Here is a 144,179-nt window from a genome sequence, read left to right as displayed (position 1 = left end):
TACAGGTATAGAGAAGCCCCTCTTACGCTGAGCGCTACTCTCTCAAGTCAATTGTTTTTCATATAATACCGTACTAATTTTCAATTCAATTCAATTCAATTTACTTTTATATAGCGCTTTTCACAACAAAGTTGCCTCAATGCGCTTTCTTTGAGTGTGTCGACGAATATCCTTAACAGAGATAACGACAGAACACAGAAACAGTGAAAATGGAAAAATAAAGAGAAAGTCAGATGACAGCGGAGGAGAGGAACCAAAAACTCCCAAGTGGGGAGAAAAACAAACCTCTGGGGGGTCCAAGGTCAACTGGCAGTCCAGCCCCCCTGGGCATGCTAACATTACTGGACAAATGTGTCGTCATTCCCCGTATTACTGTCGCCGGTCAAACTTTATTTTAGGGGAACGCACTCAATAGTAGTACACGCGTACGCAATGCATTAATTAACCAGTAACTAAGTGTTAGTTAATAATTAACTAACATTGTTCCCGCATGAAATACACGAGTGATTAGATACACTTATAGACACTGGCTAATTAATGCATTAAGTAAGCGTGTACTACTACATTATGGGTATCCTCAAGCCGCATTTTGGCTCTACAACAAATCAATGTACATGCATGTACATGTACTTCACAATTTCAACGCATACGTGTGGCGGTAGGGTGAAAGACAATGACCAAAAATAAAATCCCACGAAGCTCTAAAGATTAGCAGGTTGATTTTCCTTTGTTTATCTTTAAAACTAAAAAAGCTGTTTTGTGCTTAGTTTTTGCTTGCCAATATCTCACCCTGAGTATAGTATATTTATCCTAATACTTACCTCCTTCTGTCTGTCATCATCATTAAATATCATTAAGATTCCCCAGATTTTAATTATCACTTGTTATTTTTAAAATAACAGGGAATCTTTCCCGAACGCAATTTGCATTTGAGCCAGCAATGTATTTAAACAATTTTAATGCGTATCCCCATTACGTGCGTCTGTTTTCTTCAGTTTATCCCATTTCACATCCTTCTCTTATCATGCTGTCACTCCCCAAGGCAGCGGGGGTGGAAATTAAGCTTAGCGGCTGCGGCGCGTGTGTATGCTGAGAGTCCTGCTCATCAGAAATGCGTGTTGGGTTTTTAAATACATCTGGGCTGTGATGGTATAGTAGCTGCGGTCCGCTGGGCTTTTCACACGGGCTCGGCCAACATCTGCAATGGAAATGATGCATATCCTGGAGCCTTTTGCATTTACAGATGAGATCCCCGCTTACTGTGCGCATGGATAAACCTTTAAACACGGTGACGTCTGTCAGTTTCTTGTAACTTTATGATGTAAACGAGCCCTTGTATCGGAAGCGCCTGCGTAGATCCCAGTGACATTTCAGCCCCACAGTCCTTGCATGTCAGACAGTTACTGCGTCAGTGATCACTTTGACGACTTAAGCTGCAAACCCAGCCCTCTGAAGGCTGTATACCGTCAGATAGCGTGTGCTGTTGGAAAAAGTCGGGGTCCGATAGTCTTTTTATTTGATATGAAGAGAATCCAGCCCTCCTTCGACGCACTGCTCCGCAGGGAGGTCCCGAAACAAAGTGCATAAGGTAGGGGACACCCACCAGGCCGAATGTCACACGCCGAGGACTTTATTTAGACACACAAATAAGCACAACTACATGCGTTTGGATTGTGGGTGCACATCGAAGGTGATGCAAACATTACACACATGGCAGAAGTGGGGTTCGAACTTTAACGCAGGACCAGCTGCTGAGCCACTATGCGGCCTAAAATAGACGTCAGGTTGTGATTTCCATTTTCTATTGCAAACTGGTTGCTCACAACACGTTTTGCCGTTTTTGAAGTGACAATGCAGACGGGCAGATGCTTTTTCAACTTAGTTTTCCTTCAGATCATCTGGGATTCAGAAAAAAATCTCTCTGTGCTCCTTTGACTATGTGGTCTTCCCTCTCATTTGAAAGAATTTCGGAGAACGATTAAACGTGCCAGACTGTTTAAAACGATATTTTTGTGCTTCCTTGCAGAGGTCTGACACGACTTACGTGACTTGTCTCAGGTTTGTGTGCCGGTACGCATTTTCCGCTGCGGGAGGCATCACTACGGAATAACGAAAAGGTTGAATGCCTAATTAATCGGGTTGATGACAAGAAAATAACCTTTAAGCTGCTAACTTTGCTGAAGGCGAAATGTACTGAACGGGCGAACCTTTTTAGAAATACAGTGAAGTGGGCTGAGTCAGCCGTTTTCTTAATTATGCATTCAGTTGCATGTGTAATATGTCACCCCCTCCCCACAGTGTGAACAGTGAACGAATATGCTGATTTTTATTTTATTTTTTTAAACGAACCCATTCCCGGGAAATGTTTTGAACGATCACTGTTTAAACTATAGACTTCTAATGTTTTTTCTTCATGGACGAATACGCATATTTAAAACAAAGTTGGCTGTTGCATTTCTTGTTACTGGAGGAAAAAATTGTATATTGCAGGAGTCACTGTTCAGAAAAAAAAGTGTGATGTGAAAATTGCCAAGAAAAAATACTTTGTTCATTCCTACTTTAAAGGACTGAGTGATCCAGGTATGGTCTTGGCGATGCTTTATTTTTTCTCCTTCTCTACCATCAATCGTGACTATGTTTCATCTAACCACTTTCTCGTCAGGGTCCCAGGGTTGACTGGGATTAGGACAAGTGGCTCCAAGTTAAAACGTCTATATCACCATAGCCTACCTGCCGTTGCTATGTAGGCTATAAACTTCTGGGAAATAATTTCAATATACCAAGACAGAGAATAAGTATTTATCTAGTGCATTTCACTTTGCTTCGCTAGATACACATACAAATTAAAACGCCAATTTGACAGCATGTAGGTAGACGACGTGTCCTAGCGGACCGCCTAGCTGGGATGTGACGATCCGTTAGCTTCCACGCAGCTTCTTCCACGAGAGCCACCGAAAGGCCGCCGAAGGACTTCGTCACAGGCACGCGCTCTCTGTCTCCGCGGGTGAGCTTCCGAGCATCTCGCGCTGTCTGCGCCGCGAGCCGGTAGCGGTTGCGATCGTCGTGCTGTTTTGGCGGAGACTCTGTGTTGTTTTTACGCTGGTTTGTGTTCCTGTAAGTAAAGCCAACCAAAAAAACACCAATTCCGTTTCCGAAAAATGGAATAACAGCCACAAAGTGTAGCGTGAAGGTCATTTAACCCTGGTATATTTCCATTTTAAACGCCATTTAAAATACGTAGTTTATGTGGTTGGCGGCTTTCCTTTTCCTGTCCCTGTTTAATTAAACTTCCCTCTACATGCACCCTATGTTCAGGGAAATAAAGGCGCTGTACTTATCAGAAGCGCTGACAAAATCCGGCATGCACACAATATTTCGCCCGCCGTGGGGCCTGCGGGCGGCACTGAGGTTTGAAGGGGGGGGGTCAATAGTTGCTGGGTGACTCCTTTAATGGTGGTAATCAGTTTGGAATGGACTTGTGGGTCAGTAATGGGGTTTTAATGATGCAAGAGAAATCGGCTTGGCGATGCCGAATACCGGCGGCGGGCTCCCGCGGGGCCGGGTAAGCTGAGGACGGACCACACGGTGACGAGCTGGTACATTGCAGGGGCGCTCCTTAAGCCGCCCCTGATGGGTCATCATACCTGGCAGCAGCTGCCAGGCACCGAGAGCAGTGCTCCTTGCCGGTGATGCGTGCTGTCTGGGCAGGGTTTAGACAAGAATCAGTAGGTGGTCGTAAGTAATTAAGAAACTGGCTTTTTGACCACAGGCTGACTGGGAGGGGGAATGGGTGACTGAACCACTCTAAAAATAGAAAAATTATCACACTCCACACTCCCTAGTGTTTAATCAAAGTGGTACAACCTACTATATAATCACACTCTGATCTTTTTTCTTTTTACATTTTTTTTTTTGGGGGTGGGGGCAGTCTGAGCCAGACTGTACGGTCGTTAATTTATGAAGGTAAATTTTAAGATGTATAATCAGTGAAACCACAGGTGGAAGAAAATCCTAGTGGCAGGGATTAGCAGGTGTTAAACCAGTCTGTGAAGGGATGGATTTCTCCCAGCACCCAATAAAATGTAAGAACTGTGATCTCTGGCTACTTGACTAAATATGCTTATTAGGAAATTTTGTGTAACATTTTACTTAAAAGGGAAAGAAAGGCGCACACATTCTTCAACGTATAGACATTCAAAGACCTGCGGGTTTCCTTCTTGGAACAGTGAACATGACTCTATGGTGTGTGGGTTGGGAAGGTACCAGTTTTTACCTGGGAGGGGGTTTTGTATTCAGGACTTACAGCTGCAGCAAGGAGCTGTTTTGGCGGCTTAGGGCACAAAAAAAAAGAAGAAAATCTCAAGCATGGGTGTCTGAGAGGGAAGAGGAAACGGCAAATGGGTTCAGTACTGCTGTCTGGAATTTGAGTCTGGCTGGGTTTACCAGGGGCAGGCAAATAACAGAACAGAGCAATTTTTACATTCAGTCTGGAACCTGGGACAGGTGGAACCTATCAACACAAGTTGAAGGAGCAAAACTTCAACAATGGTACGTTTAGGGATCAGTACTTACATTCTTCACCTCAATAATGTGAGGTTGTTGTGTATGATTAAAAAAAAAAAACTACGGATCTGACGCTGTGCCGCTGGCGTTGTCTCTGTGTTTTTCTGCTGGTTATCGAAGCTGCTGTTTCTGTCCAGGAGGGGGCAGTGTTTCCCTGGCATTCCCTAATTCGCCTTTGTTCTGCAGCAGGAGGAAAGCATCATAAACAGAGAGCCTAAATTACTGCTCAGCAGAGGTCAGTCATTGGAGTGCAGAAATACTCATTGTGGAGCTGTGGGAAATTGTTATCCTCTGCATCTCAGCTTATGCGTCAGTGAGGTGATAGGTGGAGAAAAAAAAAATGGCAGCTGTGAATCACACATACAGACGTCCTCCAACGAGAGGCAAAACTCCCTGGTTATGAGTGCAGAGGACTGGGTCTCTTCCCCTCATCTGGTGCCTAGGCCCAGCTGCTGTGCTCTTTGTGCTGTCCAGAGTAGTGACCTGATGATGGCAGAAACACTGAGAAGAAAAGGCCGCATCGTGTGCTTGGGGTAGATGTGGGTAGGTGTGACATTTACGTTTGATGAACTCACTCAGTGTGAGGTTAGCCATAGATCTATGCCGTTTAGTCTCTCGGAGTAGCCTAGCCTGTCTTTGTCATCACGTTGATTTAAGTAATTTTACTTAATTTCCATTTTACAATTCCTCTATACTGTTCCTCTATGCAATAATCACTGCTAAAGCAAAGGTTAGCCCAGTTGCTTAGTTGCAACATTTTAAATAATATGGTACATATTAACCATATAATATTTCTTGTGAATGTATTATGTTTTCGTAGTGCTAAACGACTTAATATTTGAAGTTTTTGAGATATTTAAGAATTGAAGATTAACTAAATAGCCAAATAGAACACATCTACCAACAAAGTTTGTCAAATAAACTGGTGATATTACCGTTAGTTGTGACAACAAACACAAGGCAGAGCCTACTAATCACCTTCTTTTGCTCAGTATCGTCTCTGTGGAATACATAATATTTCTATACAGTGGTAGATTAATGTCTTCTCGTGACCAGATGTTTGCTTTTCTCTTCACTCATTTTTGTTTAATATCTAGGCACATGGTGCTAGCCTAGTATTGAGGGCAGCACATTGGCACAGTGGGTAGCACTGTCGCGGCACACTTCGGTGTGTGGATTTTGCATGTTCACCCTGTGCGTGCATGGCTTTTTGGTGAGCTTTCCAGTTTCCTTCCACTGTTGAAAAACATGCAACCTAAATGGATTGCAGTACCTAAATTGACTGTATGTGTGACTGAGTGTGCAACGTGCACATTATATTATATGTAAACCATTACTTGATGAATCGTCAGATTAATAGGTTTATTACTTGGATTTATATAATCGATATAAATACAGGGGGCCTGCTTGTTGGGAGGAGGGATGGATTTCATCACTGGTTCCTTGTTCTGTGCCTCAAAACGTGCATAGAAGTCATTTAATGCATCCGGCAGGGATGCATCACTGCTACAGGACTGAGCACCGAATGCAGTGAGAGCAACGTCTAACTGCAGTTAAGGTTTACCTCAACTCAGTCATTGAGTGCAATGGGGTGGCACCCATCTTAGGTTATCTGGAACCCCGCAACCCTGCATAGGACAAGTGGGTATAGAAAATGAATGCATCAGTGGACCTTTGTCTGCCATTTAACTTGCATATGAAGTGAAGCGATTAATTATCAATACAACACAGCACACAGTGCACAGCAATGAAATGTGTCCTCTGCATTTAACTCATATGTGACATAGTGATTTAGTAGTTGGCAGCTAATTCAGCACCCAGGGAGCAGTGCTTGGCGGCAGTATCTTGCCCAGGGTACCTCAGTGGTACCTTGCTGGCCAGGGATTTGAACCAGTAACCTTTTAATCACAAGTACTCTTCTATAACTGTCAGGCCACCACTTGGAAAACAGGAGCGAGTTCTCTATAGATAGCATTTTGAGCTTGGTGTACAGAGGCACAATCCATGAAAAAGGGTCTTATTTGTTTTGCCCAAGGTTTTTTTATCCTTTCTGAAATCTGTGAGGCGGACAATGGCTAAATGGAGGGTTTAGGCATGGCTCTCCATTTGACTCACATGGAGGAAGGATAGCTTACACTGTTCTGCCAATGTGAAGACAATCGCCACAGAGTACATTGGAAACATATTTCCCAGACCTTGCTGTGGGGATAAAGGGATTATTCACAATACGGGGGGAGGAAGGCCGAATGTCAGCAGCACTTGAACGTCCTGTTGAACCATTTAAAAGAGTGTGTTAAATGGGGTGACTGAACAATTAATCAGAAGGTGTGCTAGAATCCCAATCAGAGGGGCTGTGATGTATGCAAATGAGGTCATTAATATGCTGGTTTGCATTCAGTCTTCAAATTAAGAACTCATTAGTGGTACTGGCACTCTGCTTAGCTTGTAGTTTCATTAATAGAAATTACCAAACGATAACAACGAAAAACCCATATTTATGTTCCGAAGAGATGAGATTTTATTGGGAGAACTGGCATTTCAGAAGTAACACAGATTCACAGATTCTTCACCCGGAGATTTGCTAAAGTGTCACTCCATCCATATTAACTTGATCCAGTGGAATTTTTCAGCAGTCTTGGTGCTTCTTGGTCAGTTCAGAACTGTGGTCAATCCTGAACTCTTTTTGAAGCTTTAAAGACAAAATCGTGAGCACAGGAAAGTAACCTCTAGGGACATTGTGGCTGAACTGTAATCAATCAAAAGAGAAAAACATGTTCTACCTTGGCAAAACGCATATCCTTTCTATGAAGTGTTTTGTTTATATTGTTTATGTTTGTTTATATTAAATATTTCACTCTTTGTTTATACTGACATGGTTTTCTGCTTTTCTTCAGTCTAGCTTTGAGCACCATCATTCATTTCCTTTCAGGTGGAGCACGATTTTTTTTCAGTAACAAGTAATGTGGCAAATTTAGCATATGAGCTGCTGCCCAAAATGAAGCTGTTGCAAAGTGTACTAGTCTGTTAATGAGTACAGAGAGACGCACAGTGGTCCCTAACAGCGGTCTGACTTGTTTAAAATGACCTTGATTACAAGAGGATAGACATAGTATGTTAGAAGGGAGAAAAAGTGAGTGACTTGATTTTGTTTTGAAAGCCATTTGTTTTATTTTATAGCAAGGAGGCTGTGTGTGTGCGTAGGGGTAAGATGTATCGCGCGAAACCGGGGCTCGTAGTGGTTCCACTTTGCGAAATGTGAACTGATTTGGGGGCGGGCCTTTGCTGACGGTATGTTTTTCCCCTCCTTCTGTAATTACAGCAGGCCGTGGCCAGCAGGGCGCCACGCCAAACGGCACAGAGCAGATGGTCCAGGCCGCTGCATCGTCAGGTAACCGTGACGACCGCCCCCCTGCCAGGCCACCTCATATCGTGGCTCCTCACAAAATAATGCAAATTAACAACGTTGGAGGCCAAGGCTAAAAACGAAAAATTACCCCAGAGCCAGCGGTGTCGTCAGCGAACGCGGCCTCCTCCGAGACTCGCGAAGCGCATCTACAAAACGTCCTGTTGAGGATGCAGCTGTGCCCAGATACGCCCTTTCGTGATGAGCGACGGTGATCGTTTGAGGTATAAAGTGAACGGCGTTGTTTACTCTGCTGGCTTAATTAGCACTGGGCTTCAGAACCAAGGCCTGGCTGTGGTCTTCTTCTTCCTGGAGGATCGCTGTGGTTCCCTATTGCTTCTGTGGTTGTTTCTTATCCAGAAGGCATGCCAGGACTGGTCAGGCTGCAGTTGTTTACGGATGTCCATTCGGAGTTGAAATTCCTATTATTGTCGAGGCACATTATCCTCCATCATCATATGCAGAGTTGAATGTCTGTGGTTTTGCTGTATTTCTCCGTGGTGGTTGGCTTTGATTTGGATCGTCTCTACTCCTCAAAGACCCCTAAATCCTTTCACTCATTTGTTCACATCATTGGTCCGACATCGGTGGTGTGGATTGCAGATGCTCTGTTGCAAAAGTAATTAAGAGGACTCTGAACAGTAGCCATTTCTGATCAAGTAGTTTGTGGTGTCAGCATGCAGTAAGCACTGGGACAGGCCAAACTTGTTTTGCTGAGGGAAAAGGAATATGCGAGAGTGAACGATGAAAAATAACAAACATGCATTTGTGAAACCATGGGTCAGAAGTGTAGCGAAGACGTGCACTTCCTAAGTCTCCCAGAAGGAGGCAGTCTTACATCTCTCAGGGAAAATGCAGAATTGGATTTTTTTAACATATTTATTAATCCTGTCATGTGTATGTGATTTTTGAGTCCTGCAGCCCCTTTGAAGTGTCCCTCTTTCCTGTGTGAAGGACACATGGGGACTGAAGGCAAAGTTTGCCAGTGAATAATGCAGCCACCCACCTTTTTCACGACGGTCGATTTGTCACCACCGGTGCTGCGGCTGGTGGCTGCAGGATGTCTGAAATGGTTTGGATTCTCCTTCAATGTGTAGGTCACACACAACTCGATGAAACTCAGGCGACATGAGAAAATATATGTGTGTGTGTGTGTGTGTCTGTGTGTGTGCTGGTTTGCTTGTATGAGTGTGCATGTGTCGTGTGAATGAGTACATATATACTGTCTGAAGGAAGGAGGCAGGGAACCACTGCAGCATCCACCCATTCATTCATCTAACTTCCATAACTGCTTCTCATGAATCACAGGACACGAGGTGGCGGATGCACTGGATGAGATACCAGCCTGTCATAGACCCCGCAACATGTAAATGAATGTGCTATGAATCACTGTGCTTCCATATTAGGCGGTAATATTTTAGCATCTCATCCAGTTAACAACTCTGCACAAAGCTTACTGTTCTCGCTGATTATGTGCCCATGTGGGTGCTCTTTGGCTGTTGAAATGTTTATGCGCTGAGCTGTAAGTCTCTATTTCAAAAGTCTCAGGCAAACGAATAAACAAATCTAAATGTAATTTAATTAAACTGCGAATTGGCGGAAAAATTAATTATTTTTTTTTTTTAAAGTGTACAGTCTCGGGCAGGGAGAGGATGCATATTGCTGGGAAAACTGGAAGTCGGGCCACACTGGCAGCTGGGTAGCCCAGGTCCTCATGACATAACAACACCTGTCTTTGTGAGGGTTCTTGGAGAGAGAGCATATTTCTACCTATAAAAAAAAAACTAAGTTTGTGATGAGACTTCTGGAAGTACCAGACTGGTGGGAGGTGCACTGAACATTAAACAGTGTGAATATCCTTGTGAGCAAACTGCGCCCATTCACTGGGCAGATGTTGCTCAAGCGAGGCCAGAACGGAGCAGTCGACGGAATCCGAGACCCCCCTGTGAGGACGTGTTTGAAAGGGCTGCAGAATTTTAAGAGCGAGATGGGAGAAAATGTGCGTCCGTAGGCAATATCCGGAACGCTTTCGCAGAAGCCGCATGGCAGGGTGGCGAGGACGAAGCTACTGCCAGAAATAGACCATCTGAAAGCCCAACGTTACAGTTTGCAGTGAAGCACTTGAATAATCCTGGAAAGATGCGGTCAACAGTGTTGTGGAATTGAGCCATTTTTTTCCCAGAATGTGAAGCCTTTGGTTTGTTGCTAGACCTGCACAATTGCCAGACAAAGAAGGTTTATTCAGTATTATCACATTTTCACAGCCAACTTGTCAACAAAGCGATAACATTTATAAGCGTGTGAATCATGAATTTGTGTCATGGGCAAGTAAGAGTTGACTTGGTTATAGCTGATAAAGACTGAAGGGGTTGGTGACCACGGTCATGTGCTGTGGTCTTTTTTAACAGGGCATAGGGGTGGATCAGCTGTGGATCTTCAAGGGTTTTCAGATCTGCACTTATCCCTCTACTTCTAATGATTATAGTCATTTACTACAAATATAGGTAAAAGCAGTGGGTGAGTTGATGTACATTTTCTAGGTAACTAAAGTGAATATAAAAATGAATTAATTTGTGCTCTCTGTAATTCATGGTTTCCTGTAGGGCAGGAATTGTTGTTTTTCACTCCTTGTGCCTCCCCACCGGGCCTGCTTTTGTATTTTGTACCTCATTGTAGTCAGTGTTGACTATGTGTTATGCTTATCAGGGCTGCCACCCCTCCCCTACTTTGAGCATGAGCTGCTTCTTCAGTCGACACCCCTGCCGATGCGCTTATTTTTCACACTGTGCATCGATCGCGTGAACGCACCGCACTTCTTCCTTCGAGGCCAGCATCCTCCCAGCCAGGAAAAAGTGATAGAACAGCCCTGGTCAGAATCGTTCACATTTCTGTTTCATTTATTAAAAGAATCTTTGGCAAACCACTGAATGTAGCGACACATTTACTGAGCAACTAACTTATTAAAAGTAAATACTGATAATTTGGTATCTCTAGTAAATGGAAAAATGACTCTCTTAACTATGTTACCGATACAATAAGGGATCACAAGAACAACCAACCTCAACAATCAATAATTAATGTAGTTATTTAATTGGAATAGCCTCCCACCAACGAGCCTGACCTTCATTCACGCTGAGAAGTTTTTGTGCCTAAATCACTTCTATGCCCTGGGTGTCTTTGAATGTCGGCTTTACCCCTTATTTGTTCAGATGCCACCACAATGATGTCAGTGGAAACCAAAGCAGAGTGAATCATCTCACAATCAGGAGTTCACCCTGCAGGTGCGATATTTTGAAAGGCCTGAATTGCATGGGTGCCAATCCGGAACGTGAGCTATCTCCGCAGTCCCTGCTGCTGCCTATTCCACTCTCCTCTCAGCTCCCACCGATCTCACGTGGCTGGTGTTCTAGCTTGGATGTCAGGTGGAGATTGGCCTATTTGCCAGTCATTAGGAGAAGACATGTAGCTGTTTCTGGGGAGGAGGTGATGATCAACACAGGATTAGCCCTTGGCCTCCATGAGATGCAAACAGGGCTGCTTAGCCCATCCAGGCCTTGGCGTTGGGGTTAACAAGGAGCAGGCAAAACCGTTAGCGACTAACGGAGTTACCTTCTGTGACTGGTGATGAAATCCTTGAGCAACAGAACTCAAGGGCCGAGACAAAAGAAGAGACTCGTAATCGAATTACATCAAGGCTTGATCTGTGCCGCCTGCCCTTTTGAGTCAGCACTCAGAAGGACACAATAACCAGGCTTTGCCCTGGAGTATCTGTTGTCCCACCCTATGGGACGTCTTGTATTCCTGTTGATTGAATTTGTGTTTCACGACTCTAGGGTTTAGAATGGGAATAGTTTGCTTTATTTTTATATAGATAATCTTAATACGTGTGCCAGCTGTTCTGTTCCCAATATGCAGATTCCCTTGGGATCCAACTCAGATGGGTGACTGATGGTTCATTACTGTATCGGTTGTCCACCTACTTGGACTGAGTTACTGTATGTAGCACCATCAGAGGGTTGTTGGGCTGGCTGCGTTACTTGAGAGTACTTAATGTCGGCTGTCTCTGCTTTTACTGGCATGACTGACTGGCAAAACCCGTAGCTGACTCAGAGTGCTATTAATGCCAAGTAACCCACAGTTGAGTGCCTGGAATTAAATCATAATGCAGTGAGATGTTTTGGGGTATGATTTCACAGAGAGCGGCTACGCTATGGAGAATATGATACCGCCTTCCCCTACCATGAGTGTGCCTCCCATTTGTTGTGTGCCTTCATATAAGCTGTCTCTAGTCTATTATGTGGAACACACTTCTCTACATGGGTGAACTCTTCGGGTGACCTCTGACTCCTCCCCAAAACTGACAAGTTGAAGAACAAGTTCAATTCGGACGTTATGAAGCAAATCTTCACAGCATGCAGAGATTGCAACAAAAATTCTACAATTATCCTTTGGCCAAATGACATTACAATGCAGTCACCTGCCATTCCTAAACTGAGATTCTGCTCACAGGATCTTTCTGATCCTGTAGCATCTGTTGGATGATATTTGGACTTTCAGAATGTCGTGACAGTGGAATCTTATTATCGTTTAGGGGTTAATTTCTCCTCTTCACCGCGCGATGTGGTATATCGGCCCTGCATTACAACCTGGAGCCTTGTATCATATAGGGTGGGGCTCTGAAGCTCAAAGCGTTCTGCTGACCTCACCAAATGCCAATTAATTAATGGCCAGGTGATGTTGCCTTCATGGCTCTATTTGGAATGTCTTGATCACCCATAAGCACTATAGGATCAATCTGGCATTCAGGTGGGGTTAGTGTGAATGAGGCAAGGCTGAAGGCTGAGTACCCTTACGCGATTTTCTTAGTGCTGCAAAGTGGCTGCAGATGTAACAGATTAAGAATAAGCCCTGAAACTGATTTAATATTCAGAAATAAACATGCAAATGTTTTTTATGCATACGCACGTACGTTTTCATTTATGGCCCAATCGAAACCATTTTAGTTGCAAGTTTTGGTGCTGCATATATAACAAATTTTAGCACCTCCTGTCTTCAGCAGGAATGAATAACGTTCGATTTTATATATGTTACTGGGATAAGTCTGCCTCCCACCCGCAGTGCAAGGATCTGTCATAAAATATAAGCGTATCGTTACCACCCACTAGTACGTTTCTGCTTATTTTTACAATAAAATATTTTGCATAAAGTTATGAATAGCAACAAAACAATATGAGGAAATAATAGAAGGCAGGTGCCTAAAATAAGAACATACATTCAAATGATTTTTGAACTGCTTTTGAAATAGTAAATGATCTTAATTTAATATACAAATACCACCAGCATTGACAGTGGAACGTTCCTTAGGTTTTGCTTTGGTTTGGCAGCAGAGCAGGTCTGTACTGTATACTACATAACGGCTGAATTCTGACCAATCAGCATAGAGAGGTGACCACCGTGAGACGGGGTTACACAGCCCAAACTGGGAGGGAGAAGGCACACACCTGTGACCTCAGGCAGGAAGTTTGGTCTCTACTAATGAGGCTCAGTACTAATGAGGGCGGGAAGGGGGTGGTGAAGTTATTAGCTCACTCTGATATGTCATTTATAGCAAAGTGTCTGAAGTTCATAGTTGCACGTGTTAAAGTATAGTTTTTATATTCAAACTGTAATTTATATGTATAAATCATAGGCAATTGTCATCGCATTTCTTAAAGGTTGTGGGGGCTGTTTACTGAATGATCTCACTATACATTGTGCACGGAGATCATGCACAGTGCAGAAGCGTTTGTTAAAGGATATGGAGATATTTACTGAAGGCCTTCTCTGCGGGATATATTTATATATATGCACATACAGCAAAATAATGTAGCATCTTCATCCTTGTTAAAGTTCAATAATACAGTTGGCCGCACTGATACGATTCTATCCCTCCCTTTTTACTAGAGCCCAAAACAGATTGATGGACTCCCCCACTGCCCCCTCAGTTTGATGTTGGTTTGTTGTACTTTGCCCTCCCCTTTAAAAAGGCAGTGATGTTCTGCCACGTTTTATTGTGGGGTGCAGTTGGTGAGGGAGACTGGCCTTGTGCATACTGGTGATATTTTCAAAATCTGTATGAGGGAATCTTTGAGGGATTGCAATTTTCATATTTTTCTTGTACTGCATACAACACTACTTTTTGCTGAGTATGTAATAGTAGAATAATATGTAGTTTCAAAAACAGCCTTTGAGTTTCTAATGATGTCAGTGATCCGGGTTCAGCCCCTCACCCTCCACACTCCCCCAGTTCGCTGCTATACCTATGTCCTCTGTGCTGGTCCACACCTAGTAATGGGCATGCCTTGCGGAGGGGGTTCATTGCTAAGCAACCTGGTTTGGAAGGAGGGTGGAGGGGATGAAGCCGGCAGGGCACCATGTCACGGCTCACCGGGGAACAGAGCCCAAATCTGTTTAGCCCTGTGTCTGGATCGTCTTCGCAGGCTTATGTGCCCAGGCAGGCTTGTCAGCCAGGCCGTGTGTCACAGTCGCTGGGCAGCTGGCAAAAAACCAGGCCTGGAAAGGTGCCTTGGCAATACCTTTTGGCTTGGGTGGCCGGTCCAGTAAATCCGAGTAGACATGGGTTCTCCCTGGTCTGACACGTGACACGTTCCACCCATGGGCCGTTGCCTGGCTAGCTGTAACGTCCCTTTTGGACAGAGCTGATTCATGTCAATAGATCATAATTATTGTATGAACTACATGTGTATTTAACTTCAAATTGCTGCAGTTGTATAACTCAAATTTTCTTTCATAACGTATGGTTTGATATTATTATGCATTTTCAGTACACTTTCCTCTGATATAACCTAACCTGTGTTCCAGTTGTGTCTCCTTAATTCTGGTACAGAGTCATTGTGGTATGTATTGCAGTGCTACCTTGATTGAAGCACTCAAAGTAAGGCACTCTAAGCAGGGTGGCAGGCTTTTAGCGGCCAAGTGTAGGGGGGGCAAACTGGTGTTTTGCTGAGCTAATGTGAGGGCAGTGATGCTTTATGGTGTGAAAATATAAAGGCGTTGATGATGTTCTGCAGGAAAATGCAAAACTCTGATCATCTTGCTTTGATTATAAATCATGGCTCATGGCAGCTGTAGCATGTTCGGATGCATTTATCCTGCCCAGATGTCTGGTACGCTTCCCAAAATCTCCTCCTTAATATTTCCCCTGCTTTAATTGCTTCGCGATAAGTTTTCTTTTTACTGCGGTGATGTTCTGCATCGAGGATTTTCTGTGTCAGTTACAGATAATTCATTCATTTCAGATCACTCACCCAAGCATCTTTCCAGAAGCTGTAGTGTAATGGTCCTTTAATGGGTTAAAGTCTTGGGTAACTCATTGGCACTAACATCCCCAGTAATAAGACATACTTTCAAATATTTGAAAAGATTGTGCTAACATGAAGCAAGGGGCTGTCCTCTAGATGCGCTTTTTGGCGTAATGCGATACCACAGCCTTGCACTTAATGTATCATAATCTATATTAATGTATATAATTCTCCAGTGATTTATAGCACTGTTTACGGCAAGTCAGTAATGATGTTCCAGGGAACTGGAAGGAAAGAAAGGTATGAAGATTCCAGCTATAATGATAAATTATTTTACAACCTGAGCTAATTGTCTCAGAAACTTTAGTTAACAGCCAATATGAGCTGGCCCCAGGAAGCCTGCCTGTAATGAAGAATAATGATGGATGGGATTACTGCTGGCACATTCTCCAGCGAGTGAGGCGACGCGACACAATCCCCATCAGGCGGATAGGGCACATCTTTAGGGGGGCGCTTAATATATATTCTGCTTGTGTGTAAAAGATAAGAGGCTGATAGGGGTTAGCTGTTAGGGGCATGGCTGTAATACTGCATGGGACGGGAAGTTTGGGCCTCTGCAAACCTTGGGGTGGACGATGCAAATGGCGCGGCACCATTTCGATTTTAATGTCTGATTTATTGTTTCCAGGCTGTGCATCTTTCTGCTGGGTATTAATACCGTTTCATGTGGAATGACCTTGGAACACCCCCGGACCAAAGATGACATTCCATCACGGCACCATACCAGGTAACTGAACTTTAATACTTTAATGTCTTTGGCTCTAACCTGGAACCTTTTTGGAAACGGAACCCAAATTGTCTAAATATATCCTTTTTTGTGGTTTTTTTTTTTTTTTTTGGTTGTCATTTTTTCACTGTCTTGTTATGAGATATTCAATTCTCTTGTCGAATTATTGAAGTCGTTTGATTGGTCATGTATTTTATTGGATTTTTTTTTTTGTAAAATTTAGTAAAGTAATTTTGTGCGAGTCAATGCCAATCTTGCTCATGGCCCCTCTACATGACCTTCCTCTTCTTCCTCTTCACGGTTATCCTTAGGGTTGCCCAACTTTGATCTTCTGGCCGGTGAGATTCTCAATTCGAGAGAAGTCTGCACACACATGCATACTCATTTACATGCGCGTAACAGTTTTATTACTTTGTAAATAATCTGTAGGGCTTGCCAACTACCTCAGTGCTTTTCATATAGCTGATTTTAGGTTTGTAATGGAGTAATATTTATTTGGGGCAGGATTTTTTGCATGAGCGTGAGAGTCTGAAAGCATGGGTGTCATGCCAGATGCATGAGAGCTGGCAACCCTGGTTATTCTCCTCATGTTCATGATGCAAGGCCCGCCATTGGCTCTACATCTGTCCCTTTCAGCTTTCGGCGAACACACCAAACCTCGCGTTGCTTAGAAACCCATCACTGGAACAGGGCACCGAATTGCCAGATTATTACCTAGAGAGAGACTCGACTGGCTTTATTCGCCTTACCGAGTGCTCTCCTTGGAGACAACGGACCGTAAGTGTGGGTTGGCAGTTCTCTCCCTAACAGGCCGAGACACTGAAGGCCTCGCCCTAGGCATGACAGATTCCGTTCATGTGAAAACGAGCTCAAAGGTGTGACAGTTCTCTTCCTGGTGCAGTTACTCTGGTAATTTGCAGCTGTACCTCACTGGCCCGGGGAGCCAATGAAAATAGGCCAGGAGAGTCTTTTGGATTTGACAATTTTTAAACTGACTTTGGAACTTATTGTGCAAAAAGACTGAGCCGCTATGAAAACCTTGATACTCAGAAATGTTCAACCAAATGCAGGCTAATGGATAATGTTCACAGCTGGTGACATTACAACCCTGGGTAAAAAAAAACATAATTTAAGACTACCTATATCTGCCTTCAGCATTCAGCTTTAATGCCAAATTGTAATTTTTTAAATTCCAGCAATACTTATCTTTGATCTTGAGTAAGGCTATTGTATGAACGAATGTTCTTGTCTGTTGATAAGAACCAAATAAATCCCTTTCAGCCAGCCCACAGCAGGTATCTGATGGGGAATAAGAAAGTAGGTGTGGAATCTCAGGAGATCTTGGAGACCACAGGTTAGCCTGCTAATTACTTCTGCCTGTCTCTTATTTCCTGGTGTATACAGTATATACATTGGCATCGTGTGCCAGTTTGGCCTTCAGCAATCTGAACACCCTAGAAAGTGAAATCCGTTCCTGGGGTTGTCAACTTTGTTCAGGCGGCTCGTGTGAGATTTTGAATTTGAGACTTGTCTGCACACACATTTACCTGTATAACAGTTTTATTCCTTGTAAATAGTCTGTAGGTTTTTGCGAACTACCCCAGCGCTTTTTATATAGCTAATTTTAGGTTTATATTGGAATAATATAGGTTTGCCGTAAGATTTCTTGCTTGTGTGTGAGAGTCTGAAGGAGTATCACGGCAGATGCGTGAGAGTTGGCAACCCTACTCTCCTGTCTCAGCCTCCACCCTAAAAGCAGTTTTTAATAATATCACGTTGCCACTGAACCCTATTACCACTGAAAAAGACGTCGCTTCCTTGAAGAAGGACTCCAGAACCTGTCCGGCCCTCCCAGAGACTGCGCCGCAGGAGGGTTTTCTGGGAAAAGTACGATAACGTGGAGACAACCTGGTATTATATGCATGTCAGACCCTAGGCAAGGAATATCAACTATGTGAATCTTGCTACTTTTACACCTCTGAAGAGTAGCTAAATGATTACACAGCATCGAATGCATCCATCCCTCAGCCGCTTATCCTGGGCTGCATCACGTAGGATAACAACGATATACATTTATTCTTTTTATATTCCCATCTTTGAATGTTCATCTACTTCATGTCTGGTGTTACCAACCTAACTGAACCGTAGTTCTGCATATATACAGCCCGCAGTTTAATCAGCATTAAGTGCAACTCGAGACCCCAAACTGTACTGGTGAATAGACCGAGCATAAACCCAATCCTGTATTTCATTTTAGTGACTGCTGGTAGATGCTGATTAAATGTATTCCATTTGAACTTTCTGGAGTAGCCCCCCTCCCCATAGCCCCCTACCAATTTTGGCATCATAATCAGGCACTACTACGCTGGTGAAGAAGGGACGTTACAGAGGGGCGGACTGGGGGGGGGGGACTATAGATTATGATGCCATGGCTGAGATCAAGTTGCTTTGGCAGAGTTGTTCTGCAGGAGCCTGGGTGACTCTTGAGCCCAGTCCTCCTCATTTCAGAACCGGCTGAGCGTTTCTGCCAGGCGGCACTGCTCAAGGGCTTAATTAGGACAGATCATTTGGTGCTGGTTATTTTCAGCATCGCTACACGCTGGCGAGTGCCGGTAATGAAACAGCCTGGATCCCTAAAACGTCTGGCTCGGCTCACCGACTGATGAAGCAGCCCACCGACGAAAGGGAGCCGGGGCAACGCACAGAGAACAGCATCGATCAACATTGCGTTTTGGAGCAGGATGGGCAGGATGCGGAGATGAATTGCAATCAGATCATCCGATCTTTAATCGCCAGGCCTTCCTTTGTGAAGGTCTTTTCGAGTCTTTAAACATGCATCGTCTGCTGTACAGTCCTGGCACCGACTGTTGGCTTTGAATCCAGGATGCTGACATGCTGGCCTGATATTTTCTGTCAATTAAAAGAATATGACAAACATCTGAAAAGACACTTAGTGGAAGTTAATGGATGTCCAGTGGATGGAGCCTGTGGCTTTTTTGGCAGCTCCTGGACCTATGATAGCAGAGCAATAGATGCTAGTCCTTTTGGCTCTAAAAATACCACCACTCTTCTACAGTCAATGGAAATGACTCGGCCCAAGGACTTTCATCCTCATTCTGACCTGACCCAAGAGGTATTTGCATTAGGATGTTTGCACTAGAGAGCCGCAAGGTGGGGCATATCTGGGTTCTTGACAACTTGATTGGGGGTGGGGGGGGGGATAGGCAGAGAGGAAGATGACATGGCAAGGGGAGAGAAAACGGGGCTGCTGCCTTATGGAATGTGGACAGCTGGGGGGTAACTAGCTGGACATGGGTCACCGTTGAGACTCAACAAGGGAACTTGCTGTAGTGTGGAGCGACGCCGCTTTTGTAAAAACTCAAATAAGCCTTTTAGTTATTTAAATTGCTTTGGGTATTGTGGCCTTTTTCCAGAGGAAGACTGAACAAATAGGGTTATGTAATGTTATGTGAAGGTCATTCTACAGCAGAATAGTCTAACAAGGCTAAAATTGCTTGGGGTGGGGGCGGGGGGGGATCTGTCCTTGAATAATTATCTGCTTTTCATATGCATTTTTTTTAAGGTATCATGACTAAGAAATGGGACACTGTGCGGAAACTGACATTGTTGCACGATCATACACTTTTGTGTTTTCACATTGCATCAATCAGCCCATGTTCAGCTTAGGAGAGAAACTGTTTTGGACACTAACAGGGTCTGGGCCAAGGGGAGCCCTGGATCCTGGCTTGGACGGCCCGCAGAGCCAGCCGACGGTCATGCATGGACACTTTCAATTTGAGCTTGATCCGCTTCGGCCCCACAGCCCGTAATGCCTGCTAATGGAAGTCACATTAGGTTATCTAGTACGCTTGAGGTTTTTATAGCTGTGAAGGAAGCTAACAGGCTTAACTGTATCGCGCTGGCGAATCTCCCCCACCCCCAAAATACATCGGGAGCTGTGGCCCCTCCCAAACCAGGTCAGAAACAGTGGGTCTACTTTTCATCCCTCCCCTTTGTCCAACCCCCTGCCTCTCACATTACTTAAGTCAAATAATAGCTGTGGGTGCTTTTTTTTAACATTTCATTAAAGAGCTGCAATCAGCATTTTTTTTTTTTACTTTTATAATTTATAGTGAGTTAAAGGGAATGGCCTCCCTGTCCATAAATAATTGACCTTTTATTAAAGTGCTTATTCTGAATATGGTAGAAGATCTGAAGATCCGAAAGACACCTGTAGAAATATTACGTATAATCACTGAAACAATCGTCTGACATTTTTACGTACCTATATACGTGGGTATAGACAGGTGGCAAATCAGTAGTTCCTGGCAGCATTGTGGGTGTGGGTATGCATGTGTGTGCCATGTGTGTGCTGCAGCCCTTTAATTTCGGATCTTTATTTGCAGAATCATCTTAATGGGGCTCACTGTGCTCACTGTGGGCCTGTACTGTTCATGCTATTACTCCTAAAAAAGAGAGTGACTCCTCTGAAACAGGCTTTATTGCATCACTGCCTGTGTTCAATCCATGCGGTAATTTTCTGCCTTACTTGACGTACCTCTGGGGCACATACCTTCAGCCGTACGTGCATTCATGGAATGATGTGCAATTAGATTCAGGCTTGTGGTGTGTATCTCTATCTCTGTTCGAAGCTGCTAGCATCCCTTTGAAACAAAATGTGTCTTTTTTTGTTGTTTTTATATTAGAGTAATGCTAGGAAACTTACTGGTCCTTGCTGGATCTTGCATGCTTTGCTGAGGTTTGACCTGAAGATTTTTTTTTCTCTTGGTAGTATTAAATTATGTGGGAATTTGTGATTAAATTACGATTCTGTTTATTTTCAGTTTGCTGCCTGTATTGATTGTGTTGCTCCACGTTCTTGTTTTATTGTACGCTTTGTAAATCACTCCAATATAAAGGTCATTTGCCCAGTAAATCAATATCATAATAACATCTGTTTCTGATTCTTACGGAATACCTCGGATTTTTGTGCACTCCTCATATGGAATTGCCTGTCATGCGGTAGGGAATACAGTGTTTTATTACTTTAATGGAGGCTTCCAGATCCCATGTGACCTAGAAGCGGATTCCTGCATGGAGCGAGGGAGTAATGGTGATTCGGTGTTGATGGCCCCTGTCATTTCCTGATAGGTCCAGGCCCGCCGTCCACAGCCGCTTCAGTCCATCGCGGAGTAAAGCCTTATAAATATGTGGAAATGACTGACTGTCTGTGGCAGCCATTTTTAAAAGGCATGCCAAGACCAGAGGCTTGGGGCCAGCAGGAATACGCAGGCATCCCTAATGCTGAACCCCCACCTCCTGCATCGGCCCCAAAGCTCACATCACTCACACTGTTATACTTCTGAACCCAACACCAGTGTTCTGTTAAAACACTATTTGTTTTCAGAATGTGTTTTAAATTTTCTTCGTTTCATGTTTAAAAGACTGAAGGCAGCCGTAATTTTTATTCATGCTTTTCCTTGCTTATGACGCTTTACATAAAGGGTTACATTTCCCAAATGTTGTAATGCTGTCTAGTTAAATATTTTGCTTTATTAAAAATTTGACCAGATTTTACATTATTGATATTGTTTGAATATGGTCCAGGTGCCCTGGTCCTGTCTGTCAATTTTTATTATTGATAATAATAATAATGTTAAGTAGGAAATGTAATTCTTCTGTTTATAGAGCTGGATAGTTGAATCAAGGCAAGTATTTTTAAGAGACTGGTAAGCAAATGATATAAGTTTACAGCTTCTATTTTCTTATCCTTGATGTTTCCTGTGTGCCAGATTTCAGCGGGGAGGTATTGGGAGGACTACCTACCCTGTCTGATTAGTTAGACATGTAAAAGTAGCCTGGGTTGCTCGTAAACTCGGGTCTGGGGTAAGTTGGAACCATGCAACTGAACAGTTCCAGCTATGTAAGTTGCTAACGGGACCTTTAGGGAAATGAACCCCTTGTGATCACTTGCCATGGCAACACAAACATTCAACATCCAAATTCCAACCTGGGTTAGCATGGTCTTCCAAATTAGGTCTCCGATCAGTGAAATGTTGTAACTGGGACACATGACCATTTGCATTAATTTAGTACAGTTTTTTTTCTCCCACAGTTGCTAAAAGGGTGTTGATTCACTGGGCAATGTAAGCACTCACTGGCTTCCATATTGCAACTCTAAAACTAATTTATGAAAATTGACCCCTCAATGCCCTGGTATAACCAGCCTTTGTGTCCTTGAAATCCTTGATAAATGGTCTGCTGTTCATTAGAGGATTTCTGTAAACAGAGCCCTACATTGTAGTCTGATGCAAAACCGTTGTAAACCAAGGTAAGCTTTGTGAATTTATTGCGTGACTTTGTTCGCCCATTTTGGGATGGGTCAACCCCCCCCCCCCCCCCCCCCCGCCCCCCCCACAAGGGCTTTTCATGTAGAATAACGTAGGTGAGTTTTTTTGTTTGTTTTTGTTGTTGTATATACCATGTGTAAATATAAAACATAACAGACACTTAAGGGGAAAGTCTGAAATCTGACACCTTATCTTTCTATCCGCTCACCCAAGTGAGCCTGGAGCTTGTCAAGCCAATATGATTGAGTTCAGTCTTTTTATTTCACCGAAATGTTTTATAGCACTTCCCATATACCCACAGGCTTTGCACAATCTCCTTGTAAATTTGATAAGAGGAAGAAGAATGTTTCACAGGCAAAACAGATTGTTGCTGGTCACATTATCAACGGTGTCCCCAAAAACAGGGGTCCCACCAGAGTTTCTGTATGATGAATGCATGGCTCTCACCGTTTTAACCCCCACACTTTAGCCACAATTGACTTATCCAGTAATACTGCATAAGAAATAAGAACTTTATATATTCCATTTAATATATATCTAATTTTTTCTTTGATACCTTAGTGCTTTGTGTTTCATTTTGTGTCTGATCTGCGTCCCCTCATTTATGTTGGCTTTTCATTATACCCACTGTCGTGTCTGCTGGAGATTATAAAGTTACGAGAGGTAACACAGTTTTTAAAGATCTAGGTTCATGACTAGTGCTGGGGCCAGTTCGCGGTTCGCCATTACGTTAAACTCAACTGCTTTGGTAAATGTCTAGCTGTGATATATAAGGTTTTCATCTTCTCTCTCGGGTTAAAACTGTTGGCCGCATCCATTAATTGTGTACCAAGGAGAAATTGAAAGCCTTTGCTTTTATACGGAATTGAATATGCTCTGGGAACAGTTTATGGGTTAGCAGGTAAATCTCCAAAGGGTTTGATGGCAGTGTGCTTCTTAACTATCGCCCTTTTAAAAAGTGATGCCTTTACAGAGGAAGTAAATGTAGGGCTGGAAAAATGAATGGTTCGAACAGGAGAATATAGGGGAGCCGCAGTGTGTCTAAGCTGGCTTGGGGACGTGCTGCCAGGGCCAGGAGCTGGTACTCGAGCAATGCAACTGGTACTCAAGCAATGCAACTGGTACTCGAGCAGTGAAACTGGTACTCGAGCAATGCAACTGGTACTCGAGCAAGGTAACTGGTACTCGAGCAAGGTAACTGGTACTCGAGCAATGCAACTGGTACTCGAGCAATGAAACTGGTACTCGAGCAATGCAACTGGTACTCGAGCAAGGTAACTGGTACTCGAGCAATGCAACTGGTACTCGAGCAATGCAACTGGTACTCGAGCAATGCAACTGCGTAAGTGTCTGTGGCCTTTTCCTCACCCCTCCTCATCCCCCCAGGTTTGCATCTCTGCTTCTCTGGGTCGCCTCTGTGGAGCTTCAGAGCTCTCCCCCGTGATTTAGGGCAGGAACAGCAATCAGCTCTGTGCTGCATTACAAGCAGTGTGGTATTAACCCAACGGTCCAACTGTCGTGCCCGTTGATTTTAAAAAACACGTTTTATTCACGCCCGTGTAAGGCCCGACAGAGGAACTTAGTGGACCCTTTTCCCAATAGAAGAGAGACTCGGTGCAGAGATGTTCAGAAATTAATGACCCCATTAATCATATCAATTGTTAATAGCGCTTCCTAATTAATCATTGAATGCCCTTAAAAGAAACCGTAGCGTTGGCTGTATGGCTCGATTAATGTTTGCTCTCTGCTGTTTGGGCCCAGCAGGGAGCTCATGTGGCTCTTCTCATCCCTCTTTTCCTAGCCCAAGCTGAGGAACAGTTTCCACCACTACTATTCAGTTTCATTAGCATACGGAGCAATTCCGTCATGACGCAGACAGCCGTGACTGGCGGACAGATGCTGCCGTATACACCCTGCTTGTTAAGCCCCGTGAGATTTCGTCATCGGGAAGGACTCCCAACCCCTGGGCCATCTTTGAGAAGGAAAAAGGAGATTAAACTTTGAATCGAAACTTCATTTTACATCACAATCCGAGCATGAAATGCTTGTCATTTTGAAAATGACATGAAAGATTTTTCAGGGTATCAGGTTGGAGTGTTAATTAGCAGCTCGTGTTTTATATGAAAAGATTATTTTAAAGGGCAAAACCTACATTAAACAAAAAAAAGTTTGAATTTCCTAGGGGGGCAGCATGGTGGTGCAGTGGTTAGCACTGTTGCCTCACACCTCTGGGACCCGGGTTCGAGTCTCCTCCTGGGTCATATGTGTGCGGAGTTTGCATGTTCTCCCCATGCCATCGTGGGGTTTCCTCCAGGTACTCCAGTTCCCACCCACAGTCCAAAAACATGCTGAGGCTAATTGGAGTTGCTAAATTGCCTGTAGGCAGGCATGCATGCATGCATGTGTGTCTGAATGGTGTGTGTGAGTGTGCCCAACTCCATCCTGGGTTGTTCCCTGCCTCGTGCCCATTGCTTCCGGCATAGGCTCTGGACCCCCCAGAACCCAGTAGGATAAGTGGTTTGGAAAATGGATGGATGAATTTCCTTGCACAGAGAATAAATACTAAATTATTAAATATACACAACTTCAGTAATGGAACTTTTGAATGGAGGTATTTAGCCCACGCTTACACTATGTAAAAAGTAGCACACATACCTTTTATAGCTAATGAGGAAGGTGCTCATGATATCCCATGAATCCTCTGGTGTATGATGTCTCGTTGGGGATCAGCAGCTTCAACAGCCTCCAGTGGGTTCCTGAAAAATGTTTGGTGCTGCCGTGTCCAGAGGATGCTTCTCTATTCCCAAAGCCATTGTCCTACATGCGCAGATACATGATACCTTTAGACTTTGCGAGCCACTGGCGCAGAATTTATGTGTCTCTTTGTCACCAGAAGCTTGGTGATGAATTAAACCAACAAACATCCCTCAGATTTATGGCCCGAAAAGTATTTATTTTTGAATAGCATCTGTCTTGGATTTTCTATTTTTTCTTTTTTTGCTTCCTTTTGTCTTCCTAATATTCCCTCGGATTGGCTGGAGTGTGTGGTTGGCATTAAGAGCACAGCTCTGTCTTGTTTTCTCTCCTATGTAACTGATCATTATCAGTTTGTTAATGTGAACAATGAATCTTCCAATCCCGCAAAATTTATATATTTATACACACACACACACACACACACACACACACACACACACACACACACACACACACACACACACATCCCAGCTCTCTTTGTTAGAAGACTCTTTACTAGGCATTGTCTGTTAAAATTTCTGCTAAAAATTTCCTCATGCTAAACAGAAAACCTTGGTAATTGGTCTTAATGCTTATTAAAAAAGGTTGACAGCCTCAACATTATCTTCCTACTCAGCTTAACACAGTGGTTAGAGATCTTAGTATCCTACTTGATTCAGATCTATGTTCATATAAGTGGTTTTGACTATAATTGCATTCTGCCATCTACAGAACATAAGCCAGGCTTCAGAGTATGCTCTCCTACCATGATGCAGATAAACTAATACATGCCCTTATAACTTCCATGCTGGACTACTGTAATGCCCTCCTTTCTGGTTGTCCATCTGGATCCTTACAAAAACTGAAAAAAAAATGATCATATTAACTGTTTTCTATGCTCCCTTCACTGGATTCCAAATAAGTCTTGGATTGATTACAAAATATTGCTATTAGGTTAAAAAGCGCTGAGTAGCCTTGCACCGTAGGGTAGAAAGGACTGCACCAGGTTCCAGACTGTTCTTTTACTGAGCTCCGCAGCTGTGGAATTGTCTTCCAGCGGAAGTGTGAGATTCAGGCTCGCAATCAGTATTCAGTCCTAGACTATTAAAACAGTTTTGTTTGACATATTGGGACTCCTACTTCTAGCTCTAGCTAACTACTCACCTTCAGTTAGGCCTACAGTGTGAGGTATAGAGCTGGGTGGGGATCGGTGCCATTAGCTATGGATGAACTGAACTGTAAGTGCTGTCACTTCAGCTTGTGGAGTTGGATTGCTGATGTTCAGGGACTCCCCATACCTATGCTTTTACTTGTCCCCGCGAAGCTTCTGCTCATGGAAAGAATTTTTCCATCTTGTTCATTTGGCCCCTGGGAAACAGGCAGTCCCTTTGAGCTTGGTTCCACCCAAAGATTCTTCCAATTAGGGTGTTTTTCCTTGCCACCTCTGGCTTGTTCTGTGGGGCTCCAGTGTTGCCAATAAGTAATCCCCATTCTGAGGAACCACAATCAAAGCGATCCACATCCTCTGAGTATCCTAGTGAAAATCCTGGAGGACGATGCATAAAATGAGAAACGCATGTTCAGTCATTAGAGGTATTTTTCGTTTAACAAAGCAGGTGATAGAAAGAACGCGGCACACATAAGAAGGAGAAAAGCCAACAGTGATGCCCATTGTGCTGGTCTATTGATAGCTCCTCTAAAATAGATATAGAGAAAATCCATCCATCCGTCGTTCAACTCTATAGTTGGAAGTGGTCAGTTTCACAATAGATGTATACAATGGCAATAATGATATTCTATTCAGTTCTAATGGGACATGGATGCCCTGGAGCCTGTTTCTGGAAGGAATGCCAGTCTAATGCAAAATCCCTTCTATATTCTCATTCTGCCCTCATGCTGCCTTCTCCAGCTCTCTTATGGGAAAGCCACGTTATTCTGCATATCGTGTAATGAAGGTCCATCACCCCTTTGGCGACTCACTAGGATCCCAGGGCTCTGGAGACTGAAATGGACCTTCAGATATTCCAGGCTTCACTATTCTTCACCTCCGCCCTGAATTTAGGTTTTCGGGAGGATTCAACCACATGTCCGCCTGGCGTAACATCATCCATCCATCCATCCATCCATCCATCCATCCATCCATCCATCCATCCATTTTCCAACCCGCTTATCCTTCTGGGTCGCGGGGGTGTAACATCAAACAGGCTTTAATAGCAGATCAGCCTTCTTCTGTTACCCGGGGGCGGAGGAGAATGTGGTGTGTCAGACTAATGCAGGGGTGCGTGTGAGTGTGCGTATGTGTGTGAGTGTGCGTATGTGTGTGAGTGTGCGTATGTGTGTGAGTGTGTGTATGTGTGTGAGTGTGTGTATGTGTGTGAGTGTGTGTATGTGTGTGAGTGTGTGTGGGGGGGGGAGGACTGTAAATATGGAGCGTCGATGCCGAAATGATGCCACCACTGCGTGATTCATTTTGTGATGTAGGAAGTCCGCTCCTCTTAACTGTGGGGTCATATTTCTCTGTTGGAAAGTCCAGAAAGGATGGTTCCACATAGCTTAAAACTTGAGCATTGAAGTCAGTAAAATATGTATGCTAATGCCGTGAGGAGTGATAAGTGGCTTAGCTTTATTTTTGTGCTGTGCTCTGCAGGCACATTTGGGACACAGTGTGAGCCATAGTATCCTGATCCTCCTTGGTAGCCTTGAGTGGTTTCCTCTGACCTGGTGCCGCTGGAGGGAAACTTAGCCGGGTGTGTCGGGCATAGCGGGAGGGATTCGGACACATGGGCCTTGCTAGGCCGTTGAGAGGTAATGGTTGCAAAGAAATTGAGTTTGCTCGTGTATAATAACGTCTGCAAGCACATTGCCGTGCGTCACTCTTCAACGGCGGGTCTGTTCAGCAGCACGGCGAAGGGTGATAAAATCATGACAGAGGGGATCTTCTGTGGCAGTTTAGGAGTTTCTTTTCTTTTCCAAGTCTGTTACCATGGCTAAGGCTGAGGGAAATTCTCACTTAACAGAGGCAATTGGAGGGAATCGATTAGCACGTGATGCTACCTTGTTGCCGCTATCCAGTAGGGTATCTCATCCTTACTGCAACTGTCGTTGTACAAGATCACTGCTTGACCCCATTCCTGGCGTGTTTATGGTGCAGAAATGACCTTCGTGGTTATGTAGTTTGTATTATATGCAGGACATCGGAAGGTTGTTGGTTCAAGTTAAAGAGTGTAATGAGGCAGCCATATTAGTATTGCAAGCTCTATAAGACCATGAACAGTGTTTGTCATTTTATTGTCTGGCTTTTGCACTTAATGGCTTTTGAGTTTTCCTCATTTATCCAGTTGTATGCTTTTGGTGGAGGAATTCAGCATGCTCATGCAGTAAAGGTACAACATTATTGCCTTATCTGGCATTTTGCTTGGGTACAAATATGGATACTTCATCCAGAATTGCTCTGCATATTTGGGGACAGATTTGAAACACTGCATTTTGATGAGAATCTTGGGAATGGTCTCTAGACACTAATGGATGTTGAGTATCACACTTTGGTGCTTTTCAGAGAAGCAGTGAGGACTCCACTCTTACCCGGTGAAAGTGGCTCCCCATTAACTAAATCACCACTCCTTTTTTGAGTTACTGTCTACGCCAACTCCATCAGTTGTTACCCTCGACCTGACTTGTTTCAACCCTGTGCGTGGTTCACCTGCATCTGCTATAATTATGCCACTGTAAAGACTTTTTCCACTGTGCTCGCCTAAGTAAGAGGTTTGGGTAGTGGATGGATGGACTGGTAGGTGAAAATGGTCCCCACTGCTGTTTTCTGCCCATTTCTTGCAGCATTGATTCCAATCTCATGCAGCTGCAAATTGTGTTTGAATTTGAGGATGGTTGTTAGCATTACTGCCAAGAAAATTGGTTTTGCAGGATCACTCGTGTGGTTCAACCCACCACCACTAATGGTCTATTCTGGAGCTCTTGGTTGCACTCAATTGAAGATGATGTACAGCCTTCATCTTTAAGAGTCGCTATGTAAAGCCAGTGGTGGACACACCTGACCAACCTCTGCAGGAAAATATGACTTACTGTAAAATGTCATGCTACGCTTCCCATGTACAAAGATTCTGGCTTCACTTCACATGGTTCACTGAGAGCAAGTAATCGTTGTTAAGGCAATACTTTTTCCCTTCCCTTTGTTACTCTGTGCTGGGAGCTACCTTTGGCCTGCCTTTATTTTGGCATGTACACAAAAGAAAACACGTAATACCCACATGGGAGAGTTGTGTAAAACCCGCGATGGTTTAAAACAATAAAAGTCCATGTCTTCAGAAATAATTGTGAAGGAGGGGAAGGTGGATGTACTTCATTCAGACAGTTCACCTGTTCTTAAAGATTGTTCTGGTCAGACTGGGTAGTATGCTTAGCAAACAGTGCACTCTAGGTCATGTGTACTACCTCTGGTTTCCGCTCTGCCACCCCCGTGCATGATTACACCTTGTATCCATGCTAGATTGTAGCCAACCCAAAAGCTCCTCACTCTCTGCATGTCCCGAAGTATTCCAGGACCCTCCCTTGGATATCAGGAGTGCATTACAGGTTGTCACGCCACCCTGGGACATGCCGACTCTTATGATGATTCCCTCAGAGCTCTCGCTTGTCCTGTACGCGTCGCCCCATCTGCCTGTCTGCTGCGATTCCTCACTGCAACCCACTGGCGAGACCCCGGGGAGGGTTCCCTGCAGCCCCAGCTGTTTAGCCAAGCTTGTAATAGTAAATAAATCACGCAGGATTCCTACCATTTGTGTGTTTTTCCATGTTATTGCTCTGACTTGATGTATACACAAGCCACATGGCATCTTCCACTCAGGGGAACCTCGTATCTGAACTTCATTCCGTCTGCTTTCTTCTGCTGCCCCTCTGTGCTCTGTTATTCTTTCCTGCGCTGTTACCCTTTGGTCATTTTTTTTCAGATTTTTCTTTCTTACTTGTCGTGAAATTATATATCTAGATGATATATTAAAAGGGGCAAGACCCAGGAGCCTTTGTTGTCTGGTGATACATACGATGCCGTGGATGTTTTGGGAGACAGGGGACCAAGGCCGGCCGCACACCTGTAACTTATTCTTAATACAATAGTGTGTGTAAGGAGAGACTAGGATTCCTTTGTTCATGACTTTGAAGGTTTGCCCGTTTATGTTAAACTTTGTTTTGACTGCACAAGAGCACTAATAAAATCACCCTGTTCCTTTCTCCGGGCCTCGTATTGCCTTCTCACGCTCTTCTTTTTAACACGCCTCTGTTTTATTCGATAATCAAATGCATCAGCCAAACGTGTTGATTTGGAGCCCCATTCATTACGTTAAGCCCAACAGCAAGCCCTGGAATTTAACTTCCAACAGCATTCGCTAGACAGGCTTTGGTTACCTAAACATTATTAAACAAGCAGATTATCTAGCAATCTGTGCGATTTGTAGGAGTTATTTAGAGAGCCTGTCATGTCAAAGACCTCTAAAGGAAACCATTATGTCAGTCTGACCTATTACATTTCTTCCTTTCTCCTCTTGGCTGTCCAAAAACTAAAGATTAAGAGGAATTTTAATCTAAAATGGAAGAGCACCTTTTATATTCAGTAAGCTGCAGGCTCACTGTAACCCTGTACTGGGTAAATGGTATGGAAGATGGATGCTTTTTGGCCCACGGAGCATCTTCAAAGCACTGTAGGCTTCCCATCATTCTGTTCTCTAACGCACCGCAGCTGCTCCTTTCTTCACTGCCAGTACGGCTTATCTTTGTCTTATGCAGCCTGACCTCCTGCTTCAACCGGACGTCATACGCCAGGATCATGTGTGCGGGACCGGAGGGGAAGGGAGAACAGGTAAGCTGCAGGTCATGCTCCGCGACACGTGAACAGCGGAGGTGCGGAAGCCGCGAATCCTTCAGGGCGACCCAGCATCAAGCAGCAGACCTTCTACATGTGTTCCATGGACCGTCTCATTATGTGAGGCTTCTACTCATGGAAATCAGTTCTGCAGTCGGTGTGAAAATGACAAGTGGCTAACAAAGGCTGAGGTACAAAGAACCCCCCCCCCCCCCAAGGCGGCCCACCCCCACAGTGAGCCTCAGGGATGAATTTACTGCATCATTTACTAATCTCTTTTTTGTCATTTGCTAATATCCCTCATTCTTCCATATATATCTTCCTTGCAGTATATTTTTCACACATGGCTTCTCCCATTCTCAGTCTCACTTTTTCTCTACTTTCGGTGCCATCGCACTATTCCTCATGTTTTTTTGTGCATTTTCTGTTCTCTTTTGCCCCCGGAAGGCTCTGCACGTGTTAAAATAAGCTCCTCCCCCCCCGCTCTGCAATGAAATGCCGAGACACAAATAATGGGACCTGCCAGGACTAGTTGGATATCTTCCTGTCCATATGAGGCATGTGACCGAGAAAAGCGGAAGGAAGCTTCCCTGCATTATGTAAACTGTTAAAAGCCTATAAATACATCAAGCATTCATAGGTATATGCATCTGTTTGTTTGTTTTCCTCATAACACAAGGCAGCAGTCACCCGGCACAGCTGTGAAAATGGTCACCTGAGGGACTTGCTTGCTAACCTGCTTTACCAGTGAGGTACTGGAATATCTGGAAAGGTACCCCATCAGTACAGGGCCAGTCACTCTCCCATCGCATTTCTCCCATCTCCTGCATGATGGGACGAATTCCTGAAAGTGCCCTCAGTATTCGGAGCAGGCACTGTTCCCAGGCGATCTGAGTGACAACGTTCAAATCGTTTGTATCTTTGCGCTACCCACAATGATGAGGACATTGCACCAGCTTAACTCTGCTTGTTTGAACATTTTTATTCTCTGCCCTTTGATGAGCATTGTTCTGTTTGTGAGAAGCCATGTCGGAGTGATAGCATCACACGTCACACTCCAGAGATTTGGGAGTCTGTACCCGCTATTCTCCGATGTGTGATCGTAGCAAAACCCCACCGGATCACTCCCTCCCTCCCAAATAGGGATGGGGGTTTATTTCAAAATAGCATGCAATTTGTTTATGTCAAAGCAGAACTTTATCGCTTGCGATCCTATCCTTTCTGCCCTATAATCAGTTCTTCGGTGAATAACAAGAGTCTTTATCAGGTTGTTACATGTTTTTCAAGTCACTCTGCCTTTCTCCAGCAGAGGTTTGACCGGCAGGGCAAAGAGTGATAAAGCTTTAACCTCCTGAGATTAATTCAGCAGAGTGAAACCGATCGCTTTGTGTGTATCATCGCCACATTAAGTTCATTCCGTTCCACAGCCGAGTTGCTTCTTGCAGAAGGGGTGCTGTGGTTCTGCACGCTTCCTGGGGCCAGCTGTAAAACTCTGTCCAAGGCTTTTACTGGAGTACAAAATGTCTGTCTGCCGATCCTGCGTTTTATGTGCAAATTTTCAACTCTCCAGAAGATGTTAGGCATCAATTGAATTGTTATGCCGTTCTTGTGAAGTCTTTGAGGGTACTTCTCAGGGGCTGTGCATAAAAAAATTGCCATTGAATGATCACAGGGTGCAGTGTTAATTTAGATAATTCAGATAAGTTGGTATCCATTATACATTATACAGCTAACTGTCAGGCTGCTATACTGTTACATCTTAATAACGTGGACTTTTTTTTTCTTCTCTGAATAAGTGTTGATAATTTTGCAGGGGGGTATTTGGGGATGTTTTCTTTCTGTTTGCGAAGGTGGGGGCATCTCAAGTATAGTGAGACAGATGGCATGCAGGGGGGGGAGATTTGCACTGTACGTTGTTTGGCAATACAGTATTGATATGTGAGAAGATGCTGATAGCGAAGGAATATGTCCCGAGTCAGCACTGGTCCTCACCTCACACTTCCCTAACTTCGCCGGCGGACTATAATCAAGATGTGAATTCGTGGACGGAATCTGAATTGCTGATGGGCAAAAGCGACTTGATGCAAAGTCTCGTTTTCCCATCTTGAAGCAGTGGCTCCGTTTTCACAGCGGGATCGATGTCTTTGGCTAATGGAATGGGGGGAGACATTTTAATACCCCCCACCTCTTTAGATAGGCTTTAGTCGCGAGCAAGTTCCGAGCAATTAAGTATGAGACGAGGCGCTTGGCTGGGTGCTTGCCGTGACGGCCTCAAAGCCGCTCAGCTGTGACATCGTGTTAAAAACCTGCGCTGCACATTCGAGGGGTTTTCACAGCAAAGCTGTCTAAATGTGGTCCTATTATGTCGCTATTATAAATCACAAACTGTCAGAGTAACTTACGCAAAATCAACCTTTTTTTTACGATTAAATTTGATTCTTCCCTCTTTCTTTGTGTTAGGAAGACCGATTGCATGTATTTGTTTTATTGATTTTTAACTGAATTATTTTTATGGGTAACTGGCATTGAAACTGATGGCTTAATTGTCTTCTTTTTCTGTAATGGGAATGGATGTCACATGTTGGGGGAGCGGGATTATGATAAATAACAGAGTGAAACATTAACAACCAAAAACAATGCATAATGCGCTTCATGTGGTACGGAATGCCTTGTGCTGCATCTTAACTCAGTAAGTGTCAAACCATCTTTCTTCATCTATAATAGATGTTTGATCCCAAGGTTAATTTGCACGGTAATTTATTGTAATTACTATTTAAATATTATTCAATTATTGGCATTTCATTGAGAGGCTCCATAAGGGTAGATGCATCTTACTTTCGAGCAATTAGGGGGTGAATAAAATACATAATCAGACAATGTGGCCTCGCTAAGTGGACTTGTGGGGTCAGGCAAGCTGTCAAATGAGAGTGTGAAGTGGAGCTGAGATGCTACAGAGCGAGTGCAGTGCAGAAGCCTGAGGGGCAGATAAGGAGCAGCACACAAATATCGCCGAATTAGACACAGAATCTGAATCGACGCGGGTCGCCAAGTACATTGACTGAAAATGATATGGAATTTGGTCTGGTACATTCTGTCCTGCTGCAGATCAAAACATCATATCACTGACAGTGAAGATATCAGACATTGCATGTTAACAGATAAGCGGATAAGACGCTGCGGAGAAGGGAGAGAGAGGGGCATGCACAGGAGGTGTAATCGAGTTCCCCGTAGACCAGAAAGGGAGGTCTTCGAAGGATGCTGCTCAGATGTTGCATGGTTTTGACGGGCCTTTAGCGTTTTCCAGAACTGAAGCTTGGGAAGAGGTGGTTCCCTGGGTGGGAGGGATCGAGCACGGTCTTGCCAACATGCTTGTTTACTCTGGATTTGTGTTGGGTTTTAATGGAGGGGAGACTGCAGCCAATGCAGGATTGATTTTACATTGTAGCTTGCCCTTGGTGCAGGCAGATGCAGTGACACACCAGACTGTAACAGGGGTCATAATCTGCAGCAGTCCTTTATGGCAGGACAGCTTTATCAGTTAAACTCAGATGTGCATGCATCGCTGTGATTCCTTTGTGATGGGTATGAAGTTCTCATACCATTTGAGTCCTGGACATGGTCCCCCCCCAGGAAATTGAAGGGCTCCAATGTTTTTCATCATAACAGATGGTGGTGCAAGGGGTTTGTTGTTTTTTGGAACCTGATTGATGATGGGAGATTAGCGTCATGGCCTTCTCGGAGATTGCTAAATCTATTGACAAAGGGACTTTGTGCAGTCTGTTTCCCACGTGGATGCATGGCAGTGTTGACTCGAGGAGACAGCTCAAGGGTAACTGGGCTTGGTGAAATCAAAATTCTCATTCCTTCAGGGAGTTTTTAAAAAGGGTCTTTTGTCCTGATGCTGGAGTGCGACATATATAACAAGCCCATTAAGACTATTTATTCATAGTTATGCATGCGGACGCTTGGCTTTGTTTTTAATCCTTCACTCTCTGTAATCGGCATTAGTGTCAGTTTCATTTCTACCGACTCCTGTGTCTGTCACACATTTTCTGTGACACAGGTGAAGGTCGTCAGTATAGCAAAACATGGACAAAACATTTGGCTGAGAGGAAGATTAGGCACCGTGACGCACAGTGGATCTGTGTGATGCCCCGAAAGGGAGACAGGGAGAGAACGGGCAAAGTAAGCTCAGTGTTACTCCTCCAGGCTGGCACCCACATCTGCTGAGCACAGCTGGCTTCTGTCGCTCCATATCCATATAGGAGCTGATCTTGGGCTGCTTTCCATATGACTCTCGAGTTTCTCCAGGGTTGGAAGCAGGATTGGCTCTGTTGTTGGTCAGCCAATAGCCTGTGCTGCTGTCCATCCTCTGAAGCAGCGTGTTATTGGCTGGAAGCAGGCTGGTCTCTCTTCCCAACTATTGGAAGTAGTTGATACCCCCCCCCCCCCCACACACACACTTTGCTAGAACTTGAACAGATGGTTTCCATCACACAATCTAAAGAGAGTTGCCACTGAAGATAAAAGTGCATTGTCTCTAAAAAGAGGCACCTTATTTGTCGGAGACTGGCACAGGAGATGAAACATCCGAGGCCATGGCTGGTTGACTGAAAGGCCTCATTGCTTTAGCCAGTGGCCAGTCAATGCAATGTTTTTTGCACAGACTCTCCCGGCTCACCGACAATTTCGATACACCTAGCATGTGCCACGTTGCAAATGGCCTTTTCTGAAGCTGGCAATTTTCCTAAAACAGCTCCTGTCGGGAGTCTTTTGGTGTGTGTGTCAACTGGAAAAGGAGTCTGCGTACCACCTGTGCCAGCCATTTCTCGCTTCGGTTGCCAACTTTCTGGTTGGGCTGCCAGAGCTCAGGATGCCAGTGAACGTACATATTGGAGGTTTGGCAGGGCTTCAGAGTTTTATAAGTGTTCTATATACATCTCTCGTCCAAACGCTAATCAGGCCAAGTACGTTCTGTGTAGGCACACATGTTCTATAAAGTTCTGTAGTTCCTTGTTTCAAGGTTTCAAACAATTTGCATAGTTTGTTTATTGAAAACAGTTGGACGTGAATGTTTAAAACAAAGTAAGTGTTGAAATGTGGCATTAGAAAAATTTCTGGGCTACATGTGAACCACTTTAGCTGTTTGTCGAAATCTTTTTGTCAAAAACACGCTGTAATGATTTCATTGTGGTTCTGGGTGCTTACCTGTTCATCCCTACAGTTCTCCTATGGGTACAATCTCATGCCGAATGTTACCCAATAGAAGAGCTCAGAACATTGTTGATCTTCTTCTAAATTACTGTCTGTGCCTTTTTTTTTTGTAACCAAGGCATGAATGTGGTGGTGGGTGATGGTCTAGGCCTCTGCTTCTTACAGGCTTCTACACCAGAGAGGTTCCTTGGAGAATATGTTGTCTTTAACCTTTTCATGGTCTGTGTTTCGTTGTGTTCATTAAAAACGCAGAGACAGAGTCCCTCCACGTCCCCTTGAATAAGCATGTCTCCACATTTAGGGATGAAAATGCAGCTAAAGTTTTGTATATCTTGAGTTATTTCACCCTTACGCTATGTATATCTTTCCCATAACGGTGCAGGTAGTAACTGGAAGAAGACAAAGGTTGAACTGGCAAGCCGGTTTAAACACTGCTTCTCCGCACTGACATTCTTGGAGCGGAGGGGCGACAGGGGTGACAACCGCAATTGTTGCTATGGTGACCAGTGCCAGGGGTCCTGGGAAGATGACACGATCGGCGGTTGATGGACGTGCACATGCACATATACCCAATTCCAGATCCCAAAATGTCGGCGCGGTGATTCTCAGCGACTGCCCTGTCCTCTGGGGTGCCAGTATTTCGATTCTGGTCCTGGAGATTGACAGTCAGGGAAGGAACTGAACAAGGCAGGAAGGCAGCCGTGCTGGTTAATGAGACTTAATTCTGACTTACTCTCCATTTCTTTTCATAACCCTGATATTCTTCCTCTCAGGGAAAAAAAAAGCATGGTGGCTCAGTGCATGGGGAAAAAGGAAATATGATCCCCTCACCCCCCCCCCCCCCCACCCCTCCCACCGCTGTAGACATCAGAAACCTAACCAGATGATGAACCGCTCCCATGACATATGCAGCTCTGCTAACACATGACGTGTGAGATCTGTATGGCTTTCAGATTTGGGCAGAGTGTGGATTAGCATTCATCTGCCATGTTGCCTCTGATGCATAGCTAGCTCATAGTTTCCCGAAGTTGCTTCCAGTTTATTGATACCAATTTCCCAATTTGAGTTATTAGTGTTGTTTTTTCCACTAACTACTATGACAGTGACTGTGCTAGTTTATGGAGGTGACCCCTCCCAGTTTGTAATCCCATAATTCCAGTCTGCATCGTTCCCTCCATCTGGTTTAATCTGTGATATTTGCTATACCTTTCTGTATATTAATGACATGTTATTCACAATTTTGTTGTACAAAATTCTCTCTGATGATTACAGACTCAGCCCCAAAATGATCACGCGTGTCTCTATTCTGTGGGTTTCACAAAAGAAGGAATTACTTTGAGGAAATTTTTTATCCTAATTTTAATCAAATTAGGATATGATTACTTATTACTCATAAATAACTTGCTACTCTGCAAAATGTTAATGCTGAAAATGACAAATGTTGACCAAATGAGTTTGCACATCTCACATGTATGGGAGGAGGGGCATTCATGCGGTGCAACTTTCCAACTGAGTAGCTATGAACTGGCAAATCTTTAAAAGGAGAAACACTAACTAACACAGCTTCCACTGTGTATTCTTTGGGTGTGGATGTGTCCCCAGCAAGGGACGTGTCCCCAGCAAGGGATGTGTTCCAAAGCCACATTCTTCATTATTTCGGACTGGAACAAGCACAATGTCACTCTCCCAAGGTTTGGTATAGGTAATACATTTGGTATAGGTAATACATCGGTATAGGTAATACATTTGGTATAGGTAATACATCGGTATAGGTAATACATTTGGTATAGGTAATACATCGGTATAGGTAATACATTTGGTATAGGTAATACATCGGTATAGGTAATACATTGGTATAGGTAATACATCAGTATAGGTAATACATTAACACACAAGTGTTTGTCATGCACTGTACCATTACAAACAATCACGGCCCCAAAAACCCAGGCTCCATCCAGGGCGTTGGAGACAGTTTTATGTTAGCATGCAAGAATGGTTTTCTCTGCGTTAAACATTTGTTTACCATAGTCAGGGTTTAACCACAAACATGAATTTAGATGTGAGATACCTCACTAATAGTTAACATGCAGAAATATGGCACAACTACTTTGTTTCAAAACTGAGACCTTTCCCTACGCATCCACAGTCTACTTGAGTATATTAGTTGGAGAATGATGTCCCTCTTAGTGTTTTTGTCTATTGCCTCGTTCCAGGGGAGTGCTTAGAATGTCTCCACAGGCCCATTCGGGTGAATTCAGATGCTCTTTAAAACTGCATTCCTCCTTTCTGTTCCTGGCTGACCACCGCTGTCATTCTGGAAACAAGACCAGCCGTGAAACGCATCTTGGGATCCTTTGCAAATGATCTGTGAGAAAGTAGATCCACCTTTGTCTTCAGGGAATCTCAGTGCCAGTCGGGCTGTGGCATGGTTTATGGTTACAGCCACCTTTCCCGTTATTGACTTGGTAGAAAATTTACCTCAGCTCTGACTTATCAAGCATGGATTTTTTTTTTAATTCTGCATTTGTATTTTCAGTGCTGGGGGGACAGTGATTCGTAGGACACCATGTCACAAAGAACTACAATGAGTTTGGATTGTTTACAGGTTCAGAATGTTGGGTCATTTAGAAATCTGACGGCTATAAAATGACATTCGTGGAACATTGACGTGTCCGGAGCGTAGGGTCATGTGGAACGCCAGTGTGCAGAGTGGTCTTTGCAAACAAGTATACATTTAAAACTAGCTATTCCTTTCTTGACTATCTGTAGAACTGACAGTCACCTGCATTGCTTGCGGTCTTTTTCTAAATGCCTTGTAAAGTGCTTTCGTTTGTCTCGCTTTCAGGTAATAGAAGCAAGAGACACATGAATAAATTTGTTTTGATCACCATATTTAGTGAAACGTGTATCTAATTTTTTGTTTACTGGGTGAAAACAAAAGAATTTCAGCTGCTATAAAAACATCTTTATGTGGATGATTTTTATGCTTTCGAACTGAAACATCACACTTGCTTTGTAGGGTTTTAAAATTTTATCACGACAATTTTGGAGAATCATCTAACGGAACAAGCTCCCCATCTGACTGTCAGCTTAGGACCTTATGAAAAAATTGGAAGAAGAATTCCTATCAGAGGAGCGTTGGGACGTCATTAGGATAGAGAACATGGTGTTACAAAGGACACTCCATTTTATATTAGCACCTGTCCATGTCATTCATATGGCTGCATAATTGCTGTTGTGGGGGGAGTGTGGCGAGTGGCCTGCTAACTAATGGGACGCTAATAAGCTCCTTCCTTTCTGGGTACTTCCTGTCTGGCCTAGTTCCATTAAAAATGGGGGGTGCTGAAAGGAGGTTCGGCCAAGGATGGCTCACAGAGGAAGCAAGCATGCGGCAAAAGCATTAGGCCAGATGAAGGAGACACTAGCTCTATTTTATTGACAGCCCCCACGGTGATGATTGGCAGCTTAGAGGGCTGTCGGTGGATTGGGAGCTGGTTAACGCACGTGGTGGTTTCTTCTCACGTGCGGCATGTCCACCTCCCTGCTGCAGGAAGAGCAACGTGGGCCATATGCTGAGTGTCCCCACACATGCTGTGGCTGCCCTCACCCATCCACTAACCCCTGACCAGGCCCTGGGTCCTCCACTGGGATTTTTACCTGTGCGTTTGCACAGCAATTAACAGCATTGTCACCAATTACAAATGAGGATCAGGGATTAGTTATAGATGGGGGACATTCTGGGTTTTGTGCAAATGATTCTCACCTCTTATCTGTGCTTAGAAAAGGAAATGTTTGCTTGCTGTCTGCCCCCCTCCCCCTCCTGCTGGAGGTGTTAATCTGCTAATCCACAATCAATGGCTCTCTCTCAGATAAAAGGTGACGATCTGATAATTGCGATTCTCTTAAAGGGAAGTCTTTGCCACAGATTGTCTCAGGCGGGGGGTGTGTTTTCCTGGAAACTTCAACTTTCTTTAAAAAAGAAAGGCAAATAAATTAAAAAGAGATCTATACATGGAATGTTAGGGATTCAGAGTACATTAATCTGTGTTTTTTATGGTGCAGAGTGTGGTCGTGATGTAAAACGCATATATTTGAACCTGAAGAGGATCCTTAGTAGAGATTTGCAGTGGCGTTTAACTTGCATTGGCTTTTAAAAAGCCATCTGCAGGTTTAGAATTTCTGCATCGGAAGGGGTTACCGCCCTTCCCTTAATGCCATATATACTCTGCAGGCTGTGCAGCCTCTGATTTAAAACGGTGGTTATTACCAATTTGCATTTTCTATGACTCATTGGACATTCTGCATTGTATTATGACAGAGGTTTTGCAGGAGAGCCACTTGGTGACTCAGCGCGCAGCTCAGTCACCTCACACCTCCAGGGTTGCAGGTTTGATTCCTGGCCCTGGTTCTGTGTTCGGAGTTTGCGTGTTCTCCCTGTGATTAATCAGGTGTCCTGAACTGGTTTCCTCCTCTTGTTAAAAAGCACACCTGGTTTGCTGAATTTAGGCGTCTCTAAATTGTCCACCGAATGGGTTTGTGTGCCCTTCAGTTGGCCAGTGTCCCATGGCTTTGTACCCTTTGCTGCCTGGGATGGACTCCAGTCCTCTTCAGGGTGACTGTGCTTATCCTCCTTGCCCCTGTTATTTGTGTGTCTTCAGAGTAGATGATATCTTCAGTCTTGACTCTTGCGTGGTATTCAAAATGTCTGCATTGCTGCATATCTCAAAGGGTATCACCCTTGAAAATGAACACACCTCTATCACTTCGTGGAGCGGCATGTCAGGCCTCTGTGCCTGCGACTGCAATGTCTCCGGCTTGAGCCTCAGTAGAACAGTCCTCCGTTGGGCCCTTGAGCAGGGGCCTTAAACCCCAGAAGTACTCCAGGAAAAAAAAAAGTATTTTTAAAAAACACAGATTGACAAATGCAGGGTGAATAGCTTAAAATCATTTATAAACTCTTACTGAAACGTCGGCTTCCGCAAACAGGCCGCTGTCTTTCTGTTTGCTTTGTACCGTGCAGCTTCTGTAAAATCATTCTTCCATTTCCGCAAAATTAGAACCCGTCCATAAGTGATTGTCAGAATTAATTTGCACCTTTTAGCAAACGTGTCGCCTAGTGTGTGCAGGAGAGCGTGAGTGGGTGTGAGAGTAGGAGTGTGAGTGCATGTGGTATTGATACGCCTGTCTCTCAGGACCCCTCTCCCCCCATGCTTGGGTAGCTTCAGGGCGGCCCAGTTCCTGGGGGGGTCATGGTGTGACCTGCAGGACCCCCGGCAGCGTGTCCTCTCCGGGACAGGAGACCCTGACACCTCTTTCGCACTTTTGCTGCTTGTTTTTCGCAGCCATTTCTGAAAGCGATGTTTTTGTCGGGGTGGTCCTATGCCTGTACCTGATAGGTGATACTTATTTATATGTAAATGAAAGGGGATTAGTCATGGGGGGGGGGGGGGGGCAACACCCTAAGACAGTGTCCTCCTGCCTTTTTGCAACCTGGCTTTTTGAGGCCTGTCAGGCGGCGGGAGGCAAAGGAGGCTCCACAGCAACACCATTTCAACAGGGGGATTCAGTTCCCAGTCAATTGTGACCAGATAACAAAGAAATATGGGAATATGTCTGCCCTTGGGGCCCCATAATTTGCATGTAAATACCAAGGGAGAAATGAGGGTCCCGGCAGCCAAATATGCTTATGGAATTTTGCGCCACAATACAATAGTAATTTATATCATGTTATGTGATTTCTTTGTGCCTGAGTAACGGCATTTGGAAGACACACAATTTCATATTGTTTGCCAAGCAATCAGCATTGTTCAGGCAGTGCAAAATAACCCTCTTTATTTTAATACATATCTACATTTTGTAAAAATCTGTAAAAAGGTACACTTCTAAAAAAAGACAAGAATGCAGTTTAAATAGGTTGCACGCCTCAGCTTAACTTAATTTCCACGACAGGTAGACGAAGCTGTCAGAGGCTCACTCCGATGCTTTGTTCTCACAGGCCACCAGCAGGGGGAGTTGTGGCTCCTTGAGCCGCAGCGGCCTCCACCTCGTCTTCCTGCTCCTCCCGCCCGGGAGTGCGGCAGCCCTCTGGACCGTGCCAGAGTCGCGCAGAGGAAAAACTGGCGGACCAAGTCCCTCCTACCAGCTCGCAGGGAGGCCAGGAGAGCGGCACAAACCTCGGCGCGGCTGAGACAGCGGGGAACGGGTGGGGGAGAGAGGGAGAGAGAGAGAGAGAGAGAGAGAGAGGCTGCTGGGAGGGGTGAGAGCCGCCGGCAGGGAGGAACAGAGGAACAGACACAAGATGAGGAGAGAGAGGGAGGACCTTGCTCTGCAGAGTGTGGCAGAAAACCCGGATTAAGCACTCTGTACTTTTTCTTCTCCTCCCTTCCCGTCCTCGTCTGCTGCTGGACTTTCTTCTATTTTTCTTTGGTTTTTTTCCCTCTTTCTTTCCACCACGGCGGCATCGTCTGGGACCGGCACTCGCTCGTCCCTTCTGCTCTCCTGCTCGCCTTTTGTTCACCCCCCACCCTACCCCTCAACCCCCCCCCCTCCTCCCCGCCGTGCCCCCCCCCCCCTTCAAGTTGGTGTCTGCCGGCACGCTTGGCGAAGAGGAGGAGGTACCCCGGCAGCATCTGACAGGACGGAGCCGCGGGGAGCGGGGTGTCACCGGAGCGACGGAGAGAGAGAGAGGGAGTGAGAAACGGAGAGAGAGAGAGAGAGAGAGAGAGGGGAGAAGGCAAAGAGACTGGAGGAGCTAGGAAGTGAAGGGGACGGCTTCGGAGAGAAGTGAGCCCTGCTGCCGACCCCCCCCCCCCCCCCATCCCTCCACTTTCATTCTCCTCCTCCACTCCTGTCCTGGACCTCCATCACCACCACCGCCTCCATTCACCCTTCCTTTCCTCCACCACCCCTGCTACCCCCGTGTCTTGGGAAGGGGGAGGGGGGCAGACGTATTGGCGGTGAGACACTGCGTGGTCATGAAACTCGGGACGGGCTGTGGGATCCGGCCTCAGCAGCCGAGTCTCTCTCACTCTCTCTCTCTTCCTCTTTCTTGCTCTCTCCCTTCTTTCTCCTCCCGAAGACCGGGAAGACCCAGTGCATAGCCTACCTGTCAGCGAGTTCTCTCCCACGGCCTTTACGATTCCAGCTACATGGGCAAACGCCTGGAGCAGCAGCCAATGTACCCCCAGTACACCTACTACTACCCTCATTATCTCCAACCTAAGGTATGGTGCCCGCTTGGACCTGTGACCCTGCCAGCGTCGCGTGTCTGGGATCTGACGGAGGTGACGGATGGGTGATTGGAGCAGGGAGGGCCATGCTGGGGGGGGTCTCCTGGTGCATGTGCATGTTTGCCGGGGGGGGGGGGGGGTGTTTGAGTGGTTCCTCTCCGTCGCTCGGTCCCGCAAGTCCGTGTGCCTTACAAGGCTTCCCTTTCTAACGGAGATGTTACTGCTGGTCTCGTGGGGAAACATCATGGCTGGCGCAAGCCCACATGATGCATCCGTCCTGAAGCTGTCGCTGTGCTGCCTGACACCCCAGCTGTGGATTCCCTTGGGGTGGGGGGTTGGGGGGGATGTCAGTGGAAGGAAGGTGGGTCTTCCCAGACAACATTAGCCAGGATGGATTCATGTGTGCTGGGCGTTGGGTGCTGCTGAGCGAGACTCTGCCAGCCCATTGCTGTCTTTCCATGTCTCCCTGTGCTTTTCTCTCTCCTGCCGTCCGCCGGTGGTCCAGCGAAGCGTCGTAGGGTTAAAGGCTCCGAAGGGTCCCGGTCGGCTCTCCTGAGTGTCTGGGGCAGGTGGCGGGATGCAGGAAGGGGTGCTGTGTGAGCTTAGGCTGATCCTACAGCTGGGCACTGCGCTTTTCCATGTGACGTGCCACGCATCTCCTGCCGTGAGCACGGTGGCCGTGCGTCTCGTTCCATGTGCGAGGCACGCGGCGGACCTGGCAGGAGGACGTGATCTGGGGCACTAATGACCATCGATCGCCAGGCCACACCACAGACCCCCCTCCGCCCCCCACTTGTGGGGTGGCCTTTGGGATTGGGTTTGAAGTGCCTGGCTCCACTGCCGGGTCAGCAGACGAGCCGGCACTGATTGGCGTCCGCTCGCTTCGGCTCTGTTCCTTGGGGAAGGATAAAAGCAGATGCCATGAGACTGTCAGCAGTGGAGGACCCAGCTGACGCTTTCTACCGCCGGGGGGTGATTTGTGCCTCTTACCGCCCCGATACTGCCCGCAGTTTGCCCCTAGAGGGCTTATTTGTTGCCTCAAGGGAGACACGATGCTATGAAAAGAACTTTGACATCTTGTTAATCACCGGGAGCAATCCTGTTTTTGAGTGCAAAGTGGGACGAAGTTCTGAAGCAGAAGTTAGGGTATGGAGGGTGGGGTCAGGGCAATGGGGTCTGCAGAGCCGTAAGTCATGGCGGCATGGTTAATCACGGGCAGACGCTGATGAACCCCTCCCAAGTGAAATATTTTGGCAGGTATTTTATTGTGACAAATTGCATCGCGCTGGTGCTTCGGGTGTCATGTTAATGAGGGACCTCCACCATTAACCGGCATGGGAACGTGCAACACCCTCAGAAGTCCTGCACTGTGACGAATCATTTCACTAAAAGCAAATGCGCTCATATATAGACGTGTACTATTAAATAAGATCTGATGATTTTTTTTAAAAAAAGGAAATGAACAACCTTTAAAATACCAGGAAATCTATATTTATTGATTTTTGACTAGGAGTTCAGAGCCTACGGATTCTCAGGCAGCCGTGGTTTAAAAAGAGAAGGCTGCTGTGAAACTCCGCTTTGTGCGCTACACGTCCCTCATGTTTCAGTCTCGCTCTGCATCGTCGGGCAACAACACCCCCATCCTTTTTAGATTTTGACCTTACCTTTCAAAGATCTTTCATCCTCCCCACCCCCTCCATCCCCGTGTTTTATTTCCTAAAGGTTTCTTGAAGGTAAACTCCGGTCTCCAGTCTGTAGTTTGCTATAAAACATTATTCGGTATTACTATCGCTGATTCCCGGGGGGCGACGACTGCGAAACGGTGCCCTGAAATCTCCCGAGAAACGGATCCTCTTACAGTGACTCGGGCTGCGTTTTCCAAGCACAGATCTAAAGCTTCTGAAGGCAGAAAGCGGGGGAAATGTACGTGTGGTAGAGTGGTGTTCCTAGAGTACTGAAGTTCCTGCTACTTGCTGAAGGCTGGAAACAAAGGGAAAATCTTGCCCTGGGAAAATTATCGAAGAATCACAGAGTGTTTTGACGGAATCTGACGGGCGAGTTTCAAAGTTCTTGCTCCGCATCTGCAGCAGGACGGGCTGTCAGAAAAGCAGCCTGGGGGGGAGGAGGGCATCGTGCTGACGGCTCCCCGCCACAGCGATTTGAACATAACAGGGGTGCGCGAGATGCCGTCTATGGCCGGTCATACTTTATACCACTTTGTAGCATCCTATCTCTTTGGCAGCGTGACCTGTGGCGCTGGACGTCCACCGTGCCAACTTTCCGCGGTTCTGCACTGCCATGTCTCTTCGGGATCAGAGGGGTGACCTCGGGTGGTGGCTGGGAGAAACAGGGGGAGTCCGGGTGGAGTCCAGGGGGTGGGTGGGGCTAGATTTAGCACAGAGTGTTGTCCTGGTGTTAAATAAACGCAGGTCAATGGAACTCATTCAGTGAATGAAACCCGGGGGGTGGTTGGAAGGGAGGAAGAGGAGTGTGGTTACATGACCAGGAAGGAGGGCGGAGGGCAGGCTATTGTGTTACTGAAATATCACTGGCATGGTTTTAATTGCCCTCTTTCTGTGCACAGCTGTTGATCCAAATCCAGTTATACACATTGTAGAAGCTTTTCCCCCCGAACATCCCGGTTTTCCGAGCATAAGGGAGCACAAGCTTGGATTCCCATTCCGGGATGTTGCAGCGAATGATTAAACTCTCAGTGCGCTGTCCTTTGACAAAAGCTTCCCAACGTCTCCTCACGCAAATGAAATGCTAATTAGCCAATTTGTTCAGGGAGGGGTATCTCCAATAATTAGGATTATTAATGATGCTATTATTCTTAAGTCGTGACACCGGTGCCGTCAAAGCCCACGGACAGCGCATTTTTTGCAGGCGCATAAAATGTGTGAAGAGATTCACCCCCCTTGCGCCTGCACAAGAAGGATCGCTTCCCCTTGCATTGTCTACAGCGATGTTTCTCAATCCGGTCCTTGGGGACCCCCAGTCACTACGTGTTTTTGCTCCCTCCGAGTTCGCTGCCAGTCTACATTACTGGGAGCTGGGAGGAAGCAAAAACACGGACTGTCTGTTAGTCCCATGGGACCGGATTGAGAAACACTGGTTCAGAGCAAAGGCATGCCAAATTCCTTGCTAATCCTCCATAAGTGATTACCCCATACCCTACTAGCCGTGTCCCACGGGTGTCCTTAACAGTGGGCAGCGTTTAATGCCAATATGGGGCATCATGCACAAGAGGCAGTGCCAGGAATGATCTTAATGACTAATCATAATGAGCCCTCGTCCAAAGTGCTAAGATACATGTTTAATTTGTTTACGCTGTTAACCAGTTACCGAACCAGCGAAGTACAGCAGCCAGTAAGCACTCGTTCCTCCTCCTACTCCTCCTCTTCCTCGCTTGCCATCCACCCTCCGTAAATATTTGTACCGGCATTTTACCTTCCGCCCAGATGAGTATCGGGCTCTTGATGAGAGCCTCTCACATCTCCCTTCCTGCAGTCTTGCTGATTTGCATATCCACATAATTAGGAACCGTAGGTGTATGCGGGTCAACGTTTGCGTTAATCTGCGATGCGTATCTTTCCTGCAGCTTTGTCTGCGAGCTCCGTCTGGTTTTGTGTAATGACAACCCCCCCACTCCTCCACGTTTCATCGGTTCATCTGTCCACGGTCACCTTTTCACCGCTGTGCCAAATTTATCTGCCCACGTGTTAATATTCCTGTTGTTTGTCTGCATTTTCTCAGCTCGTGTCTATAAACCACCGGGCTGGAAATCAGAGAGTGCCAGCCTGTATCATTCTGCAGTGCTGGGGGGCATGGGTGTGCAGTGGGAGGAAGCCAGTGGGGTTTGAGCTGTGTTTGTGGTGGCCGTGTGTGTAGATCATGTATGTATTGCATCGTGGGGACATTGTGGGTGCATGTGTGGCAGTCTTACTCACCGCTTTGTACCTGGCGTGTTCAGGTGTAGGGAAATGAGCAGTTTCAGCTCAGAAACAGGGAGCAGTGGGTTATGGAACAGTAGCTGAGGATGGGGTCATATATAATGGGGCTTCGGAGGGGGGGAGGGATTGGGCAATAGCTGGCATTAGGACATAACTGGTGGTTTCTAAAAATGGACAGTTGGATCTACTCAGATAGGGATGGGTGGTTTGGATAAACTTTTTCCAGAGAAGCACTATCTCTCATTCAGGTGTTCAAGGTTCTGCAGGGAATTTCCTTGGGCTGCAGTCAGTTTTAAAAGTCAACTGGGACTCTTGTACTTACCCATCTACACCTGCTTACTCACCGGCCCTCGACTGTTGCACTGAAATTGGATTTAAGTTGAAATAATATGACAATTACAGTTGCGCACCCTGAATAATGTGGGGAATTTAAATCTGAGGGTAGGAACATATTTGGTTGGACCTGCTCAATGGGAGCTACAGTAGCTCAACGTGTCTCTCCTGCTCATCTCTGCCATTATTATGTCAGCTGGGATCGAGTTCCTGCTGCTGCATCTGAGCATGTCGCCTGCCGGAAGTGGGAATTCTAAATTCTAAATTCCATTTCGGAGGGCAGATATTCAGGGTGGGTTAGGGACTTGACGCCAGAGAGCATAAACACAGACGCGGCCTGCCCCCCCGTGCCCCTGTTTTAGCTGTCCCGTGCCATGTGCCTTTCAGCCATCTGGAAGATTGGGCAACTGTCCCTCTATATCTCTCTCTCTCACTCTCTCTCTCCGTCTATTTCCTGAGGTCCATACTGACTTGCATGCTGTGTGTCTAGCCATCTGTCCATCACAGTGTGTGGTATAAGGAAATACCTCAATACGCATTTTATCCTGCTGTGTCATTGCAATTTATCTCCAGCATGTGGCTCAGTGGTTAAGAAGCGGTCCAAGGAGCTGCTTTTCTGTTATACTCTATAAAAACTTACCTATCAGTCTTGTCTTATTTGCATTTATAAATAGGTGAATAACTAAATAATTGCCAGTTATCTAAGATAACCTGAAAATTAGTGAGTCTCTGAGCCTCAAGGATTTTACTGGAACCATTAGACCAGAATCCATCCATCCATCCATCCATTTTCCAAACCGCTTATCCTACTGGGTCGCGGGGGGTCCGGAGCCTATCCTGGAACCAATGGGCACGAGGCAGGGAACAACCCAGGATGGGGGGCCAGCCCATCGCAGGGCACACTCACACACCATTCACTCACACACCATTCACTCACACACCAGTCACTCACACACCATGCAGACCAGAAACCAGTGGAGCACTTTTAGTCCAGCAAAATGGGCGGCTCTGAAGATCTCAAATATAAACGGTGCTGCGCTCATTAAATGCAGCCAGTTCAGCCACGAGTGTGAAATGCTACTTGCGGAACTGACTCGTGTTTGCGCTCCTGAATTTTTTTGATAGCCTATCGTTGTCAGAAACAAGTGTGTGATCTTTGTGTTTGCGTGACTTCAGTGAGAGCGAGAATAAATCCACTGATGCCGCTCATTTTGGCACAAACACTATGCTTAAGAACTTTGATTAAAAACTCCTGCTCCAGCTTTAACATCTTGTAATGATATTACACATTAAGAATATTTTTCTACAGCCTGCTTTTTGGTGTAGTTTTTCTGGTCGGCGGTGGTGATGTTGGTGAGAGATAAGCTTATTTATGATCAGAGCAAAGCTCAAAAAAGCTCAAACCTGTGTAATGTAGCAAATTAAACATGCATCGCAGAATTCAGACAGTCCTTAGCATGTTGTTCTAAACATGGACAAGCAAGTTGCTTTGCTGCAACCCAGCTGGAGGCGGAAACACTGGAACAAACAGCATAGCCTGAGACCTCTGCAGTTTGGGTAGGATGGTCTCTAAAAAAATACGGGCTGCAGGTGAGGCCAAGCTGTATGTTTGGGACTTTCTTTGATGTTTATCTATTTAGCTGTTTAGGACAGGGATCATGAACACACTAACAGCCATGGTAAGTACAGCCAATTAAATACAGCCATGCTTCTCAAGGATAATCTAAGATGGCAACGTGCTCGGAGATTACACTAACAGGAAGAGTACGGCTATGCATTTAATCGACAGATTTGGTAGTAAGTTTGATGCTAATGAAGCTGCTTATTTAGTTAAATACAGCTTCAGCATGTCTGGGGTGAAATGTAGCCCGAAAAGTAGTTTTCGTGACATATGGAAAGAATTCGGAAGTTTTGACCAAGGAGTCGAGATTGCTCCATCACCCAGATCTCCGAATGGGTAAAAAATGATGTGATTATGATTTCTGGCCTCTAAGAGGTCTTGATGAGGTGTGTGAGTGTTTGGTGAGCGTTTGCTGGTACTATGGAGGGCACCCCAGAAAGAGAGAAAGAGCTAAAATTACCATTGTTGGAACTCAACTGCTTTTATGCAAAGCAATGCATCTAGGAATAAATGAAGACTTTTCCATTAAAAATGTCATTAGGCGAATAGCCCCACAACGTTCTCTTGTGTCTTGCTTGGGTTAAGTTCATTACGGTCTGAATTCCGGGGACGTGCTCAGGCATGTCTGCTGTGACCGGGCCTAGGAGGTCTGACAAACGTTTCCACTAGGATTGGCGCGGGGAGGCGTGACGTTGGCGGCCGCGCTCTTGCCGTCTTGACCATCTCGACCTTATCTGATCTTGCTTGCTTGGCAGAACTTCACAAGCTGCCTCAAGCCCTTTCTTTGCAGTTGGGGGTGCCTGGAAGCATTTATCAAAAGAGACTAGTGCTGCATGTTGGAAATAAAAAATAAACGTAGTATGATAAATGACCAGGTTGACAGTACAAGTGGGGCGCATCCTGCCCTTCGCCTGGGAAGGAGTGCCCAACAGCATCTGGGAGAGCGAATCATGTCAGTCTGGGAGAAGCTACATTAGACTGTGCAGTTATTTTTGTGTACAGTTCCCTGTTATTCCTATGTGTATGGCACGGTTGGTCAGTGTACTGAACCATTAGTCCATCCATCTTCCCAGAAAGCACAGGGCGGAGGAACATGCCACACAGGATGTGCGGGAAGAGAGCACAGGCACACATGCATGCTATGGGCAGATTAGAGGTGCCAGTTGATCAGCTTCAAGTTTCTGGAGCGTATGGAAGAATTCTGTGTGATGTGAGGATAACATAGGAACTGCACACACATAGAGCAGGGTGGCATTCAAAGCCATAATGCGAAAGGTGTGAGAATACTATACTGTGCTATACTATACTGTGCTATACTATACTGTGCTATACTATACTGTGCTATACTATACTGAAGCCACTTGTGCAAATGTGACCTGACTTAGGAACCTAGCAGGACTAGTTATTTAATAGCCTAGATTTGAGCCGAACCGTTTTCATCATTATGATGAAAAATCACCGCAAACAAAATTTTGTGGCATGCCTTAGCTCTAACAACTCCCTTTTTTTTTTAAACAACATCCTGGCGAGAGTCCTTGGTGAGAGTTTCAGCAATGCACCTCAGGACTTAGCCCCGCCCCGCCCCGGCACGAGTATACGGCTGTACGAAGCGAACGATCACGGCGAATGTCCGGCGTTGTGCTAGGTGGGACCATCAACGTGGCCAGTCGACTGGCAGGTTTATTTGCAAAGAGCAGGCCAGCAGTGGACTGTCAGAGAGGCAGATGGCCAATCTGCATGCCGTGTGAACAGTGATTAGAATGTAGCTGCAATAGACCTGGCAGCAAACACACACACACACACACACACATATGGGGCAAAAGGCACAATTGTCTGGAAACTGAGGACAGAGTTTAAGGGTTGTTCCCAGCTCTCATATGAGATGTTTCAAATTCTTTTTCAGAGAAGCTTGAATCATCTCTCCTTTATAAATGAGAGCCTGACCTGTGGTATTTATCCTTCAAATGAGAGCTGAGGTTGGCACGTCCATTTAGTTAATGTTCCGATTCTCAGGGCCTAGCTGCTCTCAGGCAGGACAGCTCACGGCATCTATTTTCTGAACGTGTTCCACTCAGTGAAACGGACCGCAGTGACGGTTATACATACTGAACATCCAAGGTAACTAATACAACATTGATAATCCTTAAAAACTAATTTTGTGTGTTTCTGTGCATGTCTTTATGCTTCATATATTTAAAATGATGCTCACATTGCTGGTTAATTTATTAAACCTCCCTAAAGTTGACCAGTAAACCTCCCTTTAAGCTGTGAAATTAACACATTTTCTCCACATTGTTTAAAGTAGGGGTTCCCAGCCTCCAGTCTGTGGTACCTTTTTAATACCTTTTTAATGTTTTTACTGGGAAAAAATGGAAGTGGTCAAACTTGAGAAAACTTGACAATCTATTTGCCGACAATCCCCCAGGGCGTGGAATTTTTCAATGACCAGTCCGTGAACGTCAAAAGGTTGCATTCAATTAATAAAATTATTAAAGGAAAATTTTATTGAGATTTTATTAAGACTGCTGCTCAGTAAGTAAACCCTGAAAGGTTCATTATGTGAAACTATCAGGCTTGACTTCCATCTTCACTTAACATTTTGGCATTTTTATATTTAGATTAATTGTCACATAGGAGCCAGCTTGACAGGTTTTTTCATTAATAGTACAGGGCTTTACGTTCTGTAAGCCGGTGAAGTTGCTATACTACAGGCCGGGATCATAAAGTTGTTGTATTATGTTATTTTATATAAATACCTGGTATATGTGTAGGGTGGGGCGGCATGGTGGTGCAGTGATTAGCACTGTTGCCTCACACCTCTGGGACCCGGGTTCGAGTCTCTGCCTGGGTCACATGTGTGTGGAGTTTGCATGTTCTCCCCATGTCGTCGTGGGGTTTCCTCGGGGTACTCCGGTTTCCCCCCACAGTCCAAAAACATGCTGAGGCTAATTTGAGTTGCTGAATTCCCCATAGGTGTGCATGCATGAGTGAATGGTGTGTGAGTGTGCCCTGCAATGGGCTGGCCCCCCATCCTGGGTTGTTCCCTGCCTCGTGCCCATTGCTTCCGGGATAGGCTCCGGACCCCCCGCGACGCAGTTGGATAAGCATTTTGGAAAATGGATGGATGGATGTGTAGGGTTGATATTGAGAGATGATGATACATATTCTGTGCTACTTTCTCTGTTACCTGGCACAGTCATGTTAATGTTAATGTGGCAAGAGAACTGCAACATATTGCTAATTATGCAAACGGGTTTCAGACTGTGGAATGTGTCATTTAGTATAACAGTATTGGTGCCTTATATTGCGGATTAAATTTGTTTAAAACGTAAAAACCATGAAGCTGCTTTTTCACAGTCACTTCAGAACTGTGATATAGACAAAGAGTTGGATATATTTAGGGCTTTTACCTGTCTGTTTACTTACAGCTGAACCGCCAGGAACATTTTACAAGAACAATGTTACCTGCTGTCCTAGTTTTTTATGATGTAGTATTAGAAAAGCAATGCATCTGTCATTCGATTGCTAGAGAGTTGTGTTTAAACCGATTAAAATGGCTTAATGGGTGCTATGAATTGACTAGACCCACAAGTTGTGGAGTGGGATTTGTTTTGACAGGACTCTACTGTCCTATGCAGATCTGCTCCTTATCAAGTCTTTTATTTTTGGCATGAAGTCACAGGACGAACGGGGTTGCCTTCATTAGTCATCACTTTGATACAGAATGCCAGCTGTTCATGAGCGTAATTGCTGTATGCTCCGTGGATTCCAACAAGCAGCCGTCGGTTAAAAAAAAAAAACCGCAAGGCACTTTTATTTGCTCTTCATCAAAAATGTGAACTTCTCACCAAGGCAGCATCAGATGAGGCGATTCTCTGCACTCAAAAGGCAGAGTTTTCTTAGATGGGTCTAAGCTTCAGCCAGTACTTGACAGCGGGAGCGTTTATGTAATGCGCCCAACGGAGGAACGCCGAGGTTGGCGCCTCTGGAATATAAATCCGCTCATTCAGCAATCCGTCTTTCCCTGGAAGGTTTTTGGAAGTCAAAGGTACTTCACGGAGCTCAGCAAAGAGCAGTGAGGCCTCGCTTCAAATCGTCTTCTAAGCAAGATTGTATATCAGCAAAAACAAAGGATGAATGAATTTGTTAATTGGGCAAGTTAATTAGTCGAGTGTTAAGTTCAGTGCTGGTTCCATGGCTAAGATACTACTTGTACTGCAATGTGATGCTGTAGCTTGTCATGCTATAATTCAGCCCTGAGTTCCGCATCCACATCCATGTTAGTTGACTACGCAACAGTAATCCAGGCTCTTGTTTTTAACCCTTAAGGGTCCTACTTTATATCCTCAATTTCTTTGCTTATCTTTAAATACCGGCAAACTTTAAGTTAACCAGAGGTCATCCAAGGTCATCACACCTTTTGGTATATGCGTAAACACTCACCTTGCAGAATTTTTCCTAGGAAACATTTTCTTGAAGCTACACTGGATTAAGAGAATAATCCATGGTGTCAAAGGGGCGGGGGTAACATTAGGTTAACATTCAGGAGCGTAGTGATGTGGAGGTCAAGAACGTAGCACTGATCGAACACTCTTTCAGCTTATCTGGCAGGATGGAAGCGTCCTGCAGGCTTTTCAGAGTGTGCAATTGCTTAGTTGGCCTCCAGAGAAAGGCTCTGGAGAATGTCTGCAGCACAGAGCCTGGAACCTGCCTCGACTTCAGGAACCTGATAGCCCGCTTTTCTGCCAGACGCATGAGGTCACCCTGACTCGCCCGCCAGCCGCCCTATATCCCTGCATTCCTGTAGCTTCCCAGTATCAACAGCTTCTCGCGCCTGCAATCATCACAGACAGATTCTCTGTGTCCACATAGTGATCCCGCCACTGGCTAGTGCTCGATCTTCATTAGCGGCTGAGATCATTCAGCAGGACTGAGGGTGAAATTGTCGCATTAATGTTGTTCTAAGCTGCTGTGAGCTTGACTCTGGCTCCAGGTTTGCCAGGATGGAGTTTGCTTGTTCTCTGCGGGTTCCATTTTCTCCAAGTTGTCCAGCTTCCTCCCGCGATCCAAAGATGTGCTTTCAGGTAAATCTGTAAGTTTACGTAGCCCTTTCATTGTATAACATGTGAGTGCAAGTACCCTGTAATGGATGAGGGACCGAGGCTTAAGATTCTGATCAAATAAGCCATGTCTGAATGTAGACAGATGTGTTTATGCTCTCATTTTGTGCAGGTATACATACGTTGTCATCGTCAGTTGTCTGTGCTTAGCTAATCTGACAGTGAGCGGATAGAATCCATCATCTGTGACTACATTTCATTTTCATTTTGACAGCATCACACTTTTTTTTTTCTAAAATTTGCTTTGGGAGTGCTACAGGTTCCTAAAATATGTCGGGGGTTGGGGGGGGGGGGTTCTTGAGAGACCTCTTTCATGAGATGCTATAAGCAATGACCTCAGCGACGTCCTTATGCTTGTCATTTCATCAGGATTCACATGCCGGATGAGATCCCCGCATTTCCCGTAAAGTTGGTCCCTCTGTTCTTCAGCCTGGAAACCAAACATCTGAGAGGAAAGAAGGGCTTCATGGTTCAGGGTGATTGACTTAACCGTTTGCTTTATTACGATGCAGGTCAGCCAGGGCAGGGAGCTGAAAGGGAACGGAGTCTCCCAGTAGTGAAGGTGTGTGTCCATGCGGGATAGATGGTCACACCAACCTTATTCAGCTGTTTCTTTTAGCTCCTTTTAAACCCAATGGATGCTATGATTCTATGAGTATTGGTGGCGAAACCTCCTTGTTTGCATTTTTGCAGTAATGTTCAGTAAAATAAGCCAAAGGGATCTGACTTTAATAGCGCTCCACCTTCTGAGCACAAACTCCCAGGAATGCCCTGGAAATAACTGCGACATGGAAACCGTGATGGGAACGCTAGCTGAAGATTCCTGTTTTGTATGGAAGTTGGTGACCGGACACGTTTGTGAGCGTCTGCTGCTGTGGTTGCTGCTTCATGAATAATAGTCTGAATTGTACCAGGAGCAGATCCAGAGTAAACGCAAGTCTTCTTGGCCAGTGGACCAAGGTCCTAGTCCTGGAATGACAGAGTATATGCAGCTGTTCATGTAACACTTCGTAGTGTGCCTAGCATGTGCTATCCGGGCCTCTCAGTGTTCCAGTTGTTGTTTGAAATAAACTCTGTATTTATCTGCACACATTGCAGTCCACCAGGAATAGCATTACGGTGTGTGTACAGTCTGATGTCTGTAAAGACAGGTGGGAAAACTAAACCTGGGGCTTTGAACCGTCGGATTGCTGTCTGTCTCTTAGCCTCTTAGCTTGCCTGCCGATTTTCACCATTAGCTTGCTAGCTAGCCTGTCAGAGTTGAATCTGTCATGTTACAGAAGCTCACTGTGTGTGGCGACGGTGCGTTTTGTTTGATCTGCGCTAACCCAGCTAACAGCGAAGGGATTCAAATAAGGAGCGGAAAGCAAGGTCTGTCCAACGGCAGCAGTCACTCCGGTCAAATGGTTGTATTCCCTGGAATGATCTTGTTTTTTTTTTACCCTTTGGCAAAGCACGTCACATGACCTGCAAGGTAATCATGTTTTATTTTTGCCCTGCGGTGCTGCCTGGCCCTGCAGGGGGTGAGGTGATTTATCTGTCCTCCATGCATCTTTTGAATTAACCTGAGCCTCTGTGTCTTAGGTGACTTTCTCCCATAGCCCATGTAGCCTGGCCTGACAGAAGCGCTAGGCATCATCATCATTTTTTGAGGATTCACTCCAAATGGTTTCAGCATTTCAGCTGTCCAGAATATCTGCTGGATTATATGGACACATTATGATGTTGAGGCCCTAAACTTCATTAGTGATTTAAAACTCTTTAGAGAACTCTTTTTCAGCTTAATGGCTTAATATTTTGCTCACAAACAATTAATGTCTATACTTGTTTAGAAGAATTGTTTGGCTAGTGGCTGGTGTGTGTGAGCCCGGAGGGAAGCTTGTTACCCAGTGTGGTTTTGTGTGTAATTATTACTAATACTAAAAATAAATCCAGGATTTTTTATTTATAAAATCATGAATCAGTTTTAATGAATTAATGATTTATTTATGTAAGGGACCGGTGGCCAGCTTCCACATGCGGGTAGCACACGGTGTAAAAATAACCTGACAGAGGGAGCAGGCGCACAGACACTCAGGTGGCGTTTTCATCTACGGTAGTCGTGGTGACGCAGCACAGGAGACTGCAGGGAACCTGTCTCGAGAGCTGAAGTTCCCCAACACATGCCCATCCGCGCGATCCTGTGCAAGTCTGCAAATCCTCGTAGCGGAGAGGATGGAGATCCTCTGGCTTTTCCTCTCCATGCTGTCCTCTTCCTGCCTTCCCATTGATGTGATTTTTTTCTGTTCTCTGCCCACGACTGGGGTCGTTCTGCCCCACACACTCCTCACTCCGCTGTCGGTCCTGGCGTTGCTGCTGATGTAGGCCGCTCCCAGCAGAAGGCCCACCACTATTTAAACGCCGCCCATCAAAACAGATCAATCTCTGATCGCTCATCCTGAGCCTGCTAAGTATCTTAATGGGCACCCCTCGAAGGTACATGCACGGAAACATGGCAAAAACACGCTAAAAGCCACTAACCTCATTTTCCCGTGTTTTGCACTTAAAAGCCCGTGACTGAGGGTTTTGGTTTTGCCCGCAAATGGGGTCAGCCAAGTACCCGACACTGCCTGTGACTGCATAATGGGTAATTGTAGGTTTGACAAAAAAAAATGCAATCAAATCTAATCCAAGGTTGTACCCAGCACATGAACGAGTGGAAGAAAATTGTTTTTCGTGCATTTGGGGGAGAGGAAGTTTCCTGTGTGTAAGAGATGGCTATTATTATGCTCTTATAATTGGATTTCTTTCTACCCCCTCTCAATTGTACGGCACGGAGAAAATACGACAAAAACCCTGGAGGAAATGTAAGAATTGTTTATTAATGGAAATGACCGTGTTTCCTTCTCAGTAGTGAGATTATTTATTTGTGCTAATGGAGAGGCTGAACACGGGGCGGGATGTTATTGTTTTTTAAGCTGCCCTGTTATTAGTCCTGTGGCTGCTGGACAGGCGAGCTGTGGACGCAGGTCATCCATCTGTGAGCCGGGCTGGTAGGACAGGCGAGCTGCGGAGGCATAGGCAGGTCACCTATCTGTGAGCCGGGCTGGTAGGACAGGCGAGCTGCGGACGCGTACGCAGGTCATCCATCTGTGAGCCGGGCTGGTAGGACAGGCGAGCTGTGGATGCGTACGCAGGTCACCTATCTGTGAGCTGGGGTCGTAGGACAGGCGAGCTGCGGAGGTGTAGGCAGGTCATGCATCTGTGAGCCGGGCTGGTAGGACAGGCAAGCTGCGGACGCATACGCAGGTCATCCATCTGTGAGCCGGGCTGGTAGGACAGGCGAGCTGCGGATGCATAGGCAGGTCACCTATCTGTGACACTCAAATGTGGTCACAATATATATTTTTCTTTTTTTAAATAGTAATGTGGGGGAATGGCTTTGATCTTGTTGGGGATCTTATTGCATCCTCTTTTTCAGGTTTTTCTATACCTTTGTGTGACCATTGGTACATAGACACACAAATGCATTTATACACACGCATAAGCAGCAGGCGACCAGAGAACCGCAGTGTGGGAGAGAATTTCACTGAGTCACTGTGCTGAAGTCTGGAAACATTAATTAAGTGGATTGTCTCTGTTTTCCTGCATCTTACACACTCGTACACACAGTGACATCCTCCCACACACACACACAAACACACACACGCTGTCAGGGAAACGCAAACACACACTAACCGGCAGGCAGTGCTGTCACTGGAACATGCAGTGGGAACACGTAGTGGGAACACGCACAGTGACATGCACACACCTACACCCACACTGGCCTCGGGCTCCATCTTCCCGGTATAACCATGGATAACCATGGTACCACTCCACATATGGGCAGAGGCCCCCTCCCCCAGCACTGTTAAATAGCCGTCGGCTCGGCTGGTGCTGCAGTGAATTATGGGGGCCATTCGCTGCGTGTCTAGCGCTGGGAGAGAGCTCCGTTTCAGCACAGGGGAGATCAAATGAAAATGAATGTAACGTAAACACATGCCACAGCTGGACGTGGGTGGACTTCATCTCCATTTTCGGGCAGCCGAGCGGGGAGGGGGGGGGGCCCTGGGGGGGTTGTTGCGGGGTGAAGGAGGGGCGAGTGGTACTGGTGAGGACCGATGATGTACACCTGCTGCTGTCCTAGAAGCATCCAGAACCTTTTACTCACACAAGGGCAGCTGCCATGTCCCGGAACAAACTTTATCAAGAGCTGCAGGAGGTATGAAAAAGGCTTTTTAGCTGTTCGCAAGTGTCAGACAGCTTTTGGTCAGAAAAATGTACTGATATAGAATAAAACATTGGGATTTGCTCTGGAAATTAGTTTTTTTTCAAGATGGTTGCCACAGACACTCTTTCTCGTTGCACAACCTTTTGATTAGATTAAAAGGTTAATTTCAGAGCACTAAACGATCACAATATTTTATTATTTATTTCATTGCTCTTTACCTAAGAAGGACATGTAAGGGTCTAGTGGCACTTCATGGGGTGAAGGTTACATAGTAGTTATGAAACTAGACTTCTCACAGAAGATTTGCTGCTGTCAGGAACAGTCAGACATGCCCAGCCTTAACAGTTTATGGTGAAGGACTAACATAGGATGCAGCCAACCCTTACCAGCACTGGCATGTTTTGTTAAGCCGTTTTAATTGGCTGGCCGCTGTCATGTGATGGAATGCACATTGTGGGGCAATGCGAACTCTCTATGTGCGTGACAGGCCGAGTCATTAGCGCGTGTTCGCAGGCAAACATGCCATTAAGATTATTTACACGTAGTGAAGCCGCGGGAGACGGCTCTGACCGCAGGTACCGAAGGCGTCTGCGCTGTTAATTAAAGCTCGCTTCATCGTTGTCATGTTGGTGAGCCTCCGACAATAAATCTGGGAGAAAGAGGATTAAGGCTTCAAGCAATCTCCATGTAAAATGGGCTGATTCACCAGGCAAAATGCGATTCCATGTGTTTTTATTAGTATCTCTTACATATGTATGTCGCTGGCTTTTTTTGTGCATTATGGTGCAGGTACTGTAAACACGCGGCACGTTGCCGCAGCTGGCAGCACTCTGACCTCACACCTCCAGCTTTGGGGGTTTGAATCCCTTCTGCGTGTGAGCAGAGTGGACATGTTCTCCCCATGCCTGTGCAGGTCTCCTGCCGGGGTTTTTTTTTCCCCCTGTTGTTCATGAACAAGTGAATTGGTGTCTTGATCCGAGTCTGTGGCCTGCAGTGGACTGGCATTCTGTCCAGTGTGCCCCCTGCCTCACACTCCCTGCTTCCTGGGATGGGCTCGTGGCTCACTTTCACCCACCGTTTATGTGGTTTTATTGCTATAAATGTGTATGTAATCCAATGGTTCTGGCGCATAATGAGATATTTGAACTTTTGTAAGCTGGGTAAGAGTAGAGGAGCTCGGAAATAGCTATGGGCCGTGGCTGAAGTCTGGGGGCCTGCTGGAAAGACGTACGGAATCCCAAGGAAGCAGAGGAGACACTCTGGATGGAGCCGATGGCAGCCTTTCATACTTCAGGGTCAATCACTCGAACCCAACGCATTACCCCAGCTTGCGTGAGATGGTCAACTTCATCAAATAACCATGGGATTAAAATTAAAATCATACCGCACATCAGATGGTCTCATGTTGCCGTGGGTTACATCAGAGTCTCTGCGTTCAGAATTCCGACCGATTAATTAGGTCTTTCCAGGCCTTTTTAGTTAGTGCCTCTTTGCTCCTGGAAAGCCTGTCACTGGAAAGCCTGTCACTGGAAAGCCTGTCCTTGTGCTTTTGTCATCTATGGCACTCTTTTCCGGAATTCGTGCTAACTGCTCCACGTCGGCGTCTTCCAGTATGAGATTCTTGCTCATGCAGTTGTCTCAGTCGACGTGGGGAAGCCATCGTACTTTATAACCTGAGAAGTAAACGCGGAGGGCCACAGGCTGCCTTGTCATGGGGAATGCCGCTGCACAGAGATGCTGTTGTTGGCATCAGGGCGTGCTAACGACTCGATCGATGTCACAGATTTCAGCAACGGCTCAATATCAAAGGCTGTAAAAGACACACGAGTATCTGCCAGAGGGAGTCTACAAGCATGCAGGTGTGTTTCACACTCATTATCTCCAACTATTTAAATGTAATTTCATCTGTACCTAGACGGCAAAGATAAATGAAATGTAAAATATTTGTCCTTGGACACTTGCATGAGGATGGTAACACTTATTTCAGTGTCGTTTTGTCACTCGCCTGAGAGACTGGCGAAAAGCAGAACATCGGTACAGACGTGGAAAATCCAGCTGACAGTGCGTCGGTTGGCCCTTACCACCTGACCAGCCATTTACAGCTGAAATCTTCAAGCTGTGAAAAGCTCTTCTGCTGTCGGTGCTTTCTGTCAGCACAGCCCCAGGCCCACGTCCTGATTGTTCCGTCTCTTTAATAATGAGAATACAGCAGAATCAGAGCGACCTCCCTCTGACTGGATGATTTAGTCAGGCTGGGTCGTGTCTGTTCTGTCCAGTCGAAATGTGAAAGAAGGTATGGGGTTGGGACATCGCCAGCTAACAACCTTTGCTTTGCCCTATCAGATATGGAGAACAGGGGAATGTTAATTAGGTGTAATGCCCATATATGGGGTTGAGATGTAGCTGCGGGGGAGCGGAGGGGCTCCCTGCCCTCTGCAGATAACCTGGGCATTTCATTCCCTTTTTAAAACGTGTCCTCAAAATTGACATTCATTCAGTCATAGTACAGTTTTGCTTTATTTAAATGACTTAAGTTCCTCAGCGCACAATTTCAACCTTGTCTATTTCCCCCCTTGACATTATTAATGCCTGTTCTATACCGCTGGAAATGTCTCACCAAAGCAAGCGAGGTCAAGTGCATTCGTCACGCGGGCGAAGCTTCTCCGGGCCTGTCTTCCACGCCTGCCGTCCTTCCCGCCGGCGCTAAGCCAATCCTCGCCGTCTGGGCCAATCCGTCATGTCGCGCCTCGATAACAGAGCTCCTTCCCACGGAGATGATGCCGCCCCGACTTGTGGGGTGTTGAGGGGGATGATCAATCAGGACGTGCGGGAAACGGCCCGCTAATCTCTCCTGGCAAGTGAATGCAGGTTCCCCCCGAACCTGCAGCCACGCTTAGCGCCTCCGAAAACACAATCCAGGACGCCTGCGTGTTTTTCTTAGAGTTTAACACCCAATGAACTCTGCCCTGTTGAAGGTACGGCAGGACTGCGGCAGATGGGATTACGCTGGGAGAGATTACACCGCGTTATTATTGTTATTAGCTGTCGTTAATAACCCAAAGCGGCTCAGCATTAATGTCGGGAAATTTTATATCTAATTTTTTTTTTTCGGGGATAATTCAGGTTAAGTATCCTCTCGAGGGTAACTGCGATGCTCATACTGCCCTTTCAAATGGCAGGAGTCAAACCAGGCGCCTGGCAGGGGGAGGGGCGGGGGGTAAAATAGTGTCAGAAATTGTTTGCAATCGCACCCTGGGAAATTACAGTGCGTGCCTGTGTGTCAGCCCGCCTCATTTAGCATGGTGATTGAGTAAGATCCTTGTTCCTTTGTGCATGCATCGTCTTTGGCTGCATACGGCGCTGTCGCTCTTAATAAGATAATAGAATTCCTCAAGGGAGGTTTGAGTGGGTTGTAGCAATGGTCATGGAGGAGAACAAGGTCACATAAGGTAGCTTAGAGCTCTCTGTACCCAACCAAGTAAAACTGAATACAGAGAAGGAGCATGAAATCTTAACAGGATGCTGAGCCACCAAGACCCAGCAGGAGAGCTTCAGTCCGCCTTGGCGTCGATTCCTCCAGCAGATGGACATCTGGAGAGATGATATTCCAGAAGCAATTCCATCATTTGGTTGTTTTGTTAATGGTGGTGGATAGCGCCATCTCAGACGTCACTCCAGAAGCTTCCATGAATGTTCAGGGCTGCGATCTGGTAACCGGAGCAAGCATAACATATGGTTAATATTGTTTTGATGCGCATAAAATCACTCAGTAGCCTTTCATCCCCCGTGTTAGTGGACATTATATTGCTGGAAAATTCCACAAGCGGGATTGAGATTCCAGGATGAACGTGATGACCGAGAACAGCTTTGGGATTCACCTTTAACCTCCATGGTGTTTAGTGGACCTAAGTTATGCCAGATAAATGCACCCTGCAATGTAACAAAGCTTCTGGAACCTTCTTTTAGTGAGCATCACACACGTACTCATTCACTGGCCTTTAAGACAGGCGACATATCCTGCTATGTGACTTTTCCACAGCTCGAGAGACTGCTTTCTGTGTTTTTTACGCCACCGTACTGGTAAAATGGTATTTTTAGGTGTAATAACAGGTTGATATATCACAACCCACCCATAGTATCCTTCTGTCCGAAGTTCTTGACAGGCTGGTCTAAATGAAACCGCTCGGCCATGCTTGAGACAATTTCATTGGCAGCTGGTCCTAGTTGATGGTTTCTTGCCAACATCACCTTAGCCACGATTCCTCATGAGACATCAGCCAGCTGAATAATCCCACAGTCATTCTTCTCACGAAGTCACTGAGGTCTCTTAATGTTAACCAGGGCATTTTTATACAGCACCCCAGGCATGAAGGAATGTTAATTGTTTAATTATGTGGAGTCACCCCTGGGTAGATGCACCTGTTTTCCACACAGTCCGTATGCCTCGTGAACTCTAGCATTTCCTGCATTTTAGTGGGTGGGGAAATTCAGGGGGTTTGTTTGGTCTTTACTCATCATGGAGGGAGGCCATTCTTAGCTTAACCTAGCCAGTGGGCTCCTCATATTCATCCTGTAACCGATCGTGACAAATCCACACGCCGCCATGCTCTCCGAATCCCTCGCACCGCGTTCAGTCGCCGCATAAGGTATGTGTGCGTCAGCCTTGCTGTCATCCTCCAAGAAGACCCTGAAATCCACGACATCTATTCCTGCGTCCCCAAACCCCCGAGGGTGCCTCATGATGAAATGGAGCTTGCAGAAATGCCCACCACCGCGCCCCCCCCCCTCGCTGCCAGCTAATTCCCATGCGTCCCATTCCCATCCCGCCAGTCAGACTTGACAGCGACTCACTGCCAATCTTCATCTCATGGTAATAGCCTAGAAAAATGGCACCGTTGATATATATTCAAACTCGCAGAGTGCTTTACAGATGACTCCTTGTAGTCTCACTCTCCTGATTGTTTAACGAAAGTAGTTTAAGCAAAGTAGTTGTCGATCTTGCTTTTCTATGATTTCTAATGACTATCATAGGTTTAGGGTTAGAATGCAATGATCGTTAGCCAGGTGAGCAATCACTAACATGAGCCTTACGGTACTGCATGTTTCTCTCCGGTGTTGTGGTGGTTAACCAGGCCTCCCTGCTGCTGTGGTAACTGTCATCAATGCTTCATCACACGGACGCCCGGGAAGGCGGGGGGTAGGAGGGGTGGGGGTGACATTCCAGAGATTGCTAGACTGCTTTGCATCTAAATAGATCTCACACCGATGGCAGGTGCCAGCGTGGGCCGGGGAGACGCCGGGAATGAAAACATTTTTGCAGCCAGCCAATCGAAGCGTTGTCAAGCGGGACTTAGCGGTTACGCCGAAGCTGCCGTAATTAGGCCGGCGGAGGGACGCACTGCGCTGTCAAACACGCACGCGGGACGTGGCTCTTCGTCATGCCGGTGCTTTGTTGTGCCTGCCCGCAAGGGTGCAAGGTCAGGACCCAGTCAGTCAGGCTCTGACCCTAAGATACCCACCCTAAGATACGTATGCAGGGCAAAGGATAAGACTATGACTTATGTCAATTTCTCTGAATTAAAGGAACTATTGAGGAAGCAGATAGCATTGCAGAGCCTTCAAGTAACGATGCACCTCAATACATACATCCATCCATCCATCTTCCTTAATTGCTTATCTAATACAAGGTCACAGAGAGCCTGTGCCAGGAACCACAGGGCATTGCAGGGCAGACACACATGTTTTTCCATCCATTTCCATTCATTCATCCATCCATCCATCTAACAGTTTATCTGATGCAGTTTCAGCCAGCATAAAGTACAAGGCAGTGGTGCATGCTGGACCCTGCCCAGTCCATCACGGGGCTCACACAAACAGTCACTATTGACAATTTAGAGATGCCAGTTTTCCTAACTGCACATCTTTGATGTGTATGAGGAAGACCCAGAGAATACATGAGCTACAGGAACACACAGAGCCGGGGGCCGGATCCAAGCCCCCGACCGGGAAGGCGTGTGGCTACCGTGTCAGTCTTTGAACGAGCCTGTCGTATTCATACACCATTCCGCTCGTCTGCCGTTCTTCACTGCAGCAGTGCCATCCATCATGGCGCTGAGATGTCCGCTGCGTCTTTGGACTAGGAGCAGCTGAGTCTGAGGCTGTAGCACTACGGTATGCGTCTGACGCCCTCTGGTCCTGCGGCTTTGGATCAGACGAGCCGCTCGTGCAGGTTCCGTTGAAGCAGCTGTGCCTTTCCCGCTCGGCGCTTGTCACACCTTGTTCGTTCCACTCGAGAACCCCACCACTCCAGGGCTCAGTTTACCGACACACGCTGATTTCGTTCTCTTCGCAGTGATGCTTGGACTGTGGGATCTCATTGGATTCATCTGACGTCTGAATTGGATTAGTTGAATTCAATTTAACCCAGACTTATTTTCACGATGTGTGCTCTAATGTAATGCTGGCTCAGTGGGATGCTGTGTAGCCTTACATCTCTGCAGTTGGGGGTTCGTTTCCTGCCTCAGCTACTTGTATGTGTGGAGTTGCAACACATTCTCCCCGTGTTGGTGTGGGTTTTCTGCAAAAATGCAGACGCGTAGTTTACAATTGATGTCTCATTGTATGCCCTCTGATGGACTGGCAAACCCTCCAGGGAGTTCTCTGCCCTGTGCTCTAAGCAGATTGGGGGGGGGGGGACTCCGGCCTCCCTACAATCCTGCACTGGATAAGCAGTTATGGAAGATGGATGAAAAGCTTAATGTACCGACGTGGATTCAATATCAAGAGAATGAGAGAAGCCTTGAAAAAAACGTGCTTTAAATTTCCCTTCTATCTCTCTCTGTTTCCTTGTGTGTTTTTAACTGTATTTTTCATTTTTTTCAGCACAGCCTAAAGTTTAACCATTAATCCATCAGGAGACGGAGCTAAATCCCATATACCTATATGAGCTTTCGTTACTCGCCCTTAAACATGCATAAATGCATTTTCAGTCAGATACTCTGCTCTTTTTTCACTGTTTTGTTTTTTTTGTTGATTAAATAAACATGATACGCCCATATTGAAATTTTTTTTAAATAAGCACCAGAGTAAAAGCAGTTGTGAAGAAAAAGATTTTAAAAAGCCTGATTGTTCTTCATGAAAAAATAATATGCTGGGACCTCCCTTCTGCCACTGGTAGACCTGGTGTTTATATCTCTGTCCTATTGCAGAAAATTCCCAGTGTGGTTGTGTACGGGTTTGGAAATGAGAGAATGGGCTGCCCCCCCCCCCCCCAAACTTCAAGCGCTGGTGGATGGTGGTGGGGGAGGGGGGGCTCAGGGTATCCTCTGATTTTCCAGGCAGTCCGATTAGGCCTTTGGGCTCTCACTGTAGGTCTGTCCTGTGTCAACACGCCCTTATTTATGTATCTGAGCTCAGTCACCCTTCTGTGGGAGAAACGTAAATTCATTTGGCTGAATGACTGTAGAACAAATGGTCTGTCAGGAGCAGGAGGTGGGCGGGGGGAATCTACTCCCAGCTTCTATAATCAGACATAAATCCCAGCTTGGCTGGACAGCCTGTCTTCTGGCTGCAGCCAAACAGAGCGCTCATGTCCTCACTGCAGCCAGTAAGAATGCCTGCTTCCTCACTTCAGCCAATGAGGAGAGCAGTTCACCATCACTGTTTGTTTATTATAGCCAATGAGAACTCTGAGCACTACCACTACCGACTGGGGTTTGCAGACTAAACTTTTGGAAAGAGGTCGTGTGAGAGTGCCGGCCCCAATTTTGACTGTGACCTGTGTTTGTGTTTTATTTTTCCTGTTAAAAATGCAGCCAAGTAAAAGGAGATGTAGATTAGTGCAGGGACTGTACCTGAAAACATGTTTATCTTACACCATCCTGAGAGAGAAAAAGAGACAAGGAAGAAAGGCTGACCTCTGCTGTGCTGCGTTTTACCACGTAACGTACCACAGATGTATTGTATGCGGCCTGTGTGTAAGAGAGACGCAGAAAGCTAGATAAAGGGGGGCCTTTATTTCAAATTGGAGAAAATGTCTCACAAATGCACATTTTCTTAGGTGTTCCTGCCACAAGGAACGAAAGAGGGGGGCTCTCAGGCAGGAAGAGCATTTGGACGGGAGTCCTGGGGCCTGCCCTCTGTTCTAGCTGAGTCTCTGGAGGGGCACTTCAGGCTGCGACTAAGGGGCGGAGCCTCCAGTCCGTCTGGGGCTGATAGCTCAGTGTGATATTCGTGGGCGTGACAAGATCCTTCTTGCCTCCCGTGGCTCACACTTTGATGGTGCTCTGTGGTCATTCCAAGGCCATGCTGACTGAGGCTCAGGTAAAACAGCAGTTATGGGTTTTAACAGTTTACTTTAGCACTTTTGCTCACCTAAATACCCAATAATCTTCCTCCTGAACAAGTCCTCTTTTTTGCCCACCCTAAATGTAAAAACGAACAATACAGAAGGTGTATATACATTGTTAGGTGTAAATATAACCTTCACGCCTTTACGTGTGAAGTGATTTGTCCCTAAAAGCACCTTATTTATCCATCCATCCATCCATCCATTTTCTATACCCACTTGTCCTATGCCGGGTCACGGGGGCCATCATGGAAGGTATGGGCGCCACCTTATTAGGTACATGTATGTTTATATATGTGTCCAATGCAATTATGAAAGAAGCAATAATGTTTTCACTTTGTCAGTGGAAGCTGACCTTTCCTTCCATATCGGCCTTTTTACACAGTAGCATTTCCCGTTAGCATATTAGCATGCATGGCTTGTTATCTCATTAGCATGGTGGGTACCAATGGTCGGTAGCCCGGCTGGACTCTTCCTCGTGAGAAGCAGGCGTTTGTATCTGAAATGACTCCCATCGGCTGGTTATGCGCCCGGTGCATCCCTATGGCTCCCATGCATTGGGGTAAATGTGCTGCTGAAGGAGACACCTGCCACGCTTCTCCTGAGGCTGCAGCTCCTGCTGCTTCAAGGTCTTGCTGTTTGGTGGCTGAGGGTGAGGGTGCACACACATACATGCGCTTCCACACGATTCCGGGAAACCCCCCCCCCCCCCCCCCCACTTTAACACTTTGGCAGCCCGGCTCTCTGCCAGCCCCCAGCTGGTCTCTGGACTCTGGGCTGTCATAAATCAGGCCCAGTTACCATCATGGTGCACTGGCCTACTTTTATCTCGCTCTGGGGGGAGAGCACATTGCCACCCGGACCCCTGCTCTCTGTGGCACAAACCGTCCATCACCAGGGGAAGGGACCCTTCTGTCATACCTTAACTTGCACTGGAAGATCGAGTTCTACGAATGGGCGAACTTTCCGACTGTTTATATCGGACGGCTATTTGACGCGGGTCGCAGAAAAGTTTGAGATCCACACAAGACAGCCGCGCTGTCCTTTGACCTTCTCCTGAGGGGAGTTTCTGGTTTGTCAGCAGTCCCTGCCTGCCCCCCCCCCCCCCCACACACACACCACATTATCTGCTCTGTTTCTTTAAAGCTCTCCTGTGTTTTCCTGCCTCCACAGATCACACAAATAATGTATGTTCACACACCTCCTGCTCTCTGCCAGAACAGAGCAGGTCGTAATCAAAATCCCTCAGTCGACGTTCATCTTCCACCCAGCGTATTCAGACAGATTCCATCCATCCATGCATTTTCTAACCGTTTATCTTGGTCGGAACAATGGGGAGCCTGGGCCTATCGGAACAGCACAGGACACAGAGCTGCCCTTCACTTTGGACGGGATGCCAGTGTCAGACATATTGGCTTTTGTGAGGGCAGATTACGTCCATAAGCACCGCCTTCTGGACGGTAATGACATGCATACCGAGACCCGCAGTGATTCGCTGATTCCTACTGTTTAACCTCAACGCAGATCCGGGGAACCGCGTTGGGTATCTGCTGCAATAGGGATTTAATGATTCATCTTTGTAAAAAATAAAGAATTGTCCCTTCCTGCCCCAGTAGGCAAGCCACCCCCCCCCCCCCCCCCCCCGCTTGAAAATGGCATGCGGGTAAAATGCAGACGTGTCAAAACACGCCAGCTTCCTGCCAGACGGTGCTGGAAGCAGCGGGTCTGCCAGTCATGTTCAGTACATTTCCTATGAGGGCCCTGAGATTTCGGCAGATAAGCCGCTCACCCCATGTTCACCCTGAACCTGAGGGGTCCGGCCCCGCAACACACCGCATGCAGCCTGTGGGGGCAGGGCCACGTCCTGGAACAGCTCTTTCAGTCTAAGGTCTCTGTCCTGCATCCATCGCACCATAGTAGTGGCGGGGGGAAGGCTTTTGCCTGAAAATGCCTGACAGCGACATGTTTGCTCTTCTACGCATTCGTGACAGCAGCTATGTCTCCCACACGCTCTCATATGTGACCCGCATGCACTGCTGAAAGCCCTTATATTTACATCTGCTGTATACCACGCCCGAAATCGCCTGTGATGATTGTGTCTCATGCACGGCAAGGTCTCGCATGTTACGCATAGATGAACAAGGGATCGGGGGGGGGGGGGGGGGGGGGGGGGGTGGTGTGGTCTCACAATTTTTGTGCATGAGGCCGCCCTTGCGGAAGCTCCAATCCCAGCATTCCCTGGTTCTGAGCGAGGGAAGTGGCTTGATGGAGCTGGTAATGGAATAAAGATATAGACAGTCATTTATAAAAGAAATGGATGGCAGGCAGCCTTGACTTCCAGGCCATAAATCTTCACTAACTGGTGCACAGGCAGTCAGAGATGAAGAGAGCAGAGGGAGAGAGAGAGCAGGCGAGAGAGAAAGATGTTTGTGTGTATGTGTTTATATGGGAGCCTGCTTCAGACGTAGGGCGATGGAGAGTGGGCGGGGGCGCTGGCTTACGATAGGAGTGCCCTGAGAAGAGGCGGGGCTTGTGTAGTACCAGGTGACCGGCTTGATGCAGACTGTGCGTTCATTCAAGTTAGATTCAAATAAGCCCCCAAGCATTAGTGTGAAGATGACAGCAGTACTAGCAACAACTATTCTGTGAGTCCAGCGTAATGAGCATCCTGCTTAGGCAGACATGTAAGGCTTTAACAGTAGATACTACCTCGCTGAGAATGATGGAAGTATGCTTCATGTTCTACTCTTTGTAAGTACCTTGTTTTGAAAAAGTTGCTGTCTGTGGGTTCCTCGATTCCCAGATCGCGGCTCCTCCCTTGGACGTCCCTTGTTGTCTGGGCCGGGCACCATGAGGTGCTGGGATCATCTCCCAGGAGTTGCCGTCAGTTTTTTCAAGAATAGAGTAAGCGTGAGATTCGGGAAGGTATCCGGCGAAATAAGGCAGCTTCTCAAACCTCATCAAACACATTATGGTGCCTGCTTGGGTGGGGGGTGGGGGGGGGAAGGGTGAGCAGCGACTGACACCTTTCACACCCCATCCCACTGCTGCATTGCAAGGAAAAAACATTTCACATCACATGCTGTGTTTAATCCTGGGATGAGAAAAAACCCTACAGATTTACTACAGAGAGGCATGTTGGAGAGTACGGAGGGTGTTAAACAGCTAACAAAGACTTAACGATAAAGAACACTACCTGTCATGAACGTGACAGTGTAAGGTAACTGCTGTTGTGCCCAGCACAGACGGGCCGTGGTTCTGCCTGTAATTTTTGAGATTAATTAATTATACTCAATCAGTTGGGGAACTACAAAACCGCCCACCTGGATTTATGTGCTCCCAGGTACCCGGGGCCAGGAGGCCAGGACACTGCTGTCAGTGGTCCAGTATCTCATTGGTTTTCCAGCCTGCTGATCACATGTAGAATATGCAAAGAGGTCTTTTAGGACTTGAGTCAGTCCTCTGTACTGTCTGCTGCTGCGGATGCCTGTAATTCATCCATGAGGAGGCGGTACATTAGGAGACTCGGGGTCAGGGTCTGCTTCATCCATCACACCGGGTGTGTGTGGCACACCTTGTTCCGACACACTCTTTACGTGTTTTCCTCTGAGCGCCTTTCCGTGACTGAAGCCCGGCGTGGCCCTCGATCCATGCAGGAAGCGGTGATGGATCGCACTTTGTGCTCTCGCCGAGAGCCTGACGTTTGTTTTCCGCTGTATGATTAAAATATCTCCCCACGGAGGAGACACAGTGATGCTTCTCCTGAGACTCCTGTGAACATCAGATGGCTCTTAGTGCCATCTTTACCATGATGGGGGGGGGGGGGGGGGGGGGGCAGGCTGATGGAAATGCATGGAGATGAGATGTTCTGAATTCTGAAAGCATGTCTCCGCTTCTGCGATGGTAATCTGATCCTGCCTCTCCTGTCTCGCCCCCTCGACTTCAGGGTCTTGTCACGTCTTAAGATCGATCTTTGCCGCGTCACATTAATCATCCCCTCGATGTCGTCAACCTGTCCAGTTCTGTCTTTTTTTCAGAAGTGCTGCTACATCTGGAAGGGCTGGTTCTGCGTCACAGTTAACCCCCCCCCCCCCGTCTAGAATAACCTACCATAAAAATAACAATAAAAAACTCTATAATCACAAAAGTAAATGGTGTGGGGGAAAATGAAAGGGGAACTTAACGTGTCATAAAAAATTTTTAAAAAGCGTTTACTTGGTGTGGGTGAACACACAGCATACGCTAGTTCTTTCAGATCTTGGATTGGTTGAGCATCACTGACTCCTCAGTTATGACATGGAGCTTATAAATCACGGCAGTATCACCTGGACTGACTGTAGTTTATGCTTCCAATGTGCCTAGTAAACATGAACGGAGTGCGTTCCTGGCTTTCCTCTCCGCCAGCAGCCGGCAGTATGTTTTATGGCTGACGCTATTGTTTGCTGAACTGCCTACTATTGCTTTGTGCGCCCATATAACTGTGACCCCGCCCTCCTCTATTGCAGCAGTCCTATGCTCCACCCCCCTCACCCAATGGCTCCGCCTAGCCCCAGCACCAACAGTTGCAGTGGCCCTGAGCAGCTCAGTAAGACCAACCTGTACATCCGAGGCCTCCCCCCAGGGACCACAGACCAAGACCTGATCAAGCTGTGCCAGCCGTGAGTGCCCCGATACCTTTGCTAACACACACACACGCACAGTCGTGTAATCATATCTTTTTGGGGGCCACTCATTCATTTCTATGGGAACAATGCTGATGCTAACTATGACAACCTTAACCCTACCCAGCCCTAACCATAATCATAAGTAACCACACAAAATACAAGAGTTTTTGCATTTTTAGTCTTTTCATTGCAGTCACTGATTTTTATAAAATACAGTTTTCCCATATGGGGGACCAGGAAACCGGTCCCCTTAAGGTAAACAAAAAAAAAAGGGTATTCATCACATTGTGGGGTATACCTGGACCACACACACACACACACACACACACACACAGGCCTATTTAGCTTTGTTAGGCTGCCTCATAAGGGTCAGTTTGGTAGTATGAAGGGTCTAAATCACAAAAAGAAAAATGACAGACAAGGAGCTGTGAAGTGTAGGCTATGGAGACGTGATAGCTGTGTCATTTTTTCAAATGCAACAGACTTCTGGTCTTCAGGCTGGATGTTATCCAGCATTTTGTAATTTTAGCTTCCTGTTACTCTTCACGCTTTCAACATTTCTTTAAAAAGCACGGAAAATGGCCTCTGTATCACTGCGCCGAACTTTTTGTCCCTAACCTTTGTGCCATGACCGCTGCAGGCGGACGGGCGGGGACATTTGGACAGGTCTGTCGTGCACTGCTGAAGCTTTCCAGAGAATTGGCTTTGAGGTTTGAGGCCTTCCGCAGTCACCGGGACATGTGGCGTTCCCGCTTCCCCTCGTCATCCTCCACCCTTAGCAGCCCCTAGAGATCCCTGAGGGGGCAGAGATCACCCGCAGATCTTTGGTGCCTGTGAACTAGACCAGCTTCTGAGAGCAGGAGGGCAAGATGTTTACTGTAAAACACACACGCTTCACATTAACACCAGGCTGCGCTTGTGACACATCTAAATCGACTCATATTCTCCAGTGGCGTTACTCGCTATAACAGAAATGATTAGTTTTCAAAGCGAGATATACGATCCAATAAAATGGAATGTTACCTGGATAACCATACATAGTTAAAGCTTAATATTTCATATTACTGTTGTTCACATGAACTTTATGTAGGGACAGACATTCATCTAAGAACCTGCGGTTTCTCCTTCATGCTACCTCAAAAAAACAAGAGTTATCGACAGTATGATTCCCGAGAAAAAATATCCTCTTTGTCCGGGATTCGTCATGGCACCGTGTTCTCCATCCTCCATCTTTCGCTTGGTTATCTGCTGATATCGCAGTGCTGGAGATGCCCCAAGGTCCGGCTGGGAAGTGCAACAGGGACAAAGAGGGTCAGCTGAGCCAGCCGGTCAAGACTGATGCCCTGAGCGGCTCATTCTCAACCTCTGGAGGGAGAGAACAACATGCTGTCAGTGGGGGTTTCAACCCATGTAACAGTCACCCAAAGTTGCCCAAAATGTACAGGTACAATGGACCATAGTGGACACTGAACAAGATTTCATACCAATAATTTAAGTGGAGTAATTCAGGTGAAGGGTGCTGCCGTGCTAACTGGCCTCCTTCATTTTAGAAAGTCATTAACTACTACGCCACCTGCTGCAGGGACCTTTTGAATGCAGGTACGTCTCAGAAGTCACCTGTTTAATATGGAGAGCTTATAAGTAACCTTCTTCATTGTGCCCCCCCCAATACAAGGGATGAGTAACACTGCTGAGTGTTAAGTGTGCAAGTCAAGATAAAGAGGGATTTGAGTAACACTGCTGAGTGTTAAGTGTGCAGTTCAAGATAAAGAGGGATTTGAGTAACACTGCTGAGTGTTAAGTGTGCAACTCAAGATAAAGAGGGATTTGAGTAACACTGCTGAGTGTTAAGTGTGCAACTCAAGATAAAGAGGGATTTGAGTAACACTGCTGAGTGTTAAGTGTGCAACTCAAGATAAAGAGGATTTGAGTAACACTGCTGAGTGTTAAGTGTGCAACTCAAGATAAAGAGGGATTTGAGTAACACTGCTGAGTGTTAAGCAAGCAATTCAATAGGAAGATGGACTTGAAAAACACTGCTGAGTATTAAGTGTACAATTCAAGAGGGAGATGGACTTAACATGGATTGACGCAGACATACCTTCTAAGGAGGGGCAGGGAGCATAGAGAGACTTCCTTTGTCAACATCCATCCCTAAAGCCAGATAAATGTAGGAAACATCATCTTCACATAAATTATCACATCTCAGTGACTGTCTGAATGTCAGAATGTTTAATTGTGCTTCGATTCCAACAACTGATTCAACCAGTTAAAGCCTCATTTTAATCTCATGAAGTAATAAATTAATGCAGTATAAAGATCAAATCATGTGTCCTGAGAACTGATGTGTGTAAAACAATTTGAAATGTTAATAAAGGCTGCTGGTAATTAAATGAGCTGTTTTCAGGTATGTTCTCCGCATGTAATATTTTGCAAATGGACCTGGAGAATAAGCTTGGCCGGAATCTCACTCGTGGTATAATGGTCCCTGTGGCTCGGCGAGGTGACTTCCTGCACATGCTGGCTCACAGACCCAGGGGGAAGCTTACCTCGGGGTCCCTCAGTCACAGGTGGGGGGGGGGGGGGTAAAAAGGCAGGAACACAAAGCTTGCTCCAAACAAAATTGGCCTCAAACTCTTTGTGGAACAACACTGCAGGACAGCTTGTCCAGCCAGGGAGGAAATACTAATGTGGTTTTAGAGGGAGGCTGCCCTGCACTCATCAGCAGTCATTTTCCGGGGGGGGGGCACTGGCGGCTTGCGGCAGTTTTCCCACACCGCGGTGTACTGAGACTGGCAGTCCTACTTATGAATATTCCTCCCACCGCACCAAAGCCCCCCCTCCCTTTTCCCCATAGCGCCAACTCCCCCCCCCACCCCCCGGGTGATCAGCTCATGAATATTGCTCCTGAACGCTGGATGACCCCATCCACGTGGGTGTCCTCACAAATTCATGCTGCTACCTCTCCAGCCACCCCCCCCCCCCCCCCCACACCCCCCATACACCCTTGTGTTTTTGACGGACTTCCTTTGGAATCCACACAGGATGTCATGGCTGGGCTCCTTGGTTTGGTGCTTCCAGCTTGTTATTCATTCCCCTCTGCATACATCGCAGCATTTTTTATTTTTTTTTAAGATGCACTCGACTTCAGATGTGTCGCTCTGGCTGGGGAGATTTATTTTGCCGTTGATTTGCAGCTCCGCAAGTGGGGGCCTTGAAAGCAGACTGGCGTAGAGATGGGAGAGTGGGGGCCGCCTTCACAGCCGGTCAGCCGTGCAGCTTCGGAGGAGGCCAGCAAGGATTGTGGAGTTCCGAGTACATGCACCAAATGATTAAGATTTGGTATAATGCAGCTGTAGAACATTCATAATGTAGGGGACAAGGTAACATTCATAAAGTCACAAGTGCTCTAGAAATACATAGCAGAGCTTTGCAAATAAACATATCTTCTTACATGAATTATCCGGATCAAAAAATCAGCAGCATAACTTAAGCTCTCTCAAAAAAAGCATTGAATGGTCCATCATTTCCATACAGACCCATGTGCTGGCCAGCCCTGGGGTCCTCAAGCACCAACATGCTGGCCAGTGTGCTGGAATGGGATTGGATGAGATTATAGATTAGCATGTTCAAGTAGGAACTGCAATGGCTTGGTTCGCCCTCCTGGGTTATTACCTGCCTCGCACCCGTAGCTCCTGGGTTAGACTCTGTACCCACAGAACCCAGCCTAGGACAAGCAGTATAGATAAAGGATAGATGGATGTTTAGGTAGAATTGGGCAGCCAGTAAGTCTTAGGGGGGGTTTATTTTTCATTTAAACATCACTGGAGTTCTTGTTTCATTTCCTCCATCTTCTGCATTTCCACTTACACCTGGAATAACTCTGTTAGCACCAAGTGCAGTGCTGTTATCAGCGGGGAGGGGAGGGGGGGGCATCAGTGGTACAGAAAGCAGCCGACTGCCTCACAGCACCTGTGGGGTGTGTCAGCGTAGGCTATCTACCCCGGCGTCCTCTTCACAAGGGCCCTTGGCGTCGGTCGGCAAGTGGCCCGAATCAGGGCTCCCCTTGTCAAACTCTTTGTAGGTTCTGAATGGTGCGGATTATCGGTTGGAAAGCAGAGAAAGGAAACGCAGACGTTTGTACGGGGAGCATGCTCTGAGCCGAAGGCTGCGTTTTTCACACTTAAAAGACCTGACAACAATAATGAAAGAGGTGAGAGTGTGTAGGGTAGGGTGGGTGGGTGGGTGGCTGGGGGGGGGGGGTAACGCTGGTGGTCTTTTTCACAGCATTGGTGTTTCGCTACAGTATCCTTTTATATGTATATATATATTTTTTTCTCAGTAATCTTAGGCAGTGAAACATCTGCAGAAGCCCTTCACCAGGGTCATGCGTTCGACTGTGACTTAATTCGCCGAATTCGCCAGCTCTCTTTCGAGCGCCCCCCCCCCCCCCCGCCCCCCACCCCAGATCTGCTGTTAAAGTAATTAGAGAATCAGACCCATAAGGGAATAGAACCAGAACATTCTGAACATGCTGACTTTGTTTTCAGTCTCTGTCTTCAGAGTGCTGCTCTGTCTTCTGGGGGGATGCGGGGGGGGGGCTCTAATATGGACAGATGTAACAGTTTCCCGAAGCTGGAGAACACATGCCATTCATAGAAAGACAAGCAAGTAATACAAAAAATAACACTATTGTTCTACACATAGTGCTGTGGTTTTCATTCCGTTAAAAATGTGTGCATATTGAACAAATTCAAACATTAATATTATATAAAATATGATAGCAGAGAGCATTGGTTCAATGAGTATGTCAGATGTGTCGCTCTGTCTGGGGAGATAAATTTCGGCGTTGATTCTCTGGTCTAGTGACAAGCCTTCATATGCAACTGAGACCTCTGGCAGCCTCCTGTGAATCTCAGTATTTGCCTTCTTCCGGATGCTGGTGCCGTAAGACTGGCACTTTTCTCTGTCTACTTTATCCACACTCTGTCCGTAATTATTTTACATGTCTTACCAGATACTTTTTAAACTAAGACCTCCCACGATGCAATGGAGTTGTAATTCCTCCCTAATGACTTAATGTGTGGCAGATTACAGCATGGCCTTCGTGGAAATATCAGACCGAGTCCGGGCCGTTCCATACTCCACAAAGTCGGCGCCTACCAGCCTGTCAGGCACCTGCTGGTTGTTAACAGGGAAAGGTGTCCTCCTCTCCCCCCCCCCCCCCCCCCCCCCCACTCCCGCACAGCACTGTGTGATCCAGAGTGTGAAAGAAAAACGACGACGTGTCAGAGAAACGCACGTCCTGCCTTCAAGGTCTTTGCAGGGGTGAAAAATATCCTGAGAAAAAAAACTGGGTCGAACTGATACCCTGGTCTCACGGTCCCGCTTGCGCTGCTCCAAATGGCGCAGACACTCTTGGACCAAAGCAGTTCAGTTTTCTCACCCTGTCTGTCGTCGCCTCCTTCTGCAACGCCCTTGTATGGCTTTCTGAACAAACGCCATGCTCGCTCCATGATGGAGGCGTGTTTGTCCATCAGGGCAGCTGAAATGTCTGGGGATTTCTGGCAGGATGTTAACATAAGCTCTGCAACAAACATCGCCCTCCGTCGTATGCTAATATATGTCTTTTGTTGTTCTTCTCCCTTCACAGATACGGAAAAATAGTTTCAACAAAAGCAATCCTGGACAAAAACACCAATCAGTGTAAAGGTGAGTTTTCTTTTTCCCTCACATGAAGTTCGTGTGACTGGTCAGGTATTGAAGTTTTTAAACAAGCATGTGACCGAAGATAAAAGCAGCATCTTCTGATAGCACACCCCCTTCCTTCCTCCATCGGCTGTTCAGGATGTTCCTTCTTCACCTCAACTCCACCTCTGTTCCTTTGGCATTATATCCAAATCTTTATTGTTGCGGGAGGCAGTGCCATTGTCCAAACAGGCCAGGCGTAGTGCCTTCAAAACTAAGGTGTTGACGAGTTGCATAGCGTTCTGTATGGCAGGTCGGAAAGTATGATGCAGCAGTTTTCCGGAAGGTTCCTGTGGTGTTCAGGTTCACCCTTTGTTCCTGCAGTGAGAGGCACAGACAGCAGGGGTTTTGAAAGGTGGCGTCTAAAGTCAAACAGAATCATGAGTCACACAAGTTTGCACTCGACATCCAGCTCCTGCCTTTCTGCTGAAGAGCTCACCATCACTTTCTTTATGGTGCTCTCTCATCTCAGCCCAATCTGGTCGCGTTATTTCATTTTGGAGGGAAGCTGCACGCATGCAATCAGTATCACGCGATGTAGACGAAACTCTCGCCAAGGGTGCAATGGGAAATCTGTTACCGAGATCTGAACTTGCTTCTTCTGGCCACAGTTCCTGTTCTCTAGCAGCCCAGCTCGGCTCCTTCAGAGGACAACAAGCGCCACACGGGTGCTGGCTGTGTGTGTTCGTTAAGTAGCCCCTGGTTATCTGTGCTTAGCAGGTGGCTTAGTATCCAGCCTTCATTCCGTAGTTCAATTTCTGAGACGTCAATCACAGGCCTCCTGTTTTACAAGTTCCATAATTGCCTCGGCGGGCTGACTTTTTGCAGGCCACTTCTGGGCCTAGTGGTTTAGGGGCCACATCTCCTTGAATCGATATCGTAGCTGGGGGAGGCTGGTGGGTCAAACGTGAAAAAAAGGAACCCATCCAATTAGAGTGCAGAAAGTGGGATTGCTTTGACCCCCGCGCCTTTGGCTGCCAGCTCCACTCCTCTCAGCGACCTGTGCTTCGCTCTCCATCCCCACAGCAGCTCGTGTTAGTAGGAAACGCTCGATTCAGTCTGCCGGCTCGCCAGAACTGCCCCGTGAACGGTGCAGAGAGATGAGGTCATGACCCACAGCGCACAGCATGGAGCCTTAAATGGCCAGCCGTGAAACAAAAATGGAGTAGAGTAAACCCTTAAGCCCCAACCTAGACTGCCTCCCTGCCACCCCCCAGGTCCCTTTCCCGCAGTCAGCTAGATGCGTGAGGTCTTTAAGGTTGCAGGAGGGGGCGACGGTGAGTGGGGTCTCCACGCCTAACTCGTCTGGGAATGTGGCGTCATTAAGATGCCGGAGGGATTGTTTCCCGGGTGTGGAATGTCGGCCCAGTGGCCGCGCCTATGCCCAGCTGCTCCGTAGGAGGGTGGAGGGCCTGGCAGCCCTGGGTTGGAAGGGTGGGGGCGCGAGGAGGACCCCTCCGCTCCCGTGCCTAAGAGTCGGGCAGCAGAGCTCGCCGTGCCATCACTGTCCCACTAGAGGTGACACTCAGGCTCGTCACCTAACTTCCTGTACAGGGTGCACACTTCCTGATCAGTGTCCCAGTGTTGCTCGACACACTTAAACATCCCAGTAAATATTCATAAATATTAATAAATTTGTAACTTTTTTTTTACCCTGTAGCGTAAAGAAATAAAGCATTAAATTGTTAAAAATTGAGGCACAAAAAAATATAACGTCAACTTGTTTGTTTGAGATCCACGATAATTCACACTTTACAGTTACTTTATTATTCCGCACCTTCTTTAAAAGCAGCTAAATGCAGCATGCGATGGCTGCGTCCTCCTCCCAGATCCCCTCCGGATAACCGTATCCACACACATAAATGTCAAGTATCAGTAGGAAACTCCTCCTGGGTTCAAAGTATCAGCAAATGAGTTAATCATTTAACTATTGCTCCGCTTTATCTGCTACGATCCCTGTTTCCTGTATGAACGCTGAGACCCTAAGCAGTGTCGAGATGCTTTACAGTTAGGATGCTCTCTTTCCTTCTAAATGTCGATAAACCAATCAGACAAAGTCGTTCCTCCTGTCCAACCGTGGTGAAGTTGGAACTTTAGGCTTCTGCATCATGGCCCCCCTCCTTGACTATACAGTTTCACTGGAAATCTGGGGCAAGTTTGAGTATCTGTGCAATAACGTGGCCCTGGGAAGAAAGAGAAAGTTATGTTGTGGCGTGAATTTCAGCACGCGTGTTTTTATCTGCCGCTGGCTAGATGTGGTTTACACTACAGAAAAGCTCTACACGACCTCACATATAATAGCAAACCCCACGAAGGTCTTAAAAAGCAATACCGCAGACATTAAAGCAGGACCCGGTCACCAGAAAGACAATTTTTTCCTGAATGAGCTAGGAGGCTGAGGAAATGACTTCAGCGTTTGAAGGACTTCCATTTCCTCTGCTGGGAGATAACTCTGCGAGCGATACCCGCCGCCCCCCGCCCCCCCCCCCCCCCCCCAGCAGGGACCAGGGGAGTTGGTTTTATTGTGAAATTGTGAAGGTGATCAGCATTTATCTCACATGGTTCACTGTTTTTTACCTTGTTTTGCTGACCAAGATGACTTTCAAAAATGGCCCTTTTATTGCTTGGAGCAACTTGTCTAAGTCCTTTTATGAAAGTGCGGTAATAAGTACTGTGCTGGGTAAAAGTTTTCAGACCGGTGCCTTAGCGTCTCTATATTTTTAAAACATTGTACGTCATATATTTGTAAGAATGGGCACTGACATCCTGCAGGAGGGTGAGGTCAGGTGATATACGCTTCAGCATGTAGTGTGGACAACCGATAAACTCCAAAAAAAATCCAAAATCCCCAGCATTTAATCCTGCCCCCCTCCCTTATGGCCTCCCTTAAATCTTGCCTCCAGTATTCACGCCCAGACGCCAATGCCCAATCCCACCCCCCTGCCCTTTCCAAACCCTCATGCCTGTTTTGTGTATTTCCTTTTGTGCTGAAGCATTTTGTGGTCATTCCGTCTCTCCCCTTCCGCCAGTATGTCCCTGCTCTTTCCTCTCTCTCCCCCCCCCCCCCCCCGTCAGGCTTCTGTCCTCTGCCTCTCCAGACCCGGAGCCAATATGATGTGATCAGTTCTTTAAAAACTTTCAAAGATCAGGCCGAAGATTTTAAGATGCTGCTGTAAGAGACATTGCGCTAAACTGCGAGTGAAAGCTAAAGATTTAAAGTGGAAATACGTCGATTCCATTAAGTTTAGATCTTCAGCCTGATATTTAGTGCTGTTGGCAACAATTACAGGTACATTGGATTAATCTGTCAGTTTTGAGCATTAATTTGGGGCGGCGTCCGTTTTTCTTCATAGATCTGCTCTTAACCCTGGATGTTTTTAGTTGAGATGTTCAGGTCCTTGGCAACAAGGCATTTTAGCTTGAGCTTTGACACTCACTCTCTACTGAGGCCGTTCCAGTGCAGCTTTGCCCTTGAACTTCTACTCTGTTGTTCTTACAAATTTCGGATCCTTCTCCTGTTTCCTCCTTGCCCGGCCGCCCTGATTTCTGGCAGCGCCTCCACTTAGCAGCATCTGAATAATACAGTATGCTGCACGTTGCTTGATTATGAGGTATATGAATGTTGTATTTGAGGATCTGATCCGCAGGGCATAAGCACTTTAATCCGCACCTTCGTAGAAAGGGTCCTGGTTTCCTTTGTTGCCTTTCCTGAAATATAGACCCTAACTCAGTATCCTGACAAAGGCAGGTTTTGTAATGAAATCGCAGGGAATCGGCATCATTATCCTGTCGCAGAAACATCACACGCCACATTTTCATTGCTGAAACCCAAACTAGGAGACCCTGGAAGTACAGCATCTTAGTCTCTCTTGATCGTCTTAAAAGTCCACCAGAGTTCCTGAAGGATTGGCCCTGACATCGCGCTCTTCTGTCGAGTCCTGCCGTCTCTGCGTACTTACACATTCACGCATCCCATTGCTGTCTACATTTGCAAGTTGCGGGACCGAACACTTTCTGTGTCTATCACTCGGCATTGAAATGGGCGCTAAGTTCTGAGAGCTTTAGGGCAAACAGAGAATGACTGATGTATATTCCTACAGTACATATTTACATACATTTGGGGTAAGCTCACTGTATTACATTTCAAACATATGAAATATGCTTCAGCTGTGTTTGCTCAATGCCCTGAGAAATAAATATGCGGGGGGGAAAAAACACAATTGCTGCAAAGCAATAACTCAGGCAGAATGCAAGGCATTGCATAAAGGAACAAATAAGATAAATTTATGTTTTATGTCCTTTATAAGTGAGTAAAGGGGAATGAGACCAATGTGTGTTTCCATCATCCGTTTCTTATTAGATGCCTTGGATATAAATGTTTAAAAATGTGTTTTTTTTTCTGTTATACGAATTGCTGGTGCATTTGTGATTATGTTTGTTGATGAGAATTTTTTATTTTTTTTTTCTCCTGGTGTCGTTCCCAAGTTGCTCCACGATCCGAAGCTTGCTTCTGCATTCCATGTCATCTGGTTAGTCAGTGTGATTCTGGTGTTCCTAGTTGCTTGTGAAATTCCGATACTGTCCGGAGTTCCTCTGGAGTCCCCAGGTCCCTCAGGCTCTATCAGTCTTTCCTGGCTGAAATCCAAATGTTTAATTTGCGATGCATAAATAGCAGCCTGTCTCTGCATTCCTAAACTTAGACTCTGCTTCCCCATCCACTTCCTGCTGCCTGCTGGCCGCTGTGTGGCCCCACCTTGTAAGCACTGAAGCTCCCAGCACCGAACGCCTTGTAGAGGGACATGGCTAAGGGGACTTAGGTCAAAGACTTTCATTCACTCGCTTTTTTGGCAAAAAATCAAAAAGCACATCTCTCGAATTAATATATTGTCTTTAGGGAACCAGCAGAGGGCAAGTCGTGTCTACTTACCACGATTTATCTCAAGCCGGTTACCCCCTCTGAATGGTAATGGCCATGCCTCAGATTACCATTTGGAGAAATCGCTAAAGAACATGCGTTCTGCATATGGAACCACTTACGTGTTCTTTCACAGGAGCACAGCGATATCACGCACTGTGCAGATGCCCTCCAAATCGCATGCTTCATTGGTCTTGTTCAGACTTACTTTGCCCTTTCATTCATGACCAGTTCATCATCCCTTTGATCACTGCTCAGACATTCCCTTTGAATTTTGTTTTTCTCAGGGTCATCCTCCTGTTTTGTGTTTAATTACTGTGATTACGCTGGATGAAGCCCGAGGACCCACTGGACATAAACAGGAAGTAGCTGCCATATGTTGCCTGGGTGCTTCAGGAACACGCACGCTTACATCCATGCTTGCTGGATATGAGGCTCAGTATCAGAGGGTCTCTTTTGGCTTTAACTCCAAGCAGCTCATGGCCTTCCGCTCTGGCTTGGTTAAGCTCTCATACTGGAAGGTAAAACTGAATTCATCCAGAGGACATAATTACAAGCCTTTTTGTGTCACAGAAGTGTGTCAGGTGCTGCAGAATCATTGGTTTATAGGCAAGGTTCCTTTGCCCTTTGGTCTATACTTCAGGTTCCTTTCTCCTTTGGTTTATAGTTCAGGTTCCTTTGCCCTTTGGTTTATAGTTCAGGTTCCTTTGCCCTTTGGTCTATACTTCAGGTTCCTTTCTCCTTTGGTTTATATTTCAGTTTCCTTTCCCCTTTGGTTTCTATTCCTGGTTCTTTTCTCCTTTGGTTTATAATACTGCTTCCTTTCCCCTTTGATTTAGAGTCCAGACTGCTCCCTGTTGTGAGTTTCACTTTGAGGAGGACACTCAGCCATCGGTTACCCTTTTTGAATTTGAATTACCTCTTCATAAGTCTTTGCAGGAAACATTCCATGTGTCATATACATATTGTTCTGGAAAGTGATTCTTAAAGTGCATCAAAGATGATTAGGAACAATTAGATGTGAAACTTTAACAGGATTCCTGGCATTTTACTGGCTTCTGCTGTCAGAAGGCATCAGCATTGAATGGATTGCATTTTCATATTGGCTTTTGAATCAGGTGGCTGTTGTAATTTAAATAACAGAGCATTTGCGTGTTTATTTAATGCACTTTGCCACAGTGTCAGAGTGGTGGTAACTATGTGGAGGTAAGAAATCAGCTCCAATGTCAGTTTTGTTACAAACCCGGGAGCTACTCAAGGGCAGCATGGGGGCACCAGCAGCCTGACCGCCTTCACTTCTGGTTCAGCTCGCTTCCTTCACCATGCATTCTTCCAGGAACTTTGGTGTCTTTCTCCAGAGGCTGGGTGAATGAAGGAACACCATGTCTATATTAAGGGTCTTATTCTGCTCTACGTTAATGCCGTTGGAGCACATATGGAGGGGTGGAGGGGACCACCAGCCGAGTTAAGCTGAAACAAGATGTCAAAACAGGAGAAGACAGGAAGTGAGGGTGGAGAGAAATCTTTGAGGCATTTATTATTCTTGGCAAGGGGGATAATCGGGACACCAGGCGCATGCAGGAAGTTGGTGACAAATAGACTAATCATGTGATTAAGTCTGTCGACCTTCATGTATAGAAGCAAGGTACTTAAGCTTGTTGGAGAAATTCAACAACTCAAATTTGGGTCTCAAACCTTGAGTGTTATTTGGCCTTCGACACAAGTGGAAGGAGGAGTGGGTGAGGTGAGGATCCATTGTGAATGGTGAGAGTTCTTTGGGAGTGAGGGGTCAACTTCCCTCCAGTATTCTGGATCAGTGTCCCAGGGGTAGGGTTGCTGCACGAGGACAAGGACACCTTCCCAGGCTGATACATTCTGCTGAGAATGTGAGACGGAGTGTTTCCCACCTTCTGAAAGGCATCAGAAGGCTATCGCCCTAGGGACCCATCTTATGGCCACTTTGATGCACCTTCAGCTCACCACAGTGCTAATGCTGAAGCTGTGGACCACTTCGGCGGCAACGTGGTCAGAGGTCTCCAACCTGAAGATGGCTCCTCAACATAAGAATTAACCCCTGCTGCAAGAAAGTGCACATTGGCCATGTGGACATTTCCAAGAATCATGTCTCATTTTATAGCTAATAAAGTGAAACATCCCCATTTGTAGGCACTGGGTGAAGGCTTGGGGAAGATCCCTACTACAGGGAAGAGATCCAAACTAGGCTTCGGCTGGCTTCGTACTTCCCCGAATGCCACCTGGCTATTTAATACCTCAGCAAAAGCCCTCTGGATCCTTTCCTTCGTCGGTGCATAGTAAGATCTCCGGTCTTTTCTCCGCAATACAAAAATAAGCAAACATTTACTACCCGCCTGGGGACCCAAAGAGCTGCTTTCCTTTATCCTGTGGGGCTTAAATAAAACCACCAACAGCAGCTTGGATGACATTGCTGCCCCTGTTTAAAATACATTTCAAGGCTCTGCTTCTTTCGGTTATTCACGGACATGCTGGTGACAAGGGCAGACTTACAAAACCGCTCTGAAGCGCTTAGCGGCAGAGCTGTGCACCGGGAGCCGGTCAGTGTGAGGGTCCACATGCTGTGCAGTTTTCGAACCCATTAAAGACCCATAAAAAGCACAGAGCGAAAAGGACTACATGAAGTAAACAACCCTATTCATCAAACGCCCTGCCAGGCCCCCTTCTCTTAATCAATTACAATTGTTTATGCATAGCCAGAGTAGTGCCACCTATTGACTGTTCATTCTCAATGTTTTTTTAATTTTGCACGGCTTGTTGATGCCAGCAAAGATGTATACTCTGGTCCCTTGGGCCTGGGTTTAGCATTCAGTCATAGTCCTGCTGACTTCATGCCTGTCTTCATTTCCACACACACACCCCCCCTCCCTCCCTCCCTGTCCCCCTAGCTGACAGCTAGTGCTCTGATAAAATGAAAAGGCCACAGACTGAGGTTAGGAAGGTGCAAAACACAACACAGTCATTCTGTGTGTATATTTCGTAACCTGTGTCACTGAGGTCACATGCTGTTGTATTAGAGGGGCGTATTTCCCCAGGTAAGGAACGTGGACATTCGTAGGGTTACACGTGACAGCCGGAGCGCGACGGAGGCATGATGGTTATTTTCTGATTTTTATAAAGACACCAATGACAGCTGTGAGACCCCCATTAAAGTGGGACCCGCACGTCTCCCTTTCCCTGGAAAACAAGCCACGTCAGAAAAGCTTTTAGTCGCCGGCTGTGGGAAAGCGTGGATGCGGCGCTTTCATCGTAGTGCCGTGCGTCGTGCTCCTGTGTACAGGCACTCCCGTGTGTCTGAGTGACAGGCTGAGACAGGGCCGCGCCAACCTGCGGACCTCATCGCTTTCAAAGTCTGCAGCTAACAGATTTCTGTGTGCAACGTTTATAATAAAGAGGTCATGAAGTTAATGGACAAAAAACAATCTGTTATGCTTGCTGCCGCTAAACTGTTAGCAAACTATTCAATGTAAAAGTACTGTGAGGCAGTGTAAGAGTACTCAGCACTGTTAGAGTGAGATTACTGTTAGTAGTCACTCATGTGAACACTGCATATTCCCCCTGACCATCCATGTTCTGTGACAAAAACAACATACAAAGGGTTGAGGGGTGGGGCACAGTAGGCTGTCTTCATCCCAGAGGAATGCTGGGGTAGCGACAGACGATGTACGCCCCCACCAGTCTGGGAGCATTTTGGGCCGTCTCTAAGTGCCCAAATTTCACGCTTCATTACCGAGGTTATTGCTGAGCATGGTGTAAAATAGGATTATTAAAGACACCAGATGTAATAGCCTGCACAAACAGACTGCAGGCGTTGGCCGGCCTACGGAAATCTTATAATTTGCAACATTTATAGAGTAGTTTGGTGCTAAACGCAGGCAGAGATTTATTATATGTAATAATATAAATGTTGTGCTTAAAGAAAAGTCCAGAACTTGAAGAGGTATCCTGCTTGCATGGTTTATAATGGCACATTGTTCCCCAAATGGTTAAAGGGAGTTTCAGCTGGCCTGCGCCTCTGTGTGGGCCGCTGCTGACAGCCGCGTTTCCATAGTAATGTCAGAATCTTCCAGGTAAATCCTCCCATAAGACCCCGAACAAAGCCAAAGCCGTATCTGTTTAGCGGATAAGTGGCAATGGAAATAAACTCAGAAATGGCGGCGGAGGCAGGCAGCCGGCACTACGCTCTGCTCCGCACTCCGGCACTCTGTGGACAGCCACTTCTGCTCCTCCCCTTCCCGTACCGTTCATCTCCGACGTGCTCTCCCCATGCGTCTGCACGCCATTCACATTTTTCTCGCCTTCTATTCACATTATCTCAGCGGCTGAAGGGGTTCGGTGAAAAGCAGCGGCCCGGTCATTAGTGTGGCGGCGTCGGCCCCACCGCAGCCGCCCGATGTTTGGCCCCGGGGCCTCGACTAGAGATACCGCTGCCGTTTACCCCAAATGACCCCGGGTGTGCTTAATTCCTCTGAGGGTGGGGACGTGAGCATGCACGTAGGAGAGTGAGACTCTGCCAGGAATGGGGTCAAGCACTTAAGAGCGCTCGGGGCACAGATTTGAAATCGGGTTGGAATAGTTGGTAATTAGCCGGCCTGGATGCCTCTGGTTCAGGCTCTGTGACTCCATTTTTATGCTCTCTAAGGTCGATGCGGCTTTCCTCTGGGTCCTCTGCTTTCCTTCCACCGCCCATGCGTCTTAAGGATGCCCACCGCTTTGTGGCCTGTGCTTCCTGGGCGAGGCTCCAGGCTCACCGCAGCCTGGCAGTGTGGATCATGAGTGGATGGATGGCTGTCTGTCACACCAGGCTGGTTCCGCAGTGTCCATTGTGGGCAGGGCTGGGGGACAGTGTCAGGGGGCATGATGGGGGGCAAAGCCCGAATGTCTGTAACACAACACGATGTTTGTATTAGGCGGTGGTCAGATTTCGGAAGGTGAACTAATGACGGGATGTCCCCCTCCCTTCCTATGAGATTACCAGACCAACAGTGTCACCAATGGGCTCCCAAAATGACAAACATCTCATTCCGTACCCATACAACACCCCACTAGTGCTAATTATCTGTAGTCCTATGACAGTTTAAGCACTAATTACTTATAAACCTCATTGTTCAGGCTTCACATTGATCCATAAACTGCTCTTACTGGGACTGGTTAAATGGTTCTTCCAGCGTTGTCCCTGACTACGTGTGAATGACGGCTGCGGTCAGAAGGGGGCACTCACCGCTTCTCCGTCTCTCTCCCTCCGTCTGCAGGCTACGGCTTCGTGGACTTCGACAGCCCAGCGGCAGCTCAGAAGGCCGTGCTGTCACTCAAGGCCAGTGGCGTGCAGGCCCAGATGGCCAAGGTAAGGGCCTCCGGGGCAGGGCGGGGGTCCGCAGGGATCCCCACTAATCCTGCTGAGCAGTAAAATCCGGCACTGGGGTTTTAGGTCGTCCCGGTGAAGACGGTGCTGATGATGGCGATGAGGTCAGCTCTTCTGTTAAAAGTAGATGAGAGGCATTGCAAGAATGCAAGAATGCGGTCTCGGAGTGGACGCATTTATAAGATATACGTTCATAACGACACGGTGAAGTTTATGTAAGTAGTAAATACGGACATTTTATGATTCATAGATATGCGAAGGGAGTGTGGCTTTGTGTGGGGGGGGGGGGGGGGCATGATAAGCGGGGGGGTGGATGGATGCAAATAGGCATTTCTGCATACAGCTAGTAAATAATATGCCTCCCCCGCACCGAGCTTTGCCATATGACGTCACCGACGATCACGTGTGACTCCGGAAACTTGTTAATGAAATGGATGCGGAGAGAGAGCGTTCGCGGGGGTGGGGGAGGGTGGGCTTCAGGCTCATTCAGGCTGTGAGTAACTGAGCTGCTCGCATTTCCGGCGCACTGCCATCAAACAGCGCCTCCAACGCGGGGCCGTGGGGAGGGAGGGTCGGGGGAGGGGGCCGTGTGGGCGGGTTTGGTGTCCTTCATTCCTCAGCCCTGCTATTTTTCCCCACTGCCGTAATTACAACGCCTGTGGCGCTGGAGTGTGATGATGACCACTCTCTCAGCTCTGGGGCACTTACTGTAGCCCTCCACCCTACACACACACACACACACACATCGGGAGGATAAATCCAGAGAGGATGTTCCGGCACAAGGTGCGTCAGTGAGCCATCAGAGTACATTGGACAACACCATGCAACACCCCCGCCCCCCCCCCCCAGATCATGCCCAGTTCCTCCAAAAGCCGCAGTCGTCCATTATCATAAAAGGGTTTCTGTTTTAGTAAAGAGCACAGCAGCATCAGGAGCGAGCCTCTCGCTCAATCTAAACAACAAACTTCCAAATCCGGATCATGGTGTCCCTTTTTCCGACGACAGCTCTCCCGGGATTGCAGAGCTCTGCACTCCCCCAAAAAAACTGCCAGCCTTTACAAAAACAAGGGACGGGTATGGCGGAGTTTGCTGCAGATACTCCACATCTGCCTCCCGGGTCCCTAAGGAGAGAGGGCCCGGGTTGCCTTGCCTCCATCCTACTGAAGACAGATGCGCATGATGGCCTCAGTCTCCACCTAGACGCCCGTTTTTTCATGAAGTAAAAGAGCCATTTACCAAATCTGTCACTGTAATAATCACAACACCATCGTGAAAGAAATGACTCGTGTTTCCTGACAATATTCAGCCCAGTTACAGTCACATTCACAGCCTCTATTATGAAGACTGAACACATGCATTTCTCCTGAACAGAGCATTTATTTGTATGATAATGTGCTCGGTGTGAATGCTCCTTCTCTTCACAGTCGGCTGATAAATGCCTCTTCCGTACCTGGTCATGTGATCCCCCTGCTACCCCATGACATCCATGCAGCGTTTGAGTTCGTTGTTACTTTCCTGTTTTGCTGCAATATCTGCGTGATGTCCAGCAGCGGGGATTCTCAAGGCAAAACGGCAGATCACAAAAAATGTTTTAAAAAGCCTCCCGCTTCATCCTCATCGAATCCTCGCATTTCCCAAACTGCTACCCCTCGTCTTCTTACCGCTCGATTCGGGAAGAATCTGATAAAATCTGACAAACAGCTCGCGTGCTGCCTGCGTCAGGGCCTGCTGTAGATACCCCCAACCCCCACCGACTGCTGTTTCATTTCCAAACTTTTCTACCTTCTATATTCCTCCATTTCCTTCCCCTTCCCAACTAGTGTAGCCTGGGTCGCTGCAGGAGATATTGGGCCCCATGTAAAAATTTCAGATGGGACCCCAACCCCTGTCATTCAGTGGCCCTTGGATTCGTCCCACACTCCCACCCCCCTTTACAGTATGACACCCCTCTGAATGGCATACTTAATCTTTGAAGCAGTCAAAACTGGGTCATAACAGTCCATTTGTCCACATCGGTAAGACAAGGCAAAGTTCTCTGTTTTTCCAGCATCACCCTTCCCATCATTCTCATCTCCCAAACGGCTATGATGGTTAAGCTGGGTACCCCCCCCCCCCCCGCCCCCACCACCCCATCGTGCCCTGTCGGCGGCTGCATCGCGTCTCCTCCAACACGTCTGAAGGGCACGCTTTCCGACGTTGTCTCTCAGCCTCACCCGCCCGGGGACCCCCAATCGCTTTCGCTGTCTTAATATTCTAATTACACTTCAATCATCCAGCGGCCCGCGGCACGAGGTAAATTACGCTGGCTCTGGGCGCGTGGGGGCCCCGCTGAGACATGTCAGGGGCTGAGGAGCGAGCCGGAATGTCACCGCCGGAACGTGACGAGGGGGACGCGCTGGCGAACGAAGCCGTGTGCTTCCTCTCGCTGGCTGTCAGCATACAGGCTGTATTCATGCATGTTTACGATATGGAGTTTGTACTCCATGCTTTATAAATAAACGACGGATGCCTTCTGCCAGAGTCACTTGCAGGGCTCGCATTCTTCATGCTGTCAGGCAGGTGAACGTTCACCACGGAAACTCATGGAGTTACATGTTCAAAGGCCCAACAGCATTTCCCCTGCGGGTCAGAACATGAGATTTTGTTTCCTGACCGCTGTTTCACTTCTAAATCTCTTCCGCGCCAGGCAAGCTTAAAGCCATGTTTTGTAGGATTGAGATCTTCTTCCCAAGCGTTTCTGTTTGCGATGCTTGACAGTTGCTCTTTTGGGCAGTGATGGGAGAAATGGGGCTTTGAAACCCCCCCTGCCCCCCCATCCCTGCGGGTGGGATTACTGCACGCTGTCACTCACAGGCTGATTTAACCCGCTTCCCGTTGGTTATCTCCCTAGTTCCCATTGGGTTAGACCAGTCTGTGACTGACATGCACTCTAATCCCGCCCCCTGTGGGTATCTAGACCTCATGTGCCCCATTGCCAGGGTCAGGTCTCCATAGGGCCGATTGATATACACCCCAAAAATCTATTCAAGGAATCTCAACGCGAAAAGCAAACAAGCCCTGTCCAAGCCCTGTGCCACAGAGGTGTCTCTGTGACCCTCTGTGGATAAGAGGTTGGGGACGATGGAGATATGCATGACGGATCCTGTGACCCTCCAGAAGATAAATAAGTAAGGATGATAATAGTGATAGTGAAGGACACGATAAGCATGCAGTTTTGTGTTAATGCTGGAAGGGCTCCAAGTCCAAGCTCAGCAGCCTGCCAGCCAGGATCAGCCGGGATCAGCCATCAGTCAGTCAACATCAGCTCCTATATGACTCCCTTCACTCCCTTCTTTCATCCATTCATAGCACTAACCCTACTAATTTCACCTTTCTACCTCTTACCCTGGCCATCTTAGCATCTTGCTTGCCCCTTACCCTACCCACCTCACTAGTACCTTGTTAACTAACTCATACTCTAACCCATTCCACTAATTTCCCTGCTAACTAATCCTTAACCAGCCCATCTCACTACTTGTCTTACTAACTCACCTTTACTCTGCCCATTTCACTAATTGCCTTGGTAACTAACCCTTACCCTACCCATCGCAGTACTTGTCTTACTAACTTACCTTTACTCTGCCTATCTCACTAATTGCCTTGGTAACTAATCCTTACCCTACCCATCTCACTAATTGCCTTGCTAACTAATCCTTGCTGTACCCATCTCACTAATTACCTTGCTAACTAACCTTTGCCCTACCCAGCCTATTATGTCTCTTACTGACAAACCTTTATTCTGCCCATCTAACTAATTCTCTTGATAACTAACTCTTGCCCTACCAATCTTACTGGTTGCCTTGGTAACAAACCCTTACCCTACCCATCTCGCTAATTGCCTTGCTTACTAACCTTTACCTTTCCTATCACTCTTAACGCTCATCGGCGCTTCCTGCTTCTCCATCGACTTCCCCGCTGCATGTTGTCACTGCCAGCCTCTCATCTCTCACTGCTTGATAGTTGTTTGATTATGATGGAGATGTCTGTAGTTGTGGGGGGGGTGGGTGTCAAGTGGATAATAGTTTGTCCTTATTCCGCCCCCAATCCTGTGTGTCTCCCGAAAGACTGAGAATGCCATCCCACTGCTAGGTAATAGCTGCGGACGATTGGTTTGTTAGAATCACCCATGTGACCTGAGGTTCTGCTGTGCCGCTGCCTGCAGTCTGATCGCTGAGATGAGCTCTTAAGCCCCTGGATGTAGAAGGCAGCCCCATTGCTGCTCTGAAAACACACATGCCTCGTATTAGCATTTTGGGTATGGAACACACAGCATAAAGTAGGAATCTATCTCTTGTCACCTCTCAGGAGCCCCTTGTGTGAATAATTAAATTAGTTAATTAGTACTTGTTCTAGCTGAATATTCCATCACTGATGCGTCACACTCTTTGCATTGATTAATTAATTAAATTTTATGCCATCAAAAGTATGCCAAACACACAAAGCTGCCATATTGTACATTGGAAGGTTCTGGAATTTGTGAGGGGTGGGCAGCAGGGAGGAGGGATTGGGGGGATGATAAGGCATGCCTGTAACTGTAATCAGCCCCCCAGGGGCACCGTTTTGACCCACCGGAGTGCGGGGGTGCACGTGAGTGGGTGGATGCCGTCAGCCAATCAGAGGTCTCCTGGCGAGCTCCCGCGTCACGCCTCTGGTGGTGTCAGGATTGTCCGCACTGTCCTTTTCTGGGGAACTCTGGGATAATTCCTTTCATTTTCCCGATGTGGGGGGGGACTGCCAAGGGGGGGGGGGTCCCAGTAGGATAAAAAGGCAAATGTTGAATTAAAAGAAACAGCTGGATGTTCCTCGTGCTTGATCTGATCAGAATTCAATAAATAAAAAAATACCCACTCAGTCATAATGGCCACTAAAAACCCTGCCAAGGTCAGCCTGGTAATTAGAATAGCAGCGGTGTAGGTCTCAAGTCTTCAGCTCCCTGCCGTCGCACGCAACAGGACAGAACCTACCATTATTTACTGTGATAAAGCAAGGGGGCGGGCAGGAGGGTGGCCCCTGTGACGGACAGGCGAGCTGGCCAATCCAAAACAATACAGGCAAAGCGCAGAGGGGTGGGTAAACTTGGCATCACCTATGCGGGGGTTATTGCTTGGATATTTCTCTGTCCTGTGCCAAAGCCTGAAACAGCATGTAACAACACCCCCAGCCAAGAAACGTCTGTCAGTCTCAAAGTCCAAATACGAGCGGCAGCTGAGCTCTTAAGACGTTTCACCAGCATTGCTTAGTTTGCCAGCCTGGACATCAAACAGATAACAGCAAAGACCACAAAATATGAAACCCTTCACTAGACGCCGGTAGATTCCCCCAAGCAGGAGAAGGTATTGTCCATACTCAAGCTTTTCATTAAATCATTTTGCGGGTGAAATGTCCAGCATAATGGCAGTATGTGAATCGCGTGAACCGCTGTGCACTTTCACAGCTGCTGTCAATCTTGGTAACACCTAATTCTTGATATTGACCAGCAACTCGATGTTGCTTGTTGCTCGCGTGTGACTAGATGCCTCCAGGGGGCGCTGCCCTTTTACCAGAGCTGGTCTAATCAGGGAAGTTTGAGTTTTACTCGACTTCTTAAGGCTCACAGAAGGTGATGTTTGTGCACAATTTTTGGTCCATCTACTCTCTGACTTCCTGGTACTGTTCCCCTGACCTAGGAATGATCGCGGTTCGCTTGTGTCACTGAGTGGAACCTCTGCATTGTAATAATTTGCGCGCCGCACCCCTACATGGTGCCCTAGGCCCATACAGTACGTAAAAAGGATGTAAAAACCAGCCCTTATGGCGTACAGTATTAATTGTGATGCATAAGCTTCGTCTGTGGTGTCTGTGTTCAGGAGGCTTTGCACGTTAATCTCTGCTGCTGTCAATTTAAATTTAAATTGCATTATTATATTTAAACAAAATGACATGATTTCACATTGTTTTGTTGCTATCCAAAAAGATTTTTACCCATTTGCATATGAAACAGTACAGACACCTCCCCCCCCCCCCCCCCCCGGGTTACGATATTTCAACTTTACCATGCGTAAATGTTTTTCATTTTCAGTACTTTATTTTAAAAAATTACATGACATATTCAACCCTTTTTAAATATGTGTTATGTGATTTTGCCCAACTGTAGGCTAACGTGTTCTAAGCATGTCCCAGCAACAGTCTGTTTCTCTCCTTTCATTCAGCTTTGTATTTTACTGGATTGACAGGGTGTCAGGTACCTTCATCAAAGGTGTTACTGCATCCCCTCACCAGTCCCCCCTGGGATTTGACACAGCAACCTTCGACTCTACCCAGCATGTAACACACAGCCATGCAGTGGATAGACGTCATCGTTATTACGTAACCTGTGAAGCTTGATTAAAATATGGTTATTGCTTGGAAACCCAAGCATTACTACAAACATCTCTGTATCAGTGCTGACTTCCAGAGATGTTGTGGTTGTGTGTGTGTGTGTGTGTGAGAGAGAGAGCGGGTATTCCTATCCTTATGGGGACACAATGTCCCCATAACATGATAAATATCCGTTTTTTTCTTGTATTTTGCTTGGTTACTTATGGTTATGGTTAGGGCAGGGTGGGGGTTAAGGTTGTTAGCGTTAGGATTTTTCCCAAAGAAGTGAATGAGCTGGCCCCATAAGGATAGGTATACCCTACGTGTGTGTGTGTGTGTGTGTGTGTGTGTGTATGTTTGATGAGTAATGTCTCTGTCAAAGTCTCTGTCCTGTCTTGCCAGTTTTTGTGACCTGTCGGCCCAGTTGCCGGTCCCCGTCTCCTGTCCTGCCCCGTTGCCAGTCCCTGTCTCCTGTCGGCCCCGTTGCCGGCCCCCGTCTCCTGTCCTGCCCCATTGCCAGTCCCTGTCTCCTGTCGGCCCCGTTGCTGGCCCCCGTCTCCTGTCCTGCCCCGTTGCCGGTCCCCGTCTCCTGTCCTGCCCCGTTGCCAGTCCCCGTCTCCTGTCGGCCCCGTTGCCGGTCCCCGTCTCCTGTCCTGCCCCGTTGCCAATCCCCGTCTCCTGTCGGCCCCGTTGCCGGTCCCCGTCTCCTGTCCTGCCCCGTTGCCAGTCCCCGTCTCCTGTCGGCCCCGTTGCCGGTCCCCGTCTCCTGTCCTGCCCCGGTGCTGGGTGCCCTCGATGAAAAGCAGACGTCTTTCCTCTTGTGGTATAACGTAATGGTGAAAACAGCAGACCGGACGGGAAAAACAGTAGGGAAACATATTACTGTGGAATCTGTTAAGCAGCAAACATGGAGACCATCTGCTTAACTTCTGCCAGCTTATTTTTTAAAGCCAGTGGTATTTCTGTATTCCTCAGGAAAAACAACCTATAATCAGTGTCAAATAAACAAGTGCGTCCCCATTCACTGTAAATGCTGATCTCCAGGAGGAGACGACTCACTAATGACCGGCCGTGCATCTATATCTTTGCACAGATCCACGTGTTCGCACAGCCGGTCGCATCAGACCGCCGGACCACGGTCCCCCAGCCCTCCCTACTCGCTGTCTTCTATCACCGAGACATTTTTATACAGTCATGCGTCTATGTGCCCTCGACATTTTTACATGCTTCCTGCTTTTGCTTTTGTTATTTGTACTTCCTACAGATGTGAATTCCAGGAGTATGACTCCTTTAATGGGGCTTGAAGTAAATCACAGTTTTCCCAGTAGGAGTGTTACGCGTTTTTTTTTTTTCCCCGAGTGTAAATCACTGTAGAGTGACTTGCGATTAACCCACTTGTAAAAACGCACTACGTCAATTAGAATTTGAAGATATGCTGCCATTACCTTTCCACCTTTGCTGGTGTAGTTGGCAAGGAGATGGGCTCCAATTGTGTGTTTCCTTGACAAATTCCAAACAAAGTTTAAAACTCTCACCCGATGGGCTGCCACACGTGGGTAGGGTGAGAGTTTGGTATGAGCTTGATTTGCCCGAGTTGCACCAGGAAGTTCTGTCTTTCCTCCTTTTGACCTTTTCACCGGCTGTCGGGGCCACACACTGAGACTGCAGTGCTGCAGGTTCCAGGTTGCCATGGCGCTGAATCCACCCTCCCGCCTTGGTTGCCAGGCAGTTATATAGATTGAAACTATTCGCTTCAAAGTCAGCTCATTAGCTACCTGGCCACCATTTTTAAAAGTTGACATACATTGTATTTTCCAGCTTTGGAACCTTTCTTTGTGCATTAATATGTTTTTTTTGGGAGGGAACACTGTAGCTGAAGCCTTTCTCATCACTCCATGCTACCTCCTGGCACTGGTCTGAGTCTGTCTACCGTGTGGCTTAGCCAATGGGACGGCGTTGCCAGGGGAACCAGCTGGCCCAATCCGAACCTCCCGTCTGAGTGGAAAGGAGAAAGTGGCCCTGTGATAAAATGACAAGCTAATCCGGTCACGGCATGAGTGATCCAAGACCCGCATCAGCTGTGCTAATCTCATTAGCTCTACATTAGTGCCTAAAAGGACTGAGCTTTTAGCGGGACCTCCTGGCAATTGACAGGGTTGTGGGGGGGTGTGGGAGCATGGGGCGGGGGGGGGGGGGGGGGGGGGTATGTGGTTAAAAGCTGACATGGGAACTCGAGGCGTCTCCTTTGTCTGCCGTCTTGCAGCTTTCAGCGAGTGAGATTGGTTCTACTGTCCTTCCCTTGTTTCTTGTAGAGGCCCCCCCCCCCCCCCATTGATGTACCAAAGCTTTACAAAAGATCATCTGAGCGGAATCAACCCCCCCAGTATTGAAAAGCGAGCTTTACGCCAGTAGCCCTCAATGACTGCAGGTTCAGCTGTCTTCGAAAGTAATGAGGATGACTAGGACCTACGCCCCCCCCCCCCCCAACCCAAGGTGGCTGGGATCTAATTTCATTACTAGCTGCCCCTCTGACCAAGCCTCCTCCACAATACGTCTCCTATTCTAGCCCCCACCCAGCCCGCAGTGATATTCTGAGATGAGCGAATGGAAGTCTCTGTGATGAAGTGGTCGACCGTCTTTGGGCGGGACGATGCCCAGAACCACCCAACACAGGGATGGGAAAAAGGAGAACACAGGGGGGCAAAACAGGCGCGAGATCAGGGGACGGGCTGCAAGTGAGACGAGGTCGGGGGCGAGGTACGCGAGACATAGGCGAAGATGGCAGCTGGGTACAGGTGCCTGAACAGACACATCACCTGATTTGAAAGCCCCTGCTACACTGATCAACCAACACATTTATCAGCAGGGAATTACATTCTAGTGTTACGAGGTTCTGGGTTCGATAATGAGGTCGGCTACTTTGACGTAAATCCAGGACCTTCTGGTACGTTGACGACAAAAGTCCCTAGAGCGGCACGGTTAAATTCTTTGGGCCGCAGTGTTGTTATAAACCTCCCTCTCAATGAACCGCTGGGAATTTTATAATATTCCCACTGCTCCGCCACCCCCCCCTGCCCCCGCCCACCCTTATTCCAAATGGGACTGGCTGGCAGCCATCATTCTCAGACGGCCAAGAGCGCCCGACTGCGCAGTGCGCTGGGCACGTGCCTAAGCCATGTGCCGACGCCCCCCGCTGGCCCTCTGGGACCTGTGTGTATGACGGACAATGAAACCATTCAGCCTGCCACTCGGGGGAGAGGAGGGGCTGCACTGGTACCGGCACGCCGGCCCTGTCTTTCTCTCGGGCTCCTTGCTTCCCGGAGAATTAGCTGGTACATAATGCATGACTTGGGGATGATTTATGGGACGGGCCGGCGATTCCATTTAGCACACGGGGGCTGTAGGCTGGCGTTCCCATCGCGGGTGAGTGATGGACGCGTGAGCACTCCGCTTATGGCAGCTCACCCGTGGGCTGTGCTAACTGCTCAGAAGTCCCTGTGTACCAGGGCCGTGACCCTGGAGACGTACCACGTGTTATTCAAATGGAACATCTCACCTATGCATTTTTGATGCATTTGGCAGCGTGTAGGGGTGTGGTCAGGATACCGGTTAGGGTGTAGTGGTGTGTGGTCAGGATGCAGGTTAGGGTGTAGGGGTGTGGTCAGGACACTGCTTAGGGTGTAGGAGTGTGGTCAGAGGACACAGGTTAGGGTGTAGGAGTGTGGTCAGAGGACACAGGTTAGGGTGTAGGGGTGTGGTCAGAACACAGCTTAGGGTGTAGGGGTGTGGTCAGAGGACACAGGTTAGGGTGTAGAAGTATGGTGGCTTTGAAGTTAACAGTTACCAACCAATACTATACTAATGCCATATTTCTATTCCAATAGTACCGTTTCTCAAGGGTACAACATCAGTGCCTCTTCTGGCTCCTGAATCAGCAGCCGGCAGGTTAGCTTAAGGCAGACCACGGTGGTGTTGTCCCCGCTGGCTCTGCCGCAGTCCCAGGACACCCTCTTTGACGTCTACACGTGACCGGAAACGCGCCTCGACCTTCATGTATGTCTCCCTGTCCCCATAAGCACTGTGTACATCCCTCATCGCTGAGGAGTAACTCTGGCCTTGGCTTGGAGGGAGGGCAGGATTCTGGGGGATCAGCATAAATGCCAGGGGAGGTGGAATGGGGGACGCCGAGGTGAGACTCACCTCTGTGCCCTAATTTTGAGCAAACTCCCCCTCCCCCACCCCACATGTGAAACGTCCTCCGCAATGTTTTAGCAAATCAATGCTAATGAAACCTTACAGGGGAATGCATTGACATTTATGTAGCTTATTAAAACAACGGCACCGCAAGGCACGTGATTGAACGGGCCTCTGCCGCATGCCCTGTGACCCCCAACGGCACGGCACGCCCACGATCTCTGGTTTGAATAAAACTGTTGTAATGAGTAGGGATTAGCACCAGGTCCTGCAACTTGTGGTGGGGGGGGGGCTGGATATATGGGACTCAGAACCCGGTTTGGGTCCAAATGTAGGGGCAGATGGGGCTGGTGCACCTGAGCTGAGACTGACCCAAAGCAGGTGGCTCAGGATGAATCTGCTGACTCCTTGGTTTTCAAAAAGACGTTTCAGTAGCTTTGTGCCTGGTTCCATCACTCTGAATTACCCTGACTGGGATGATCAATCAAACAGTCAAACTGAGACACACACCCTCCACCCAGCTCTCAGAATCATGCGGAAAATAAGCTCAGCTGCACAAATGAACAAAGTGCTGGAGCAAAATGTGACCTGAGATTGGCACAGTAGGGGAAAGATCGTCCACAAAACAGCTAAAATTACTCCAAATGATTCGACGTTGGGCTACACGCCACAGGCAGAATTTAATCAGATACCGGTGGCTTGCCTCTAACAGCAGACGAAGAAGCTGGCATCTCTGCATGTAGCTGATTTTCCCCGAGCTTCCGGAAGCCACTACGTGAGCTCTGTCGTCTTCTGTCAGCTCGGCACAAGCATGCGATGTAATAACAGCAATGCTCCGGAGACCTGCCAGTCACCCCTTGAAGGAACCCAGGGTTAGATCGTCACTCAGACCCAAATATTTCACAAAAATCCCCAAGTCTCCCCTATTGTTGGTAACTGGTGATGTGGGACCATTAGAATCGCTAGTATCGAGCCAGTTGGGCAGGTACTAAACACCTTCGGGATTCCAGGTTGCACCGAACACTCCTTATCAAAGGACAGGTGTGGGTTTCCTCTTCTTCTCTGGCTCCTCCCATGAGGCACTGCTCTTTTCCTCCAGGGCATGCTGGGTAAGACGTTCATGCATTTGAGAGGATTGCTCTAAACTGGGAGTAATGGCTGTTTCAGGGAGTTGGTAGTGTCTGTGCTGGTGTCCGCATTCGAGTGTCAGAGCTGTAATGCCAAAGATGCATCGGCGTAACCTGCTGGGACCATGAGAGCTACATCGCTGAAATAAGCATCCATCTCCCCCACTTCCCAACTACCCGTCTCCATATCCGTTATCAGTGTGTTCTGCTACTCAGGCATTCATACTGGTCTGCAATGTCCCGACCAGAACTTCACGGTGTCCTTGTTAGTCGTGTGTCAGATGAGTGTGTCTTACATGTAGTGGCCTTGCCCGTCATGGCAGTGTGTGCAGTCACGTGTGTATGTGTATCTGCGTATGTGTGTATGCATTCATGCGTCTGTGTTCACTCATCTCTCTGTCTATGCGTCTGTCTCACGACCTTTAAATCCCGGCTTTCGGCGTTCCTCTGTCGTCACACAGACGCACGGACGCGGCGGGATCGCCGGCCAGCTGCCGCCTGCCACTGGGCCCCGCTGACAGCTTCCCAAAAGTGAGCGATGGCTTCCTGACAAACCGGGTGCCAGAGAGCTGTTTGGGGACGATGCGGAAATAGCCGTGGGCGGGGCGGGCTGGAAACTCGCGGAGGGCGGCCTTGAGACGCGGATGGCGGAGCTTTACCTGCCAGCTGGTCCGGCTTGACCCTCCGGACAGAACGTTCGTGCCAGGAACGGACGCCAGGCCGGGCTTTCCTCTCACAAGTGTGGCCCTCGACGGAGCCCCTCGCCTGGGATGGGGGCCCAGCCCCCCATGCAGACGAGCAAACAAAAAGGGACGCGTGCTGGAGTGGGCCCTCGAAAGATCGCCCACGCCCGAGTGGAAGCCAACAATAGCCATCTGCCAAAAAAACAGGAAGCGGTGCTCGGATGTACGTTTAACTCCCAGTTGTTTGCGTGCCGCTGCAGGCACCTCTCTGTCCACACCCTGGGGGCGTTGGCACCGGGTGTCTGTACCAGGCCAGACGATGGCCGCCGTGTGCCTGGCTCCAGCAGGGGGCACTTTCATAAGCTTAAATGACGTCCCTCGTTTGCCTCGCCATCAAACCAGCCACAGGGTTACATCTATGAACTGTGCCAGTCTAAGTCAGTTTGGATCGGCTCGCTCTCTGTTGTGCGTAGTGTCCGCAGGTGTCCCACATCATCCCTTCATACTTACAGGGAAGCTGCGGCTTGTGTGTTTCAGCGGATATTTTGCCATGCTGGTCAGGTTAAGTACCATGCCAGCCTAAAAATGCCAACCTAACACCAGCACCTTATAATGAGGTGCGTATCCTCTGAGGAGTAAACACTGTTGTCGCTACGAATGCCATTTGAATGACATTGAACCTCTACGGTTGCCCACTAGGGGGTGCTCTTCCTTTATACGCAACCTCAACAGAATAATATCAGCTTGATATATTGCATAATTCAAATTTTTTTACTTAATAGAACATGAAAAGTGCTGGAAGCAAATGTACTCCTAGGCTGATCACGGAGAGCGTTGCTGGGAAGTGAATGTTGTTTGTTTTTATCTGAGGGAGAGCGACTCTCTTTTCGTCCGGTCTGTCCTCACGTAGCACGTTCTACCCCTCCAGTCTCTGTCCCAGTGAATGTTCAGGGGGGGCACCTTGGCATGCCCCGCTTTTCCCAGCTTTTCTGCCCTTGCCCCCCCCCCCCAATGGGGATATCGACAGGAAGTGATGAAAAAAGAAGGGAGGGCGAAAGCGAGGAACGCCTGCGGAGATGTAATAGCGAGGGAGTCTTCAGGAGAATGGAAAGCAGTCGGTGTCAGAGACCCTTCAGCGCGGCTTTGCCAAGATTCGTGTTTTTGACCAGTAGCCGACGTAAGCGTTACCACCAGAGCCGCTCTATTCGTACTTGAAGGAGGCAGTGTTGACGGTAATTTAATGAAACAGCTGGGGGATATTCGCTGTGAACGCCAGCCAGGTGTCACTCAGCAACCACTCATACCTCCTCCGCCTCACCGTCCAGATCGAGCGCTCATATGGTGCCGAGACGTATAAATCAAGACGTCCCAGTACAGCTACCCCTTGTATGGGAAAAATCCCCGGGCCAAAACCTTGTCCTGTCCATAAAGTAAAATGTACACTTCAAACAGCGTTCTCCTTGCAGAAGAGCAAATCCTACCGAGCACTAATCAGACTCATTAGGATGAAAGGTGTTTGACTCTCCGAGGGCGGAGTGGCCGTCTCCTCCCCGCGCATCACTCTGGAACCGTTCCTGCGGTAACGGCGATTCGCTTGGATAAACACACGCCGTCCTCACGCAGAAGCTGCCGTGCAGATCGGCTTTTGACTGAGGCGATCAAGGAATCGACCCTCCTTAAACAGGGTAGTCAGATTTCACGAGATGCATGATATCGAGCGCCACGTCGCTCGTGGACATCGATATACCCTTGCCAAGATTACCGAGGCCTGTCTTCATTACCGCTCTCAGAGGGGGCTCTGGCTTTGATATTGAAAACAGCAGCAGAACAAAAGAGGTTGCTAGAATTCAAATGGGAGCCTTTTAAAACCTTGCCGGTAATGAATCCTTCAGGTTCAGGCAAAGCCCGGTGTCTTTCCATCTCCGTGGCGGTTTTTCAAGAATTAGTATGTAGCATCGTCCCTCCAACAAAGCTGGAGGGAAACATACACGAGGATCCACAGTGTTTGATTCACAAACATTACTTTATTAATGAGATGAAGTCGGCCATTTTATTAATATGTATCACACTGAGAGACTTTGTGCAAACAGGCAAAACGTGAATTCTTTAGCATCAGCTAGTAAATATTTGTTTGGGGTTTCAAAACTTCCTGACCACCCAGGTCATAATGTGCAGACAGCATAGAGGTACAACATATTATTAGAGGAAAAGAAATCATTTGGATGCTGAGAAAATGTTACTTAAACAGCCTATAAAAGGTACCGTCTCCCTGCTGCGTGTGTCCTGGTCCTCCCCATTTTATCAGTCCGCAGTGTGGATACTGTTCAGTGCTGAAATTCCGATAATGGCAGAATCAATGCGAAGCCTGCTTCATTCACCGAAAAATTTCCTGTTTCTTCGCTGTTTTTGCGAGGCAAATGTTGAGCAAGTAGGAACGGTATGATGTTATGGACAGTGTCAGCACGTGCGCCGTCCTTACTCTCCTGCCTGACAGCCATGATTTGTCACATGTGACTTATATGTAGAAGAGTTATAAAATGCAGATTCAGCACAGGGTCATGGGGGGACGCCTCTCCGTCATGTGACACGCTCACCGATGTTGCACGCGAAGCTCGCGGACGGCTCCAGGGACATCAGGAGCACGAGCATGTGATTCCAAGTCGGAACTCTGAAGGTGAGCTTACCGCATGGTGTTACTCCAAGTTGCGCATCCTGCGGCCCGCGTGCCTGCCGAGGGTAAAGCCTGGGACACAGTGGTTAAACCTTGACGAGACTTGGCGGACAGGCGAAATGCAGCGTGACTTTTGGGGCCCCTTCTGGATCCCGCGGCAGCCGGTTCACCTGCAGGGTTGCACGGGGTTGCACGGGTCCCAACGCAAGGTGAGCGTGTGTCCACAGCAGCGGCCGCGCTTTCAGCTTGTGTTGCAGAAATGCTGCCTGTTCCCCAGTGGCACACGCATCCTCAGTGGAAAGCTCTGAGGTCTCCCCTGCCTCAACAGCTTCCTCTGACTTCCGTCATTTTGTTCTTAGCGATGGCTGCCACGGGCTGAAAAAGGTGCGCGGCCAATGTGGACACCCAGTCATCTGGCTAAAGACCAGAATCACCCCTGAAACTGGAGTCATGTCTATTGTTTACTTAACTTAACTTCTACTTCCTGCGCGTAACGTCTCCACTTCCTGTCTATTCATCAGATGGAAGGAGCTTGCTGGAAGAGATCAGAGATGGGTTAAAACTGGGAGGGAAAGTGGTGATGCAGCAGCGGTAGCCTGTCACATACTCTGCCTTTCGACTGGGGGTGGGGAGGGGGGGGGGGTTCAGTCAGCCTAATTGCTTCGGTGAAGCTATAATTAGAGTGCAGACTCACCTGGCAAATGAACCGGCAAGACGAAGTTACCCAGTAACCAGCTCACCGAGAAGATGTTCAGCAGCTGAGCAGACTTCACATTTTCACGTAATCACATGCCATAAAAGAGCATGAGCAGAATATTTTTTGGTGCAGTTTTACATTTTGACACCCACGCCCCGTGGTGGTGGGTATGAAATCCGTATGTCTGCCCCCCCACCTGCAAGACCATGTGACTCTATCCATCCCCTCTTCCAACTAAGCTCCCAACTGTGCTGCTTTGCCATGATTTCCATGCCACCTTTCCTGATGGGAGCTGCCAGAGATCTCCTAACTCCGGGGTCCTAAACAACCCCGAGTTCACATGCAGGTTCTGGCTCACTGCGGAGAGCTGGAGAGATTTTAACCATGTTTAGGGGCTGCCTTTGATCTTGAATCCACAAGGTGGCCACCGCCCCTTTAAACCGGCAGGCGGGGAAGGTTTTCAATAAACATTTTTCTGAAGAATTAAGGCCTGGGAGGGACGTGGCAGCAGAGCATAATGAGCTGACGGTGACTGGGGAGCACGCCCGCGCTCGGCTCATCACACCCACGCTCGTCTAATTGCCTTCAGTGACGAAGAGGGAATTTATTAGGGGGAGGAAGGTGGGCTGCAAATAGGGCATCAGGAAGCGAAGACCAGACAGACGCCGTTGGGGAAGGGGCATGAAGCCAAGGGTGGTAGAAATGATGGTCGAACGAATGTAGGTGCTGAAAGGCAAGTCAGGGTCCTGCAGCCGGGACAGGTGATTCCTGAAACGACATTTCAGCAGCATTCAGCAGTCTCTGCATTTTAGTCATGGATGTTGGGTTTGGGCTGAGAACGTGCAGGATGGGTTCTGGTGTCAGTTTTCACCCAAGTCGCACATCACCGGCACAGCTTTCCAGCCGCATGCAGGCTGCTTTTCATCGCGGGTTTCCGGGCTCATTACAGAAGTGGCCCGGTCCGAGTCTCCCCCGGCTATGGGGGCCTTCACATGCTGTCCGTCACGGCTCAGCACGAACCGTCGCGGGAGGGGTAATCGCTGGGCCGGGGGCCGCTTCAGAGCTCGGCACGAAATCTGTCTTCGAAAAGCATTGCTGTGAAGGCTATGGGTGCAGAAGACACCATCAAATGACTTATTTATGGAATTTTGATAATATGGGACACATTACGGCAGCATTTTGGATAGTGTCAGGTGGCATGATGTGAGTGTTCCGTGTATTTTTTTTTTTTGCACTGGTGTGTGTGTGTGTGCGTGTGTGTGCACGCCATTCTCCATGCACAGTGAAGACGTGCTTTTTCCGCTGTCCATGCAGACCATCTCCTGCCAGCTTATCCCACTCGGAAAAGCCCCCTGTCTGTCTGCATTCCGTTCCAATGGAGCCAGCATCATCTGACTCCGGTTATTCTAATTATAGCAGCCGGAGGATCTGGGAAACAGTGAGGGTGGGGGGGGGGGACCCGTCACGCAACCACATGTGACCCAAACCGTGGTAGTCAGCACCGCAAGGTTTTTCTTAACGCCTCCACGGCAACTGAGATGAAGGCCACGGAACTTCTGGCTGCTGCTGTGAGGGTTTCTATGGCTCATGGGTGGGGGTGTCCTGTTACCCAAAGGCTGGCATATGCTTTAACCCCCCCACCCATCCTAAGGGACTTGGCATCCATCTGTCCGCCAACCCATCCATCCAATATAATGTGAATGTGCCTATGACCTATAAAGCACACTGAAAATGCAGCACCTGACTGCCACTCCTGGCTGACTCACCCCATTGGTTCTTCTGAAGGTCACCTGACCCTCCACAGGCTTACATTATTTTGTAAGTCACCAATTCCTTCTATATCTTTGCTTAAGCTGTTCTCAGTAATTTCTCCTGCATATTATGCACAAACCTTTGAAAGGAGCCCTGTGCAGTCCCACCTGGTGCCAAACGCGCTCAGAAGGGCTGGGAAGATGATTAAAAGCAGAACTTAATAAACCGATGATGGCCATCTGGACTGGGAGCATCTTCACAACCATGCCTTCACTGGCCATCGATTTTCAGTGGTGATTGACAGCAACCACTGACCAATGACATCGCTTCAACGATCAGGCTGGCATGGCAGCACAACAGCATGGTGGTCCCTGGGTTCCATCAGTGACAGAGTTGTGGGCACGGATGGGGGGCAAATCCATATGGACTTGGGATGGGCACAGGGATTGATCTGGACAGGGCATTCAAAGCAAGGATGGGACAGTTTGAAATAAACAGAAGGGGGGGGGGGGAGGCGAGCCAAAAATAATTTAGGTGTTTTGGCAAAAAGGAACAATGGAAATGGCATATGGGTGTTTGGCTGTGGAAAACGGAATGCCAGAACAAGCTGGTACCAGTGGGACGAATAGAACACACCCAGCACAGGACGAGGGCTGCGGAACCAGTGAACCCAGCCAATCGCAGTCACGTGACCAAAAGTAGTACCCAATAATACCACGGACCAAGTTTCAGGAAGCCAGATTAATTTTAAAACAAGGCAGAGCTGGGATGAGGACCCAGCAAAGGTGTCCTCTTCATTTGCCAGCTGCTCCTGGTCTCCCGCCCGTGTGCAGAAACCGAACAGGAAGAGTCTTCAGAGGACGTTGACGTAAAACTTGGCCGTCGACCTTCCTCTGCCTCCTCCTTCTGTGTGACGTGTCCATGCGAAGGCCCGTGGTCGCTTTTGCCAGTTATTGGGGGGGGGGTCAGTCACTGTCAGTCATTAAAGCCCCACAGCAACACTGTGCGGCGATATCACAGTGTGTCAAAATGGCATAAAATTATTTACAGTGATGCTCTAAGGAATGGTGCCTTCTAACAGACTGCTGAAGGGAATGAGAAGATTTCAGAGAAAAGCCACGGTGATTAGCTTTGCAGAGTTTATTTGGTTTCTGTTTCTGCTTGTATGATGTGGCTTTGGGAGAAGCATTGACATGTGAGCATCGGGGGCAGGACAGCCAGTCTGTCTGTCACTCTTTTGGCAGCCTCTTTGTCCGTAGGTCTGTCTGACTGACCAGAAGGCCAACTGTGTGTATAATAACTCATGAGACAAAGCATGAGACACCCATCACCAGAGCTTGTGGGTTGTGTTCATTCAAAACTCCCCCCCCCCCCCCCAACAGTGACGTGGCAGTCAGTGTTTACCACTACTGAAATCACACATTTTCATGGCCCCCCCCCCAAGGTTTCTTAGCCATAAATAATCCATCCATCCACTGTCTGAAAGCACGTATCCTATTCACAATCACGTGCGGTTGGGAGCAGATCCTGGAGGCTATGGACCCAAGGCAGAGAACAACCCAGTATGCACGCCTATGAGCAACTTGGTAACTCCAGTTAGCTTCAGCATGTTTTTGGACTGTGGAGTGGAAGCCAGCTAACCCAGAGGAAACCCCAGAATAGCACGAGCAGAACATGCAAACTCCACACACATGGAACCCTGGCAGAGACGTCTCCCAGGGGTGTGAGTGCCAACCTCTGCACCACCATGCTGCCCCACCATAGATAGTCACTATACTAAATATAAAATAAACACACTCCTTATTTATGAGATACCGAAGCAGCGTGTTCTACTAACCAGCTAGCTGGCTACAATCTTTTGATTCTACTTGCCAGCTATTTGCTTATCTTTTTTAAATCTGAGTGACTTCTTGGGTGGCCCCCCAGAAACAGCAAACCCCAGCCTGGCAGCGGTCACATTGACGCGTGTTTGCGTCTCCTCATTCTTCTCACCGCCCTGTTAATGGAGCAGCCATTTCAACACTTAGTATTGAAGCGATTCTATTTGAGTGACAGTATGTGTGGGTGGACATACAATAAACTGCTAACATTTATGGGGAATTCAGTGCTGACAGTTATTGTAGGGTCTTGGTGAACAATCCAGGTAATTACTGCTGCGACGCCTTTATCAGGATGGTGAATCAGTGCAGCTCAACTCGGATATGTGTCAAAAATCGACGTACTGTCACTGGTCCAGCAGAACTGCTGGCAAAGTGGCGTTTAGCTCTACTTGTAATGTAGAGATCAGAGGTCAAGGAACGGTACCAAATCGGCCATTACTGTACGTCCCATTGCAGTGTCTTAACCGCGAGCACTTGATAGCCCTTGAGGACTGAGTATTCCTGTGTGTAGTATTACCATGCATTACACATGGCTTTACTTTATTTTAGATTATATACACTTTACTGATCCCATATGGACATTCTTTGTAAAAACAAATGGCTTTTTTCTTGACCTGTGATTCTTACATGTGGTTAGTCTTTTATTCCCGTTTGAGGTGGTTCCTTTTGAGCCAGTAATAAGCAGCTAACATGCTTCCCCACGGTACCAGGTATGGGATCAGTTAGCATTCTGTGGAGGGTGTAAAGTGGTCGACGGCAGCCAGTCGTGTTAACCGAGATCGCAGCAAAGCGTGCTTTTCTGCAGGGCCGCGGCCTGCTGGGAGATTGTCGGCCTCCTGCCTCTCAGATCTGTCGTACCGTCTCCACTAGATTTCATGCTCTCAGGACAGTTCCTCGGGAGCTGAGTCCTGTCTTTCTTTGATTGGTTACCAGAAGTTTAAAATCAAACAAATCATGTTTATCTGGGGATTTAGTTTGAATCCATTGAACTTTCCAGGGGAACAAGAAGCCTGATGAATCAAGTATTCAGTCAAGAAAATGTTGGTCGCAACTTTTATTAGACAATATGTTCCTCTGCTCAGACACCATGTTCCTCAGACACCATGTTCCTCAGCCCCAGCACCATGTTCCTATGCTCAGACACCATGTTCTACAGACACCATGTTCCTCAGGCCAGGCACCATGTTCCTCAGACACCATGTTCCTCAGGCCAGGCACCATGTTCCTCAGACACCATGTTCCTCAGCCCACACACCCTGGCTGACTCGACCTCCTTGTATTTTTATATAACAACACAATTATTGATGCTATGCTATAATATGGGTTTAGTGAATCGATGCAAGCATTTTACATTTTTTAAGGCAACATTGTATTCAGGTGAAGTGTCTTTCTGCTTTGATATGGATTACTGGGAGATAAAAATGTTATCAATGTGTTTTTCATATAAGTCAAGAATTTTCCCGGAATAGTTCACTGTGGCTGGGAAATGCCCCAGATTTTTTTCCCTTCTTCGCGAACGTGTGTTTGTTTGTTCTCTTGCCGCCTAACCTTCCTTACCGAGGCACACGGGGGTCATCCACGCATCGCATGTGAGACGGGGATTTGCTGACCAGGTGGCCTCAGACGGTGATTACTCTGCAGCAGGGAACAGCCTCATTCGTTCCACTTTAGAAGGAGGAAGAACTGCTCATTTTTTCCCACATACAATGTAACAATATTATAACAACGTGTAATATTTGGGGGTGGCCGGGTGGGGGGGGTTGGGGGGGGGGGGGGGTTAAGCAGGTGATGATTCATTCGTTTCACCTGTCCTTGTAAGGCTGAGTTCTGATATACTCTACTGCCAGAACACACATGCTTGATTTCCAGTTCCACTACCACCATCTCCAAGACCTGACGTGCATTTTACTTTCTGTTTCCCTTTACCACACCCATCCACTCCCTATCCGCAGATAAAATCTCCCTCCCTTCCTCTCGTCTCAAAATGATATGGCTCTATTCCGCCGTCCTGCCTGCAGCATATCCAACACAATGTTCTCACGATTGTATTCTTTATACTACCCAATAGTCATATCATTGATGCATTATTAATAAAATGCATACAACGAGGGGTTAAGTTGAAACATGTCTTATTTTTATAGGATGTGACTGTGTGACGAACTTCCTGTTTTTTACAGGAAGTGGGTAGAGTGACAGGCCAATAGGAGACAAGGCTAGATAATGCATTATTACTAGACTGTACAAACTAACAGATGTTTTGGACCCACTTGCCCTAACATCACTGTCGAAGAGCTATACAGCACCAATTATAAAATAAAAACGTCAAGGGTGCAGTGAGTAATAGTGTTATATAATAATAGCATCACTCTGCTTCTCCTCATAAACTGCGAGCTTGAGAATGTGGTCTAGAACATTATCCATAGCAGAGCGGTCAAATGGGATCAGGGTGCCTTCCGTGTTCGGTCAGCACTGGTGCATAAATCCTTCCCAAATGTACGGCTTCAGTTTGTGATATTCCCAACCCGGAAAATCTTCCATCTGTCCACTCCTGTTTTTGTCTCGATCCCGCCAGGCTAATTAGGAGAGGACAGGACACGGCAGCTCTGTCCTACGGCTAAATGGCGGGAGGTCGATCTCATTAGCTCGCCGTCGCTTGTCCCCAGCTGATCAATCAACGATGCGTACACGATTGGCTCGATGGCACCGGCCTCATCCCAGAGTCTGACCGTCGCTTAGGGCGGATCACTTTATGAGCTCCCGTGGAGGGCGTGAATTTTTTTTGAGAGATTTGCACTTGTCAGTGATCTGGTAACTTGCTTGTTAAAAGCTGTTCTTGCAGTAAATTCCTCTTTCAGTGCTTCCTTAATGGCAGTTTAGTGCCCATAATACGCTCACTGAAATTTAATATCTCTGACAGTGTAACTCGCCCATGGTTTTGGAGGGAAGTTTTTTGCCCTTTCCTGTGTTTGGTTGTACTGCCTCCTGCTGGCACAGACCACTGGTGCACTGCACCTGACAGGTATGCTTTGTAACACCTCCCCCTAGTGGGCTCCTGGATTACGTTCACTGGAATGTGCATTGCTATATCTCCTGTCACTCAATCTACCTAACACCGCGCTCTGTTGTCATTTAGCCATGTTAATTACACACGGCCGGCCCGTCATTGCTTCTCTTAGAGGGGTGGGGTGAGGCAGTGCGGCAGGGTAGAGCTTCTAAGTGCCTGAAAATCGATCTCTTAATAAGAGGGGGGGGGCGGCATGTTGGTAGAAAGTGATCTTAAATCCCCGAGCCCCCACCTTCCGGTTTCACTCCGAGTGGCTTACGAACTTTTTACCAACCCGGAGCAGATCTTTGATAGGGGAGGTCACACCTGGCCCCCGCTCCCACCCGCCCTCCACACCATCTGTCGGGCTACACCACACGTTACTCACGGCACAGGGGGAGGCTTTGCTCGGGATCGGGGCGACAGAAGGGCGGCTGTTTCTTCCTGGTGGTTCTGGAATCTGCCTGGCGCTCCTGCCTGAGGTGATAGACGTGCCTGCCTGTTATGAACCCGGGGGCAGGAGGCAGCCTTAGTAACCACAGGACACCCCCCCCCCCCAGTGCTGGCAGGAGTGCTCTGGGTCTCTCTCCAAGAGGAGCGAGAAGACCATCAGGGAAGGCGGGAGGGGGGACAAGGGCTGTGAAACTCACCTCTCGAAAATCCCCCACCCCCCCCGGTTCCACATTTATCATCGTTTAAGCGACATACACCGCTTTCATGCCAACGCTGTGCCTCCACCTCCCCCCCCCCCCACCAATCTCACAGCCCTCTTTCCTAAAGGCCACCAAAGCTGAACATTTCTGGCTGTCTACATCAACACACCCCACTCCCCAAACCTGCCATTTCTTTTGTTTTTTTTGACTTTGCATGGAGATGCAACAGAACAGCATCTAACACAGGAAATAATTGGGTAATTAGCTGTGCTGCCGGCTCGTCGTGGAGATGGAGCAACGTGGAGCCTCTTCTCCTGGTGGAGATGCAGGAATTATGGTCATTAAGGGCTTGATAGCCTGTGGGTTTTCCATTAACCTTCCTATTCTGTGCTTGGCACACAGCCCCCCTACTCAATTACTGTTTTATTAGCTGGCGTGGTGGGGAGGGGAGAGGAGAGGGCCGCATGTGGATGGGCAAGGGGGGCCCGGGGTGACCCGAGGGGGGGGGGCACTTTTTGGAAGATCACCCGCCATGCTCCTCCATCCTTACCAACTGGCAGACCAGCTTTTTTAGGGGGAGACTATGGATACACAGATAGAACAGATAGACAAAAGACATCAACAACATGTAAATACATAGAATTGGCAAACCACACACAGAACCCACACAAAGGACACAGATAACAGGCAAACCACACACAGAACACACACAAAGGACACAGATAACAGGCAAACCACACACAGAACACACACAGAGGACACAGATAACAGGCAAACCACACACAGAACACACACAAAGGACACAGATAACAGGCAAACCACACACAGAACACACACAAAGGACACAGATGACAGGCAAACCACACACAGAACCCACACAAAGGACACAGATAACAGGCAAACCACACACAGAACCCACACAAAGGACACAGATGACAGGCAAACCACACACAGAACACACACAAAGGACACAGATGACAGGCAAACCACACACAGAACACACACAAAGGACACAGATGACAGGCAAACCACACACAGAACCCACACAAAGGACACAGATGACAGGCAAACCACACACAGAACACACACAAAGGACACAGATGACAGGCAAACCACACACAGAACCCACACAAAGGACACAGATAACAGGCAAACCACACACAGAACCCACACAAAGGACACAGATAACAGGCAAACCACACACAGAACCCACACAAAGGACACAGATAACAGGCAAACCACACACAGAACACACACAAAGGACACAGATGACAGGCAAACCACACACAGAACCCACACAAAGGACACAGATGACAGGCAAACCACACACAGAACCCACACAAAGGACACAGATAACAGGCAAACCACACACAGAACACACACAAAGGACACAGATAACAGGCAAACCACACACAGAACACACACAGAGGACACAGATAACAGGCAAACCACACACAGAACACACACAAAGGACACAGATAACAGGCAAACCACACACAGAACACACACAAAGGACACAGATGACAGGCAAACCACACACAGAACCCACACAAAGGACACAGATAACAGGCAAACCACACACAGAACCCACACAAAGGACACAGATAACAGGCAAACCACACACAGAACACACACAAAGGACACAGATGACAGGCAAACCACACACAGAACACACACAAAGGACACAGATGACAGGCAAACCACACACAGAACCCACACAAAGGACACAGATGACAGGCAAACCACACACAGAACACACACAAAGGACACAGATGACAGGCAAACCACACACAGAACCCACACAAAGGACACAGATAACAGGCAAACCACACACAGAACCCACACAAAGGACACAGATAACAGGCAAACCACACACAGAACACACACAAAGGACACAGATGACAGGCAAACCACACACAGAACCCACACAAAGGACACAGATAACAGGCAAACCACACACAGAACCCACACAAAGGACACAGATAACAGGCAAACCACACACAGAACACACACAAAGGACACAGATGACAGGCAAACCACACACAGAACACACACAAAGGACACAGATGACAGGCAAACCACACACAGAACCCACACAAAGGACACAGATGACAGGCAAACCACACACAGAACACACACAAAGGACACAGATGACAGGCAAACCACACACAGAACACACACAAAGGACACAGATGACAGGCAAACCACACACAGAACACACACAAAGGACACAGATAACAGGCAAACCACACACAGAACACACACAAAGGACACAGATGACAGGCAAACCACACACAGAACACACACAAAGGACACAGATGACAGGCAAACTACACACAGAACACACACAAAGGACAGAGACAACAGGCAAACCACACACAGAACCCACACAAAGGACACAGATGACAGGCAAACTACACACAGAACACACACAAAGGACACAGATAACAGGCAAACCACACACAGAACACACACAAAGGACACAGATAACAGGCAAACCACACACAGAACACACACAAAGGACACAGATGACAGGCAAACCACACACAGAACACACACAAAGGACACAGATAACAGGCAAACCACACACAGAACACACACAAAGGACACAGATAACAGGCAAACCACACACAGAACCCACACAAAGGACACAGATAACAGGCAAACCACACACAGAACCCAAACAAAGGACATAGATGACAGGCAAGCCACACACAGAACCCACATAAAGGACACAGATGACAGGCAAACCACACACAGAACCCACACAAAGGACACAGATGACAGGCAAACCACACACAGAACACACACAAAGGACACAGATAACAGGCAAACCACACACAGAACACACACAAAGGACACAGATAACAGGCAAACCACACACAGAACACACACAAAGGACACAGATAACAGGCAAACCACACACAGAACACACACAAAGGACACAGATAACAGGCAAACCACACACAGAACACACACAAAGGACACAGATAACAGGCAAACCACACACAGAACACACACAAAGGACACAGATAACAGGCAAACCACACACAGAACACACATAAAGGACAGAGAACATGAACAACACGTGAATCCCAGGTTAACATAAAACACAAGTGACGGAGAGGACGGGGAGCCGGTAGGGTGCTGGAGGTGACTGCGATGAAATTTTCCTTCGGTTGTATAACTTACGGATCAAACACCACTAACGCAGTTCAGTGTAAATATAGAACGTGCAGGAAATGCGCTGATGCCAGGGAGATGGTGCAAGCGGCTCTCAGCGTGTGCCGGCCTGCTGCGCCACCCAATTGGAGTTTGATGGAGCTGCTCCGCCTGAGGGGTCCATGCATCTGAGAGAGGAGTCATTAGCTGCCTTGGTGCTCTGCAGAGGGCCTGTTTAATGACACCCCCCAGCGCAGAGGCGCTGCCCCCCAGCATATGGATAGCTTGTCGCCCCCTCTCGCATCCGCCGACTGTAATGACTCTGGTAATGCCCGCGCTTCACGTTGCCAGATAGATGCCAGCGCCATAATCAGGTTAAAGCATGATCTAATTGGTAGACACCCGTGACCCCGGTCGCGCTGTAACCATGGCAATGAGCCATTTCCACATACTCTTCTCTCGTCTCAGCAACAGGAGCAGGATCCCACGAACCTGTACATCTCCAACCTGCCGGTGTCCATGGATGAGCAGGAGCTGGAGAGCATGCTGAAGCCTTTCGGACACGTCATCTCCACGCGGATCCTGCGGGACGCCGGAGGGGTCAGCCGCGGGGTCGGCTTCGCCAGGTTCGCCCTCTTCGTGCTTCGGTCGCAGTCCCCATTGGCCAACCGCATGATGATTGACAGCACACTATGGTCACACCTACCATAGGTTTTCAATCTCACGCCTCCTGTTTATTCACTGTGTGGTTAAGCCAGCCCACCCCCCACCACAAGATGTGACACACCCTCATAATCACAATGCAAAACCAAGGAGGCATAGTTATAGCGGCCCCCTTTAAGGATCCCATACTGTCAAGTCCAACCCTATATGCAGTGTGATTTACATAGAGTACCAGTGAATAGTCTGGACACACATACGAACAGAATTGTTTAATCGTACTATTTTCTACCTTTTTAAATGATTATTAAGACAGCAATGCTACAAAATTCAGTTATGCATTGTCCCAAAAAATATTTTTAAAAAATAATAATAAATGAGTTTGTTGGAGGGACAGCTGTTTGGGTTGGGACTGAGAATGTTGCTGGTTCAAATCCCTGGGTCGGTACAGTGATCCCACCACTGGGCCCTTGACCTCTACGCCAGTTTCATGAGGTGGCCTCCTGGGATGCATTTCCAGCTGTCCTGAAGGAGGTCCCTCAAATGTGCTGAGTTCTCATTGGCCGCTTTTCCTTCTCTTTCTGGTCGATCTCACCCAAAACCATTTCTGCTGTGTTTAAGTCAGGTGGCCCGGTCATGCGATGCAATGCTATCACTCTCCTTTGTAGGCAGCTTGGCGTGTCCAAATCCTTGACTGATTCTGTATGACACTCCCACTTACACTCTTTAGTGTTACAGCATGCCCTCACTGAGAGGCCTCTCCCCACCTTCAGCGATATGACACGCATATGACCCCCTCCCATGCAGCCTGGGTTCCTGCTAACCAGGAGAGGAAGCTCAGAATGGCTGTAAGGGGATCAGATTCCATCGAATGCAAATTGGATCCCGAAGGCGGCACAGACTGCCCTTGAGATCTGGATGGAGACAAGCCAGACCAGGCTCAGGGTCGCGGGGGGGGGGGGGGGGACTCTGCTTAGCATCCCGGCTATCAGACTCTATTACGCCTCAGCCGCCGGTCGGGTGGCCGTGATTTTATTAGCGGTCATCACAGTGCCCGCCCCCCACTCACTCCTGGCTGTGCTGAGGCTTCCTCACGAAGGCCTTCTGAGCCCCCTCCATAAGCTCGAAATAGGGGGGGGGGGGTGTTTATGGCAGCAGGGTGTTGTGGGGGGTCCCAGGGCACTCCCAGACAGTCACGGAAATAGGCTTTCGATTCCGGGCCAAACTGGGGTCTTCAGGTACCTGCTATCATTCGGTCTGGTCGGGGAAGTCGACGAGGGCTGGCTGTGTGGGCGGGTCAGGCATCTGGATCAGAACCAAACGTCTATTCACATGACCATTTGCTCTTCGTTTTTTATATTATCCAAAAAAAAATTATAATTTGTAATTTGTTGGCTTATATGCAGTAAATGTGCCTGTTATTTAAACCTTTACAAAACAAACGTTTCATGGAAGTTATTTACAGAGCACAGACAGACATTTACTGAAGCACTTAAAGTAGGTACTAACAGATACTAATGGGTCCCAATCACTTTATGCCAGTTACGAGTCCCTTGCTGCCACACCAGCCATAGCCTTGTAATGTAAGTAAACTACACAGGTGACCCTTTTGCTTCCTTGTGGCTCCGCCTGGCCCCCCCACCCCCCACTGATGAGACTTTTGTACCCCCACCCCACCCAGAATGGAGTCTACAGAGAAGTGTGAAGTGGTGATACAACATTTCAACGGGAAGTACCTGAAGACACACCCAGGCATTCCAGGTATGGTCCCCATGCAGCATCTCTCTCTCTCTCTCTCTCTCTCTCTCTCTCTCTCTCCCTCCCTCTCTCTCTCTCTCTCTCTCTCTCTCTCAAATGACATCCTTCAGCGTCCAGACGTTGTAGATTTTCTGTCAAGAGCTCTGTGTTTCCACTGATCCTACTGGAGTCGAGAGTGAACTTCCCTGTTTTTCCATCAGGCCCACACAGTGTAACTCACATCTCCCAGCAACTGGCCAGAGAGATAAAGGAGGAGTGTCAGGATGCGCAGTTACAGTCACATGACCTCCCGTGTCATCAGCTGATAGCATCAAAAACACGCATCACACACGCGCACATACACTCACACACACACACGCATGGGTGCTTCCACATACCTATCATGTAAACCTAATGCTACAGGGAAAATGCATAATCATTTTAACATAAATTAATTAAATTTTCTACTGTTTTTACATTGCGGATATAATTACGGCGTATTCCATTATTTATTATGCAGCACTATAATTATATCATTTGTATTACGAGATTCTCACGAGCAGATGCTCAAGGGGGAGGAGAGGAAAGCCAGGACTAATGGGTCAAAGCAGGTTCTTCTGCTGTTTGCGTGAAACACTGACTGATTACAGTCTGGCATTAAGGATTATTATTAGTGTGGATCTTAGGTAATTTTCAGGGTGGCATGGGGGCTCCTGCTGCTTCACGCCTCCAGGGTTGAGGGTCTGAATCCCGCCCCTGCGCTGTGTAAGCATGCTGCACCTTTGTGGTGTGGGCGCCTCGAACCTCGCCCCCACCCAGACCCCATCCAGAATAAGCAGTTACAAAATGGTTGGATCATGTGATCTACATTTGGGAGTGAAAGCATTTATATTTGTACGGCTTCTGTCCTGCACTGACGGGCTGTTAGCCGACTACCCAGTTCCCCTTAGGGGCGTCTCGGATAGCGAAGCCGGTCTCCAGCTTCAGCGAAGGCCGGCCCGCTTGTCTGTTTTCAGCACGACTCGCCCCATTCCCGTGGGAGCTGCCGGCAGGCTGAGGACTCAGGCCCTTGGCATTGTGGGGGAGCCCTCAGAGGTGCCTGGTTCGGAGCTGCCGGAACCGTACCCGGGACAGCCAGTCTCCACACGACCATCAGCAGCATCCGACGCTCCGTAGCTTCAGAGAGACGTTGTGAATCAGCCGAGGGCGTTTCCAGTTACATAAGCCTCCGTGGTTCGTGGCAACGGTGCGAGTGTTTCACTGCGGCAGATAAGCGCCATTTACACCTCTCATTGTGACGAGGGAGCGACTCTGAACTGCCGTTGCCTTGTTTATGATGCTGCTGTATAATTTCCTGACCTTGCGTGTGGGATGAACAATGCATAGTAATAAGTTGCTTTGCCTGTATAATCGTTTTCATAATGCCTTTCCAGACGATTTGTACACGTAGTCTGATGGTACTGAATCTTAATGGAATCTCTTCTCCAGGGCTAAGGCTCCCCCCCCCCACCCCCCCATCTCCAGTCAAACCAGGGACACAGGAAGCTATTAAGGTTTCAGTTAATCAGATAGATCCCTAAAAAGGATCAATTCCCCCGAACACTTCTCCCCATTATTATGTTTGCGTGCCGACAGACGATAATCAGGATTTGTTCCGCTTTGTTTGTCTCGGTGCCGGGCTGCCTGCGTCGATCCAGAGGCCTTTTTATCGGCGGTGGTGCGTGAGGACCGCTATACAGTGAGTAATTGAATATTTAGGGCAGAATGACGGCCCTCCTTTGAAGTCTGTTTGCGCACACGGGCCCGTGCGGCTCCTCCTGCGTGAGCTTCTCTTTCTCATTTAAATCGCTGAGAAAGGAAGGGCTAGGGGGCAGCTTTTTGGGAGTGTCGAGAGGGATTTGTGACGGTTTGTCTTAATATCGAGGAGAAACGTTGCTAACACAGGGATAACTTTGGTCACAGTTCAGGGGGAAGCATGGGCGTGTCGCAGGACTGTCCTGGTTTCCTGCCTGCTTAACTGGGTATTTGACAGAAGCCCCAGAGCAACCAGCTTAGTCGGACTCCCTGGGGGCGGTGACCTCAGGTCTGTATGCTAATTAAGAGGGCGGGGCAAGCAGTGAGGGTTTCACTCACATTATACTGTACCTGCCACTCTCCTGCTCAGTCCCTGGGACATTCCATTGAGCTCATAATTAATTATCTGCGATTGTGCTGTTGAACGAATTAATCGCAGTATTGAAATCGAGTCACTTCAGATGTTACAGTTGGCGGCTCGCTATAATTTTATATCGCATTAAACTTTGTGCTGGACATGGACCGTAGAGCCTGGAATATGTCTGTGCTAATTAAATGTTCTGCTCGTATTCATTAATATGATCATTTGCGACATGCAAATGATGCTTTGTACCCATTTAACTGTGTATTTGCGTGCAGATGCCTTTATCCACAGCAACTCGCAGTTCTGTCTGTTTCACAGAGATGACTCAGATGATATGTTTTGCTGAACGGTATAACAGCAGGGCGTTCCAGTGACTTCAGCTCTTAGCAGGTCACTGGAGGGGTGGGTCCCACTAAAGGCAAAAGGCTGCAGGCTGCATGTTCTAGGTGCTCTGGGTGTGACCCACAGGTGAGAACCGTGTGATCAGGGGAACTGGTGCCTCTGGAGTGCCCATAGGGTAGGCGAGTGCATACCCTGCGTTGGACCGGCATCCCATCCAGGGCGTTCCTTGCATCCCCCCCCCGAGCTGTCTGGGACAGTGTCCGGGATTCCTATACTTGGTTGAACTGTGTCTTAGGACATCAAGCAAAGGGATTGGCTCAGTGGCAGCAGGACTCAAAGGTGAACTGGAGGGTTGGGGCAGCGGTACTTGTGGAGCGAGGTGCTGCTAGGTGATGTGTGTCAAACGTCAGAAGTGTTTCCGTTTGTCGTACATTTTATGTCGGACTTGTACAGTGCCCTGATCACCGCTGCTCATATCTGTGTGTGTGTGTGTGTGTGTGTGTTTGGGGGGAGTGGGGGGGGCCTTGTATCCACGGCATTCACAGGCCTGTCAGTGTTCAGTTACAGCCCTGAAGCTGAATATGATCTCATCTCCCAGGGGCTGCGGCTGGACATGGTGAAAATATAATTGCCGGGGTCTGTTTTGAATTTTCTACCTTTGCCTAGAGATCTGCGCGCCACCTTTTCCTGGAGGGGGGCGTGTCGTTCCCCGGAATACCACACGGCTTTCAGGCATTCTGAAGAATGAGACTCGAGCAAAATACAACAAAGAGTCCTCTCTGCATTGTTGGGATTTGCTGTGAAATATGATTGTGTGCTTGGTTTCATCATCATAAAAATTCTTTTAGAGCTTAACCACAGTTTTGTTAACTTAGCCGGTTTTGGACAATAATATTCACTAATAGCTCTAGTAATATCCACCCATTTCTACTATTAGTGATTCCCTGGCATCATTGAAATGGCTACTATAGTTTTCGTCTACATTAATAGCAATACTAGTAATGACCATAATATATGTGCAGCTGTGAAAGGTTTTTCCAAATCGGTCGCCATAAATCTGTTTTTACATTGGGTTGCCAGTTCACCTGTAGCCAGGAGATGCTGCCTGCTGCCCGGCGGAGCAGATGCAGTCCCAGTCATGTCCACAAGGGCTGGCGGATGAGCTACCTCCCCCGGCACCGCTGGTCCCTCACCCCTGACAGGAAGCCCCGCCCACATGCCTCCCGCTCTGCTCCTGAATTCATTTGCATATTTATTTGGGCTCCGCCTGTAATCAGGATGATGGGCGGGGTTTAATAAGGACAGCAGGCTGCATTTATAGTGCGACTGTCTAGACAGACATCTTGGGCGCAATGGGAGAAAAATCCAAAGCATCAGATAATCACTCCCCCCCCCTTTTTAAGTTGTGCTGTCCCCCCTTCGAGGAGAAATAAGGTTACTGTCTCGGAAGACGAAGACTAATTAGGGCCGAACTGCCACTGGTCCAGGTGAAGTGAGTGTATGTGGAGAGAGTGTTCCTGGCACCCTTTGGGGCGGGGGACGGGGGTAGCCAAGTGGGGGGAGGGCATGGGGCATACAGACCTGCGGTGAGGTTGACCACAGACATGCTGGAAGCAGCCTTTGGGGGGGGGAGCTTATGAACACAAACTGGGAGCTGGTTGTGCCAACAGCCAACCACGCATTAAAAACATCTGTTTCCCCCAATTAGAATTTGTACTGGAATAGGCTGTTTAACACACTTTGGAGGGGAGTGTGGTGAGAGGTGTCTGTGTGAGTTATCGAGATGGTCTGAGGGGGGCGCCGTGTGGCTGGCGGCATAGCACTCTCAGTGCCCCGCCCTGTCGCTTCCCTACTGGGTCTGCCTCAGGTTCTGGTCCAGATCCTCTCCCGTTTTGGAAAAGGGCCCCATTCGGATGCGGCTCTCAGTCTTTCCAGGGGTCTTGAACGGTTTTCCGTTTACAAACCCGTGGCATGAGGTTCTGGGCGGCCCCTGTCCCGTACGCATCTCCCGCCTTTTGTGGGTGGGGGGGCGGGCGGTTTTCTCATACTGTGTGAGTGCTTTCAAACGGGTCATGTTAGGGCCTCTCAAACACCCCCGAGAGCTTCAGAGTGAACAGCTAGAGGAGGCTTCAAACAGGCCCTTCTGACATGCTATGAGTGGTTTCAAATAGGTCCTCTTCTCATGCTTCTATCTTGTGAAATGTTCCAGCATGGCCCGTTAACCAGAATTCCCTGTGCTGCTTCAATCCAGCAGTAGTAAGAGATCACTTCACAGTGAAGATGTTAAACTTCAGTCCTTCCCATACCCTACCTCTGACATGTAGTGCTTCAGCATGACATCTTTGAGACCTCCATATCGGGAGCTGGGAAGAGCTGGAAATCCATCAGGAGCTTCTGCTGGTTCTCCTGGCAGGACCCACCACGTGCATCCTACCTAGAAGAAGTGGAAGCTCCTCTAATCGCCACATTAATATCAGTATATAAGTAATAATAGAACTATAGAGTAAAATTTACCAGGCTGATACAAGGCAGCTGTTTTACACCAGAACGCTCAACGCTCATTGGCTGTGGTGTTGAGGAAAGGGTATAATAATCCAGTTTGATGGTTAGATGAATGATTTGCCGGCCAGTCCGAGATCTGGTCTAGACAGCAGCTTGACACTTTGTGGCGTGACTCTCTGCGGTAGGAGTCAGACTCTCCTGAATCTCCGTCCCATGCTTTGGGGTGCCGGATTGGAGCAGCCAGGAGGTCACCATGATTTCAGGCTGTGGCCCCCATGCTCCTCTGGCTGACAGCAGCCTCTGGGCTGCCCACGGCTTTCCGCCTGCAGTGTTTATTCTCCTGACTGGCTGTTCTGACCATAAACCCTCCATTTACAAATGATCCATGACCCTCCCCCCTTACTGTAAGCCACCCACACAGGACTGCCGCGCATCCTCTCCTAAGGACGACTGACACTCATGAACCGCATAGTGCGTGTTTCCCAGCCCAGTCCTTGGGGATCCACAAGACAGTCCACATTTTTTGCTCCCTCCCAGATCCCTGACAGGTATCCTGCATTTTTGCTCCCTCTCAACTCAAATATAGGCTGCCTGCGGCTCCCTGAGGACTGGATTGGGAAACACTGGCATAGCGCATTACAGTCAGCATAGTCCTCTTACCTTGTGATGCAATTCTCTGTTCCAGGGGAAAGATTTATCCAATGGGCACAGCTTAGGGAATGGGGGTCATTAGAGCCCTGGCCAGGATTAGGGGGGGGGTGTGTGGTGCTTCAGTGGGGCGGGGGTCATATGTCCGGCCCAGGGTGTGTCAGGGCTCAAAGCACGTTCCCTCCGGAGTGGAGATCTTCACTGGCATGTTTTCCTCCTCTCCATGGCGACTGGAATAAAAGCAGCTGCCTGCATTATGAGTTTCCCAAACTGAAATCGTCATCGTTGTAAAGTTAGATACGTTTTAAATATCAGCGGGGAATCGCTGAATTACTCCGATCTATTGTTAAATATTCTACAGGATGAAGCTTTTTAGACTGACATGGTGGGGGGGGGGGGGGGGGCATGCACATCTGTGCAGACAGTGGCGCATTATTTTTGGCAGAGTGTCTGCTGCAGGGAGGGGGGTGTGGGGTTCATTGGTGGGGCAGCATCAGCAGACAGTCCTTCCTGCTCTTAGGTTGAACTTGTTTGTGTGCTGACAGGCTAAAAACACTGATCTGCTGTGGAAACGCCACAGCCTCCTCAGACTCGCTGCTTACGGGAAAGCCTTCCTGGAGCCGGCGCTCGCTAAAACATGGTGGAATAGCCCAGCGAAGCCTCTGTGTTCTTTTGTTTTTATCCTGATTCACTCTTCAGTCTGCACCTCGCCTCCACACCGTGGCGGCTGCAGCGCTGCGCTCAGAGGCAGGCGGGTAGAAAGGCAGCGTTGGCCTTCAAAGGCGCCGGCGGGCCTTTGTTCCCCGGTTTACGGGCCGGTCGGCGCCAAAGCGAGCGCGATGACAGGCCGGGGCGGCGGCGGCGGCGGCGGCGGCGGGCGGCGCAGGTGCGCGGTGCTGTCAGGATGGCCCGCGTGGGTGCCACTCGTTTGATCCCACTGTTTTCATCTGCCAGGTTTGTGTACAGATGGGCTCTCGCTGACACCTCCCATGCCCCCCCCCCCCCCACCAACCCGATCACCTTTCTCCCCTCAGGACCCTCCAGGAAGCTCCTGTCCTCCTCCGTTACTCCATGTCGGTCGAGTCTTTAGCTCTCAGTGCAGCTTTTTCATGGCTTTCCCTTTCCCTGCATGTGTCATGTCATGACTCAGCCAAGCCCCAAGGGGGTGCTCTGCATTCTTCCCCACCAGGTACGGATGGGGAGAGCAGTGAAAATGGGAGGTTAGGAGCTGGGTAATGCTGCGTAATCCTTCATGTTAGGTATGGGATCCTCAAAGTATACAAGTAACTGACCTTAACAACTGGTAATTTATGAATTAACAAGAACTTCCTCTGCTGGCAAGTTCAGTGCACAAAGAGCCATGCTCACTGTTCCCAGATCAGTGCTATTATAATAGTACTGTTACCCCATCTGTGATCTGACTTACAGTTTAGCCTCAGGACGCCCTTTAGCTGTCTGTATGTATCATGAACAGACTCTCTGCTTGCCCTCGCAGCTCGAGGTGAACTGCAGAAATACACACAAGTGCCAACAGATGCTCCTTTTGGGTCACGTTACGTAAGCGTGGACCCTGCCAAGTCGTCATCACGGGTGTTTGGTACACGTCTGTATGGAGTTCGCTGCATCCACTGCACGCTTGTCTGTGTTTCCGCGCTGTCACTCTGTGATGAGGGGGGGGGGGGTGGTTAAGGGCATGGACGCCGGCGGTGATCCGGCCGTGTCACTAAACCGGACTCGACCCTCAAAGGGGTCGAAGATGTGTCATCCTCATGGGGCAAAATCCCTCAGGCTGAACTGTGGACAATCAGCAATGGAGGTTTAAAGCGATGGAGGTGCCTTTAGGGCTAAGGGAAGCCAAACAGCAAGTACTGTAGCTGCATGACGATGCCACTCTGCCCTTCCGCAGTTGGGGCATCAAGGCTGCAGAATAGCCAACCAGCATAGCAACTCTGGCTCTGGGTCAGTGTCTTCTGAGCATTGCAAGTATTTCAAGTATCAACACTTGGAGAACAGACAGTCTGTGTGTGCTGGAACCCAGGGCCCCTCATTCAGCTTTAACCTTTCCACTTCGCGTGGTAGGAGCTGCTCTCCGTGTTCCTGCATTCCCAAATGTTGCCAGGGACGGCTTTGCAGTCATGTGGTACACAGGCAGTTCATCCAAAGTTCAAGCAAAGAAAACTGTTCTGTCCACTTCCTGTTTGTCTGTGACTCTCAGAGTCGGTTAATAGCCTGCAAGAGCACTTGTCTGCTAACTGGATGAGTGGGAGCAATCAGACGCTGCCCCCAGTGGACACATTTAGAACAGCAGGTGGACAGATTAGTTGTGTAAAAAAGTTTTTCTATGTAAGCAACAGAAATGTGAAGATATACTTCTATACGCAGAACTGAATAAATACAATTTTAATACAATTCTTTTTAAGAGTATGTTTTGGTTTATGCAGCTGGTAAATATTTCCTTCTTTACGTTATTTATGTGAGTGATTGATCTGGTTGTTATTTTAGTGCTATCACGCTGTGCACTTTCAAAGGTTGCCAGCTGGGGTTTTTGATGTTCGGGGGGGGCGCAGGGGGCATAAGAGGCTGTGGGGGGAACAGCTAACAGTTTTTATCAGCACCGGGGAGGATAAATTAAAAGAGGCAGGTCGGCTTCAAAAGCACTCCTGCCGGACAGACGGTCCCGCGCATCTGAAGTCTTACTCTGGCTGAGTTTCGGTGTTTTTTCTTTTCTTTTGTTGATTCTTATCCCTCCTCCCCCCCAGCGCCCACCGAGCCTCTGCTCTGCAAGTTTGCTGATGGCGGTCAGAAGAAGCGCCAGGGTCAGAGCAAATACCCGCAGAACGGCCGGGCGTGGCATCGAGACGAGGTGAGTGGGCCTGGAACCCGGCGCTGCCGCCTTGAACTCGGCCCGACGTCGTCAGCTGCAGCTGGAGACCCAGCGGCGCCGCCTGTTGTCCAGCCAAGACCTCCGGCATACGATGAGCTAACACACCTGCGACTTTTCCCGCAATGTACCTCACGCATACCCTTACCCATTCCTGTAGGCGGTAAAGCTTGTATTACTACGGTGATGGAAGCAGATGGAGAAAGATGTAGCAACACCACCTCAGCACAGCTCACACTTGGCTCCCCCACTGTTCTTCATCTTCTCTTGTCGGGGGGTTAGGGTCACGAGTAGCATGGGAATCTATCTCTGCTCTCAGTGATGCAGTGATGCTCAAGATGGACATAATTAGTTAATTACAAGTTCTGAATTCCATCTCGGTGTAAATGTAGTTTTAAATGGGTCAGTTTTTCTTGCCTCCGAACCTCCAGGCGCAGGTATTGCCGACGCGTTTGCCTGACAAGTGGACGCAAAGGATTTCTTTATAGTTGCATTTTACACATCGATGTGTTTTTGCACATTGCTGTTCGGAGGACAGTCAGACCCACGTGGCCTGGGGAGAAAGAGAAGTTTATTGGGATTTTATTTACAGGATTAACAGGGCCGGGAAGGACAGGGATGACGGCGACGGAAACCATGCTCACAGAAAATAGATAGACTGGTTCAGTGTGAAACCAAAGAAAAATGAGTTTGTGATGAGATGGATCGCCTGCCTGCTAGCTCTCTGCTAGCTCCCCAGGTGGCACGGTCTGTGTGCTCCAGGCAGGGGAGTCGTAAATCTGGGCGGGTGGGGGGGGTGGGGGGGAGGGGTTAGGACGACACCAAAGGCCCCTGAGTGACAGACCCTAAAATATTTGGAACATAACTGGATTGGTCTGGGTTGATGGCCCAATTTGATATGTTTACTTGGGGCCCAGATTCTCTCTCAGCCCCCCTGCTCCAGGCTACTGGGGAGAAAAAGAACGTCAGTTTATACAAATGATTGAACAGGGAACTGTAGCCTCCAATCGACCCTCAAAGCTCTCGTTTGATTCTCCCTTCCCAAGATAACCGTAGGCCTTCTGAACGATAATAAGCTATTCCAGAGGTTTAAGCTCATCTGTGCCGAACTGCTGGAGTTTCTCTGCTTAAATTCCCCGTATTTCAACCCCATATGGGTTTGGCGACAGGATCACGGGAAGTCAGTCTGATGCTCCCCTCCTCCCCCAGCCAGACAGCAGTAATAGCGGTTAATTGTCAGTTTTGCAGCGAGACATACCTGCGGTTAACTCTGTGATTTGTTTTTATTTCCACGGATCCCAGTTGCCCTCCAGCACTTAGATAAGACGGGATGTAATGTGGCATCTCTCCCAGAGCTGTAATACCCATTATGTTCTGCGCCATGATGAATGAAGCAGGCTGGCAGGCGGGCGGGCGCTTAGGGTGGGGGTAAAACCTCGTGCTCACAAATCCGCCAGGCCCCAGGGACGGAGCAGCAGCCTGCCCCGAGCTTCCTTATCTCACGCCTGAAAGAAGAGTCGCTGATGCCGCATGTCACAGTAACGGCGTGTCGCCGCTCAGGAAGTTCCCCTTTGTTCTGTGACACGCGGCATCTCCCTCTGGTGCATTCTGCGATTCCCCCATAATGCACTGTGTGCCATTTTGAATAGCTAATCAGCAGTTGGTTGCTGTTGTTTTCAGTGCAGTTTCAGATTGGTGGTAGGCTTCTCCAACAAAAAGCAGAATACAGCCCGCGTGCAATCACTGTCCCCACCAATCGGCTTTCTCGGTCACATTACCATTAGTCAGATGGCTGAAATCCACAGTTCTTGTTAGAGGAGTGAATTGACCCCTTCTCTTGACAACCAGCAGTTGCTATTAATGCTGCTAGTACAGCTACCTGCCTACCTGGTGCTCGAAGGCACATCTGGATATTTCACTTTTGCGGGGCAGATTAAGTATCTCGGCGACTGATCTTCAGCAGGGATACTTTTGGTGCCAGCATTTGCTGACCACCAGGTGACCCGGTACTTTTCTAGTGAGACTAGTTACCTTTCTGTAGGTAGAACTCAAAATAAATTACTTCCAGCTCACCTTCTGTTGGCAATAATGGAAATAGACAATCACAAGCACCCAAAAACTATAAGATAACAGACCCTACAGGCATTGTTTTGAAGAATCCTGCAGACGCATCAGTAGTAATAGTTTCGTAGTGGTTTTCGGGTAGTACTATGTTATTGATCCCAGAATGAGTGTAAAAAAGTAGTAATGACCGAGTTTCACTGTAGGGAACATGTATGGATAGGGTGCGGGACACGCTGTCTCTGATGACATGAGATTGCAGAATGTGCTTGCTGGGCTGATCTGTAGCTCCACCCCAGCACCGTCTGAAGGACGCTCATAATGCCCCGCTTATAAGGACACATGTTAACCAAAGAGGCTTATAAGGACACATGTTAACCAAAGAGGCGTGATGGATTGGCCCGACGTGCCGCGTGCAGCCAGCATCGCATACCGTCGGTCCTTTTGGGGACGGTCCCTGTAATTTCGTGATGGCCTGAAGTCACTTAGAGCCAGAATGCAGAAGTGGGAATTTGCGACAGTTATTTGATCTGAATCCGACGCCATTCGGGACTCATACCATACTCATACCGATACCGGATTGATCAAAATGCTGGGTGGCGTAAGACCCCCTTTCCACCTGGAAGACAGCATGGGGATGGGAGGGGGATGTCAAAGCTCCTAATCAGCAGAGTGAAGGTCACCTGCAACATGCCAGCATGCATCCATATTCATAACGGTGCCGTGTTTCCCCTCTCCACGACTTACTGTAACCTGCCCGGGCGCAATAATGCAATTACCGCATTTTGTTTGACACAGAAAAAGATCTCATTATATTGTGACGCCCTTGCTGCAGGACGCGCACGTGGGGGTATCCTGTCAGTAAGTCCAACCCGTGGGCCGCGATCACACATCCCACTCTGGGCACAGTCCCGGTCTCGTTTCAAAGTATCGACGACCATCTGGTAATCGCTGCCGGGAAGCGCCCCAGCAAACACAGCCATTAAATAAAAATACTCCACTCTGAGATGACTCAGTCCGCTTGCCTGTTAACTGGTCCTCGTATTTCAGGGGCTGGATAAATGTGGACAAAACATGGGCACGGGGACATTTTGTCGAGTTTTTTTCTGCGGAGGAAAACTGTGGTCAAGACAGGAAACATTAAATAAGAAACAGCAGGCATAGTCTTCATGAAATGCAAAGCTAAGCCAGACGTCAACTTCAAGTTTTACTGTCGCCTCCCGGATGAGACCTGGCTTATCTATGACCTCTTTTTTTTCAGAGCGGAATGGCGATAACCTACGACCCCACCGCAATGCAGAACGGGTAGGTGTCCTTCCTTCCTCGTCGACCCCCCCGAAGTCTCATGTCTCCACCCCCCCATGTCAGGGCTTTGGGTGGGTCTCACTGTGTTGCTATCCCTGACCCCATAGCCAGAAAGAATTTTTTGCAATGTTTAAGGGGGGGGGGGTTACATTTTACGAGTTGGCTACGTGCCTAATCGGTAGCTAAAGAACTCAAACCTTGTTCAAACCTAAACCTGTTTTATTATTTACATGCCTGGTGTGTCCTGTCAGAAATCACAGCATGGGGTAACCAGCGCATCGCTGTGCTGGCAAATCGTGTCCCGTGTATAATTTACACAAGCAGACAGGGATATATAACAGCCTCTGGGGTTTGAACCCATACCCCACTGAGGCCTGGGTCAACTATACATTTAGAGCCTCGTTCTATTTGTGTCGACATCAGCCCCCCCACCCGAGACCCTAAAGTAAATATAGTGGCATTGATCTTAAACTAATCCCTATCCCAGGGTGTGACGCACTGTCCCTCTGCTTGTGACCTGTATTAACCTTTTTCAGCATTTACGGCTGTTCCAGTCCCTAAAATAGCTCACGCATGCCAGCCTCAGGTACAGATCCGGCACAGAGCTGGTAAGCAAGCTGAAAGTGCAAATGACATTAATTAGATGAACCACAGGACGTAGGAGAGGGGGAGCGTCAAGTCTGCAGGGGTGTGAAAAGGGGAAAGGGCCTGATGCAATATATAGCCTGTGTGAGGCTGGTCTGGCTCGCTGGGGTCAGGACAACATCCTGTTACTCTTAACAAGAGAGAGGCAGGCAGGAAGCAGCTGTCGCTCCATATATGCACCTATATGAACTCACATATAGACATATATGCCTAAGACCTCTCTCTATGAAGATCTTTCTGCCTGAACACCTCTCTCCCTGATGTCCTCCCTCCCTGAAGACCTCACCCCTCACAAACCTCCTTCAAGGCAGAGATAGACTGATTCTTCATGTTATCTAAATGGTTTCCATGGCTCCCAGGGTCTGTTTCCGCAGGACTCTGTCCCCGGTTATAGTGCTGTAGTGGAATGTGCTATGTGCAGCACCAAAATGCATATGGTTGGCTAAGAAAATGGCAGCCATTTTGAGACCTGCCTTCATAAAGATGCAAGAAATGCAGCATCTTGTGTTTCCTCAGGGAAAAATCCAGTTGTTCCCAACAGCCGCACTGCTTAAGCCGTGGATCTGTGTGTTTTACTTGGAGAGCATCTCTTACACCCCCCCCCCAGGCCACTGGAGGGTGTCCTATTTCCCTTCACTCCCTTGATCTTGACACACGATCCCTAGCTGTCAGTCATGTAGCTGCTGTCGATGTGCCCCCCCCCCCTCTCCAGTCCACCGTATACTTTGTGGTTCCCGTCAGAATAGGCCAGCATGGCTAACATGACCTTGGCCTGAGTGACGTTTGCGCTGGGCCTACAGCCGCACCAGCGGGGGCCGAGGGCGGGGCTGGGGGAGCACCAGGGTGGCTGGCTTTGGCAAGAACATCCATCCTGACAGGTTTCTCTCGCACCTCTGCCCCCCCCCCCCCCCCCCCCGCCCACCCCACCCTTGCAGATTCTACTCGCCGCCCTACAGCATCGCCACAAACCGTATGATCGCGCAGGCATCCATCACGCCATTCATCGCCACCCTCGCCAGTCTCGACATATCAGGTGGGTGTTATTGGGGAGCTCTGGAGCGTGGGGGGGTTGGGAGGGGGGGGGGGGCGGGGGCTCTATTTCTCATCTCAGAGCGAGAGCTGGCAGCTTGGGCAGCTTCTATGGGGAGGGAGAAGAACAACCAGATAGAAGCCGAGAAATATATCAATTTCACAAAAGAAAATCCCCCCCCCCCCCCAACACACACGCACCTTTTATCAAGGCTCATTACACTACCTTACCCTGCACAAAGCCCAACCCCCATATTCATACCTCACATCCTCACACCATCTCCCCCATGTGAAGCCCGAAGACACAGACACGCCACATACAGCATCCCGCCCCCCTCGGATCCGGGGCCTGCCCCTCCCACCAACATCACAGGACCCGGCACTCAGTGGCGCACATTAGGTGGACATCGAAAGCTCCTACACTTTCACAGTTTCAGTGAAAACGACCACAGCCTGCCTTTTATTTTTGCTGAACCCGGTCACCCCTGCTTAACTTTGAATTACACTTTAATGCCTGGATGGAAATCAGGGCTTTACCTGAAGTTTTCGTGACTTTTGGGGGAAAAAAAAGATTAAAATTGAAATCAAATGCTGAAGACGGCGGCCAGGAGTCGAGTGTCCGCACCTCCAAACGCCCCCCCCCCCGATTGATTTAACAGAAACAATCCTCGCGCTTTGAGGAATATGAATCTCCATGGTTCATACGCCATCCCACCGCGCCGTCCTTCAGGGAAACGCAAGGTCAGGCCGTCATTTACGGCGAAGAGGCTGGAAAGGAAGCGCGGCCAGTCGGGGAGAGTAATGGGCCGATAAGGGCAGATCCTGCAGGTTTATTACGTGGCGAAGCGCAGGACTGGCAGAACAGGACAGCACAGTGTCTGTGTGCGTGCTAATGTGGGCGGGCGAGTGCCTCTTCCTGAGACCCTGTACTGTATCCACAGGTTCAGAGCACATCATGGATGCCTCACCAACAATACGTTATGCAACCGACGGTAAGTCACAGACCTGTCTGTCGTTACCCGGTTTGTTTAATGTGGCATGAGCAAACATGAGGGCACTTCACATACACGCACACACGGACTGTGTGTTTCAGTGAAACGTGGAGCGTGTGCGGGCGAACTCCACCACACTGCCTCACCTCAGTGGTTACAGTCACCCCCCCCCCCCTTCACTCCAGCAGAAGCCTGTCACTATATGTAAAGACACATAACATGATGGGCAAGATGTGCTAGATACCTACATACGTGCATGTAATGTATAGGGGATATATCTATCAGTGATAAATGCATATTTCTAGAGATGATGGATTTGCATTTCTATAGGGCATGGATGGCCATTTCTATAGCGTATTGATGCATATTTCTGTACTGGACGTATGTATTTCTACAGGGGTTAGATGGTCATGTCTATAGGGCTTAGATTACATCTATTTCACTGCAACCCAGTTCCAGTCTGGCAGTGATGCATAGCTGTTGCCTTCCTGAAGAATTCTTATTACTGGAGCTATTAACGTCTGTACGCAGCTGGTGTCTTTACCAAAGCAGCTCATATTGAATGTACAAGAGCAAGACCAGCCTCATGTGCTCAGATGCTGCCCCGCTGCTCTTTTTATGGAGCGCTGCCTCTAGCATTAAAAGTTAACAGCTAGATAAGATGGAGTCCCTGTGCAGGTGATTTGTACACAGCGCAGACGAGCAAAACAGAGCAATACTCAAGCCTCTCACACACCCTGCCTTTTATATTTGCCATATTTAATTTCCTCTTTATAATACGTTCCCTGCAATTTTCATTTTGCTCTTTTTCTATTTTCCCATTTGCTCTTTGCGGTTTAATTCCAGCCCTCGCTAATAGGAGCACGAACAGACGCTGGGCCTCCCCACGGCTTCATTCTGGGTGCTGATCGCTAACCCAGAGAAAATGCTGAATGCTGATTATTGCTCTTCTCAGGGGCATCTGCACCAATGTAGAAGCGTGACCGGCAAGGGGCTGCCGTACTCTCTGACTCACCACTTAGACCATCTCATTAGACAGCCTCGTTAAGCGCCCTGCCTGCATTCCTCGGCTTGTAAGAGCAGGTGTATTCTCACTTTTTCCTCCCTTCTTTGCGGGGCCTCCCTTTCTTTATGCTCTTGTGTCCTTTGAGGCTTTTTGGCCCACACACTCTGCACCTGTGTGTGTTGTGTTGCACCTGCGTGGAGGCCGTGCCGTGGGCTTTTTTTCCTGTACCGTTCTTGAGACACCAGCTCCTGATAGAGAGGTGGCCTGAACGTTCAGCACAGGGCTGCGGAGCCCCAGGGCATAAGAAAAAGTGTTTAACCCCTGATTACTGCATCTCTGTGTGTCCCAGTGAGCCTCATTCTGTCTGCATTCTGATGAGTGAGCCTCAGTGTGTCCCAATGTGTCTCATTCTGTCTGCAGTCTGATGAGTGAGTCTCAGTGTGTCCCAATGTGTCTCATTCTGTCTGCAGTCTGATTAGTGAGTCTCAGTGTGTCCCAATGTGTCTCCTTCTGTCTGCATTCTGATGAGTGAGTCTCAGTGTGTCCCAGTGAGCCTCATTCTGTCTGCATTCTGATGAGTGAGTCTCAGTGTGTCCCAATGTGTCTCATTCTGTCTGCATTCTGATGAGTGACCCTCAGTGTGTCCCAATGTGTCTCATTCTGTCTGCATTCTGATGAGTGAGTCTCAGTGTGTCCCAATGTGTCTCATTCTGTCTGCATTCTGATGAGTGAGTCTCAGTGTGTCCCAATGTGTCTCATTCTGTCTGCATTCTGATGAGTGAGTCTCAGTGTGTCCCAATGTGTCTCATTCTGTCTGCATTCTGATGAGTGAGTCTCAGTGTGTCCCAATGTGTCTCATTCTGTCTGCATTCTGAGTGATTCTCAGTGTGTCCCAATGTGTCTCATTCTGTCTGCATTCTGATGAGTGATTCTTAGTGTGTCTCATTCTGTCTACATTCTGATGAGTGAGTCTCAGTGTGTCCCAGTGTCTCATTTTCTCTGCATTCTGATGAGTGAGTCTCAGTGTGTCCCAGTGTCTCATTTTCTCTGCATTCTGATGAGTGAGTCTCAGTGTGTCCCAGTGTCTCATTTTCTCTGCATTCTGATGAGTGATTCTTAGTGTGTCTCATTCTGTCTACATTCTGATGAGTGAGTCTCAGTGTGTCCCAGTGTCTCATTTTCTCTGCATTCTGATGAGTGAGTCTCAGTGTGTCTCAGTGTTAGGCCTGTGCTCAATCTTCCTCCCCTCAGCTGTTGTGTTCACCCCCCCAACCACCTTCATTTTCATTTTGTCAGTGAGCACATTTGTGCCTCCTAATTAAGGTGGCACCCCCACCCTCCCCGGGGCCTCCCTCCTCTTTATTTTCCTGCACACGCGGCTTACAGGAGTACTATCACTCCCCGCCGTCCGCCCCCCCCACCCCACCAGGTTCTCCAGCGAGACACACACACCCTACATTCAAACACACCAGCCCTCCTACAGCTGCCCAAGTCATTTACAGATGGGCCTTGTTATTCTTTATCTCGCCGCAGCTCATTAGGTGATTTTGATTGGATGCTTGGTTAGTTCTGACTTTTTGGGAGATGGAGTGGGGGCTCTGGAGAGGATTTACTGTGCAGGATAAAGTGCATAGAGGAAGGGAGGACACAGGGGGTGTGCGAAAGAGAGAGACCTGTCCATCAACTAGGCAGTGAGGCAGCGATAACCTTATGCCAGAGGTCCCTACAGGTTTCACCCCAAGAGGGATCACCAGCCAAGGGCATTGATCTGCCTGCAGGGGTCCATTTACCTAGGGAGAGCGAAACCCAACCCTAGCAGGGAGGCACCTATCAGTCAGGGACAATGTGCAGCTGCTGCCTGGGATGTCAGGGACGCCCCTGAACGTGACACGTGTGTGCTGTACAGGCTGTGCACATGTTGTGAGTGTCCTTACTACCATCACTGAGTGAGGAGCCCGTGTGCCTGGGAAATGCTTAGTTACAAGATTGAGAGGAGCACAGTTTTATTTAATTACTATAGGAGGGGGAAGAGAGTTAGCCTGTCCATGACCTTATGGCCCAGGGCTAAAGTGGGCCCTGACCTGACATCTCCTCCATCCCGTTCTCTCCAGGGGACCGTAATCACGCCAGCCATGGAGCACAGCATGTCCATGCAGCCAGCCAGCATGATGGGCCCTCTCACCCAGCAAATGAACCATCTGTCCCTGGGCACAGCAGGAAGTGTGAGTGCTCCATCCATCCTATGGGAAGTATGAATGCTGTATCCCATCCAGACGTAGTTACTCTCCTACATGGGAATTATGAGTGCTGTATCCAGTCCACATGTTGTTGCACTCCTATATGGGAAGTATGAATGGTGTATCCCATCCATGCATAGTTACACTCCTATGTGAAGTGTGAGAGCTGTTTCCAATCCATGTGTCTCTTATTGAAAACGGGAGGGTCTGACATGAAGGCCAAACCAATCTGTGCTAATATCTGTTAAGTTGAGCCACACCATTATGCCATATTGAACTTGCTTGTCTCCCAGTGGTTGGATGGCTCTTAAGAACAGTCTTTACATTCATCTTCTGAAGCTTCACCTCCACATGAGTGACTTAACAGCACTGCTACGCTGGTCCGCTCACCAGCATGTGCTTGCAGGATTACGTACCGATCGCTAATTAGTGACTTACTGGCAGAGAGAAGATGCTGTTTGTGTTGCATGGATATTCCGTGTCCTTTTGGCACAGCACATGACATTCCCCCTTTTGTTTGCGCTTCCCACTTCACGTGCCGCCCCACTGGCCCGCGTACAGCCAAGGGCTCCAAACACAGAGGCAGATGTGCCAGGGAACACCCAGCATGCACCTGGGCCAGCGGGCAGGCCAAGCCACCCCCGCCCACTTTCCACAGCGTCCCGCTAAGGCGTCACGGCTTACCACAGCTAACCAGAACCCCAGAATAACCCAGCCAGTCCAGAACATTCTGAGAACATCATGTTTACGTCGGAGAGCAAAGCCCTGCGGGGACCTGGTGAGGCAGCCAGAGGGGAAGCTCTTAGCCCCACCCATGGGCCTGTTTCCCGGGCGACCTCGGAGAGTGCGGGGGTCAACAGGGCCCTAACGGTGGAATGGGGAGGCAGGGGAGCTGTCAGCATTCATGGTGCATGGACTTTTAGGGAAGGGCGCCTGGATTTACAGAAGTACCTTCACACAGGGTGTGTGTGTGGAGGGGGGGGGGTCTGTTACTGACATCAGCAGGCGGTGGGACACCCTTAACTCTGCAGGAACTTGTGGTGTCTGTTGGCCCAATGCTCCATGAGCCTCATACGTGCTGACACAGCTTCTGCTGGCACTCAGGACCAGTGTGTGTGTGTGTGTGTGTGCGGGTGTGTGTGTGTGAGGGTGTCTGTGTTCATCTGCATCACCCTTTCCAGCTGCTATTGGAGCAGTACGACATCGCTGACATATTCCCAGGTGTGGCAGTTCTTGTAAATATAGTTTGATGCAATTTGTAATTCATTTTTAGTCAGAATGGAACCATTTACCGACTGGCAGGCTGTAGTAGCCACAGGGCAGGGCAGGGCAGGGCGGGGCAGGGTGGGGCGGGGCCCTGAGGCATGCTGGGAGAAGGAGAGAGATGGAGAAGAGGGTGAACAGAAAAGCAAGACCCACGATTAGAGTTTCACTGAGCGGCAGAAAGTTCAGACTGTCCTGACCACCCAGCAGCTCCCCCCCCCAGGTCCTCACCTGGCCCCTGAACACTGTGCTGGTGGGGGGGTTCATGGGGGTGAGGGTCACCATTGGGCACATTTTTGACCATGTGCCAGTAGCTCCTATCCCAGCGGGGTAAGCGCTGCTGTACACTGACACACCTCGTCAGTTGCTCGAGTAATTAGTGGCTTTTATGGTGCGGTAAAGTATAGCAAACAATTAAATATTTAAGCGCCTGTTAGGAAAGTGAAAGACGTTAATAATGAATGGTGCATTAGACATAGAGCCACTTAAGTGCACTATTAAACATTTACTCTGCTCTTCGCATCCACTCTGCAAGGTCGGCTGCGTGCCGGAGGCGTCCGTTTGCATCAGTCCGTGAGACGTTACGGCAGCGTTACCCAAATATTCTGTCTGTTGCAGTATATGACCACCGCTGGCCCGCCTATGCAGGGAACCTACATTCCCCAGTACACTCCTGTGCCTCCAGCCGCCGTCCCAGTGGAAGTAAGTGACCCCCACCCCCGGCCCGGCCCCCATCCTGTGCCCCTCACGTCTCTGCCTCATCCCCTTCTCTAAAGAGTGGCCCATTTGCCATTTTAAGGCCCATTTTAAGTCCCGCTTCTGTGCACCACAGCGGCGATCCTGCCAATTTCGGCGTGATGGGTAATTATGCGCATTAAGGGATAGGAGGGACTCGGACGGGGGGGCCGTCCGTGTTCAGTTGGTGTCTTTGGGAGGCCTTGAGGACACGCCCACCAGTTATGGCATAGGCAGGTGCCAGATGGAGGGGAAAGATGCCCCATCTGACCCGAAGGTCCCAGAGACAGCGGACACCCCTACCAGGCATGGGGTGTCCTTGGCAGGTTTTTCCAGTTATGCCTTACATCACCTGCTTATCAAAGCCTTTCCGGTCAGAAGCAGTTGGTCAGGGGGCTGGACTTCCTGTACACAGCAAAGAATCACAGAAAGCCACAAACAATGAGTGTTTTATGCAGGTTACATAAAAGCACTCAGCTACAGTTTGAACACGCAAGCAGCAATTTCACATCACATAATACACACTTTTTATGCCTTGAAACATATTTTAAGAACCCCCCCACCATGGCAAGAACTCCCTCACTTGTGGCTCCTCCCACTCCACACCCCCTCTCCTCAGGGCGTGGTCGCTGACGCCTCACCTCAGACGGTGGCCCCCTCATCGCAGGAGGCCGGCGGACAGCAGCAGGTACATGTTGAGCCCGCCAGTGACCATGTTCCTGCCTACTCGTACCAGTCCAAGTGAGTGCTCTGGGGAAGCGAACATTCACAGACGGCCGTCAGACGATTACTCTGCCTGTCTGTGCCACACAAGGCATCCTGTTTGTCTGGCACCGGTTTATGGACGAGGCTGTGGGATTAACGTGCTCCGCTGGATGCTGTGTATGCTAACACGCGATAATCCCATATGGTTTCTCGCTCCCTCCCTAGTTGCTGATGCTAATGCTAATTAGGTTACTGCATCCCAGTGCTGGCCAGACCTCGGGTTTGGTGCTGAAGACTAATTGACACGCAATTTTGGCATCAAGATATTTCTCAACGATGCAAGGGCCTCTCACTTGTTTCCCTCTGTCTGTGCCCCTGCTGTCTCCATGTCTGTGCCCCTACTGTCTCCGTGTCTGTGCCCCTGCTGTCTCCGTGTCTGTGCCCCTGCTGTCTCCGTGTCTGTGCCCCTGTTATCTCCATGTCGGTGCCCCTACTGTCTCCGTGTCTGTGCCCCTGCTGTCTCCATGTCTGTGCCCCTGCTGTCTCCGTGTCTGTGCCCCTGATGTCTCCGTGTCTGTGCCCCTGCTATCTCCGTCTCTGTGCCCCTGCTGTCTTCGTGTCTGTGCCCCTGTTATCTCCGTGTCTGTGCCCCTGCTGTCTCCATGTCGGTGCCCCTGCTCTCTCCGTGTCTGTGCCCCTGTTATCTCCATGTCAGTGCCCCTGCTATCTCCGTGTCTGTGCCCCTGCTGTCTCCGTGTCTGTGCCCCTGCTGTCTCCGTGTCTGTGCCCCTGTTATCTCCATGTCGGTGCCCCTACTATCTCAGTGTCTGTGCCCCTGCTGTCTCCGTGTCTGTGCCCCTGTTGTCTTCGTGTCTGTGCCCCTGCTGTCTCCGTGTCTGTGCCCCTTGCTCTCTGACTGTGCTGTTGCTTCACATGCCTGCCTGCTCTTTTCTACCTATTCCGCATCTCTGTCTCTCTGCATTCCTCCCTCTACCCCTGTGGTCTCTAAATGACAGCCTCTCTGCCCCCACCCCCCAGGTAACGCGAGCGATCCTGTGACAGAGCTGCCCTGAGACGGGGGACGTGCACTGAGACCCGAGGAGAGAGGTGGCATCCAGACGGACCGGGCACCGGACACATCCCTTCCCGAAAGCTGTCCCAGGACGGGAGTGGGGGCTTCGCCTGGTGCCCGCAGCTACGTCACACTGAGGCTTGAAACATTTTTCCATTTTTCCAAGAGATTCATCAAATTCAAAAACAGGCTGAAAAGCCAACAAAAAAATGTTTGAGTGTGTGAGTAGGTGACTTATACTGAAGGAAGGCGCAAGTTTCCAAAAAACAGCCTGTCTTCCTCAGACAATAAGATAATCTTTCTTTTAATTTTTTTTCTTACATTAAATGTTAGAGTTTTTTTTTTTTAGAGAACTTCAGAAGTGTTTTTTTCATGAATCTTTATTGCCTTAATTTTAAGGACGACAGAGACTTTCCCCAAGGTTCAATCAAGCATCATTTGAAATAAAACATAAATGGAATTAAATGAATTTGTCCCGTGAAGCAGCTGATGGTCCTCTGTGCTACCAGAGGAGACTCCGGGAGGGTCGTCTGATAAATAAGCTAAACGGACTTAACAGAGGGCAGTTTTTTATCTTCGCTAGAAGAAAACGTTAAATATCACATGTCAATGGCAAAAACAAAAGTAGGGAGAAAATCTCCATAAGTGGGGCATCAGAGTTTTACTAAGAGGGAAAAATACCGCGTTACGGAAAATGCTAGAAGGTTCCGCCTGTTTTTTTTTATTATTGTTATGGTTATGACTATGATTTCAGTGGGCAGAATTGCTGTTGATGACTTACTGCTTTTTATCTGTGACCTTTTTTATGAGCTTTAAGATGTTTTTAGTCTGCTTTGCTTGTCACACTGAAAAAAAAAAAAACGACAAAAAAAAGGTAAAAAAATAAAACTCGCGGTGAAAAGTACATAGATGCCGTAGGAGTCAATGGTTTAACCTAATCAATATAAAAGCAATAGGACAAATCGTTGGCAGTGTCTCTAATCTTTCGTAGTTGTGGATCAAATGCAGGCCGAAGAGCCATTTTTATACCAAAGATGAAGAAGAACTGAAACAGATGTTTGACTTTTTTCCAGGTATATTTTCTAATTTCCCTGGCTGTCGTCGCCCGTGTCGTTGCGATTGTAGGTTGTTGTCGTCGCTGTCGCTGTTGTTGTTGTTTTTCCTTCCCGGTTGACGGCCAGGTTGCTCAGCGGCCCTCCCCTCTTCAGCTTCCTTTCCTCTTTTTTTATGGACTGTTAACGCTGACACGCAGCCGCAGTGACAGGAGGCTGATCATCCTGCCAACGTCTCCCAAAGCGGGGAGACCGGCATTCCAGTAGTGCAGAGCCGGGATTCACCCACCCAGAAAGAAAAGCCGGGGGCATTTATAGGGGAGGGGAGGGTGACAAGCCGGGATCTGTGTATGCAGGCTGTCCCTGCCTGAGGGGTCCGGTCACATGACACATGAGGCGATGGGCAAATGGCAAGGCCAGTGTTCACAAACCCACGGAAGCCATTTCCCACATTCGTCATAAAGGAAAAAAATCCACATCCACCCCTTGTGTATGTATGTGTGTGCGCGCACGTGTGTGTGTGTGTGTGTGTGTGTGTGTGTGTGTGTGTGTGTGTGTGTGTGTGCGCGAGTGTGTGTGGTTTTGTGTGTGTATAAACTTTCCAGGCTACCTCAGTTTCTGTTGTGTCATGGTGTATGCAGACAAAAAACAACAATGCTTCTTAAAAGGCTGGGAGTGCAGTGGCATTTTGGTGACATTTTGGATCTATGGCCTCCCCAGTTGTGGGCAGAATGACAGTAATGACATGGGGGAGGGGGGGAGTAAAATCTGACGAGGTGGCCTGGTGAATGGGGCGTTGCTGGTGGAAAGGACAGGACCCTGAAATTTCCTCACGCTGATGGGAGGCCGGCCAGCCCCCAGAGGGCCGAGGGAGACGGTAAATGTAGGCCTTCAGTGCTCCACCATCACACCATCAACATGGCGCCATTAAGACCCTCCCTGGCCCTCAAACCCCATTTCACAGCCTCCCAGTATGACCTACATCAGTTTTCAGTCTCCCACTGTGACCCACCCCAGTTCACAATCTGCCACTATGACCCAGTCTCGCGCGCATCCTCCCAAACCGTCCCAACCCAGTAATCTGTCCCCTTACGACCGGCATTGTCCAGCTGAAACTGCTACATTACTATCAAAAGAGGTGGCCCTTAGTGCCCTTTCCAGGTTTTTAAGACTCAGTTTCCCATGAATACTTGGTGCTATGAAAAGACAAAGTATGGCAAATTGCACACTGGGAAACGTATGATACTGCCAGTTACTAATTGGGAATCAGGAACTGAAGCTTGAGTAAGCTCATTTTTAGCGGGGTAGACTCCTAGCACAGTAAACATGAGAAAGTGCATTTTAAATTGCTGGATTTGCTTGGATGGGGATCCTGATCAATCAGGCTTCTGGCCCACAGGAGCCCCTGTTCACAGGAGCTGCTTTACAGCGTCCGGCTGCCTTCAGAACACTTCCGTCGGTGCTAGTTTGTGTTGGGGTGGTTCCTCTTCTACCGTTTACTTTTTTATTTCTGTGTGATTTTTTTTTCCCTTAAGAATAAAATCTAAATATTGCTCTGGATTCAGGCTCTTGTTTTCGGGAGAAATGTTAACACCTGAGAGTTCTTGGGGGCAAACCTCTCGTCGCTTTATGGCTGTCGATCAAAAAGGGAACGTACACCGATGCAGCTGAAGCAATTGATTCCACAAAGGCTGGGAACATTTAGCATATTGGGTTAGCAGCTCTTAAATATGGATATTTTAATGGAAACAATCTTTCAAGGAAACAATGAATTTCTGCTTTATGGAGGAAAAGCCTTTGTGGAATTCCAGTGGAATGAAAAATGGGAAAAAGCTGGTGAGTGGCTGTCACAGTCTCAAAAGCATAGGATCCACAAATGTCGTCTTCCTGTACAAACAGTTAAGTCCCGCCCCATCCTCGCTTCCTCACGCTTTCATTGGTGGTGACTGATGTGCAATAGGAGTACAGCATTTCATGCCTGTCACTGTCAGTCATCAAACATCATTCTTTAAACAACCTCAAGACATATGATGTTGATGCCTCAACAAACGTCGGGGTCTCAGAGAGGCTGTAGGCTTTAAGTCCACAGTGTGACAATTTTTGGAAGATGAATCACAGTCAAATCAAAAATGTGTTGCCATAACTTGGGCCTTTTCCAATCCTGCAAACTTAACATCTCTGGCAGCAGGTTCTGGAAGAAGGTACCTCTGTTCAAAGCACTAACTGTGTCCAGGACTTACCCAGGTTGAGTGCTGACCTCTGTGAACTACGCAGAGCACAGGGCAGGTAAGATGAAGGCCTGTGGTCCTGTCTGATGCAGAGACCTACAGAATCTTTTCTTTCAGCCAGAAATCTGGGTAGGATGTTTGGGTCTGAACATCCCTAAACACTAAATGGAGACCCTTCCACTTCGCGGTCGTCCTGCAGTGGCGTTCAGCCGTTAGCTCTTCTGTTTCAGGCTGATAAGGTGCTCAGGTTGAAACCTAAATCGCCATGAATATTAACCTTTTGTTGGAAGATATTTAAAAATGTAAATATTCTTGAAAATACCTTTCAGAGTCTAAAAATAACTAGAAATATCGTTGAGAATGGGAGAAATCTCTATTCCCAGAAATCGGTCACAGGAAAATCATAACATCGGCTTGGTAAAACTGTACAGGGCGAAAAACAAACTACCCCTTAAAACCACAAGTCCCTTGCCATGGTGTTTGCTGGCAGGGAAACATTGTCAGGGACTAATCGTCCTTAATAGTGTTAAAAGAAAACATAGACATGACTGACATCTGAAAGGCGGCGCTGTGCATGGAAATGTGTGTCTGTGATTCGCAGGCGGTTCATGAGGCTCTCAGACACTCTCAGATCCCGGGAGGATGTAGTCTGCTTTCAGGACACGGTACTGGAACAGGAGAGAATGTTCCGGTAGTGCCAGTGTTGGACTGTGCAGGCAGTGGGATTCCCAGTGTGCGTCAGGCTTTAACACGCAATCATGGCTGCCACCCCCCCCCCACTGCAACTTCTATGAAGAGGCACTCCCTCCCTCCAAATCCACACTCTCAGAAACTCACTCCATCGCCCCCTGCTGGTAGCAAGCTTCACTAATGTCACACACCTCGAGGAGAGGGCCAATCTCTCCCATCCAGTCTGTACCATGTAGTACCTCGGTGAAGGGGGGGGGGGAGAAATGTGTGTGTGGACACCTTGGAATTAACTCTCTGTCTCTGCTTTAAGGGAAATCCCATTACTGGGGGAAGGATCGAGGAACCCAACATGACAGATATATGTCTACTGGAGGAAAGGGGGGGGTAAATGCCGCGGGTCCTTCAGGTTCGACATGTCAGAGGAATGATGTGTGTGTGTGACAAGGGAGCTCGCTGTTTAGCCAAATATTATACGCTGAATATCGATTAGACCCACCCATGCGAGTTTGGCTCCAGAAAATTAAAATTACTGGCAGTAAGGAAGAAAAGAAAACTATTAGACATTAAATTATAAAGAGATTCATATTTATGTAATCCTTTTTGTTGGCATGTTTGAAAGAGGTCAACTGAACAAGTGCTTCTATGAAGATTATATTTATTATTATTATTTTTACATTGGAGATGCTGTCACAGTCACAGTCACAGTCACAGTCACCCTCGTGCCCCTCGTGTCTTTGGATGTGATACAGAGATTTTCTGTCTATGGATGCTAATTTCAAAATTCTGTTTAAGTTCGAATAAACTCTTTGAGGAAGCTTTCAATAAAAAAAAATTGAAAAATAAAAGCCGGCGTATGGTTTTTTATACGTTACTGCTATCGGTTTCTTCTAAGTTTGAGTTATGATGTTTTGTTGCGAACTGTTCAGATGTTTTGGTTTGTGTTTTATGAAGTGGTGGTGATGGACAGACCCCCCACCTCTGCTGGAGCATGCCCCCCCCCCATCTGTTCTGGTCACTGGTGGTGCTGTCTTTCTTATCGCACCCCTGTCCCATCCTTCCTGTCTCGACCACCGGCACCTCCCGGCGGAGCCCATCTGACGTCCCAAAGGTCATCTGCAAACGCTGACTCCGCCCAGTTTGCCAACAAGACATAAAACGGGGTCACAAATCCAGCCCATCCGATGATGGAGACTGTCGAAAGAGTGCCTGCCTCGTTCCCTCGAACCCGAACCCCGGAGCAGGCTGGGTCTCTGAGTCATGGTTCCTGACAGCACATACTTCTTCGAGATGGAGATCTTGCTATTTGGTGAGCCACCAAGCCTTGGGCCCAGGGGAGGGATATGGGTGGGTGGGGGTGGTGTCAGGTTGCATGAGAGTCATGCTGTAGTTTGAGAGGAGATGCATCATGCCGCACGACACTAAATTATTCATGTGTCCCACTGATGCCCTTATTCGCATGCGTGTCTAATCCTTCCTCCCCCAATTCTGTTTCTCTGATCTGCTCCTGCGTTTTATGTGCCCTGGAATTAGGGGGGTGGGGGGTTACACTCCCGCGGGTGGGTTTTCTGTAGACACCCGAGGCCACAGCCGGGGTCACCCCCGACCCAGTCGCGGGCTCGGCGGTGCAGGGACCACGGAAATTTGGGTCGCTGTGCTAGCAGCCCGAACGCGTCTGTGCTGCCAGGTTCACTTTTCAACCAGAAAGGACTGAATTAACTAAGCGGAGTCGCTCGAGTCTGAAATTGCACTTCTAGTACAGATCCGAAAGTCCTCAAGTACAATCTACACCCAGATTACTCATGTGTGTCTGAGTGTGTGAGTTGAGGGGGGGCACACATGATCATCTGACGAACAAACGATGAATTTGGAGGCATACATCCCACAACACATGACATCAGTAACTTGATCTGAAGTTTTTAAGCGTCCTCTGAATATGCCGCCCCCTCATTGGTTGATGCCACCTCAGGGTGAAGCTCTTCTTCGCCCCCCTCCGGGTCACCCCATGTGACCTCGCATGCTCCGGCTCTTACTGACAGCCGGATGCTCTTAATCTCCCTTCTTTGTCGGGCTCAGATTCACTGTCATGGCGGCTTGTGGATTTATATGAAACCCGAGAGCAGTGGGGCTGCGTCCGTGCAAACCTGCGGCGATGTGAAACCTGCGGCGATGTGAAACACGCCGTCCGCTGCAGGCG

The 144,179-nt window shown here is 48.0% G+C and overlaps 1 protein-coding gene across 1 annotated transcript; it reads left to right on the top strand.

Moving 5' to 3' along the window:
* The first annotated feature begins 43,050 nt into the window (after positions 1-43,050).
* Positions 43,051-142,830, top strand: LOC125719182 (RNA-binding motif, single-stranded-interacting protein 3-like). The gene is given in 16 exon segments (XM_048993734.1): positions 43,051-43,182; positions 43,305-43,449; positions 71,584-71,736; positions 77,396-77,454; positions 87,691-87,782; positions 114,506-114,663; positions 116,379-116,458; positions 124,844-124,947; positions 128,288-128,331; positions 129,912-129,987; positions 129,989-130,009; positions 130,947-130,997; positions 134,115-134,225; positions 136,122-136,205; positions 136,858-136,979; positions 137,982-142,830. Coding segments are annotated over 14 exon segments (1,152 nt in total). The 5' UTR covers positions 43,051-43,182; positions 43,305-43,449; positions 71,584-71,590; the 3' UTR covers positions 137,986-142,830.
* Positions 142,831-144,179: the final 1,349 nt, after the last annotated feature.

The sequence above is a fragment of the Brienomyrus brachyistius genome, chromosome 23 (genome assembly GCF_023856365.1).
Source record: "Brienomyrus brachyistius isolate T26 chromosome 23, BBRACH_0.4, whole genome shotgun sequence".
Lineage (NCBI taxonomy): Eukaryota > Metazoa > Chordata > Actinopteri > Osteoglossiformes > Mormyridae > Brienomyrus > Brienomyrus brachyistius.
The sequence above is the reverse complement of the archived record's forward strand: the minus strand, read 5'-3'. Positions and strand labels throughout refer to the sequence as shown.